The 144,179-nt window shown below is 39.1% G+C and overlaps 2 protein-coding genes across 4 annotated transcripts in view; both read left to right on the forward strand.

Annotated features, from left to right (window-relative positions):
- GAK (cyclin G associated kinase) overlaps positions 1-3,401 on the forward strand; it is an 82,097-nt gene extending 78,696 nt beyond the window's left edge. For both annotated transcript variants that reach the window (XM_026672993.2, XM_026672994.2), the window contains 3 exons: positions 759-907; positions 1,514-1,690; positions 2,688-3,401. In XM_026672993.2, the coding sequence (XP_026528778.2) occupies positions 759-907; positions 1,514-1,690; positions 2,688-2,789 (428 nt within the window). In that variant the 3' untranslated portion in view covers positions 2,790-3,401. The remainder of the gene's footprint in view (positions 1-758; positions 908-1,513; positions 1,691-2,687) is intronic.
- A 29,593-nt stretch (positions 3,402-32,994) lies between these two features.
- Positions 32,995-111,310, forward strand: PIGG (phosphatidylinositol glycan anchor biosynthesis class G (EMM blood group)). Of its 2 annotated transcripts, none has more exons than XM_026672995.2 (13): positions 32,995-33,206; positions 41,123-41,328; positions 42,013-42,222; positions 44,681-44,869; positions 45,649-45,793; positions 46,655-46,867; positions 49,467-49,684; positions 52,685-52,963; positions 62,308-62,765; positions 68,887-69,078; positions 76,146-76,455; positions 94,751-94,914; positions 105,954-111,310. In XM_026672995.2, the coding sequence occupies exons 1-13, from the start codon at positions 33,053-33,055 to the stop codon at positions 106,168-106,170; spliced, it is 2,955 nt and encodes a 984-aa protein (XP_026528780.2). In that variant the 5' UTR covers positions 32,995-33,052; the 3' UTR covers positions 106,171-111,310. The 2 variants fall into 2 exon arrangements, with proteins under 2 accessions (XP_026528780.2, XP_087813575.1); XM_087957449.1 differs by having other exon boundaries at positions 45,649-45,790.
- Positions 111,311-144,179: the final 32,869 nt, after the last annotated feature.

The following is a 144,179-nucleotide window of genomic DNA, read 5'->3' on the forward strand; positions in this document are numbered from 1 at the left end:
TACTGTAGGTTGTTTATTCCTGCTTTAACAGAGGACCAAGGAGCTCTCTGCTTCAGAGCACATCTTCCCTAATGGTTGATCCAAGGCCACCTAACCATTCTCTGAATATAATAAAGGGTTGAATCTTGCTATTGCACCATTTTATAGATCTCTTACACTGCCAATGTGAGAGCTGTAGACTAGGGGTGTCAAACTCGCGTCGTCATGGCATCATCACGTGATGTATCGTGGCTTTTTCCCCCTTCACTAAACCGGGCGTGGGCGTGGCCAGCTCATGACGGATACGGGCCACGGGTCGCGAGCTTGACAGCATTGGTATAGACTGAGAGAAGAAAATGAATAGGAATGTTTACTTACCTCATGCTACCTAATCATTGTGTGGCTATGATGAAATTCTTGAGCCAAGATTTTCTCAGATCTCACCATTAATTTCTGGGCTATGTTGAGATTCTTACCTGGAAACATGTAAATAACAAACTGATTGAATTGACTTGTAACATCTAGTGGCCTTATAAGGAAGATAGCAGTCTAGTAAACCATCGGTTTTTCCCTTAGTCTGCATCAAGGGAACACATTAATTCAGGAATAATCCCTGTTGAAAAAAGTTGGATTTGTTTCTGAGCAAGGAGATGTAACCATTTCCTAAAAGATCGTGGCTCAGCAATGACCAACAGGAGTAACGGATAACAAACCTGTCCTTTCTGTGTAAATTTTCTATCAACAGGAAAATGCCTAGCTTCTTTTTTCTTCTTTGCCAGGACACAAACCCAAAGTTTCAGAAAATGATTTTGAAGACCTTTTGTCAACTCAAGGCTTTTCATCAAAGTTTGACAGAAAGGGACCCAAGACCATTGCTGAGATGAGAAAGCAAGAACTATCTAAAGATATGGACCCTCTAAAATTAAAGGTTTGTAGCATTTATGCTGAACATTTCGCCTTGCTTCAGATTCTTGCTGTGTTTTTGACCAAGAAGTGGGTTGTACCCAGTGCAAAAAGAATTTGCAATAGAAGAGGCAAGGCTACAAAATAAAGTGCAATAGGAAGAAAGGTTGGTGGGCATAAATAAGAGATCTCGGGTTCTGTTTTTGGTATTTTCAGTTAAAAGGAAATCAAGTAGCAGAGCCAGAAAAGATCCTAAAAAGCATCCCTATCAATGTCAGAAATATCTATTGCAAGACAAGGGACTGAGATTTGCACAGTTGGGATTGATCGTCAATAGGTGCATTGATAGGAAAAACAAATGTGTAAAAGCTTCTGTATATTAAGAAGTGGTGAATTTAAGTGGAGATTAGCTCACTGCTATAATAGTTAAGCAGAAACAGTTGTGAACTCATCAGCAGCAAAGTAGGTCAGTGGCTGTTAGAAAGAGCGTATTAAATGTCATTAAATATGGACCTTGTCAGATAACAAACATTGCTACCGGTAGCAATAAAAAGAAACATATTGTGTCAATTAAATATTGTGCAACATTTGGCTTATGCGAATTCCCATTCCTTCCCTTTTCTTCTGCCAGCTTCTAGACTGGATTGATGGAAAAGAGAGGAATATAAGAGCATTATTATCTACTCTTCACACTGTGCTTTGGGAAGGTGAAACCAAATGGAAGTCAGTTGGGATGGCAGACCTGGTTACCCCTGACCAGGTCAAAAAGTACTATAGAAAAGCAGTGCTTATCGTTCATCCAGATAAGGTGAGTGCTTGGTAAATACTCACAAACAGATACAGGAAAATTATTCACACGGATGCTAATTACAGGTAGACCTTCGCTTACAACTGGTTGTTTAATGGCCCTCTTCAAAAAAGGTACCAATGACTCATTTTTGAATTATGACTGCCAGCCCCCCACGCATACATACAGCTGTTGTCAAAAGTTAAACTGCATCACACACTCTGATAACTATCATTGCTTTGGGTGTGCAGTCTTTAAAAACAAGCATAGTTTGCTGCCACAGAAACAATATATAGGGGATCGTGGAAGTGCTTCATCAAATCTTCCTAGTTTATGGAATATGCATAAAGGGAGGGGAGTTGCTGTCACCTTTCTTGTGGTAGTTGCTTCAGGGAACAAGGTTTTTGATTATAAGTAGGCCTCGACTGAAGAACCTTAAGAGAACCTGCCCATTCCAACCTTCCCAACCCAGATGTAAATGCCAGTTTTTGGCAAAAACACCATATAGGTGGGCTAGTTGTCAAGGGCCCAAAATGTGGTTGGGGGGGGCAACTGTCAGAACTTTGGAACTGGATCATAAGTAACTTTGGGAGGGGTGTCTGTCTTTACTTCAAGGACTACATGCTGACTGTAAATAAGTCAAGGACTACAGTACCTGCTAACTATTTCTGGAACAGGAAGGGGAAATCATTCAGAGAGTTTGTCCTCAGTGGCATGTGGTTCCATATTGACATCTGAACTCAAAATCATTCTTATTCTTCTCCAATGGGCAATTGGTTGATCATGTCCCATTGAGAAAAAACCCAGCTCAGAGCTTATTCAGTGCACTTATCCTTATTTGAAAAAAAATAAGAATTGTGAATATAGGAACTCAGTGTGCAGATAGTAATATTGCTGCAGACTTCTTCTTAACTCCAGAAATAAAGCTAATTGCTTGTGTTGGAAGTTAAGTTTGCTTGCTTTTGCAGTTGAACAGTTGCATTGTAATTAAGTTGTTTGTTTGTTTGTTTGTTTACAGGCTACGGGGCAGCCTTATGAGCACTATGCCAAAATGATCTTCATGGAGCTGAACGACGCGTGGTCAGAATTTGAAAACCAAGGCTCAAAATCCCTTTTTTAACAGAAAGTCCCTCTCGCAAGGGAATTGATTTCAAAATGCATTGGCAGCAAAACTGAATCTCGCGTGCTGTAGTGTAACCTCCTTAGTTGGAGGAGGGAGGCGAAACAACTTTCCCTGTTCTTGCACAATTTAAAACTGTACACGCAGCCACGCAAGTGTGTATTGGAGGAGATAAAATGTGAAACTTCGCAAAGATGGCATTCCCATCAGTGCTGGGAAGTTTGTGTGGTGGAAGTGGCAAGTTTCAGGCTATGTTAGAGAAGGTTGAATGCACCAGTAATTCTAATAATGGCTGCTGGCGTGAGCAAAATTTTGCTAGTGGGAACATCATCTGTTTCGAACCTTGATTATTATTATTTTTTAATTTTCCATTTGAAAAACACAAAACCTCGATCTGCATTTCTGTTTTATTTCCCATGTAGTGTTTGTGATCCTCCACCCCCTTTTGTTCCTTGTTTGCCTTATTTAAGTGCTTTTGTGTCCCTGTAGTCTGTGAGTTTGCTCGACATCATTTTTTTTCTCGTTTCTGTTAGAGGTGTACATTTTTCTTCTGTATTTTATGTAATCCTTCCAATGATCATTCTGTAAATAATTAAAATAGTTTTCTGACAACACCTGTGTTCCTTACACTGCATCAACAGTTACTTAGCCAAAAACTGTTCCAATTGGAGAAAGAAGTTGGCTTGGGCAAATCTTGTGTTTGTACTACTTCCTTTTTAAAAAAAACAAACAAACTTGTAAACTATAAACAAAGAAGCAGAACTCAAGGGCTGGGTAGTCTTGCCTTATTTATAATATTGTTGGAGGCAAGACAGTTAAGTTAAGGTGTTCAACCAGAAAGATAGTGCTTGTGACTTCTCCCTCTTGGCTGCACTGGGTGATCGACATGCAATTGGCAGGCAGGTTGACACATGCACAGATGGAAACAGAAGTCCGTTCGATTCCTGTTTTGGTTTGCATTTGATGAAATTGCATAAATTGGCCATTTTGAAGGAATTTGCATACTTTTGCTAGCCATTGCTAACTTTTGTTCATTATTTATGAAGTCTGCAGAGTCTGGAGGTTTGCATGTACCCTGTTCAAGGCTATCAATATGTATGATTAAATAGATGGATAGATAGACAGATATTACTTTAAAGACAATCCCTCCTACTTGATGTGTCCTTTAGAACACTTGGTTCTAAAACTGGGGAGAAAAATTCACTTTTGGGTGTAGCTGAATACTGTAATGTAGTTCAACTTTGTATCAGATTAGCAGCCTGCTCAATCAACATTTGGTCTCCGAGCTGCATTAGTAACTCCCAGTAGAGAGTTTAGTTTGCCATTCAAATTTATTCACTGTTTTATGGTATTATGGATTGTTTTGTCTGGTTAGGTGACCGCTGAGGTGAAGCTTGGCATAATCACTGAAGGGCTGTTTTATTTGTCAGCAACTCCTGAACAAATTTAATTCAAAGTGCTGTGTCTTTTTCCCTTTAGAGAGCCAACTCTATTTTGGGGGAAAAGAAGGGCAGAAGTGTTGATGAGAGGTCCTATTTTTTAAAAAAAACAAACCCTCCAAGTTGTCAACCAGAAAAAGATATACAAAGTCAAAATAAGAAAGTATGAAAAAGTTTGAAATTCTCACAACTACTTGAAACCCTTTTCTCCCCTGAAGAAAATGCAATTGGCTTGCTGAAGTGGCTTTTAGAGATGATCATATTAGGCTGAAAACCCTAATGTATAAGGCAGGGACAAGGGGACATAGGGCCCTTTCTGTGCGGTTTGGATTATTGTTTTGAAACCTCTTGCGCCATTGGCTATGTTAGGTAAGGCTGACGGAAGTTGTAGTTCAGCAGCATTTAGAGCATCCAACTCATTGGGAAATTTCTGTAAATCTGTAAAAATTAGGAATAAAATGCAGAATTAGAGTAAAAGAAAGCCCTCCTGTAAATTCCTGTACTTCTAAATAGAGCTGCTTGCAATTTAATCTTTAATAGCAGGAAATACTTGGTGCAGCCATTTTTAAAGAAAGGCAGGATAAATTCAGAGTTGATGGTTTCGGGTTTTTGGGTTTTTTTTTGCCAAATAAATACTTTGCTGCTTTACTTCACTCTCTAAGTTGAGAGGTATTGGTACCAATATGATACACCAACGTTATAGTTGCCCTGGTTTGGTGTTCCAGAAACCCCAGCTTGATTTCTTGGGGAAAAAAATGGTTGAAAGGGGGGCAATGCAATTTCTATAAGTAATTGCCAGATTATAGAGCACAAGCTGTCTCTTATTCTTAGTATATCTATTGCTGTTAATTGTGTACAGTCTAGGCCAGGGGTCTCCAACCTTGACAACTTTAAGACTTGTGGACTTCAATTCCCAGAATTCTGGGAGTTGAAGTCCAACCAGGGGTCTAGGCCATTCCTAAAACACAAAGACAGGTCTAGTGGGAGTCAAGAACATCTGCCTACCCCTTAATTGCTACTCTGGGCCTGTACCAGAATTAATATAGAAAAAGGACCCGAAGCCCTGTGATTTTCTGCTCTATACTGGTGACAGATTTTATATACATTCAGCACTACAAATTAATCTGCTGGCTAATGTACTTATAGGATGTTTTGGTCAAATCTCAACAGGTATTTTAGTCATAACACAGAGTTGCATTAGATTCAAAGGGCTTTTGTCCTTTTTGAAGCTTTTCATAAGAAACTTATGTGGGATGTTTTGCTGCTGTTTTGCATTCTCTTGTTGGAAAAAACTTTCTTAGCCTGCCATTCAAAATACACTTCTATGCCCAGGTCATCCCCTACCATAAGACATAGTAAAAAACCATGTCCTCCTGGGAATTCTTTTATGGGCAGATGCCAGTGACATAGGAGGGAAAATCTATATGTTATATCCAGGGAAGGGACCCAATTTAAGGTCTCAGGACTATATTGGAAAGGATGGAAGTACATTTCTACTTTCTTTCTCCCCCTCAGAAATTCAGTCAGGAGTAACTAACTTAGCACTAAAAATGCTATTGAGTGACACTTAGCTATAAGCCACCTTCAGCTTAGGTATGACCCACTCAGTGGAACTTCCAATATGTTTTCAGATGTGCCTTTAAGAGTAAGAACTGCAAACATCTCAGCATAATCCATGCCGGCTAAAACTTCAGCTTTTATGACTCTTCCAGGACCTTTTTGGGGATGCAGCATCCCCTTTAATATGTATTCCTTCTGACCACAAAGTGGTAAAATGGTTGCATATAGACAACCATTTCTTTCTATCTTTCAAGAGGGCAAATATTCAAGTTATATAAAGAGAATACAGATCACTTAGCTTACTGTTCTAAGATCCTTCATTTCTCCCTTATAAGGTTACGATAGGCCAGGCATGAGTTAACTCTGTCTCCTAGCTGATTGCATTGAGTCTGTCAAAGCTGCTTAGCTTAGCTCCGCCCCCGATGCTGACCAGTCCCCAGCTTTCGACTCAATCCTCAGCCAGGACGGACATAGTGATCAGAAAGTGAGTATCAGACTCTGAAAGTCTGATTCCTTGCAAATTAGTCCTTTAAATTAAGCTGCTGTGATCTCCAGAGAGAGAGAGAGAGAGACCATTTTATAAATATTTGAAATAACAATTTGCTATAGTTCTGTCCATGTTGATGGTCCTTTTAGTATAAAACATAAGGGGGGAAAAAGCCATGGCTTTGCCTAGAATAATTTTCAGCCTACATTTCAAGAAAGGTATACGAGTTAATACTTGGGATAGAAACCTTGCATAGATTAAGTGTAACCCAGTTTTAATTTAGATGGTAATGGTGCTTTCTTTGATGATCTTTCCCCCCTCTGGTGAATTATAATGTCGTATTAAAATAGTAGAGGCCTGGAAATAAAAGCCTGGTGATTTTTTTAAAAAATTACATTCCAAGCAACTTCAACCTGCAATCATTTCTTTTTAGAGGTACTTGGTACTGAAGTTCAGAAAAATGCAAATTTGAATCAGTGTTAAAACAACAGCATTGAAAAAGATTTTAATAGTCTGGTAACCAGGGAGTAACATCTTACCACTATACACTCACACTCTCTGCCTCTCTCTCTTCCTCCCTCCCTCTCCCACTCCCCCCCTCTACACACACACACACACACACACACACACACACACACACAAAACAAGCTCCATGATCAATGCTCTAGTTTTGGGAACTGGATATTCAGCATCACCTCTGGAGCTGGTACATACTGTGTATACATTTTTAGGTGAGTTAAGATATTTCCCCCAGATTATTACTGAAATCCAATTTAGTTTCTTTGATGCAGTCTTTGATGCAGCTGCTATATTATGGTTACCTCCACCTGATTTATATAGGATATATATATATATATATATATACATGCTGTGGATATTTCAAGGGCAACATAAGAAATCTATCTTACATCAACTCAATTTTGGTAGCCCATTTCAACAGTGGCAGCAGATTTCCGCCAACTTGTATGATCCCTTCTTAACCAGACATTGGGCTTAGAAATATAGGAAGCTGTTAATATGTAATATTCTTTTGCTCAGAAATCAACTTTGTAAGATTCCAGACAGGTTTGTCTTCAATTGTTCCAAGGGATAGCAAAACCTGCAACGGGGGCTTTTTATGGAGTGCGCATGTACTCTTCCGCTGAGCCATGGTATATCTTTCAGCAGCTTGTATCCGATATTATTATATTGTAGTGGGGAAAACTGTTCCAATTCAAGAAGAGCTTTAGCAGATTGTTGGCTGTGAACACGCTGAGCACTTGCTCAGTTGGAATTTTAGCATTTTGGCCAAAGAATTCTAGCTGGAATGTCAGAGCTGTTCTTCCATTCAAGTTAATGGATACATCCGTAAGTCTTTCTTTCTAGGGTTGTTTTTTTCCCTACCCCTCTAGCATCCGTTGAAATCAATGGAAGCCATGCTATCCCCAAAGAGGATTTAAGTGTTCAGAAAAATAATAATACCAGTTGGCTGGTTCTGCTAACTGCTTTAGAAATTCAATTCTTTACCTTCTTTTTTCTATTTTCTTTGGAAGATATTTCAGTGTTGTAAAAGGCAGCAGTATACAGTACGTTATTTGACAGATTTATTGCAGCAATTCTATAGTACTTCCTCTGGGAGAAAAAATGCTTGCTTTCCCACACAATAATAGTATTTCCTTTTCATGACATAAAGATGCTTTTGTAAACTCACATAACCATGGAAGCATTGCTAGGAATATCCTGTGAAAATATGGATTCTTTCTAATCAGTAGTGCTTGATGTTTTTTCCATGACCTCAATCAGTGATTTATTGCATTCTTCTTTAGCCAATTATATTTTAGATATAACTGTCATAAATATGTTGCTCAATTGGCAATCAAAATAATGTTTTCCTTTATATATATTACAATTTGCAAATAGTTCCTCTAGAGCAGTGTTTCTCAACCATGGCAACTTTAAGGTGAGTGGCTGGGGAATTCTGGGAGTTGAAGTCCACCATCTTAAAGTCACCAAGATTGAGAAACATTGCTCTAGAATTTAATCCTCCATTACTGATTTGAGCATAACCCAGAAAGGTAACAATAGTTTTCAGCAATGAGATTTTAAAAGGGGATGGGGGGGAAATCAAGCCTACAGCAATAAAAAAAATAGGTCTGGCAGCCTCGCTTAGGGAACAAGAACAAATTTTCTGTATTCTCTCGTATATCTCGGACTTCCATATGGCTTTTGCACCTGAAACCTCAGAATAAAATGTTAAAATTATTGATGGAACTGTTTTTAACGAAGGATGCATTTACATTTTTTAAATTTAAAAAAGGGAACTTAGAGGCATTGTGAACATTATTTTTTTCCCTAATCTTGGTGAATGTACTGTATATTATGGAACTGAAGAACAGCGATCATTCCATGATTTAAAAAAAAAAAATCACATTTCTGTGTCTTAAATCGTCTTTTGCTGTTCATATGCATGGAGGTTTGGGCGGCGTTGAGTTTAGATAAAGAGACGGAGGGAGGGGAACAGAGATTGTTATTTGTTTATTTTCATTGTGATCCAAGTACCTTCGGTAATAGTTCAAATGAAAAAAATGTAGAAATGTGTACGTACATAAACCAAGCATTGTTTTAAGGTCATACCTTGTAAAACAATTGTGGATAATCTGTGTGAATGTTTTGCTCATAATGTACTGAATCAAAGTCTTTTGCTTTGAAATGGCCATGTTTCTGTCATTTAAAAAAAACAAACAAATCAAATATAGCTTTTTGTTTTCATAGTCACAAAGAGTAGGTGGCTCTTCTTGTAGTCCAGTCACATTGTCACATGCTTGGTTGTTTCTATAGTAGGAGGACACCAGGTGCTACCCTTTAATAAAATCACATTCTAATCTTGCATCGGAAGAATCAAAACCCTTGTTCATTACTGACATGGTAAACATTGCTGAGTTAGAAACAGCTGTTCCAAATCTTCTGTTCTGATCCTTCTGAAAGTATTCTGAGTTCAAAACCAGCCTAGTCAAAATTCAGAATTCCAATTTAAGCTCAAAATAGGAGATTGCAGGCTTGGAGCCTTTCCAGAATGGTCACGCCATCCCATTTTGAACTGGAAACCTTGTGCACCAGTGGTGGGATTCAAATTTTTTTACTACCGGTTCTGTGGGCGTTATGGTGGCTTGGTGGTCATGTGATGGGTGGGCGTGGCTTGGTCATGTGACTGGGTGGGTGTGCTTGGTGGTCATGTGACTGGGTGGGTGTGGCCAACTCAATGTCACTCATGTCCCCTCCCAGCCATTCCTTGTGAATTAAAAATAATAGCACAGTTTTTTCTCTCTCTCCCCCTTCCTATTTCTTTTTCTTTCTCTTTTTCTCTCTCTCGTTCTTGCTTTTGCTCTCCCTCTTTTTTGCTCTCTCTCTCTCACACACACAGACACACAGAGACACACCCCTGGTCAGGAGGGCGGTGGAGGAACTGCTGCAGTGGGCGCTGCTAGAGGAGGCAGCCAGGATCCCGCCCTCCTGGTCACAGCACTCTGCCAGCGGGAGCTTCTCCCAGGGGATGAAATGTTTCATGTTTCCTCCCTTCACGAAAAGCCCAATGCCACTTTCTCCTTCGGCTGCAGTGGGACCCCACAGCTCGGTTCCCTTCCCTGATTGAGAGGAGAGCCTTGTCTGCAGCCACACTGACTCCCAGAAAACGGGGTGTTCCGATACGGCACAGGAAGCCAGGAAAGCCAGTAACCTCCAAGGAGCTAATGCAACCTCATGCATGCCCATCACAGCAGATGCCACAAGGGCCATGCTAATGCCCCCAGATAGTGTCCAGCAATCTGGACTCGGGCCGCCGAAGCTACACGCACTTTGCATCTGGTCCAGCCCTCCTGGATAGAAATGGGGCTGGGGGAACGGGAAGGGTAGTCTCTAGGTGACTTACTTGGTGCCCTGGATCTTTCCACCTCCGGGACAAACGCTGAAGACGTGGGATGGGGAAAGGAGGAAAGGTGCGAGAAAGCCCAGGAAAGTAAGCAGGGGGACCCACCACCATTTGCTCAAGGACAGTTGCTTTGCACCGCTATGGAGACACAAGTCACGTCTTGGCACTTAGTTCAGTGGCCAGTCTCCCCCCGCCCTCCCCAAGGCTCTCTCTCTCACACACACACACCTAATCTGACTGGGACAAAATGATCTGGCAAGCTCCAGAGCAGCAGGTGATGCAAAGAGGCAGAACGCAGGTGGTGGGGGGGCGGTGGAGGCCGGAGCATGCTGCAGCTTCACCTTTCTTCCTTTCCCCCTGGGAGGAGGAAGACGTGGGCAACTGAGGCCAGAACATGCTGTGGCCACGCCTTCCTTTCCCTCTGGGAGGAGGACACAGGCAATGGAGGCCGGAGCATGCTGCAGCTTCACCTTTCTTCCTTTCCCCCTGGGAGGAGGAGGACGTGGGCAACTGAGGCCGGAACATGCTGTGGCCACGCCTTCCTTTCCCTCTGGGAGGAGGACACAGGCAATGGAGGCTGGAGCATGCTGCGGCCACGCCTTTCCCCCTGGGAGGAGAATGTGGGCAATGGAGGCCGGATCATGCTGCGGCCGCGCTTTTCTTCCGGGGGGAGGAGGATGCGGGCAATGGAGGCCGGAGGATGAGAATGAGGACGCGTGCAGCAGCAGTACCAGGGGACCAAAGGAAGAAAGCGAACATCTGCAGCAGTGGTATTCGGGGGGGCGGGCGGGCGGAAGTACCAGGGCTGCTGCACATGGGCACCTCCACTGCCCCTTTCAGCCCCAGTGCAATAGAGATGCCCCCAAAGGCTGCCCACCCACTGTCTAGGCCAGGCTAGTGCCCTGGGAGAAGGAAGAAAACAAGCGGTGCTGCTGCTCCGGCCTCCATTGCCCACGTCCTCCTCCCAGGGGGAAAGGAAGAAAGGTGCGCCCACAGCAAATTGCACACATGTGCATCCCAGGACATCCACCCTCCCGGTCCTGTCAGGTGAGCCCAGGGATGGGGGGAACAGCTAGGCTCCAGCCAGTGCTCCCGCCTGGGATGGGACCATGCCCAAGCAAATGAGCCGAAGGGGGGGGGCTTGGCAAGCTTGGGGGATGGTGGGGAGGCAAGCTCCGGGGATGCTGGGGGGCCTAGCACAACTCGCAGGTTCACCTGTGAGCAGGAAGATCAGAGCTGCTCAGTTGGGGCACAGGGCCAGGCACCATATAGGAAGGCAGGTTAAGCCATGAAGACCCAGTATGGAGTGAGGAGTGACTGGGCGGGGCAAGAGTCAGGCAGGGTGAGGGAGAATTGGGGGGCAAATGAGTGAGCAGCGACTGGGCGACCAGTTCGAGGGTGTAGCCTGCCAGAAATCGCTAACGGTTTGGCGACCCACACCAAATTATCGTTACCGGTTCTACTGAACCGGTGTGAACCAGTTGAATATCACCACTGTTGTGCACCCACTTCTGGTTCATATATGTGTCTGTATGGCTTGATTATTTCACATCTGTTCCTCAATGAAGAATGACTGCCTTTGGACTCACTCCTAGCTGAAGACCAGGGCAAGGTTTGTAGTTTCTGAATTTAGCAAAGGCGAGGAAGGGAATACATGCCGGACATAAGCAAAATTCAACTCTCAATAAGGAAATGTTCTTCCCTTTGCTTCCTAACATAAATATTGGAGATTTTCTAAAGAAGGTGGATAGTGATAAATTCTAAGAACAAAGTATGTACATAATGCAGTGCACAGTACATTTTTGGAACAGTTTAGCACAACGTATCGTGAAGGCGGCCATTTTAGATTATTAGAAGGGAAATCTATCAATGGCATCTCATTCTCTTTAATTATTTGTAGTCTCAGACTAATCAAAACATAAAGCTTCAGTTAATTTGGTACACACATTCAACTATGAATTGTAAAGAAAGAATAAAAAAAATCCTAGTGGTAAGCATTCAGAACCATTCTTGCTTCATTCTCTAGTCTTTCCTCCTAAAAGTTCGCCAAAAGGTTAAGAGTTAAAAAGTTAAAAAGGTTAAAGTTAAAATTATAATGTGCTTCTTTCCAAAAAGACAAGCTGCCTAGTCCAATGTTTCTCAACATTGGCAACTTTGTTCTTTCTGAAGTCTACCCGGGAAACTTCAACTCCCAGAATTCCCTGCCCAGTATGTCTTGCCAAAGTTGAGTAACACCGGCCTAGATGATTGACCATGGTATTTTCCTTAACTCATAGTAAGCGGGTCAAAGGTATTCAGTGGTGGTACTGACTGCACCCCATTTGCAAACTAATATGAAGAAAATGGCAGGAGTTATCAAACAACTGTAAAGACAATTCCATTCCTCGAGAATTTATTTTGCTACTCCAGAGAGTATGGATCAGGGAACTCAACCTCTGGAAGATTATAATTGCAGATAATCATGGCAAGCTGATGGGAAGGCAGCTGTGTCAAAATTTGCAAGAAGGAGTGAGGGGTCCTGGCAACTGAAGCCTTCTTTTGTATCTGGTGACATACACAAGGGTCAAGGTTTTGAGATGCCCATATAGTGAAAGATGCTGGGAACTACTACAGCTCAGCAGCTCTTAAACTGGAGAGTGTACTAATTTCTATCTGCTATGTGGGTCCTTGGTGCTCTCTGTGCTTTCCACAGATGTTTTGTTACTCAAACCAGCACTGATGATGTTACCTAGTTTGGGTAATGAAATGTCTGCAGGAAAACAAGCTTGGAGAGCACCAAGGACTCCTCATTTCAAACCCGAGCTAGAAAAATTCTCATTTATTGGTATCTGCTATATATTCTTGTAAATGTGACATCATGTTCTACATCGACCAGGAAAGCATGGCATGATACACGTTAAGGTAAAATCAAATGTAATTCATTATTGCAAAGTGTCCATACATGATGATGGTAAAAATTTTTTTTACAGAAAATGAGGGTTGTTTTTTTTTAAACTGTAGATTTATCTAAATCCTAAAGTTTACAGAACCAAAAAATGGGAAATGGGGAGAGAGAGTACTTAAGTACTGAAAGTTAAGAGTATTTAAAGGTCACAAAGTGCTGACAACATCAAGAAGATCAATGGAAGAGAAGAATGATATTGAAACAACCGGAATCCTGAAATGGATGCCTTCCATCTGCAACCTTTTGTTATAAACTTCACTTGGATTCAACTAATTTCATTCAAAACCAGTCCTTGCATTCAGCCTGCTTTCCCTTTCCTGTCATTTCATGGTGCTTTAAGCCAGGCTTCCAATACTCATTTCTAATCTCTCATGTTAATGCCCATTAGTTGGATCCTGTCAATTTCACTATGAATTTCTGTAACACTAAGTGATGTTGGCATCCTTTCTGGCAGCAGCTAATAGGTTATTTGACCTCCGGTTGCTCATCTCTGGCTGCAGGTTCTATCTGTCTATCTTTTTTACTGCTTTTTTTAAATGGATGGAGAGAAGGGAGGCAATGGTTTCTCCATTTCAAAACTGACCTTGGGAATGAGTTGAAAAGCATACAGATAAGACTGGGCAGATTTATGAGCCAGAATTAAGAAATGATCTCTTGTTTCTTGTAGGTTCAAACTCTATGGGTTTAGTGTTGGAGGTGGATGGATCGCAGCAATTGCCAACCTGTTGGTCTGCAGATGCAGATTGCGAAATAATATGGCAAGGAGAACAGTTCAATGTCCCTGTCACCAGAATTAGTGCTTTTATTCAGATTGTGACTGGGCTTTAACTCCAGCAAGTTCCTGTTCTTTGTCTCTAAACTGGCACTTAAGGCAGTGAGAATTAATATTTTGCCAGGCACTTTCAGTCATGTATGACTAATTAAGGATATAATGGCTGGGTTTCCACATTGCCCAGGCTAAGCCATAACATAGTTAGCTTGGTTTGATCTAAGCATATGCTAGAAATCCAGCCCCATTTTCCCCTAATGCTGTGCTTGTGACCAAAATGAAATAGGCGAGGTTGAGATATAATGACTGAGACAAAATCCACTATATGATCCATAATTATTTGGAATTTGAATCTTAACTATTATATCAGAACTAGCTATCTTCTCCCCATTCTTGGTATTATTCAAAGGGACCAGCATCCTTGGTTCTTAGCTTTCCTCCCCCTGATAGCACATCTAATTCTTCTGTCTCAAAAACCACAGCTTGCTCACCTTGGTAAGCATAAGATCTATGAAAAGCAGATAGCTGGAATCTTACTTAGCCCTGGGTGTTAACATATGTTAATTCATAATGTATGTGCACATGTGTTTATTGCAATGGTGAACCCAGCTAATTGTGATTTTTCTCAACAAAGTATTCTTAAGCAAGATATGGTTTAACAGCTCGGACTTCTGTCCCAGCACTAAGAATAAATAAAAGGTTATGGGCCAGTGGTGGCCTAGATATAGACAAGTCAACATTCAGTCAATGCTCAGTCCTTGGTATTGTCATGTCTAATTGAAAAACCAAACTGAAAAGTTGAAAGATCTTGCTAGACAGCATCAACAGCTTCTACCAAGGAGAGCTTTTGAACCCACATGCTTTCTTTTTGGTTCTTTTCTAGACCAAAGGAGACTATTTACTTTCTGACAATTAGGTGGGCTGCAGAACCTTAAGGTTGATGGAATTATATCCCCACATGATAGAGAGCAAACAATTGTATGCAGCTTTCCCTTAACAATGGGAATTGGAGGCTTACTGTTTCCATCCTTAAAAATACTCTCATACCCAGTCATACTTTCAAAAATTAATCCATAACATTCAGAAAACAAAACAGCAGAAAACCACTGGTAGGAGGTAAACAAAATACCCAGAAAAGCAACTCCAGCATAACCGCATAAAAGCTAATGTTCAAACAAATCTATACCAAGAAAAATCTTACCAGGAAAAGAACACTTAATGTATTTTAATTATGAAACTTAAGGTCAAGTTGTAAACCTCACGATGAAAACAAAAATAGCAACTTCTGTCCTTCCAGAGATTTTGAAGAAGTATACTTTGTCATCATCATCTTGTGTGTTTTTTATTGCCAGATGTTGCAATACAGAAATATATAGCAGTTTGTATAAAGTATAAAACCATTAAAGCTATAATATCATAAACAATACCACCCAAACAGAAATCTTCAAATTATAAAAAAGGAAAATAATGATGACTTGATTGATTCAGGAGAAGGCTGTGTAAAATCCTATTATGACTGAGAGGGCTGTGAAAATATTTACAGACCCCTCACATCCTAGACATAAACTGTTTCAACTCCTACCCTCAGAATGACACTATAGAGCACTGCACACCAGAACAACTAGACACAAGGACAGTTTTTCCCCAAACGCCATCACTCTGCTAAACAAATAATTCCCTCAACACTGTCCAACTATTTACAAAGTCTGCATTACTATTACTATTAATCTTCTCATCACTCCTATCACCCATCTCCTCCCTGTATGACTGTAACTTTGTTGCTTGTATCATTACAATTTATATTGACTGTTTCCTAGTATGATTTGATTGCTTATTGTACCCTATGACTATTATTAAGTGTTGTATCTTATTATTCTCGACTCTTGACAAATGTATCTTTTCTTTTATGTATACTGAGAGTATTTGCACCAAGACAAATTCCTTGTGTGTCCAATCACACTTGGCCAGTAAAGAATTCTATTCTATTCTATTCTATTCTATTCTATTCTATTCTATTCTATTCTATTCTATTCTATTCTATTCTATTCTATTCTATTCTATTCTGATCTGAGGTATGGAACAGTCACTATAAATGACTCGTAGTCATTTATAGCTTTGTCTGCCATAAATTTGTCCAAATCCATTTCAAGCTGTCCAAATCAGCAGCTGTCCTACATCTTCCAATCCCACAGTTTAACTATGCATTGTCTGTTTTTTGTCTGTTCAGTTTGCTCCTGTCCCTGATTATTTTAATTATCCTTCCTGTGGAAGGCACAACTAGAACTGCACACAGCATTCGACTAATAGCTGTTCCATTCATTTGTTGGAGGCCATTCTGTTCAGTTTATTTTTGACCTCTTCTATAATTAATACAACATTTGCATTTCTCATAGCAAAGCTGACATTTCAGTGGGCTACCCAGTATTAACCCCAGATCTATTTTTTCTGCTCAATCACCAAGAGCTCAAACCTGATCAGAATAAGTGTGAATTTTTTAAATCTCAGTGTGCCTGCCTCACATTATAATTAAACTGCATCTGCTATCTATTCACCTTACTTAAAGGTAACTCTCATTCCAGGAGCTTTGTGGGCTCGCTATTGTCATTTTGGGGGATTGTATTCTCAGCTTCCCAGTCTAGCTTCCAGCCCCAATATTTGGTAACCTCCAATCCAAAAACAACTCAGTCCTGACCATCATTCATTCTAAGATCACAAAAACCAGCTCAGTGGTGCTTCTGGCTGCAGGACAACTGACTTTAGAGTTATGCATATTCATGAGGCGGGTATATATATTCATGTGGGTGTCTTCTTGAATTGAAAAGTGTGACTTCTGGTAAATCTGCATAGGATTACATGATATGTAACATGAACATTACATGAACACTTTATCAGGAGCTAGTTTTCTTTTTTTTTTAAAGGGGGCCATTTTGATAAGAAAGGGAAGTCATCTATAACTCAACAAATTTCTACTCTCTCAGTTTGTTTGTTTTTGGCCAGGATATTATATGGCTGCTAAACCCAGTTTAGGCTGATGGATCTGGGAGACAGTAAGCAATCAGTGAAATTGTGAATTTGATGATAAAATATGCTACATTCAAGCATTCTCTGAATGATGCTGTTTTTTACTTGTTGTCCAAGAGGAGGTAAGACTAATGTATTTCTGAAAGAAAAATATCGCTGCTGTCGTTTACCCACAACCAGAGATGGTATTCAATCAGTTTAGACTGGTTCTGGCATACCGGTAGCATAAATTTTGAGTAGTTCGGAGAACTGACAAATACCAGCTCTGGCTGGGCTCGCCCACCCGCCCCCGCCATTACCTCTCCTATATTCCCTTGTTTTTTAGGTCAGCTGATTCACTTGGCAAAGTGGATTGCCATGCCTCAACTGAGCTAAAAAACAGCACAGCTCACCAACGTTGATACAGAGGGTGGTCTTTGAACCAGTAGGAAAAAATTTGGAAATCCACCACTGCCCACAACTGATGCTATTTGGTTGAGGTAGCAGGTGTAAGTTTTACTGACTAGTCAGGAGACCATATCAACTGAAAACACAATTGTCACATAAAAACCAGTAAACCAGGTTAAGTAGGGTATTTGGTAGTGAGTATGGGAGATGTTGAGGAATAAAAGGGTTAACAGTTGATTCGGGTGTCCCTTCCTTTGCATTTGATGGCTGAATTGATCTAAAATTCATTAAAACCCTCAGTAAACACAATTAGCCATGCCTTGGAAACAAATCCTCTTGATATCAAGGATAATGTGAATGGGTCTAGCAGACAGAGGAGTAAAGCAATTGTTTTTAATTTCAGTGCAAATGTTATTTCTGGGAATTTTGAAGGGCACCAAAGTCTTCAAAAGGTCGATGATTTTCATCCATAATGGTTTTCTATAATACAGCACTGCTAAAGAATTCAACTCTGGAAGGTCAAACTATCACTTCAATGAGTGGCCTAGTTTGCATATAACAGGAAGCTTCAGTTTGCTTAACATAATTTTTTAAAACCTAACTAGAGTTGGTTTACATAATATGCTACACCCAACCAAAGAAACCATTTTAGGGCTTAGCTGTGATATGTGAACTCAGAAATTCTGTTATCCTAAGTTAGCTCAACTGCCTTGCCCTTAACTATAAACAGCTTCTACTTTGTGCTGCAGAGAATACTTTTTCTGAGAAACTTGTCAATCACAAGGACAAGGTGTAGAGTGTGTAGGCCTCCATTATTCAAAGGACTTTCATTCTTTCAGAAAAGCAGCAAAACCGCATTGCCATCTGTAGACTAAAACTGGGTGGCAGTGAACAGGAAGAGCTTGTTTTACATTATCCTGAAATCTGCTCTCAAATTGCTTACAAAGCAATCATTTCCAAGTGTGTCCACAGTTTCAGTAGAAAATGAAATGGAAATGACAAAATGATATGGATCTTAGGATGTGTTGTTAAAATGAAACATCTTTCATCAAGACAGTTGGGGATTTACAGATTTACGCTTTGTCCTAGGATTGAAATAATTGCATATTCAATTCAGAATCTAAAGGTTTGAAATTATGAAACTCAAAATAATGTACAGTATGTATTTTTGCACCACAGGTAGACAAACCAATATTCTAAGTTTTCCTGGGAACTGTGGTTCCTGTAATTGATGTAATTTTCATTATAATTTGAAGAATACATTTCCCAAGTTACAATTCCTAGGATATAACAGGAATTGTGTATAAATTTGAAATGTGACTGTGCCTTGAATGACCTAAGCTTTCTTCCTGTATTATCAATATTGTAATTAGGGCTATCATTGAATCAAATAAATATTCCTTCACTAATCAGATTTTTTTTTTAAAAAATGGCACAATACAAATGATAATTATTTATTTATTACATTTATATTCTGCCCCTCTCACTATCTAAGGAACTCTTAGGTATGATCTCTTTAAAAAAACACTCTAAAAAAGTTTTATTTATTTATCTATTTATCTAATTTATATAGCCACCCATCTCACAAGTAGGCAATTCTGGCTGGTGTACAGCAGAATTAAAACAGTATCTAAAATCATTATCACTGATAAATATTAAAAACATTAAGGAAACATAAAAACAGCTAAAATAAGAATAATAGACAAGGGATGTTAATAGTAATGGAACCACCTCATTAGTTCACCCCTCCCCTGGGATCCCCAGGTCTGTTGGTATAACCGAGTCTTGAGGGGCCTTTGGAAGCTTGGAACAGATGAGGTCATCTTCACTTTGAGAGGAGATTCCACAGCATGGGGCCACAGCAGAGGATCTAGAGCCCACCAAATGTAGCTTCCAAGATAACGGAACCCATAACATGCCCATTCTGTTAGATCAGGTGGGATAAGCAGATGAAATCTGGAAGAGGCAATACCTCAAATAACCTATTCCCATGTCATATGAGGCCTTCAGTTCAACACCAGGATTTTTTTTGTTTTATTTCATTTCATTATTTATTTTACTTTATTCCAAAGTTAAAATATAGAAGAAGAAACAACCACCAGACGCTAATAATAAAAATAAAAAAATCTTGTGTACAAAAAATATTATAACAAATGATGAATGTTTCATTCACACTGACATTAAACATAAAAAGTCCACCCTGGTTGAATGTTGAAAAATATATCAGAAATATCAGATGCATTCTCCTTCCCTTACATAACAGGTCTATAAGTAATTATAAACTTTCCTATCTATATTTAATAATACCAGCATTTTGAATTGGACCCAGAAACAAACTGGTAATCAATGGAACAAAGATATAACATGTGTTCTACCAGAGACACACATAACTGCTCGTGCTGCTACATTCACACCCAGTGAATTTTGCATCAGCTGAAATTTCAAGATACTCTTCAATGCAGAAAAAGTTATGAATACAATGCCCTTTGCTGATCACCTGAACCAAAATAATTTCAGCCACAACAACAAAAGTACCAATAATATAACTTTAATATGTCAACATTTATTTTGCAGCCATCTGTGAATTTTTATTTCCATTGAAACAAGATATTTGTGTGTGTGTGTGTGTGTGTGTGTGTGTGTGAGAGAGAGAGAGAAGAAATAGAGATGAAACGATGTAATGAATAAATTAGCACATGGCTTGGTTGGGTTAACCACCAGCTGGCTTCATAGATGTAAATCATAATATAATTTGTTTGGTTTTGTCTTACTATATAGTGTGAATCCAGCAAGCATAGTCTATAAATCAGGCTTTATAACTTTAGCACAATATGCAAATCACAGCCAGTTTAAGGTTATTCATGAGACAATGGCTGAGTGCAATGTGTGAACCCAGCCTTTGATCAGTAATTTTGCTGATATCAACAAACACTGAAGCTGCAACTACTCCAAATTTCATTAAAAAAAAAAACTTGCGGGCATTATTGTTTTCTGTACTCTCAGTTGATGCCCCAGGAGAAATTGTGATTGCAGGTAATTGCTGCATCTTCCTTCCAGAAATAAAGTTATTATCTACTCATGGAGTGTTCCAGGTGTGTCACAAACAGCTTGGAAATGAGAATAGTCAGTGACAGCATCCTTGATGTGAAATTTTGCCTGGCAGAGCATTCTGACATCTTTGGCTCTTGCTAGCCCTAAAATCACTACACATAAACTTGACAAAATCTAAAATGCTATATAAATGATAGTTAACTCACAACCCACACTCATTATTTCTTTATTACGTTTTTGGTTGATCTGTAAGTTTCTTCTGTTTCATATTAAGCTAGCACAAGGCTTGGGAAGGTGCTTATTTTAGCACAGAACATTCAGATAATTCAGCATGGTTACAGACTGAAAAGCAAGGAGTGGGATGAAGTCATTTCAAACAGGTCCAGATAATCAAACACATTTCTAAATTAAGCTGTGTTTCTTCTCTGTATTTGAGAGAGGGCTGCTGCAATGTTCCAAACACTAGATTATTTTGAGCAACTGGGTGTCCCAAGGTGAAAGAAGTCCTCAAACTCATTTGATGGAGTTGCTGAATTAACTTGTAGAAAGTTAGCACCCACCCCCTCCTAGAAGAATGAAATGTTTGGAGAAATATTAAAGAAGGCAGAATATTATATTTCCTTGGATGAGAAATGAAGAAACACGCTCTTAGAAAGGAACCCTCATCTTCCTTAATAGCCCACAGCAGATAAGAGATAGGTAGCTCTATTCATAAGCAAAAATTCCCTGCAGCAAGGTCTGAACAAGGGATTAACGGGCAGGGGTGAGAGAGAAACCCCTCAGACTCATTCCGCCATCTCCGCCTACCTCAGTGCAATTTTTCCTTCATCATATACAGATAGCCCTCGATGTACAACAGTTTGTTTAGTGACCATTCGAAGTTACAAGGGCACTGAAAAAAGTGACTTAGGACTGTTTTTCCCACTTCTGACCATGGTGACATGATCAAAGTTTAGATGCTTGGCAACTAATTCATATTTACGATGTTTGGAGTCATGTGATCTCCTTTTGCAACCTTCTGACAAGCAAAATCGATGGGGAATTCACTTAACAACCATGTTACTAACTTAACTGCAGTGATTCACTTAATCTCTGAGGCAATAAAAGTTGTAAAATGGGGCAAAATTCACTTAACAACAGTCTTAGTTAGCAATAGAAGTTTTGATTTCAGTTCTGGTTGTAAGTTGAGGATTACCTCTATAGCAGAGGTGGTATTCAGCAGGTTCTGACCAGTTCTGGAGAACCGGTAGCAGAAATTTTGAGTCATTTAGAGAACCACGCAAATCCCACCTGTGACTGGCCCCGCCCCTATCTATTCTCTGCCTCCCGGGTCCCAGCTGATTGGCTGGGTCTTCTTTTGTTGCCCTGCACAGGAGAATGGAGCTGGAAAGCAGGTTAGTGAGGTGGGGAGGGAATGGGATTTTGCAGTATCCTTCCCCTACCACACCCACCAAGCCATGCTCACCAAGCCACGCCATGCCCACCAAGTCATGTCCACAGAACCTGTAGGAATTTTTTTTGAATCCCACTACTGCTCTATAGTACGTGCACAAAAGCCTGACATACTGCCCACCCCAAAACTTGTAAAATCTCTTTTAGCTCTGTAGCTAAAAGAGCTTTTCACACATTTTTTCCTGACAATATTTGTACGCATATGCCTATCCCCAAGAATTCTTCCTAAAATGAAGGTGGTATGCTATGCATACTTACTAAGACTCAGTCTCACTAGGTTGCAAGGGAATTAATAAATTTAGGATTGTAGGGCTCAGCTGCAGTGCACATGTGCTTAAAATCCAAAATAACATACATGAAAGAGAGGCATTCAACCTTTAAAAAATCTATACACCCACTCACTCTAGGTATTGTACTGTACATATTTTAATCTTGTATTTTAAATTTTATGTCATAGTATGCCTTATTTTAGTTGTGATGCTTCTGACACAAATACATAAACTCTAGGTATAATATACCTTTCTGTGCATGCATATGGTTTTTGATTAGACCTAATACTGTATTTCCCCAAATATGGTAATCAGTTATCAGCTGAGTACAATTGTAGATGTTATGGAAAAAGGGGAAAGCAGCAAAATCAAAACAGATTCCAGTTGTGTTGCTACTGCTTCTAATGGTAGTAATCAAACTGAAGCAGAACTAAATAAATGGGGAAACAGTATGATCAGAACTTTATCAGCTTTGGTTTTACATGTAAGAAAACAAATAAAATGTACTGTGTGCTGGATGTGAGCGATGGATAACAGTATGAGTTCTGCAATATTATTAAGTCATCTGGAAATCAAACATTTCAACTTGAACAATAAATATCCTGAACTTCATGAGAAGAAAAACAGCATTTCAGATAACTATGTTTAACAAGAAAAATGCCCAAAGCGTGAACTGGTTCAATTAAAACATAAATTTCAATTTTTATTTTTTGTATATGAGAAATATTAATTGGGCATTTACAATAAGCAGTTTACTTTTCATTTTAACACCAATTTTCTATCGCTACTGTTTTGCCTCTTAATCAGGGGTTTAACTCACAAATTCTGTGGTCTCAAAAAGTTTTGCAAACCCTTGATCTATATCACCATAGGTAGTTCTCATTTAATTGGAACTGGAATTTCTGTCGCTAAGCAAAGTGCGATGCCATATGATCACATGGGTTAGTGATGGCCATCCCAGCAATTCCTGCTATTGAGAAGTAAGGACCAGTCAACACAACTTCCAACTTCCTGTCAGCTTCCAACAAGCAAAGTCAATGGGGAAGCTAGCAGGAAGTTGCATGTCACAGTGATGACAAGAATTCCTAAGGCATCTTGCAAGCATGCTGGCAGATAAATGAGTAACACAGAGTGTAGAAGGGCAACGGGTGAGTGCTATGATATATACTGCAAGTGTGGCTAGACAGGCCTGTGCTATGGAGTGTGAGCAGGGAGGTGCTGTGGGTGCGCATGCGCTCATATGGCAGGAGTGGGAGAGACTTGCAACCTTACTTGCTGGCTTCTCCATTGACTTCGCTTGTGGGAAGCCAGCAGGGAAGGTCACGAATGGTGATCATGTGACCACAGGACACTGCAACTCTCATTACGTGGGAGCTGATTGCTAAGTGCCTAAATTGTGTTCGTATGACTGTGGAGGTGTGCTGCAACAACTGCAACTTTGAAGACCAGTCGTAGAGAACCACTCATTCAGCACCGTTACAACTTACAGCAATAGCTGAATGAGTGATCATAAACCAAGGACTATCAGGAATAATGGTGGAATTCAATTTTTTTTACTAACAGTTTGGTGGGCATGGCTTGGTGGACGTGGCAAGGGAAGGATACTGTAAAATCCCCATTTCCACCCCACTCCATGGGGAAGGTTACTGCAAAATTTCCATTCCCTCCCCACCCCGCTAACCTGCTTTCCACCTCCGTTCTCCTGTGCAGGAAAACAAAAGAAGACCCAGCCAATCAGCTGGGACTCGGGAGGCAGAGAATAGATGGGGGAGGGGCCAGTCAGAGGTGGTGTTTGTCGGTTCTCCGAACTACTCAAAATTTCCGCTACCGGTTCTCCAGAACTGGCCAGAACCTGCTGAATACTACCTCTGATCTGGAAGCATCCATACATACCACCTACTCTCCAATAAACAATTTGGTTTCAGAAAAAAACTCCTGTAATCTGCAACTCTTACACTGCAAAAACATATGGACGACACAACTCGACCAGGGCAAAGCAATAGATGCAATCTACATAGACTTCTGTAAAGCCTTTGATTCAGTGGTACACGACAAACTACTCCTAAAAATAAAATCCTATGGTATCTCTGGACAACTGAATAACTGGATAGAAGCATTCCTGTCAAACAGACAACAAATGGTCAAAATCGGGAGCGTCCTATCAAATCCAGTACCTGTCAATAGTGGTGTCCCCAGGGCAGTGTTCTAGGACCAACTCTCTTCATACTCTACATAAATGACCTCTGCGATCATATTAAGAGCAATTGCGTCTTTTCGCTGATGATGTAAAGCTGTTCAATACCACAGACAATACTGCTACCCTTCAAAAGATCTCGACTATGTATCTGAATGGTCAAACAAATGGCAACTTCAAATCTCAACAAATAAATGCTCTGTCTTACATATTGGCAAAAAAATCAGAAAATAAAATACAAGCTGAATAGTCAAGAACTTGTTGATGACCCAAGCTCTGTAAAGGACCTTGGAATACTCATCTCTAATGATCTAAGTGCTAGAGCCCACTGCAGCTACATAGCCAAAAAGGCATTAAGAGTTGTTAACCTAATCCTACGTAGCTTTTTCTCTGGTAATATCACACTACTAACCAGAGCATACAAAACATTTGCTAGACCAATACTGAATACAGTTCATCAGTCTGGAACCCTCATTACGTATCTGATATTAGCACAATTGAGAAAGTCCAGAAATATTTCACAAGGAGAGTTCTCCACTCTTCTACTCGTTGTAGAATACCTTATGCCACCAGACTTGAAATTCTAGAACTAGAAAACCTTGAATTACGCCGTCTTCGGTCTGACTTAAGCATGGTATATAAAATCATACATTGCAATGTCCTACCTGTCAATGAATACTTCAGCTTCAACCATAACAACACAAGAGCACACAATAGATACAAACTCAAAGTAAACCGCACCAAACTTGATTGCAGGAAATACGACTTCAGCAACAGAGTGGTCAATGTCTGGAATACTCTACCCGACTCTGTAGTCTCTTCCCCAAACCCCAAAAACTTTAACCTTAGACTGTCTACTATTGACCTCACCCCTTCCTAAGAGGTCTGTAGGGGGCGGCATAAGCGCACCAACGTGCCTACCGTCCCTGTCCTATTGTTTCTCTTATTCTTTTATTTTTCTTATATGTACCCATTTCATGTATTCACAACTATGTATACGCTTATACTTATTATCTTGTAAACAATTGGCAAATCAAATAAATAAATAAATAAATAAATAAATAAATATCTTTTTCTGTGTGCCACGGGAAAATTTAAAAGAATTGGCAAACGTTTGTGGAATAATAGATATAAGAAATAACAGAACAGAATAAGAGAGTTGGAGAAGACCTCAGATGTCTTCTAGTCTAACTCCTTGCTCGAGCAGGTTACCGTATAACATTTCAGACAAATGCCTGTCCAGTCTCTTCTTAAAAGTCTCCAGTGATGAAGCAAACTTCTGAAGGCAAGCCATTCTACTGGTTTATTGTTTTCACTGTCAAGAAATTTCTCCTTAGTTCTAGGCTGCTTCTCTCCTATATTAATTTCCACCCATTCCATCTCGTCTGTCTTGTTTTGCCTTTGGAAAATAGGTTGACCCCTTCTTCTTTGTGGCAGCCCCTCAAATAGACTCTTTCTTCTGGAGGAAAGAGCAAGGGATGACATGTAAATAGAAAAGATAGAATGTGCACTACAATGTTATGACATCCATTTCACAACTTTGTCCCACTGATGGTTTAGAAATGGCTGCCTGTGAATACAGAAGCCTCCTAAGAGGTTACAGCTGACTATTTTAGAAGCTTCCTTGGCAGATTTAAAATACATCCCAGCTTATAAGGATAAGATTCTTCTTTAAATAGAGGCAAGATAGGATAATAAGATTAAAAATAAATGGCCTGTAAACATCTTAGTGAAGTTCCTTACTTTAGTGCGTCACTCCAATTACTTTGTTGTTCCATGTTTTTGTGATTAGGATGTGTTTGAGTTTTAGACACAATGTTTATATTTGGTATTTAGAATCTAACGGTTGGATTTTCAAGTACATATACCATTAAGGGCAGCACTTAAGCTTTAAATACCTTTTCACTCACACAGTTGTTGAGTTTTAAGCAGTCTGCACCTGCAGTTTTCCTTCTCCATATATTATTGATTTTGGGGGAGGGGGGGATTTGTTTGTTTATGGAGGGGGGATTTATTTGTTTATTTTTTTACTATTGCTAACAATTTGAATGTAGCCATATGCTCCAAATGTTCTTTGTGCAGTAACAGTATGAAGATTTTTTTTTTAAATATATGTATTGGTGGTTTATCTTGATAATGTTATGCTTTTTATCTTTGGCACATAATTATGTCCTTGTGTACCACATGTAATCAGAAGCAATAGGGGGTTGAATGCAGGATGCCTCTTTTTAATTTTTTTGTGTTAATTATACAAACTGTTTAATTGCATTTATTTGTGTTAATGGGCTCTATTTATAGATTTTCAATTAATGTGGTATTGGGCTTTCATTTTTTGAGGTTCTTTTCTTTTCAGTCAAATTCTTGTTATCTGTGAAATGTTTTCTGTTTATTTAATATTACGCTGGTTAACAATGGTTAATGTGGGGTTCATAAGTTGTGATATTTGTGATTATTTCATTGTTCATTAATACATTGTTTTTCTTAAGCACAGTCCCCTGAAGCAGAATGCATGACTGAGTTTTTGCCAATAGGTATACGTGTGCTACTTTCCCCCTCATTTTTAAAATCCTCTTTGTGTGATGTTTTTCTTGTCTCCATCTTTACTCAAATGTTGGCAGTGACAATGTGTTCTCTAAGGATCTTTTCTGGACTTCCTTCTCAATGGTCATGGCAATTTGACACATCCCTATAGCCTTCGGAACTCCAGGGTGCTAAAAGGGATTACACAGATCTCTACAACATGTGATAACATATAGTTATGATATATTTAGACTATTTTTATTGGTGTTAAATGACAACAATTGGAAGTGCTACTTTTATAGAAGCTGATAGATTTCCATATTGTTTGCCAGTTCATCCAATCTATTTTTGTTATTCAATAAACCATAGCTAGGCATAATACAGCTTACTTTTTACCCGGCTAGCCCTACCATATAGGAAGTTGGTGTATCATCATATCACATCATATCTGAAGACCAACTAGATGGCAATAAGAAAAATGTTTAACTCTTTGCTGCCTTCTAGTGGTCTTAAACATGGAGCAACCCAGATATATTAGGTCTAAGCAAGCTATCGGAGATGAAAAAAATTAGGGAGACAAAGGCAAGAATAGATGCTAAAACAGAAGTGAACGTTCATAATGTATGTGCAAGAAACTATTTGGCATCCTCAACCAGTACTGAGAACATATGTCAGATTGGACCATTTTCTTTTTGTATCCCAATGATCAGCCGGTTCATTGTAGTCAATAATCTATCTTTAGCCTACACCTTAAAATGTCTTATAAAGTATCAAACAGCAGAGTGTTTTCACATCAAGAGCCACCCAGAAAATGTCTAGTTTGGTACTATACTATTTGCAAAAATTCAACAGGTAACTTTATAATTATTCCCTTATGAATTGCCTTTTCACACCTTGTCACCAAGTAAGCGAAATATAAGAGAAACAACAACAACAACGTATTTCAGTATTTGAGGGGCTGCCACAAAGAGGAGGGGGTTAACTTATTTTCCAAAGCACCAGAGGGCAGGACAAGAAACAACGGGTGGAAACTAATCAAGGAGAGAAGCAACCTGGAATTAAGGAGAAACTTCTTAACGGTGAGGACAACTAACCAGTGGAACAGCTTGCCTCAGAAGTTGTAGGTCAGTGGTAGGATGTTGCCGGTTCACACCGGTTGTAGCAAACTGGTAGTGCCGGTGAGCAGCTGGCCCTGCCCACCCACCCATGCCCATTCCTGTGCTTTATTTCCTTGTTTGTGAGCTTAGCTGATTCACGCGGCAGAGCGGATTGCCGCACCTCAGCTGTTTTACTCACCAGAGCTGAATACAAGGTCAGTTTCAAAACTTAAAATCGGTGGTTTATGGATGCTGCGCGCGGTCTCGTGAAACCAGTAGTAAAAAAGGGTGAATCCCACCACTGTTGTGGGTGGTTCATCACTGGAGGTTTTTAAGAAAAGACTGGACAGCCATCTGTCTCTGTTGTGGTTAGCCAGGAGCAGGTGCGGACAGCTGAGGAGAGCGAGGACTCAGATGAGGAGCCGGGACCATTAGGGAGCGGACTGCCGCCTTCAGAGATTGTGGAGGCTGGCAGCAGCAATGAGGAGGTTTCTGAGGAGCCTGTGCCAAGTGCGCGTGCAGGGCTGCTCGCAGGAAAGAGCAGCTGCAGCAGCACAGGCGACTCAGGAGTAAGGCTGCAAGGTAATGGCCCCTCCTTCAAGAAGATAAAAGCCAGCTGTGAATTAGACATTCTTTGCGGGAAGCAAAGACGTTTTGAAACTCGAGCCTAGTGGACATTGCAGTATCTTAGTTGGTATTTGAAGACTTTTATATTGTAAAATATTTCTAGGTAACCTTATTTGTTATTCTTGGCAGCCTCACAGAGTTTTGGCGAGGCTCGTACTTATCAAAGTTAATTGGTTTGCAGCAGCCTTTTAACCGGGGATTCATAAGAATCATTAAAAGGTTTCTGTTCCCTTTGGTTTGTGTTTGTTTTATTAGAAAAGTGTTTGGGTCAGAACAATCTCCTGCTTGAGGAGGGGATTGGACTATGAAGATTTCCAAGGTCCCATCCAGCTCTATTCTGATTGATTGATTGAAAACAGCTCCAACTATTATTTCACATCCTCAAAAATAGCTTTTCTATTCTTCTTGGTCCAAATTCTACTGAATTCACTTTGTCTCTTTGCAAAGTTGGGGTGGTGGGCTGTGATTCCATTTCATGTTCACAAGATTGAAAGCTGTTCCTGGAAATCTTTCTGCAGTTTGTTTGCCTTAGAGAGCCTTAAAGTTCAGCTTTAAAGAAAAGCCGAAAAAGCTTTAAAGAAAAAGTGGCAACATAACTTTTTTACCGTTCTACCATCGAGAGCATTTTGGCATACTGTGTAACGGTGTGGTATGCTGGATGCTCTGCAGTGGATAAGAAGATGCTCCAGAGAGTTATAAACACAGCACAAAAAATCATTGGTTGCTCTCTTTCTTCTTTGGAAGAGATTGCGAAGACCAGACTCCTCTCTAGAGCACTAAAAATCTCCACAGACCGTTCTCATCCTGGACATTCATATTTCGAACTGTTACCATCAGGGAGATGTTATAGGTGTCTTAAAATGAGGACTAATAGATTGAGAAACAATTTTTTTTCCAAAGCAGTAATTGTCTTGAATCAAACAGTGCATTTGTGATTTAGTCCTATTATTATTATTATTATTATTATTATTATTATTATTATTATTATTATTATTATTATTATTATTAATTATTATTATTAATTATTATTATTATTATTATTATTATCATCATCATCATCATCATCATCATCATCATCTCTGTAGTATGATTGTGATGTGGTGTTTGGGGCACTGTGCTGGAATAGCTTTCAAATTTCATTGTATTCATGAAATGCAATGACAATAAAGGTATTTTAATTGTAATTCTAATAAACGTACTCCAAACAGCCATAGCAGAAGCTGGGTCCTAAAGGCAGAGTCAGGCAGCAAAAAACTTTCCAAACGTTTCAAAGCTTTTGCTGCCTGTCTGCTTCTCGGATTTTGCTTCCTTCCTTCCTTCCCTCCCTCTATCTTCAGCCTGTCAGTAACTCATCAAGGCAAGAAACTTACAGATTTTGTCATCCTCTTTCTAGGCATGCAGTAAATTTAGCAAATTAAATTTGCTAAAATTTTTGCTAATTCAAAAGGGATTGAGATTGGAAGGCAGAGATGGTGTGTTATTGTCAGTGGGGAAGGGGTCCCAGAAAGATCAACAAGTCTGTCCCTCCCAGCTTTTGTTGCTTTCTTTATTGAAGAAATGTGGGTTTCTGGGGGAGGGAGAGGGTTAAGCAAGGGAAAGGTCCAGGATTAAGGCCCAGGACTAAATATACTTCTATTTTAAGGCTTGGTATCTCATGCAGAAGTAGCAAATTAGATGAAAACTAGAACCCAAGGATAAAGTGAGTGAGTGAGAGAAAACTCTGGAAAAATTGAAATACTTGCTACACCAGGGGTGTCAAACTCGTGCCCATGGCCCGGATGCATCACATGCTGGCCATGCCCACCCTGGTTTGACAAAGGGGGAAAAAGTTGTGATACATCACGTGATGACGTATTGTCGCGAGTTTGACATGCCTGTGCTACACAAAATTTAAACATTTTCCAACTTTAACAAATATGAAGAACATGAAGGATAATATTTATAAAAAACAAAATGGCTCTAATTTGTAGAAAAAGGTATGCATAGCAAGCAATATTAATTCTCTTCAAATTACACTACTGAAAATAGTGTCGGTCTACAGACTGAACAGTAAAAGTAGTATACCTTAGCAGTAGCAAAAATGGTTAAAATATCAATACCAGAAACAGCTATAAACTTTCAGACTCTGTCCCACATGTAAACATGCAATATTATTTTGTCCCCAAAATAAAGAAAAAAAATTACAGGTAGTCTTCGACTTACAACAGTTTAATGACCCTTCAAAGATACAATGGCACTGAAAAAATGTGACATCACAAGTTTTCAAAGTTACGACCTTTGCAACATCCCCATTATCATGTGATCAACATTCAGACGCTTGGCAACTGGTTCATGTTTATGACTGTCGCTGTGTCCTAAGATTGTGTGATTCCCGTTTGCAAACTTCTGACAAGCAAAGTCAATGGGGAAGCCAGATTCGCTTAACAATTGGGTTACTAACTTATCAACTGCAATGTTTCACTTAGCAACTTTGGCAAGAAAGGTCATAAAATAGGGCAAAATTAGCTTAAATTAACTAACAACAAATTTTGGGCTCAATTATGGTTGTAAGTCAAGGACTACCTATAAATATAAAACTACTTCCCTACAAATATTGGAACAGAAAGAATATCATACGATTCACTTTAGAGTAGCAATGTTTCTCAACCTTGGCAAACATGTGGACTTCAACTTCTAGAAGTCCCCAGTCAGCTACGTTGGCTGGAGAATTCCAGGAGTTGAAGTCCACGTGTCTTAAAGTTGCCAAGGTTGAGAAACCCTGCTTTAAATACTAACAATAATTACAAACACAATCCAAATATTTATACAAAATGTAATTGTGTAATTATAATGATGAAACTTTGACTTTGATCTGCAGCTGCAAGTACATATGGAATTATTCTTTATTTTTTCCAACTCTATAAACGTCTTTATGCTAAACTCTGAACCTTGGTCTTAATCCATTTTACACATTCCATTTCAATAACCACCTCTCCCCATGTGCTTCTTATTTTCCGCTGAAAACAAATCCCAAAGGAAGAGCATGTATACATCCAAACTAAACTGTGTTGTTTCTCTGTATCAGATAATATATGTGGGTATGTGCATAATTCTTTCTTTCTTTTTTTCTTTCCCTCACAGCCTTTTTTCTTTCCCTCACATAAACTGTTTCAACTCTCTCAAAACGACGCTATTGAGCACTGCACACCAGAACAACTAGACAGAAGAACAGTTTTTCCCCCAAATGCCATCACTCTGCTAAACAAATGATTCCCTCAACACTGTCCAACTATTAACCAAGTCTGCACTACTATTACTATTAACCGGGGTGGGATATGACAGGGTTAACTACCGGTTCAGGATTTATGAGGTTCAGTGATTTATGATGTGCTTTCCTGCAAGCTGCAAGTGCAGGCCTGTAAATCGTCATTAGCGTGCTGAGTGCAGAGAAGCAGCCTTTGAAACAGCCCTCTTTTCCTGCTTTTTTAACTGCAGCTGTGCCTCGTTCGGCAGCTGAAGTTGAAAAATCAGGAAATAAAGATCAGGTAAGAGCCCAGGTGGGTGGGTGGGCAAAAACATCAGCAGACATAGAACCAGTTCTATGTTGCTGCTCTTCAGAGCTACCGGTTTTACAGAGGTGGACAGAACCGGTAGAAACCCACCCCTGCTATTAACCTTCTCATCACTCCTTATCACCCATCCCTTCCCACTTGTGACTGTATGACTGTAACTTTGTCGCTTGTATCCTTACAATATATATTGACTGTTTCCTAGTATAATTTGATTGTTTATTGTACCGTATGACTATTATTAAGTGTTGTACCTTATGATTCTTGACTCTTGACGAATGTATCTTTTCTTTTATGTATACTGAGAGCATTTTCACCAAGACAAATTCCTTGTGTGTCCAATCACACTTGGCCAGTAAAGAATTCTATTCTATTCTACTCTATTCTATTCTATTCTATTCTATTCTATTCTATTCTATTCTATTCTCTCTCCCTCCGTTTATTTATTGTGTATTAGAGGTGGAGACCCTTTGAGAACTGAATGCAACGAAATTTCATTTTAATGTATGCCAATTAATGTACAAAGTAACAATAAAGTTATTCTAAGTCTCTAACTTCTAAAGGCCAACATGCACAAAAATCCAAGCAATTGTAACGCTACCTATAAATATTCAACTATATAGGTAGGACCTGCATCTAGAAATTGATGGGTTATATAGTAACTAGGGTAGACCGAGTGGATTCTATCGATCGCCAAGGCGATGCCGCAAAGGCTTTCTGGGACATGTAGTCCGCTCATACTTCCTCTTTTCAAAGCGTTCTTCCCTCAGTGCGGTGCTCGAGCGGCTAAGTTACCGCGGATTGGACAACCGCTGGCCAATCAGTGCGCAAGCAAAGCGTTTTGGGCCTATTATGATTGCCTGGCTTTTCAATTCTATCCTTATTTGCCGCCTGCTTCGGTCGCCGGAGGGAGGTGCAGCGGGCAGGTGTGTCCCTTTCCAGCTTACCTTCCTTCCGGATTCACCTGCCTGTCCGCCTGCGCTGGAGTTGAAGGATGCGGCTGCGCTCCGGGGTCTTTGCTTCTTTCTGCCTGGCGGTGCAGGCCTTGGGCGTGGGGCTTTTCCTTAGAGGCTTCTTCCCGGTGCAGGTCAGATCGTTGTTTCCGAGCGGGACCTTCGGCCAGGTGCCCGCAGAGCCTCCTAAGACAGGTACAGCGTCTCTCCCTCGTTCGGGTTGGGATCTCGCCAAGAAAGGCGAGATGTGGGCGGGTCGCTCAGAGGAGATAGGCAGACCCCTTTCAAAGCGGGACGGGGAAAAAAAAATCACCCCTCGCTTCTCTCCATGGCATATCGCCTCTCCAGTCTGCCAAGCAAAACAAGAGGGGGCGAGTGAGATGCTCCATCAAGCTTGAACTTCTCTTTGTGGGTGGTTTCGTGGAGTGGCGGTGGTCTAATTCGAGACAGGTCCCGCAATTCAGAAAAAGAAGCGCCCAGCTTTTTGCAAGGAGTTTTGAGGCATTTGCACTTGCAGGGGGCAACCTCTGCCTCCTCTCCAACTCCTCTTGCAGGTTGCATGGGCTTTAGTAGTGTTTGTTGGACCATGAGTGGCCCAGCCTTGGTTGCTACCCTATGCTGCTCGGAGAGGAAGGAGGCATCAGGAAACCTACCTGCCTGGCAGGTGAAATAAACAGTTGGACAGAGGTTTTGTCAGAACAAAAAGTTGTGTGGTTTGCCCTTTTCGTGGCAGAATGCCTTCCTTCTTTTCTTCAGCAACAAGATGGGTAGGATTATAGGGCCAAAATGAGGAAGAAGAAACAGTAGGCTTTATAATCCAAAAGTGAGTTATGTAAATAATAATAATAATTAATAATTAATAATAACAACAACAACAACAACAACAACAATCTTTCCTAAACACTTGGGAAGTGTTTGACTGGTGGTTTGTGATACGAAACCCAGCATAGTTATCTCATTTGATGTGTACACTGTCATTTTTGTGAATAATAATAATAATAATAATAATAATAATAATAATAATAATAATAATAATAATAAATAATACAAACAACTGGACCACTGCTTGAACACCATTGGCATTGACAAATTTGCCATCAGTCAATTGCAGAAGGCAGCTTTACTTGGAACAGCTTCCATCCTGTGGCCATATCTGTAACACCATCAAACATCCAGATTTGCCTATCCCAGGTCCTTGGTAACGACTTGATAGGTAGGCAAAAATGCCGAACCCAGTCTGAACATCTGGTTGACTGTGCGATGAATCATAATCATAATATGTGCCATGCCAGTGAATAATGTTATGTGCCATGCCAGTGAATAATTCCAAAAGTTATTCAGGCTAGGGAGAGAGGAGGTAAGGGAGCAGAGGCCTATTTGGTTAGCTTACTGTATTGCCAACTATTCAGATTGTGGCATATTTTAAAATAAAAGCAATAAAATGGAAATAAAAGCCTGTGATGCTAAAAATCAACAGCGAAAGTCTTGCTTGAAAGGGTGGTAGAAGGGCCATTTTAAAATGGTTGGTGCACTACTCAACTCAATGGCTTGAACCTGGATCACCACATGATGAGCCTGTAACAAATATAAATGAAGCTCATGGAGGTCCTTGCAAGTCACCTGAACAAAATTCCTAGAGACCTTGAACATTAATAATTAGCATTTTGATTTCAGTTACAAAGTATCCGGTAGTCAAAATGATGTTTTTAGTATGTGTATAATGTGATCTCTTTGAATTCTAAGACTAGCTGAGCTGTTGAGTTCTGTACCAGTGGAAACTTCTGATCTAGATTCCAAAAGAAGTTTTGTGGAACATTTACAATACTGTACTCAAATGTTGATATTATCACTATATATGGCTACTTTCCTTGGGGAAAAGAAAAATGGTCTCTCTCTTCAAAGTGATGATGAACAAGGCTGAGGGCCATTTCCTCTGTCTGGGGACCTGGTCCAAGTCTAGTTTCAGGTCACTTTGAACTACATACGTTGTCTTTTTGAGAAAGTAGGATCTAGTTTAAAATGAGATCTATTACTTCTCTGGAAATGTATAATTGGTCCCATTTTATGACCTTTCTTGGCACAGTTATTAAGTGAATCACTGCAGTTAAGTTTGTAGCATGATTGTTAAGTGAATCTGGCTTCCCTATTGACTTTGCTTGTCGCAAAAGGGGATCATATTTCCCTGGGACACTGCAGCAATCATAAATTTGAGTCAGTTGCCAATGTGACCATGGGGATGTTGCAATGGTCATAAGTCTGAAAAATGGACATAAGTTACCTTTTTCAGTGCAATTGTAACTTTGAATGGTCACCAAATGAACTGTTGTAAGTTGAGGACTACCGGTATAGTTATTGAAAAACAATCTGCAAAAAGATAAAGTGTTGCTAATTCAAACTTCCTCTTTTGGTTTCCAGCAAAAGTTATTTGTTAGACTGGTGAATGCAGTTGCAGCCATGTAGGTCTCAGAAGCCAGGCTAAAACTAGTCAGTGTTATCTGCTGCAGGATGTATTTAATTTACGTAGCTAATCAGAAAAGCTTAATTTAAAGATTTTGATCATAATGTATTCAGTAGCCTGGAAGTTTCTATAATGATAGTTTCTAATAAAAGCACAGTCTTGTTTGAAATAGTTTGAATATATGCTCTTCAATACCTGTAGTAAGACTTGGTTTTAGAAGCATATTTATTCACAATGCTTTTATGCAACACCAATCAGTTCAATCTTTGTAAGTGATTTACAAAGCAAAAAATATAATAGCAGCATCCAGGTACGCTAAAGTGTCACATATATATGATTATTGTCACAGAAAGCAATTTTATCAACTTTAATTCAGATTAATTTTCATCAAAAAGGAATGACCAAACAGATACCTATAGGGAAATCATTAGAAATTCATTAGGAATTTCATTAATTGTTGTGGGTGTTTGAAATATTTTGTCCTGATATATGCAAGGAAAAACCATACCACTTTTTAAATTATCCTGGATCACCACAAATTCTTTATTCATTTATTCATTTTTGTTAGTAATTGTTGATTCATTCAGCACACATTCAAAGAATTGAGCAGGATTCATAATATAGAAAAACTTCTTTATCTACAAAAATATAAAAATTACCCAATACAAAATTGATATCTCAATATTTCCCAACAAAAATTGCTAATGGTTCAAGAATCAAGTCTTAAACAATTCAGAAAATGGGTAATAGGTGCCAAATTATAAACCACTTGGTCCTAAAATAAATTGATTTTGTAGAAAATAACTTTCCATGTTGGCAGCATATAGTAGAATTACAGAGTTGGAAGGATCCTATGAAGTCATCAAGTCCAACTCTTTATTGCACGGTTCACTACACCATCCCTACTAGAAACCTATCCAGTCTATCTTTGAAAACCTCCAGGGAAGGAGAAGAAATCACTTTGCACTAACCAATTTCATTGATTGACAGCTCTTACATATAAAAACGTCTTCTAATGTCTAATCTGTATCTACATCCATGAAGTTTCCTTTCTTTAGTTCTAGATTTACCCACTGTAGGAAATAGTAATAAGTCTGGATCTCTACATTGTGATTTCTCTTCAGATTTAAAGACAGCTATAATGGCAGCTAGAACTGTTCCCCAAAATTTGACATGTTCTGATGGAAGTAATAGCTCTTAACTTTCCTGTGTAATTTCTACTGTCTCACTAATGCCAGCTCTTCTATTTCCTATCTCTTCCATTGTATTCTCTCTAGAATAGGGGTGTCAAACTTGCGTCATCAGGGTGTCATCATGTGACATATCGTGACTTTCCCTCCCTTCACTAAATCGGGTATGGATGTGGCCAGTGTGTGACGCATCTGGCCCACCAGCCGGGAGTTTGACAGCCCTCCTCTGGAATCTTGGATCACTATGCTACCCAGAATGCATCTTTTACAAGGCAATAGCTATCTCTTGTATGTATTCCCTAGTCTTGCATGCCTCTGAGATTAAGCGGGCAAAGGCAAGAACAAAAGTGAGGTGGTAGCATTTACTCACTCACCTGTCATCTTTTAGATAGACGGACCTGCTCCTTATTACTATATCTTACAAGAGGCAGAGGAGATAAGCAGTTGGAAGCATTGGCTGTTTCTGATAATCACATTTTGCTTGCTTTTAAGCTGAGTAAAAGGCATGCTGTGTGTGTCCTCTGGGATTGGGTCAGGTGGGACCTCACACTTTTCAAGGGCTATTGCATATCAACAACAATGCCATGAAGATGATGGAGCTTCAGCAGCTGTTGAAGAATGCAAATGCTTGAAATACCTCTGAGAATAAACCACTAATAATACTGTTTTAGCATATTCCTAGTGCTACAGCCAAAGGTATACTAGTTCTCCCTCAAGAGACTTTGGAATTCAGAGTAAAATAAGTAAGAAAACAATTACTTGAAGTGTTTAGCCTTCACTTAATTGCTGAATTGGCTACATTTTAATTTCTCACATCATTAAATAACAGCAGAATCTTGGACTGATGATTTAATTCTGGCCTATGTTCCTTTTTACTTAAAACTGCTTATTAACTGTTTAGGGGAAAAAATCCTTTGGATTGTTCTAAATAATGTTTTTCTTTCCATTAAAAGGTAAATTTTAAGAGTCCTTACTACTAAGTGACAAAGTTCTTATACAGCAAGGTGCTTAAAAGTTTGTGAACTCTTTTGAATTTTCAATATTTCTGTATATACAGTATATGACCTAAAATATGACTTGTTCAAGTCCTAAAACTTGCTATTCAATGGAGGGATGTTGGTGGGCTTCCTTGCATAAATTGCTCGCTTTAGGTCTTTTCACAAAATTCCTATAGTGTTGAGGTATTCCCCGTTAGGAGAACGAGTGCACTCAGGGAAATATAGTGAGAGTGGTGATGAATAACACACAACCAGCACACAGATACACTGAATAGTAAATGGGTAAACAAAGTCCAACAAACAGTCCAAATCATACACGATTAAAGCAGTTAGTATTCAAAACAATCAGTCCAGGGATAATCCAAAAACAAAGTCCTTTTCTTTACCAGTATCTTAAACAAAGTTCAGTAAACGGAGTTTGCAAACAGTTGCAAGACTCACAGCAATTCAAGCAGAATGATGATCAGGCAAAAGGCAAAAAGGAAGCAAAGGAAATGCAAAAAACCCAAACAAACCAGGTTTCTGGCTCCATCTTATGGCCATTGGAGGAACCTCAGCCAATCACAATTATAGCATTCTCTTAAAGATACAACAGTATTAAATGACTATCCTGGTTTATATATTGCCAACCCAACTGTTAGGTGACTATCATTCCTAACATATAGGATTCAGGTCAGGACTTTGACTTGCCAATCCAAAATGTTAACTTCTAATTTAATCATGTGGTTATGCAATTTTGGCTTACTATCTTGCTGCATGACCCATTTTCTCTTAAGCATTAGTTCAGGAATAAATACCCTGACATTTTCTTGTGGAATTTCGTGGTACAATTCAGAATTCATAGTTTTCATCAATGGTGGTACACTATTTTTGTCTGGAAGGACAAAGCAAACCGAAACCATGATATTGCCACTGTCACTTTTTGCTGAGAGAATAAAGTTCTTATGCTGGAATGTAATGTTTTGCCTTTTGTGAACACTTTTCATTCAAGCTGAAAAATTCTATTATGATCTCATCCCTCTGCAAAACATTTTTCCAATAAAATTCCAGTTTATCTATGTGGTCTTTCACAAACTGTAAATAGGCAGCAATGTCCTTTTAGGAGAGCAATGTCTTTCTCCTTGCAACCCTGCCATGCACACTATGTTGTTCAATGTTTTTCATGGTGAGGTTATGAACACTGGCATTCATCAACGCAAGAGAGGTTTTTAGCCTTAGATATGATCCCGGAATTCTTTAAGATTTCTGGAGTATCACCCCTTGCTTTTGGTGTGATCTTGGTTGCTCAACCACTCCAGGATAGAGTAACGATAGTGTTGAATTGCCTCCTTTTGTATACAATCTGCCCCGCAGCGGAGTTTGGTAGTGTTTAACCTCTTTGGAAATAGTTTTGTAGCCTTTTCCAGAACATCAGTATCTGTTTTTTTGGAGGTCCTCAAATATCTCCTTGTTTGAGCCATAACACATTTCCACATACCTGTGTTGTAAAGACCAGACTTTGATAGTAAAAAACCAAAATTATGTTTTGTAAATAATGCAGGATCTCCATTACAAACTTACAAACTTGACTCTAATTTCTCTTTCAAATAAACTGATAATCCTAGAGGTTGACATACTTTTGCCATACACAGATATGTAACTTTGGATTATTTTTCACAAATAAATGAGCAAGTTATATTGCCTTTTTGTCATTTGTTTAATCAAATATTTTTAATCTAGTTTTAGGACTTGTTCAGAAAACAGATTTTAAGAAACACTATGGATATTTTCCTTACTGTACAGTTCTAATTTTGTATACTTTCTCCCAGGTATAGGCATCATTGAGGCTTCCTGAAAATTGACTTTATGCTTTTCTGGGATAGTAACAATTCTGCATGAATTCTGCAATGCTTACCATCTTTGTTGAAATGTATTTGTTTACAATCATGTCTACTGGCAGTGCAGGTAGAACAAAGTTGGCAAGAGATTATTGCAAATCAACGAAATGTTCCAAATGAATTTAAATGCTGAAAACAATAATTTGGAAAAATTATTGGTTCAGCAACAATAAATAGTAAAATTTCTGATATTTATTGTGGACAATTATTTTGGTTAGTTGGGACATTGGTCAGGTGGGTTTAGATTAATTTGGCATTTTTTATTCTTCCCTTTCTATCACCTTTGTTACCCAAATGCATAAATTAAAAAAAACAAAACAGTGCCCTTTCACTAGCTGGAATGTATGTGTAGAAATTCTGCAACTAAATGGGAGTTTACTTGCAGACAGCCATGGGTGGTGTTCATAGGTCTGTTGTTCTACAGTGCTTTGGCTCTTAATGGTGCTGTATTCATCCTTTCCATGTGGCTCCTAATTCTAAGGGTTGTTTAAAAAATGTTTCATTGTGTTGATTTGTAAAGTAAACCGCACCAAACTTGATTGCAGGAAATACGACTTCAGCAATAGAGTGGTCAATGTCTGGAATACTCTACCCGACTCTGTAGTCTCTTCCCCAAACCCCAAAAACTTTAACCTTAGACTGTCTACTATTGACCTCACCCCTTTCCTAAGAGGTCTGTAGGGGTGTGCATAAGCACACCATCGTGCCTACCGTCCCTGTCCTATTGTTTCTCTTATTCTTTTATTTTTCTTATATGTACCCATTTCATGTATTCACAACTATGTATACACTTATACTTATTATCTTGTAAACAATTGGCAAATCAAATAAATAAATAAATAAATAAATAAATAAACCTACAAAACTCATTTTTCTTTTCGTAGGCTCTTTAAATTGTTGTCAAATATATTAGTTCCTAGTAGCCTCAGGAAGAAGATGCTAGATGTTTATCTGATCATGTATCTAATGCACTGATGGCGCAAACCTATGATATGTGTCACTGGTGATGCAACCTAACATTTTTGGTTGCATGCCATGTGTCTGAACCGTCTGGAAGTTAGAAGAAGATCTGGCTTTTGTGTCTCTCTCTTAACCTCTGAGAAAATCAGATCAGCATTTTTGAACAACTTTCTGAAGTTCCAGAGGTCCCACGAGAGCAGAGTCCTTTCATGCAACTTCTAGAAAGCCCAGAGAGGTTGAAACAGCAACTCTCTGCCAACAAATAAGGAAGAAAACTACAGGTGTTATTTATGGATCGCATACTGAGTTTCTACAATATCTTGTTCACAGTTCACTACCTTTCTTATAGTTTTTTCCCCTCTTGCCATATTCTTCTCTGTTGTTTTTCTCGTGATTTAAGTTATTCAGAAACTAATACTGACATAAGCAGGAATAATTTTTTGTTGTTGGAAATGAGACAAATTACAGCTGTCAGAATTAAAATTGTGACCATCAGTTATGGCTTGTTGATTCCTGACCCTAAAGATATTTGTAGAAAATGTTGGACATTGAGGTCAGTACGCATGAAGACTTAGTCCTAGCTTGGATTAGTATCTCATGTGATTTTCCCCCGCTTTTCTTTTTTTAGAAGACAAATCAGAATGGACCATGACGATCCCACCAATTTTTAACAAAGTAGTTATAGTGTTAATTGATGCCTTGAGAGATGACTTCGTTTTTGGTTCAAAAGGTCTAAAGTTCATGCCGTATACAACAGACCTGGTGGAAAAAGGAACAACACATGCTTTTATAGCAGAAGCCAAGGCACCTACTGTCACTATGCCTCGAATTAAAGTAAGTTCTGGTATCTTGGAAATGTTTCTTGACAAGTGATAGTTGTCTTCTGTTAAATCTATACGTTGTACATTTCATAAAGCAGTATGCTTAATAATGCTTACTGCTGAAACATGTTCTTTTTGACAACAGGAGTTTTTTTTCTCTCAGAATGTGATGATACATTCTGCTACGATGTTTGAGGTGAGTGAAACAGTGGGGGAAAAAAAATTAAGGTACCATAGTATTGAATTCAGTACTTTCAGTCCTGCCACCTGTACAGGTAGTGCTTGACTTATGACCACAATTGAGCCCATCATTTCTGTTGTTAGGTGGGAATTTGTTAAGTGAGTTTTGCCCCATTTTACAACCTTGCTTGCCACAGTTGTTAAGAAAATCACTGCAGTTAATAAGTTAGTAACCTGGTTGTCAAGTGAATCTGGTTTCCCCATTGACTTTGCTTGCCAGAAGGTTGCAAAAAGTGACCACATGACTTTGAATGGTCACTGAATGAACTGTTGTAAGTCGAGGACTACCTGTACTGAACTAAGGGTAGCCATTTGCTTAAAGGCATTGACTGTCTACAGTATATATGCATACACATACAGAAGTGAGTCCTTATCCAGTGTCAGATTTTAGGTTCTATTGAAACTTCACCTAATGCTTGATCCTTCTCTCCTTTCCTTTTGGTGGATCCCTTCACAGGCACTGATGACTGGTAGAATCCCAGGTTTCATTGATGTAATCATGAACCTTAACTCTCCAGCTTTGAAGGAAGACAACTTAATATGGCAGGCCAAAACTGCTGGGAAAAGAATGATTTTCTATGGTGATGATACCTGGATTAAGCTGTTTCCAAAGCATTTTGTTGAATATGATGGGACAACATCTTTTTTTGTCTCAGACTACACAGAGGTAAGTCACCGCCTGGGAGTGGCTGTAAGAATATATACAGTATGTTTGCTTGTATGCATTAACCATTGATGCAAATGTTTTATTGCATATATTATATGCTGGTCAGAGTGTGTGTGTGTGTGTGTGTGTGTGTGTGTGTGTGTGTGTATGTATTATATATATATATATATATATATATATATATATATATATATATATATATATATATATATATATGGACTGTTCCCATCTGGTCCCACTATGTACCTCCCTGTCGTCGGCAGATCAAACCAGAACTGAAACATATATATATATATATATATATATATGTATGTATGTATGTATGTATGTATGTATGTATGTATGTATGTATATATATTTTAAAAGCACAACTGTAATGACATGGGAAAATACCCAAACAAAGCTGAAATCCATACATATAAATACCTGTGAAAACTTAAGAAAACACACACACACACACACACATATATATTTTCGTAGATTTTCACAGGTACAGATTTGTAGGTCTAGGTGTGTTCAGGTCTTTTCCCGTGTAAGATTAAGAGTATCTTGGTGATGTTTCGGCGAGATCCCACTCGCCATCCTCAGGCTGGTGCTTTCGGCTTCGTGCCAGTGCAAGCAGTGTGTGATCGGAGCTGCCGTCTCTCTATAAATACTGAGGGGTGGTGGTGGTGGTGTGCTGGGCTGGTTGGCTGTGCTGCTGCCTCTTGATTGGTTGATGGAGTTGTTGTTGGCATAATGGGCTGTGTGATGGCCTTGTGAGTTTTGTTGTGGAGATATCCTGGATCTTGTGCTTTAATTTCCTGGGTCGTTTGTGTTTTGATCTCTTTTCCATTAGCCTCCTGTGTTGTAACGGCTTGGGTAATGGCTTGTGTGGTGACCTTGTAGGTTTTATTGCTGTGGTATCCTTGGTCTTGTGCTGTGATTTCCTGGGTCGTTTGCTGTGTTGCAACTTCTTGAGTTCTTGTGATGTAATTTCCTGAGTTTTCTGATGTGATATCCTGAGCGGGTGGCTGTGATGTGGCATTCTGGGTTTTGGTCTGTCTTTGAGTTTGGGGTCTGGGTCTGTGTTCTTGGCGTATGTCAGCTTGTTTGATTTTGGGGTCGGGGGGAGCGACAGCTGGCGAAGCAGCTGTGGTCTGGTTTCTGGAAGGTGGTTGTCCTTCGTTTATAGGATGGGTTTGGGCCTGGGTCTGATGAGGGGGATTGGCAGTGGTGTCCCGTGTTGTTTTGGGTCTGGTGTTGGTTTTCGTGGCTGGGACTCGTTTGTTGGTGAGGGCTAGTTTCCAGATGTCTGGTAGGCATCTACTAGAACCACTACTTTTTTCTTTATTTTCTTCTTTATTTTCTTTATTTTACACAATGTTCATCTCACCTAGTTACCTAAATTATACAGATCACATAAAATATATGTCTTTTTAAAAATCCTTTTCATGGCTCAGGTTTTTAAAATTGTCCCCACTGTCATAAACTCTCAATGAGAGATTAGCAATAGAGTGCCAAACAGCATGGTTAATAGACCTAGAATGTTGTAGCTATGTATCTTACCATTTTTGAGAATGTAATACTTAACTACTTAGAACAAACCAAAGAGAAAAAATGTATAGGATATTATTGCAGATGGAAATAGGATATTCACCCAATGCTTTAAAGCAGGGGTGTCAAACTCAAGGCCCATGGGCCGGATCTGGCCTGTTGGGTGTTTAAATCTGGCCTGCAGGCCCACCATAGAAACAGTGAAGGACCAGCCTGTGGTGCCTCTGCCAGGGAGCCCAGATGGGCCACGTACAGCCTCTGTTTTCACTGGCAGAGGACTTCAGAAGGCATTCACAGACGAAAATGGAGCCTTGATAAGTGATGTTGAGCTGGCCAGACCCCTTGACCATATCCCCTCCCCCCTGAGGTCAAAGACAACCCTGATGTGGCCCTCAGTGAAATCGAGTTTGACACCCCTGCTTTAAAGGAAGCTTATGAACCTGTTCTTGGTATGTTCTCCCCCCTATACAGAGGATACTTTGGTAGAAATTGTTCAAAGTGAGTAGATTCACCTCAGCCTCAATGTAAGTGTGACTAATGAACTGACTAACAAACCCAAGTAATTGAGGACTCCGAGGCTAGGATCTTCCTTAAATAACTCCTTTATTGGGTACATTTAAGCGTGCTGATATAATATACCCAATAAAGAAATTATTTGAGAAAGACCCTAGCCTTGGAGTCCCGATTTGCTTGGGTTCCTTAGCGAGAGCCTTGACAATAAGAGCTGCAGAAGGAGATTATGTATCACTGGTCCTTGACTTCAGTTGGCTTTTAGCTTTGAGCTAAACAGGAGATCATTACATTGTACGCACCCCTTTCCATCAGAACATTTATATTTAGAAGACCTGTTAATTAATTCTGCATACCATATGAGTAAAATAGGTGATGACTTAATATATCGCTGCTTTTCTTTCTCACTAAGGTTGACAACAATGTTACTAGACATTTGAATAATGTATTGAAAAGAGAAGACTGGGACATACTCATTCTTCACTATTTGGGATTGGATCATATTGGTCATCTGAGTGGACCAAACAGTCCTTTGATAGGACCAAAGCTTTCTGAAATGGATAACATTATCTCGAAGATTCATAAGTCTCTGCTCTCCAAGGTGAGATGTTTAAGTTTTGAAGATGCATTTGATCATGAAAACAGGAAGAAGATTTGAAGTTTCCTATAGATGCATTTTATCTTACACCCTGACCAAGTAAATGATCAATTGAGACCAAGTCTCATTGTGCTCATTGGGGTACATTTCTAGTTCTTAGTCCCAGGCACTTGGAATTGTCGACAAAGTGAAATGTGTTGATATTGTTTTTTTGAATACATTGGTTGTAAGATGTGCAGGAGATGGAAACAAAATTTTATTTCAAGCTCCGAAATGTTCTGTTGCATCATTTTGGTTTGGCTTTATTTCAGCAGAACAAAATTAGTAATGACTTGAATGCTTCATTTTTAACTTGGAAAAAAGTTGAAATGTAGGAAACTTTGGGGACCTGATAGGCTCTTAAGTTTTGTATTGATATAATATTAATGCATGTAATGCAAGGAATCTACATAAGCATATTTTTGAATGCATATTTGCATGTAGGAACTTGATATATTTGAGATGCATTCCGCTTAGCCAGCTTAAAGATTGTGAAAGTACTAGCCAGGTGGGATCTCATTTCTTATTTAAATAAATGGTGCTGTGTGAAATCCTAATAATATACTCCTAACAAGAATTGAGGGAGGTTGTTGCTGCGGTATCTTTGATCAGTTTACTTGGGTGTGTGGCAATCGTTCTTGAGAATCCTAATTTTTTGGCTCAAATCTGCGAGGCAAGGAACAGATTTGATAATGAAATGTTAAACTATTCCATTAAAACTTTGAAAATTTCTTCCGATTCAGGAACTGGAAAAAGGAACTTTGCCCAATTTACTTGTTGTATGTGGTGACCATGGCATGTCTGAAACAGGAAACCATGGGGGTTCCTCAGAAAGTGAAATTCGCACCCCCTTGCTTTTTGTCAGCTCTGCTTTTCAAAGAACAGGTGGTAAGAACTGGCTTTCTCTCTTAATAATATGATAGGTTCAATAAAGAAGTATCTGGCTATACCATTTCAGATTGTAAAGGTGGTGATGGTTTAAATGGTAGAATCTTCCATAACTCCATGAAAATCCATTGTCGCATTCTCCTAAATGTTGGAAAGACATTTATCTCAAAAGCCTTATCCCTTTTCTGTAGCGGAATTTTTTTAAAAATTCAATCTTCTGTGTAGTCCCAAATAATCAGAAGTACTATGTTCCAGAAACAAGTTGTGTGGTGAAAATTTGGCCTGAGGTATTTTTATCTGGAGAAAATTTTAAGTGTTTTAATGTATCTGCTAAATGGGCTATTAATAACTCCAGAAGCAATCAGTATATTAATATTTTAATGCAAAGTTTTTATGGCTAAAGGCACAAAGTGGTATCAAAAGAATAGCACACCATTCAGTGACATTATTAAAGCTAAGTGAATCCATTCTTTCTCAAAAGAATTGAAACACACACACACACACACGCACACACACACATATATTCAAATGTTTTAAAAGAAATACACATTCTGGATACCTTCTGGGTTCCCAATAGCCCCCTGCTTATGTCATCAATTCAATTACCTAGAAACAGTACTAACTTTTGAAATTTACGTGACGGTGGCAAGGGAGAGTTTGAATTTTACAGTACTTGAGGTCCTGCAAATGCTTGCTGAATCTTCCTGTGAAAAAAATAATGAGGAAAAACAGCTGTTATTTTGAATGCACTACGGACAGGAGAAAAATACTTATGGGACAGCATTTCTTCTGGTCAAGAAATTATATTTTGGGGAATGAGGAATAGATAAGCTTTAATCAATATTTTCTTCCTCTCTTTAGGTCCCCCAAAGTATCCAGAACTTATCCAACAGACTGATTTGGCTGTCACCTTAGCATTAGGACTTGGCTTGCCGATTTCAAGAAACAACGTTGGGAAGCTTCTGTCCCCTGTGATAGAGTGGAAGACAGCTAGAGAACAGCTACGGTTGTTGCATTTGAATGGTTTCCAACTCAGTCAACTTCTTAAAGGGAATGTTCCTACATATGAGAAAGGCAAGTAAGTTCAATATGTTCTGGTAATTAGTATGTTTTTATTTTCTCCCATGAACAATCATATATTATGGTACGAAGAAAGGAAGTAACATTCGGAAAATTAATAAGCAGCTTGCTTATAAGTGAATGAAGAGAAAAGAAAAACAAAAGTAAGAATTGGCTTTATAGCTAATTAAATGTTGATGTTAAATATCAATGAAATCTTTTAAGTCATGCTTCTAGGATAAGACAGCACACTGAATATATGTCTTATATCTGTGATGTAAACGTGCATATGGCACGTGTTAGCCAGGGATCACCAAGGTGGCTGGCTACCTCTGTGAAAGGAATTTTTATGGGTGGTGTTATCTTTACCCATGGGACGCTTGAATGCTGGTAGGCATTCGGGGGAGACTCCTTTCTTGTCCCTTCGTGCTTTATTCGCTCATGGGAATCGAGCCGCCAAGCTGCCGGCCTCAGCGGTGAGCAAGCCCAGAGTCTTACCACACGAGCCACCGTGGCCCCAGATATAATGTTATATCTGAAGGTATAATATTATTTCCACATTTATCATAATTTTAAAAAACTGAAATTCAACTTGGAGGTAAAAAAAACCTCCTGTCAACATTAGTCATAAATAGAGTGGGCATGTAGTGGGTATAAATAGACTGGGCATGTAGTTGATGCCTTCCTTATGAAGAGCGACTTTGTTTTCAAGTTATGCAAAGCTGTCATGTTTATTTGCAAAAGTGTGAATACACCCAGTATGACTCAGGTTTACAATATGGCGTCCCTAAGCGGTGGCCAGAAAATTGTAGTAAAAATAAACAAAAAAGAGGGAAAAAAGGAATTAAAAAAAGAAAAAAATGTAAAATTATTGCCTCCTACCCTTCTTTGTAGTGAATAATTATCCTCTTAACCAGCGGCCCCCAACCTTTTGGGCACCAGGGACTAGTTCAGTGGAGAAAGGTTTTTCCGTGGACTGACGGGGTGTGGTTTCAGATGTTGCCTGCATCCTGCAGATGGGGCTTCGCTTGATTGTGTGACCCAGTTTCTAGCATGCTGTGGCCCGATACCAGTCCACAGATCGGGCATTGGGGACCCCTGCTCTTCGCAATTTCACTATCTTCTTTGTTCCTTTGGAATCCTCAAATCCCAGAATCATCAATTCAGTCCTTACTTTCAACAAAAAGTCCATATAAGCTTTCAATCTTTCAGAAAGATATTTTGTCAGTTTTTTTTCCTCTGAGCAAGCTTCAGGTTCAGTTAATTTTATAATCTTTCACCCATTGTATTTTATTGATTTTCCAACTTTTTGAATAGAATAATCTTGCCATAGTTATATATAAATGTCACTTTCTTTATTTATTTTTCTAATTCCTTATCAATAAGACCCAATAGGAATAATGCTGGTTTTATTGTAATGTTGAGCTGCAGTATATATTTTTTTATCACTGAATGGATTTGCACCCAACATTGTTTTGCTTTTTTTAGTATTGAGTATTTCCTTCGTCACACAAAATTATACAGTATAGTAAGTCCCCATTTAATGTCGACTTGTTCAATAACTTTTCTTTGTTCAGCAGCATTGAACTAGGGGATTTATGATGCTGTAAGCCATCACAGTGTCCTTGCGATCACATAATTACAATCAGGTGCTTGTTTATGCCTCACAGTTATGACATTGCAGTGCCTTGCAATTATGCAATTGCCGTTTACAACCTTCACTGCTGGCTTTCAACAAACAAAGCCAGTAAGAAAGCCCGCAGAAGATTGCAAATGGTGATCACCTGATAATGGGACATTGTGAACGGGCAGGATTCACCTAAGAAGGGCAATTGGGATTGCTGCTATTGTAATGTGAACACATTGCTTAGTGATAGAGTACCCAGTCCCAATTACCATTGGTAAGTAACGACTACCTAGAAAGTTAGCTAACCCTGAATACCGTGTTTTCCCAAAGTACGACCTACTCCAAAAGTAAGTCCTAGCTTGATTTTACACATGTGCCCAATATAAGCCCTACTCCCAAAATAAGCCCTAATTAAGACTCAGTCCACTCCAGGGTGCACAGGTAAAAATTAAACTAGAGTAGGGATGGGTGGTGGTGGAGGTACCTTATTACTTACCTTCGGACAGTTGCAGCCAGGTCTCGCACACCCCGACACCTGCCTTGCTGCCCCATTTCTTCTGCAGCTGGCAAGGCTTTCCTGAAGGCCTCTGCAGCCAATAAGAGAGTTCTGCATCAATCTGGAGCTCTGTTATCAGCTGCGGAGGCCTTTGAGGCAAGACTTGCCGGCTGCAGAAGGAGTTCCTGAAGGCCTCTGACAGCGAAAAGGAGGCTGGGGCAACACACGCAAATGAGGTGAGTCAGTGGATGACATCCCCCCTGAAAATAAGACCTGGTGCCTTTTTTTGTGGAAAAAAAAATAAGGCAGGGCCTTATTTTCGGAGAAACACGAGTAAGTATTTGGGGCTATGGGTGATCTAGTCCACTGTTGTTCATTCTGGTAGTCATAAATTCAGAAAAACAACTGGTTAAACATTACGAGGAAAGCTTTAGTTTAAACTCTATATTAAAATATCATGTTCTATCTGCATTTTCATCTCTTATTATTAGATCCTGGATTTGAAATGTTTATGAAGGCAGAAAAAGCTCATGGGAATTGGATTCAATACTACGTGGACGGTAGTAGTACACAAGTTGTCATGAATTTGAGCAAGAAAATCATAAAACAATATTTGGAAGCTCTCAAGAGCCTGAGTTCTTCTTTAAGCCAGCAAGTAGCCCAGTATGACATATATTCAATGATAATAGGAATGATGATTGTTCTGGAGGTATGGAGCGATTTTATTATTATTATTATTATTATTATTATTATTATTATTATTATTATTATTATTATTATTATTAAAAGTTTTTATTGATTTTAACGACAAACAAAAACACAAAAAACATAAAACATAACATAAAAAACATCATCATTCTTCATATATTTACAGACAGTGTATCGGTTGGTTTACCACTCCTTATTGTGCATCCATTTCATAGTCATCATAATAATCATGTTACATAATAACTCATATTATCGATCAACAATTATATATCCTAATATCATTATTAAACAATCATTTGACTAGTCAAATGATTTTTTTATTTATTATTTATTGGTCTTAAAAGCCACCCAACTCCCAGTGTTTCTGAGTGGCTTCCATCTCCAAAAATAGGAAACAGTAAAATGAAAGAAAAAAGAAGTAGGTTTGGAAGAAAGAACCAGCGTCTCAAAAGGAAACTAATGTGATTGCCAGCCATCATAATCCCAGGCCTGAAAGCAGAGCCAGTTTTTCAGAGATTTGCAGAAGAGAATTATATGGCTCTCTTGTGTGGATAACTAAGCCTTACTTTGATAAAGCCACACATTTGACCTGTGACTTAATTTGCACAGTTTCGTGGTGTTCATACTTGGTATATGTTCTGAGCCAAACTTAACTCAGCACAAGGCTATCTGATTAGATGTAGGGTGGGGCATTTTATCCAGGTTCCCAGCAGTTGTAGATAACTTTTTTTTTTTCAGTGAACTTGGCAGGGAACCATTGTGTGGTGTGAGTTACTCTATGCAACAAAAAGCCCAGTAAAGAATAGAAACTATTGAATGGTCTTGTGATTGTTACTTTTACAGTAACTGATCTTTCCTCTTTTACCTTCATTTTTCTCCTTTCTTCCTCCTTCTTTTTTTTTTTTTAAAACAAGTTTTATTAATTTTCAAAACACACAAATTATCATTATTCATTACATGTTTAAACCTTTTTCCATTGTAAATTTAACAAGTCAGATAAATTATGATTCTGTTTTAAACCATTTCCATATAATATACCAAAACCTCTTATTCAATTTCTCTTTACTTCTCTTTACTCTTATTCAATATCATTATTATTATTTCATCTGATTCTTTCTGACTTAGTTACCATTATTCTCATTCTATATTTCTACAAGTTTTTACCAATTCTCCCCCAAAAAGACATATACACACAACACACAAAACATAAAAAAATCTTTTTGGAAAGTAACTTGGACCCAGGTGTCTCTCTCTTCATGGACTTCAATTATATTCATGCTCATCTTACATATCATTACTTATTTTATTTACCATTCTAAGCCTTCTATATTAACTTCTCCACATATTTCACACTTCTTAATACTACCTTAATTAATCATCTTAGTTTAAATCATTATATTTGTATCTTTTGTCCATTTTTATCATCCCTTTGTCTCATCCCTTATGAAAAAAAGAAAATCAGTTTCTCCTGAAATCATTAATCAGAGTATGATGCCTTTCTATCTCCCCCTAAGTTAATCAAATTAATCTTTAAAATAATATCTAATACCCAATCAGATTTTGCTTGGTACATTCTATCTAACTAGTACATCCAACACAATTAAGTGCATAATTAGACAATAAATCCAAATATTAAAAAGAAATACTATAATAAAAATTTTATAATAACATCAATACCATAATTTTATTAAACTCTTTAATTAAAACAATATTCTAAACCTCTCCTATTATTAAGTTTTAAAGCCAATCATTTTTAAACATTTTAACATTTTAATCTCTTATCAACTCTTAAACCATTGCAATACTACCATCTCATCTTATGTACCTTGCAAAATCTTTTGTTTTTTTTAAAAAAATTATACTTTATCCATTATCCCTTCTTTATTCGTTTCCCCCTCTTAATGAACCTTCATACAAACAAGCATAAACTTTACTTAGAGTTTGAACAGTACTAGGGAGGGAGGGAGGGAGGGAGGGAGGGAGGGAGGGAGAGAGAGAGAGAGAGAGAGAGAGAGAGATAAGGTGGGCATGGCCAATTCAATGTCACTCATGTCGGGCTCTTATGGCGGCCCAAGTGCTCTGCCAGTGAAAACGGGCTCCTAAGCTCCATTTTTGGCTGCGATGGCCTCCTGCAAATGAGGTGAAAATGGAGCTGGGGGAGGGAACATTGCACAGCTCTCGTGAGCTCTGTTTTCGGCTAGGATGGCCTCCTTCAACCGTCTGCCAGCAAAAATTGAGCTTTGTTTTTGCTGACAGAGGCACCACAGGCCAGTCCTTCACTATTTCCAGGGCAGCCCCACGGGCCAGATCTAAGCACCCTGTGGGCCGAATCTGGCCCCAGGGCCTTGAGTTTGACACCCCTGATCCAGACAGTTCCAGTATGGTAATGAAAGGTAATCCACCCCTAAAGCCACATACAGTTAACTCTCAACTTAAAACAGTTCATTCAGTGACCGTCCAAAGTTCAACAGCATTGAAAAAAAGTGATACTTAAGAGTGTTACAGCATCCTTGTGGTCATGCCATCAAAATTCAGATGCTTGGCAACTGACTCATATTTATGACGGCTGTGGTGACCTGGCGGTCATGTGATTCCCCTTTTGTGACTTTTTGAGCATAGTCAATGGGGAGGCCAGATTCATTTAACAACCGTGTGACTAATTTAAGTGCAGTAATTCACTTAGCGGTGGCAGGAAAGGTCTCAACATGGGGCAAAATTCACTTAAGGACTATCTCGCTTAGCAACAGAAATCTTAGGCTGAATTGTGGTTGTAATTCGAGGACTCCCTGTATTTGCTTGTTGCAAGATATTACAGAGGTATGTAAAAAGCTTAACAATACACAGTGTTACATGTTAATGGGTCTGCTTGATTTGCTGGATGGTTAGGGAAATGACCGGGTCAGGCTGCCCCCTACGTGTAATATGAGATAGTGTGTAATCTCTGCCTCTTGTTGAGTTGTAGACTAGATTTTGACTGTGTTTCTCTTTGTCCCCCACATAGGTGCTGTTCTTACTCTTACTGAGCCTTCCAAAAGCCCTGAGCAGCAAAGCTGAATTTCAGATGCCAAACTCATCCACGTGTTCTCTGATGTTCTTCTTGATGTGCCTTTTATGGAGTGCCATTCATGTAGTTGTGTGTACCTCCATGGAAAGTTTATGCTATTTTTGCAGCATTCCCTGGATTGTGGTAACTGGAGTTATCATCCTGGCTTCGGGGCTTTTTTGGGTCATAATTTCCCTTCTGGAAAGGCGGGTTATAAATTCAAGACAACCGTTGAAGGTAAAAAAAAAAAAATTACTGGAATGTAATATATAATTTCTTAGCTGTTGCTCATTTGTCTTTCCAGGGAAGATCTACATGCTATTCATTTTTCCTTGTGCCATTTTGCTTTCTGTCAGTCGCAATATCTTTTTCATGTTTCCTTAGGCCTTTATGAAAGGAGAAAACACAGACACTTTTCTCTGACAAAGAAGCTGGAGAAAGTTTGAACGACAGGGCAAAGTCTTAAGTTACTTTTTTCCTGCTTCCTTGGTTTTCAGTTTCAGATTTCAATATAAGTAGTTGTAGTGCCTGTTGTTTACAGATCAAATAATACATATGTAGATCAGTTCAGATCAAATTATTGCAGAATCATAAGGACTTTGGCTTCTCTCTAAATTGTGGGAAAAGTAACTCCTGGCGAATGGTAGCAATTAGAACATTAACATTGAGCCCTGCAATCTAATGTAGTCACCTTTTCCCTTTAAAAAAATATTTTTGTACATAATCCTTATGTTACGTGACCTCATCAGTCAACCTGCAATTGTGGATAATAGGCATTCTTTCTCACTGGTGAAATGTTAATTGGCATTTATACATGCAACATAAAAACAGCCAGGGCTTTCTCTGCAATTATTTTATAAATCTGAGCTGAATTATATCTTGATTCCTCTATAATCTGTGACCCTTCATGTTTATTAATTAATGTATAATAGGATACCTGCATATTATGCATAAAAATGTCAATCCCACTTACAGCCTCAATAATAGAACAGTTTTAATAATCATATTCCAATTTTTGTTTAAGAAAAAATCTCTTCAACCATCTTGCAGATTTGATTGGCAGGTTGCTACAAAAACAAGCAAGTGTTCAATTGATCACATTGATTTTGAACTGTTTGTTTTCGTATCATGGCATACTATATACAACGTGATATGGTAGAACAGAATAACTGAAATCAATTGTGAATTAATTCCCAACTAAATTTCTCTTATTTTAATGAGCTGCTTCATTTAATGGGCTTGCTGTTAATATGATTTGTGTGAACCCAATCCCAGTAATTTTGCAAACATTATTTTGGAATTCTCTACAACTTCTGTATCTCTCAAAATGATTGGCCTCTTTGAAGAAAGTGGGAAAATAATCTTGAAGATATAGTTATTGTGTTGTTGGATATTAAGATGTCATATCAAGTTGTTTCTGTGAAAAGTATAGGTTTCAGTAAGGATTCAAAGGTGAGTTAAGTTCTAAGGTTACTTTCATTATTTGAGTAAGGCCTTAGTCTTAAGCTTTTTAATGTGAAGGCTTGTTTTGAAAGCGTGCTTGTATCCATTTTGTAACTCACTCATTCTTTTCCAGTATGTTCTTATTTTTCCTTGACAATCTGGTGTACTGCATTGATCGTTGAGGCATATTTTGTTAAAGTAAGAACATCAAAAGGACCATTCTGAATTACACAAAACATTCGTCCAGTCTAGCATATAGGAAAGGCCATGTGTATAGGCAGTCCTTGACTTACAACAGTTCATTTAGTGATAGTTCAAAGAGTGGTGCAGTGGCCTAGAAGTGGAGCTCTCACCCCACGATCAGGAGGATGTGAGGTTGATCCTAGGTAGAGGCAGATATTTCTCTTTATGGGCACACTGGGAATATATCTGCTGAACAAAACTCCACATTGGTGACAGGAAGGGCATCTGGCCATTAAAGCACACCCCTAGCTCCATTCAGTTGCTCAAACCCGCAAGGGATTATGAGGTCCTTAAAAGACGATAATGATTTAGTGATAGTTCAAAGTTACAACAGCACTGAAAAAAGTGACTTACGACCATTTTTCACACTGATGATCATTGCAGCACCCCTTTGATTACATGATCAAAATCCGGCAGCTTGGCAACTAGTTCATATTTATGACGTTTGCAATGTCCCGGGGTCATGTGATCCCCTTTTGCAACCTTCTGACAAGCAAAGTCAGTGGAGAAGCCAGGTTCACTTAACAACCATGTTACTAACTTAATAAGTGTGGCAAGAAAGTGTGGCAAAAATGGGGAAAAACTCACTTAACAAATGTTTCACTTAGCAACATCAATTTTGGGCTCAATTGTGGTCATATGTCAAGGACTACCTATATTGCCTTCTTTTCTTTCAGAGTCTAATGCCCAGTTCTAGATACATTCCCAAATGTAGTGTATAGTATGTTGAAAGGATACTGTACAATGTGTAGTATACATTGTAAATTCAGGATGGCTATTTGGCGGTTCTTACGCCCTAAGCTGAGTTTGTGCATTGACAAATCCTGCTTATTTGCCTGCATATATTTAACAATTTCCTGGACATGTCTGCTTGTGAATGAGGTTGCGATCCTCATTCAGAAGTTAGAAATATTCTGAACTTAATTTTGAATTTGGATTTGTTACAGCTAGGAAGGCTTGCTGCTTAAAGGGTAAGATGTGGTTAGTTTTAATGATTAAATTATCGAAGCCTAAGTGTATTGTTCAGGAAGATTAGTTTCAGGATGCTGCTGGTAAGACTCTTGCACAGAGCTTCAAGGGGCATCTTTTAATCTTTGAGAGAGAAAAAAAAGATTCACTGCGTGAAAACTATTTCTTCCACTAATCCATGCATCCGATTTTATAATTGAGCAAATAATAAGTTTTGAAGTGGCATTTTCCAGATTGTAGTTTAACTGGATGAAATGTACCGTTTTTAACAAGCGGTTTATGGAAAACTGCCTCAAAGATAATTTCATATAAAAGCAGTATATTACAAAAACTGTAATAAGAGGAAAAGGGAGAAAGGAATGCAAGGTCTTAAATTTGGAGCCTGCTTTTCACCAGTTCTTATGTATGTGGGAAAAGGCATGAAAACTAAGTAGCTGTCATATAAATTAGTCTTCAAATGAATGTGAAATTGAGCAAACAACTTCTAAAAGTAGTTTTTATTCTAAACAAAATAGTAAATGAATATAGAATAATATAGTTTTTCTCTTTGAACTAGATGAGTGGTTCTTTTTGTTTTTACAATAGCTCATGCAATACTTTAACTTCTCTCTGTCTCTCTCTCTCTCTCTCTCTCTCTCTCGCACACACATACATACACACGCACGCGCCCCATCTACCATCTGTCTTGTCTACCTATCTACCTACCTACCTTCAAGGAATAAGAATAGGAAATGGAATCGGAATAGGGAAATAGCATAGGGGATGGGATGGGACGGGATAGAATGAGACATGATGGGATGGGATGGAATGGAATCACGGCTGGAAGGAACTTTGGAGGTCTTTTAACCCAAGGCAGGAGTCCTTGTACCATCATTGACAAATGGATGTCCAATCTGTTCTTGAAAACCTCCAGCAATGCAGCACTCACAATTCTAGAAGGCAATTTATTCCATTCCCAATCCCAAGCACTGGAATCATCATGACTTAGAATATCGGGTTTCATGAATTCTGTATTGAGGATTTATTCAGCAAATGCTGCTGGCTGCACAATAGGCTTCCGAAGAAGATTGAGATCTATTGGCAATCTTCTTAACAATACCATTGCTGCCCCTGCATTTACATCAACAGATGTTATGGCACAATATACTCCCATCCTTCATAAACGTGGGCTTCAAGACATCAAGATTACCAGCAGTGATCTCAGTGTAACAGGCCTTGCCACAGATTGCATGACTTGGTATTCATCCATAATTTAGTCACTGTTGGCAATAACACACCTGCAAATCAGTAGCACTGCCATGGATACACAAGTGGTTCCATAAATATGCAAGTATCTTCATGAGTCACTTAAAACATTTTCTCAACTCTTAGCCATTGAAAATCCTCCTTTATCTGGGATTCATTGATGACACTTTTAGCATCTGGACCCAAGGAAATGAATCTCATGAGAGCATTTCCCTACTCAGCAGTTGCCAATAATGAGGCATTGCTTTTGCTTTTAGAGTCAGCAGCTTGCCATTTGCTTGTGAGGTGCTTACTTTGCTGAAGTGTTCTCAGTCCAGGGATATTTTCCCTGCTTCTTGGCACCAGTGTTGGCCTGAGCAGATATTGGTATTGGATTCAGTGGCTGTTGAATCATCAGGCATGGTACCAGTGGGAAATGATCAACCAGCATCTTGGAGGTTAGCTCTGAGGCCACCCAACCTCCAGATCACCATGTTTACCTACATACTTCCAACTTCCATTCAAGACATATAATCAAATCTGCCATATGATCAATTGATGGAATTAATCAGGCATCTAAATGGCCAATCCACGAGATCGATAGAAAATAAGCAGAGTTAGATCACTTTCCAGAAAGGGCCTATTAAAAGACACACAGAAACAGAACAAAAGAATACCATTGATAGTCACTTGTAGACCACAGGTCATAAAACACATTAGGAAGAAGCTACAGCACATACAAGATAAAGACACTGTGCTTTCTTAGAACTGGGTGGCAGCCCAGTACTTTAACACAGACTACCACTCAATTTGAAGCAGATTCTCACAAGCAACAACAGACAATGATTCTAAAATGGGAACCGAACCAAGATGTCTACGCTGCCCCCACATTTACATCAACAGCATTATCATAGGCCTAACAACTTTACGCATAAAATTAGAAGCATCTTCACACGTCGTTCCTCTAATGTGATACGTGTCACAATCTGCCAGAAGTGCTGTTATGAATTCTACGTAGGACAAACGTACAAAAGAATGAATTTGAGTTTGAGTTTGAGTTTGACATCAGATCTTAAGATGAGGATCAAAGTATTCCTGCATCTCAGATACTTCATTAGAGCTCTCAAAGAAGCCATTTTGGAAACAACCAATGTTAATGGCACAACTGAGTGTGTGTCTGCTGAACTCATCCATAGGTTTTTCAGCTACCTCAGAAAATCTCAACAAACAACAACAAGGAACTTTTAACACCACACAATTGTTGTTTGATAAGGAACTTGTTTTCTGTCTCATGTGTAACCAGTATAAATAAAACAAACAAAATGTTAAAAAGTTAGGATATTTATGTAGTTACTTACCAAACACATCTAAATTATATTAAAGTAACCAAAATATCTTTACAATCCCCAAGACACGTCACAACTTTTGAGCATCCCTAATATTTGGAAATTGAAAGTTGAAAAATTTAACATGCCATAAAAGCATCCTGCTTTCCCTTTCTTTCCCTTGCTGCCGCATCCTATGCCAGTTTAGCCACTCCAGTTTTGATTGATACAGATACAGATAATCAGAGTTGGAAGGGACCTTGTAGGTCATCTAGTCCAACCCCCCGCCCAAGCGGGAGACCCTACACCATTTCTGACAAACGGCAGTCCAATCTCTTCTTGAAAGTCTCAAGTGATGGCGCTCCCACAACTTCCGTGGGCAAGCTGTTCCATTGGTTGATTGTTCTCACTGTCAGAAAGTTTCTCCTTATTTCCAGGTTAAATCTCTCCTTGTTCAGTTTCCATCCATTATTCCTTGTCTGGCCTACAGGTGCTTTAGAAAATAGCTTGACTCCTTCCTCCCTGTGGCAGCCCCTCAAATATTGGAAGGCCGCTATCATGTCTTCCCTGGTCCTTCTCTTTACTAGACTAGCCAAGCCCAGTTCCTGCAACCGTTCGTTGTATGTTTTAGCCTCCAGTCCCCTAATCATCCTGGTTGCTCTTCTCTGTACTTTTTCTAGAGTCTCAACATCTTTTTTATAATGTAGTGACCAAAACTGGATGCGGTACTCTAGGTGTGGCCTTACTAAGGCTTTGTAGAGTGGTATTAGTACTTCCCTTGATCTTGACTTTATCCCTCTGTTAATACAACTTAGGATTGCATTAGCTTTTTTGGCGGCGGCTGCACACTGCTGGCTCATATTTACCTGGTCCACTAAGACTCCAAGATCCCTCTCACAGTTACTGCTATTGAGCCTGGTTTCACCCAGTCTGTATACTTTTGTATACTTTTTCTATGTACTTTTGGTTTTTCTTGCCTAAGTGTAGGACTTTACTTTTTTCTATATTGAATTTCATTTTATTAGATATGGCCCAGTGTTCTAGTCTGTCAAGATCCATCTGGATCTTGAGCCAATCTTCTTGGGTGTTAGCTATTCCTGACAGCTTAGTATCATCTGCAAATTTGGTAAGTTCCCCTTCTATTCCCTCATCTAAGTTGTTAATGAAGATATTGAAGAGTACTGGGCCTAAGACGGAACCTTGTGGCACCCCACTGCTTACTTCCCTCCATGTAGACTTAGTCCCATTAAGGATTACTCGTTGAGTATGGTTTGCCAGCCAGTTGCGAATCCATCTAGTGGTGGTGCTATCTATTCCACTTTTTTCTAGCTTACTAAGAAGTAGGTTGTGGTCTACTTTATCGAATGCCTTGCTGAAATCTAAATACCGTATTTGCCGGCGTATAAGACGACTTTTTTGCCCTGAAAAACATGCCTCCAATTGGGGGGGTCGTCTTATATGCCCGGTCGTCTTATACGCCGGCAAATAGTAATTGGGAAGCACTGCGGCTGCCCGCGGCTGAGGCACTTTTGTGCACCGTGGAAGCGAATCCCGTGAAGCCGAAAGGAGCAGCCAGCCTTCTCCCAGCTCCCAAGGAAGCGAGGCTCGCACCGCCCGAGCTCCGCTGAGGTATCCAGCTGGGGCTGTCAGGAGTTGTTAGCGCTGGCGCGGCTCCGCGCAGCTCCAGTCCCGCGTTGCCTCGGGAAGGAAAGGCAAAACCAGGAGCCGCTGCTGCCATTGCAAAGCGCCGCCGCGGCTCTTCCTTTTTGCCTTTCCCTTCCCAAGGCAACGCGGACTGAGCCGTGCTGGAGCCTGCCAGCGGAACAACTCCTGACAGCCCCAGCCGGATACCTCAGCGGAGCCCGGCGTGCGAGCCTGCTTCCTTGGGAGCTGGGAGAAGGCTGGCTGCTCCTTCGGCTTCACGGGATTCGCTTCACGGTGGCAAAAGTGCCTCAAAAAAAAAAAAAGTGCAAAAGTGGAAGGCGTGCGGAAGAGGGGGCGAGTATATAACAAACTATATTTTGAGTGGAAATGTTGGGGGGGTCGTCTTATACGCTGGGTCGTCTTATACGCCGGCATATACGGTATATTATGTCCACAGTATTTTGCTGGTCTAATAATTTAGACACTGTGTTGAAGAATGAAATAAGATTGGTTTGGCATGATCTATTTTTAACAAACCTGTGCTGACTGCTAGTTATTACTTTACTTGTTTCTAGATGTTGGCAGATCTGTTTTTTTATTATTTTTTCCAGTATCTTCCCGGGTATTGATGTTAGGCTGATTGGTCCATAGTTTCCTGGGTCTGTTTTTTTTCCTTTTTTGAAGATGGGAACCACATCAGCTCTTTTCCAGTCCTCTGGTAGTTCCCTGGTGCTCCAGGATTTTTGAAAGATATGGTTCAGTGGTTCTGAGATGACCTCTGCCAGCTCCTTTTAAACTCTGGGATGTAATCCATCAGGCCCCGGTGATTTGTTTTCATCAAGATCAGACAGGTGTTCTCTTACTATTTTTTTTGCTGATTTTAACTTTTATTTCTGGTCTGTCTTTTATAGTTATGTTTTTGGTGGGTTGAGCTATAGTTTCTTTTTGCGTGAAGACCGATACAAAGAATGAGTTAAGCAGTTCTGCTTTCTCTCTGTTGCCTGTTGCTTCCTTGCCATCTTCTCTCTTTAGTGGACCGGCTGTTTCCTTGATTTTTTTCTTGTTATTTATATGTTGGAAGAAACTTTTTTTTATTATCTTTGACTTTTGTTGCAAGTCTTTGTTCGTTGTGAGCCTTTGCTATCCTGACTTCGTCTTTTCAGATTCTGGCTATCTGCTGATATTCTGCCTTAGTTGTATGTCCTTCTTTCCATTTTTTGTACTTGTCCTTTTTTTCTTTCAATTTGCCATAGAGATCTTTGTGTAATTGATTGTAACTTAATGCCTCTGGGTGATTGGTTTATCCTCCAAACCTTCTATTTTCAATATCTACATCAAGGTGCTTTGATATAATTAAATCTTCTTGAAATGAGCTGCCTGATTTTCTGTGGAATAATGCTGATGTTTGAAGTGACAAAATACTCTTTCTGGATCATTTCTGATTATCTTTATAGTTTGAAACATATTATTCCTCAGATGCTATTACTTGTAACTTACTTGATTACATTTTTCCTTTACTTGATTGCCTTTTACCTGAGGCGTCATGTTTTTTGTGCAACAAAGTGTATTTCAATTTGTTGAAGATGGTGCACCAAGGTTTTTTTTTGAAGGGGTTAGCTTTCTTTAAATCAGTGTGTCCAATGCTCTAGTCTAGGGTGATTAGCATATAAAATGTCTATTTTTTGTGGCAACCTTGCACAACACTTTTGTTTAAATAAAGCCACAGTTTCAGGAGGGACAAAATAATAACCTGCACATCATGATTCTTTTTATGATTGCTGTTAATCTACGTCAAGGTCATCAACTTCTCCTGGGGTGGGAGTTGCGGCTAGTCCTAGCTTTCTAAGGATATGGTAATGGTATTGGAAGGGGCTGAGAATTTTTAGCCTATTGTTTTTCTCATTTTGGGGACTTGTGGTTAAGAGGGGAAGTGGAAATATTTTGCTTTTAGCCTTAAGATATCCTCAAATACCCAACCTCAAACAAAAATTGTGCAATAAAAAATATCCACTTTTGTTTTCTATGGTGATTTTCAATCATCCAGGTCATTATTGTCCCAAAAGTGCTTTTCCAAAAGACAACTGGACTTTCTTGTTTTTTTTTCTTTGAAAATGTTTCGCTTCACATCCAAGAAGCTTCTTCTGTTCTTCTTCACAGCTGAAGAAGCTTCTTGAATGAGAAGAGAAACATTTTCAAAGAAAAGAACCCCAAGAAAGTCCAGTTCCTTTTTGAAAAAGCACCTGTGTAATGTCCACTTGGTTATCCAATTTCAGCAGTGTACCTCATCCCTCCATGGGAGTGATGTATTTTTTTCCTCAAAAATTCAACCATGTTGGAAATGGAACAGGCAAGAAGAGATCTCGACTTATCTTTAGAATGTTCTGATTGCTAAATTTTGCTCTTTTCATTTTCATCTGATTCGTTTCTTATCCTGATGTGAAACTAATCTACCTTACAAATGTTTCATCAGTCATTGCAGGAAGCTGCATCACAGCCCTTGAAAAATAATGTGCTGTAGTTTCAATGGCACAATTAACAGTGTTGACAGCAATGCTGAATTAACCTTGCTTTAGATCAGGATTGAAGAGGAGTTAACATAAAATATAACAAAAGTACAGTTGTCACCAAAGAAGCAACTCTATGCTGCCAATTCTAATGATATGTTGGATTCTTCCAAATTATATCCCCAAGATATATATCTATATACTGTATATTTTCCCTCTCTTCTTGCAGAATCCAGCTGCTGCTCCTTCTAGTTGGTCTGAATTAGATGTGCTGATCCTGGCAGGCACCATTGGCCATATTTCAAGTCTGGGTGCCAGCAGCTTTATCGAAGAAGAACACCAAACCTGGTACTTCCTGATCAATACCCTTTGCCTTGCCCTCTGCCAAGAAATCTGCAGGCACTATTTCTTGACCAAGGACGGTGATCTGCAGATCCCCACCACGGACAAGGCAAAGGCAGAAGAAATGAAAGAAACTCCTCCCCACTACAGAAGTGATGTTGAAATAACAGAGGATGAGCTGAAGATGGGCAGAGGGGACGATCCGGTAAGCGTGAATACCTTTGAGAAGTGGATGGCCTTAGCGACTCCGTGGCTCATCCTTATCATCTGTAGAGTGCTCCGTTCGTTGAATCAAACTGGAGTCCAGTGGGCCCATAGGCCAGATTTTGGACATTGGCTGACAAGGTACCTATTTTGAGTTTTTGTTATTTAGATTGCTTAAGGTCTAGTATCTAAGTACATAGTCCCTCATAAAACGATTGTCCCATCAGACCTGAGGACCCTAGAGGAGCACTAGCGAGATACTGAAGAGGTTCCCTTGCTATTGATATCTGCTCCTTGCCTAATATTTGGTCTCTTTTACCCCTTGCGTTTTTAAACATTTTAAAATGCTTTTAATAATAATAATAATTGTGTTTTTTATATAGTATATATTAATTGAGTTTTAGCCTTGTTATATGTGGCCCAGAGTCCCTTTTTTGTGAGGTGGTGGCCATATAAATTTGATAAATAACAGATATACTGAGGGGCTTTTCTCTGTATGCCACCAGTGGAGTGATGCAGGAAAGGACTTTCTTAGTTGTGCTGCTTTGGTTATGGAATCTCATTTCACCAGAGGTTAGGCAGGTTTCTTTCTAATATCAGAATTCCCCCATGCCTTTAGGTTTCAGCAGCAAGGTGTCTGTTTGTCCATCCATCCCTCCCTCCCATCCATCCCTCCCTCCCTCCCATCCATCATCCCTCCCTCCATCCATGAATCTATCAATAATACATAACAATTTAACAAAAAAATCAGTAATTCCTATAGCTATCAATCATCTATGAATATTAATCAATATCTATATAATTTCTCTATATCTGTCTGTCTATCTATCTATCTATCTATCTATGATACATTATAATGATTTAACAAAAATATCAGTAGTTCCTATAGCTATCAATTATCTATGAATATCAATATCTATATCTATCATTATCTATCTTTATATATCAATCATCTAGTTATCTAGTTATCATATATCTTACCTATGTATGAATCTATCAATGATACATTTTAATGATTTAACAAAAAAATCCCAGTTCCTACAGCAAACTGTAGAAATCTTTCAAATAAGTGGGAAGAGAAAGCACAACTTGAAACTATTAATAATTTTAACTACAAGATCTGGCTAGGAGGGTTCTTAATTCTCTGGTTATAAGTTTCTTTTTAAAAAGCATTTGCAACATGTATTAATTATACCGTGCTTTGGTATATTTCTTCCCTTGTTTCTTAAATAAAAAATAGGATTTATTTATTTATTTATTTATTTGGCATATTCTGCTTTAGCCCGAAAATCTTGAACAAGATTTGCACATATGAATATTGCATCTGGTTTTTTTCCCCCTCTGTGTCTCCTTCCCTGCACTGTGTTTTGGGTTATTGAGCATCTGAAGGGAGGGAAAAAAAAAACACCAGTAGAGGATAATAATCATCCAGCTGAGCAATGATTTAAAATAAATTGGACTTTCCTCAACTGAATGCCTTCTAAATATGGGTCAGACTAAAATACCCATCACCCAAACCCATCACCCTGATCACCATAGGGATTGGCTAGTAGACTGTTTCAATTGTTCTGAGGCTGAAGTGCAAGCAGATATTTCTTTTGCAAGACGAAGGAAAGCATAACCCAAGAGGCAGTTGCTTTCTTACTCAATGTATGAGGTTATTCTGGTCTCTCCTTTCTTTCCCTACTATTTCTATCTTTACCAGCAGGTGCTAAAAAGAACCTCTGTGGAGGAGAAGTAGTTGAATTGGGGTTCGGGTCAGGATCAATTAAAACTTTTTCATTTCTTAGTCCGATAACATGGACTAATTAATCTTTGCATTCGTTGCTAAAGCTTCCCTTTCTACCTGATTATATGTCTTTTCCCCACGGAGATGTTCAAGTGTGACATAACATTCCAGCTCCTTAACCAGAATGTTTCAGCAGCTCATTTGTTCTGGTGGTATAGTGTGCTTTAGAGCAAACATGATTTACTCCCTTGAGTATGCTGCTAGCCCTGTGTGGAAACACACCAACGGGTTAGATAAGTCTATGATTCCTGCAGGCCTTGCAGTGTCTGTGTGTGTTTTGGGGGGGGGGGGGAGCGAGGGAGGGAGAGGTGTTGCTAGAACCCCCATGACTCAAAGCTGTGTGTGCTCTGTGCTAAAAATAAAATGAGAACCAAGCACCAAGGCAACCCAACTGCTATGACGCAAAAAGCAAAATTATGTTGCTTTTTATAAACTGTCTTTTAAAGAATCCGTTTGCATTGTTTTGCTTTGTTTGCACTGCTGATGCTTGTTGAAAGGAGCCAGGAGCTGAAACTGTCTTCCTAGATTTTGTCAGATATTGATCACACATTTTTGGCAATTATAAAGCCTTGGAAGGCATTTTGTTTTATAAAAACAGACAACCTCTCCTTACCACCAGCGCCCCCCAAAAAAGGTAAAATGTGAGATTTCTCTGGAAGCCGAGAGCAGAGTTAAGCTTGTGCCCGACTGTGTTATATGTGGAATCCGGAAAAAATACAGGATTGTGTTAATGTATCAGGTTTAGGCTTGTTAAGAAAGTAATCAATGTTTTTTTTTTTCCTGAGAGGCAAGAAGTTGCATGATCTGATTGCCACGTAGAAGAGAAGATTGATGCAACGGTTTCAGGAGAATGGTTCTAAAATACCTACTAAATTTTCTGGCAAGGTCTGACAAGAAAAGTACTACTGGGCCCCCTTTTTCTGGTCCCAGTATCAGTAGAAAATCTTTTTTCTGATCCCAAGGATCAGTTTTAAAGATAGAAGGATATTCCCCTTTTTACACTAAATTTTCATCTTAAGGTTTTTAGGGAAATTATTTCTAGAGTGCTCTTCCAGATCAACATAGTTACCACTTAGAATGCCGTGGTATTTTCCCTTTGCCAGGAGTTCCTCAGTGAGATCGAGAAGGTGAGAAAAGTTTCTTGAAAGACAATTTCCCTGCCATTTATGAGCCTTCTTCACCGACCTGAACTTGCAACCACACCTTTAGGTATTTTACTAGACCACAGTGGCATAGTATCAAGAGTCTGGGCATTATGTATCCTATAATATGCCCCATAATCCTTTACATGATGCAATTGGTTCCATATTACTGATCTACTTAGGCTAAAAGAATTTTTTTTTAAATAAAGTTTTATTTGGGTTTTCACACACAAAATACAAGTAAAACATCTTTTTTGAAAATAGCATGGTCCCGGGTTGAATTTCTTTATACAGACACAAAACTCAATTTCATGCTCCTTTTTGTATTCCATATCTTATACTATTTTACATTTTCTATATAGTTTTTCCCCTCTTTTAATTTTCTCAATTTTATTTTGATTATCTCATCTCAATTCAAATCATTATATTTATGCTTTTGTCTGTTCTGTTTCAATTTCATGTTATCTTTTCTCATTAAACAAATTTTCTCCTGTAGTTACTAATTGGAGTATGACACCTTTATATCTTTTAATTACATCCATTCAACTCTTATTTTAACTTCAATATTTATATAAGTTTATGACCTTCAATATAATACATAATACATAACTTCCAATCGAATTCTGCTTGGTACATTCTTATAATACACACTATATTCTTTTTTTAAAAAAAGAAAGATTGTAAATATATGTAATTATAAACCCTCATTCCATTCCAGTTCAGTTCTATCATTAATAATCATTAAAATCTTAACATCTTTAACACTTCTTTTGAATTACATATTATACTTCCTTAAAAACACATATAATCTCCATAATTAATTTTTCCCTTATTTCTCTTCACATATGTTTTATAAATCATTAAATATACCTTTTGTTACATTTATTTATTAACAAGCATTCCACTGAATTACGATAGCTATTTTATCAGACATTTTAATTATACATTGTTTCATATTTTCTAAAATTATTTCTGCTTCTAATATAACTATACTATCTTATGTACCTTTGCAGAATCCCTTTTTCTATTAAGTTTTCACCCATTATCTCTAAATAGGCCCTGTTTCTCTATATTTTGCTTCTGTCCTTTATAACTTCTTTTCCTTTCTTTCTTCCCTCTCATCTTCTCCCTCCCCTTTTTGCCCCCTTGTCTCTCTAGTTCTAATTCTCTCTTCTGCATTTCCCTCTTCTGTTGCTTTCTGATTTTATACTTATTTTTCACTCTATTTTTTTTTTGGAGTTGTTTTTCCCAATCTTAAATTTTCCATTCTCTTTCCCCCCTTTCCTTTTTTCCCCCCATCTAAGATTACTTGTTCATTAAAGATGGCTTCTTCTTTGTCGCAATCTTCTTGTTCTGCAGGCATTTCTTGTTGTTTCTCATAATTCCAAATCTCCATTTCTAAAAACTGAAATACGAAGCCAAAAGAACCTCTCCCTTCTTGTGCATCTTCTTTGTACTTTTTAAGTTCCATTTTCAGTTCTTCTAAAAGTGGAGCCATATTAAACAGTTTTAAACAACCACCCGATTGATTTTAGTCATTCAAATACAATAACCAAAAATCCAGAAATCATCAAGTAATCCAAATAGTCCCAAGTTATATCTTCTTACTTCTTTTTCGACTTTCTCTTCCTGGGGTTTTTGTTGAGATATTTCAGTTAGAATGTATCTTTTGGAAGTCTTGTTGAGATTTTGCTGTAAGTTCTTTTTTAATTCCAGGCAGTCTCCTCCCTTCCAGATCCTGCCCTTTTATTCTTTTTCTCTCCTTTCCTGTTTTCAAAACCTTTTAATTATCCAGAAATCTTTATTATCCCTTTGACTTTTTATTTTCAGCATTAAATGCCTATTGATGTCAAAGTGGATATTTTTCCAATTTGTTGCTTAAGTCTCTTAGCTGTCAGTATAGGAAAAGGAGAAAACCAAATCTTTTCCCTTTTCTCTCTCCTTCGCAGTTTAAAAATCTTCTTAGGGAACAATGTTATTGTTTTTTAACAGTTTCAATTCCAGGGTACCTTATTTGTTGCTTTTGCTGTTTGACCCAGTCAACCAAAACTTTCTCTTCTTATCTTCCTCCTGCACATTCTTTTCCGGTCGAGTTCTTCTTTGTGGTGGCCATTTCTGACCACTTCTGCAACTGCCTTCGGGAAAGGGAGTAATGGCCAGCCGGGGAGGAGAGATGCTGCTCTTCTCAACCCTGCTGGCAGTCTCCCCCCTCTTCACCACCTCTACGGGGTGGCTTAGCCCCGAAACCAGCTGGCTCGGGGCGCTCCAGCGGTGAGCACGGATCGAAGCCTCGCAGAGACCAGGTTTCGATCTGTCGCTGAAAAAGCTCAAACCGGAAGTCCAGGCTAATAGATTTTTGTGCCAATTTCCTCTTTAATTTTTTTTTCTAGAATGGGAAAGCATGTGTATTTTCCCCCCCAGAATTATAAAAGTGATTATTACAACAAGTGTAACCAATGAGAACAAGTCAGATTTGCTTGCAGAAATAGCAATAGCACTTAGACTTACATATTGCTTCACAGGACTTTACAGCCCGCTCTAAGCACTTTACAGAGTCAGCATATTGCCCCTGACAATTTGGGTCCACATTTTACCAACCCCGGAAGGATGGAAGGCTGAGACAACCATGAGCCACTCAGAACCAAACTCCTGTAGTGAGCAATGAGTTAGCCAGCAGTATTGCATTCTAACCACTGTGCCACCATGTAGTGATTTATAAAAATATATCAGTGTCTTCAAATTTATTTAAGCTTTGCCTAGCACCTAAAACAGCACTGTATATACCTGGGAGAATTCAACAAGTATGGCCACAAGTGAGATGGCTTCCTGTACTTAGCGTCCTATTAACTTTAATGAAGATGGCCCCCAAGCCCATTTTATTATATGAGCAAATGGAGAAGCCTTACCTGGAAGACTTGGATTCCAATTCTTTTGAAAGAAAATATTCTAGACTCTTTAGGCTTCTGACAGTCAAAAGCAATATGGAAAATGCTCACTGGAAATGAGAAGCTTGAAAGACCTCTGCAAAAAGTAAATGAAATGAAATCATCGCACTATTCAGTTAAAGGTCTTTACAAAGGATATGAAGGCTCTAGAGTGGTAACATAGAAAATTATTTGATGCCTTGTGTAAGGTTGTAAAATGTCTGATATTTTGATGCTGAATAAATGCTACATAAAGAGTTTACAAAAAACTGATGTGAGAAAAGACTGATGGTTTTCTGATTGATGAATGAAGTGAAGCTTGTTAGGAAAAAGAGAGAGAGAAAAAAGAACTTGCAAGTGAATCTGATAAAAAAAAAGTCTAATTGAATTTGTTGTTGATTTTACAGCTCCGAACATAAAGCTGAACTCTCTCTTCTGGCATCAGTATCTCTAGTTATGATCTTTATACTTGTTCATCAAAGATGTTCTTTGGTTTCGAAAATAGCAATGGCACTTGGACTCTTGGGAGTGTACAGTTACCGGGCAGCAATAGGAAATGTGGAATTTCCATGGCAACGAGACAGAAAAGATATTTCAAAGTAAGTTCATTAGCAGCTATGTAAACGTACTTAACACCTTGAGGTCTAAAAGAAATATCACAAACAAGTACTATGTGGGTTTGGGCACGTGTTTTCTAAGAGTTGTGGGCAGATTTTAGGTTTGAGGGGTTTACACTGTTTTGACAAGAACCCTGGAATCTGCCAGTGAAGTGTTGATGCAAAAGATGCACACTTAAAATTAGAGAGTTTTGATCTTAGGAATTTGTTTTGTATATTACAATAGAACGGTCCTTCTGTTCCTGGGTAACTCAGGTTTTTCCTCATTTTAGCAGTTTATTTTAGGCAAGCCAGAGGGATTTCTTATGCTGCTGCAATTATTTATTCATTTCATGGATTTAGGCACTGCCTCTGGGTGGCTCACAAAACCAAATATGAAGTATTTTCTTTCTTGGCTACCAATAGATTTTTTTGTTGCATCATTCCTGTGGGCTGCAGAGGATCAGGATGGAAATCAAATATCTTCAGAGTGGGCATGGCAGAAATTTTTAGATTCTATTCCCAAGGAGAATATGCGGGGGAACATGGTTAGGGTAGGTTTTATACCATAAGTGCTGCACCTTAAATTCCTCTGGATGAGAAAAAACTTTTAGTTTTGTTGTTTGCGCTTGACATGACAAGAATATAAATTTCCGTAGCAAGATCATCCCATTCCAGTTCAGCTCTAAGATACAAACTCTCCATTTCTACTTTAATTCTCTCTTTACTTCATTTTCCTATTATAATCCCTCCAATCCAAGCAACACTACAAAATTGCACTCTAAATTAATATAATAAATAAATTGCAAAAAATCTGTTATCGTTCTTTCCTCACTCCATCATAGATCAAAACAGGCAAGATAGAAGACAGGGAATGCTGCAGATAAGCAGCTAAAATTGCGATGGACCTTATGGATCAAATCAAGCATGGTGTTCCCACCAGTGGCCAAATATTTTTGAGAACTTATGCGATCAGTTTAGCAGCATTCCTCTTTCATTTGTCCTCAGGTTCTACAGCACCAATTCTATTACATTGCAAATTCTGTCCCATGGATGCCCGAAAACACAATTCCTGTCCCATGTTCATATCCAGTAATGGGACCTGGACAGGGGTCCCACAGGAGAAAAACAGGTCAGAAGGAAACCCAAGTGAAAAAAGGTTGAGAAACAGTAGAGTATCATGTGCATATAAACATGTGCAAATACCTGCAGATTATTTGTTGTTTGTTATAGGCAACTAATTAAATATTAGAGGGCAATGGTAGGTATACCTGGGAAAAAAAGTTTGGGAAAACATTTTCCTAAAGTTTTCATGAGTTTACAGCTAATTGTTCTCTGAGAAAAGATTGGCAGGAATTAAATATCTTTTGATATTTATAAAGGTATCTCTGAATGTTACTCTTTCATCCTTATAACTGCTAGCATAACATTTCCATTGCCTGAATAATAGTTCACAGATGCATGTAGTTTAAGGTTTCTGAGCTGACATAATAATATGCCTTCTTAAAAGTTCATCAAAGCGGTTGCTTTGATCAATAAACTATTTGTGATTTCAGGCTGGAAGTGTTCTTGAGCATAGCACTGGGTTAGAATCCTAGTACTTTTTTAGAATGAAAATAGAGTAGATATTTATCCTGAAATTGTAATTTATGGTTGCTTGATTTATGGCGCCAGCTGAATAATACTTTTTTCAGCCTGTGCTTTGTAAAGCACTGAAATGAAATTCAAATAGCAAATCTTTTTCTTTCTAATCCTTGCTTGATATGCAAAGCTGGCATAGTTTTGCTCCAGTGCCTGTGGCCCAAGTGGGAGGTTGAACAGAAAGAATGTGAGATGTGCACTGTGCTTGTGACTTGTTCATAATTTTTAATGATGCCTGTTCATCAATGGACCTGCTTGCATTGTAAATGGATAAAGCAGCACTTAACAAGAAAGGATGGAAAATACTGTCACCCTATCCTTTTGAAAGATGTGGCCTGTAAGAGGCTGTATATTATATACATAGATTTCTATAACACAGTTCAAGTAGGATCAGAGGTCTCATCCATTGCCAAATGCAACATATAAAATCTCAGAAAACATCCCACTTCTAGTTTTTGAATATTGTGAGTCATTTAAATTGTTGTTCTTCGATTAAGGGGTAGTTTTTCAGTTTTCTTCTTAAAAATACATACAGGTGAAACTTGAAAAATTAGAATATCGTGCAAAAGTTCATTTATTTCAATAATGCAACTTAAAAGGTGAAACTAATATATGAGATAGACTCATTACATGCAAAGCAAGATAGTTCAAGCGTGATTTGCCATAATTGTGATGATTATGGCTTACAGCTCATGAAAACCTCAAATCCACAATCTCAGAAAATTAGAATATTTTGAAAAGGTTCAATATTCTAGACTCAAAGTGTCCCACTCTAATCAGCTAATTAAGCCATAACACCTGCAAAGGGTTTCTGAGCCTTTAAATGGTCTCTCAGTCTGGTTCAGTAGGAAGCACAATCATGGGAAAGACCGCTGACCTGACAGTTGTGCAGAAAACCACCATAAGGAGGGAAAGCCTCAAAAGATAATTGCAAAAGAAGTTGGATGTTCCCAAAGTGCTGTGGAAGGGAAAAGTGTGGAAGAAAAAGGTGCACAAGCAGCAGGGATGACCGCAGCCTGGAGAGGATTGTCAGAAAAAGGCCATTCAAAAGTGTTGGCGACTTTCACAAGGCGTGGACTGAGGCTGGAGTCAGTGCATCAAGAGCCACCATACACAGACGGAGCCTGGACATGGGCTTCAAATGTCGTATTCCTCTTGTCAAGCCACTCCTGAACAACAAACAATGTCAGAAGGGTCTTACCTGGGCTAAAGAACAACAGAACTGATCTGTTGCTCAGTGGTCCAAAGTCCTCTTTTCTGATGAGAGCAACTTTTTCATCTCATTTGGAAACCAAGGACCCAGAGTCTGGAGGAAGAATGGAGAGGCACATGCTGCAAGATGCTTGAAATCCAGTGTGAAGTTTCCACAATCTGTGTTGATTTGGGGAGCCATGTCATCTGCTGGTGTTGGTCCACTGTGCTTCATTAAGTCCAGGGTCAACACAGCCATCTACCAGGAGATTTTGGAGCACTTCATGCTTCCTTTCGCAGATGAGCTTTATGGGGATGCTGACTTTATTTTCCAGCAGGACTTGGCACCTGCCCTCACTACCAAAAGCACCAAAACCTGGTTCAATGACCATGGGATTACTGTGCTTGATTGGCCAGCAAACTCACCTGACTTGAACCCCATAGAGAATCTATGGGGCATTGCCCCATAGGGGCAATGCCAAGAGAAAGATGAAAGACATGAGACTGAACAATGCAGAAGAGCTGAAGGCCGCTATTGAAGCATCCTGGTCTTCCATAACACCAGCAGTGCCACAGGCTGATAGTTTCCATGCCACGCCGCATTGAGGCAGTAATTGCTGCAAAAGGGGCCCAAACCAAGTACTGAGTACATATGCATGCTTCTACTTTTCAGAGGTCCGATATTGTTCTATGTACAATCCTTGTTTTATTGATTGCATGTAATATTCTAATTTTCTGAGATTGTGGATTTGGGGTTTTCATGAGCTGTAAGCCATAATCATCACAATTATGACAAATCATGGCTTGAACTATTTTGCTTTGCATGTAATGAGTCTATCTCATTAGTTTCACCTTTTAAGTTGCATTACTGAAATAAATGAACTTTTGCACGAACTGTAGAAATGTTAAGATATTTCCTGATGATCTTAGAAAATCACCACCAATCAGGATAAAAAAACATATTGTTGGGTCACTTTGTTCCATTCAGAGGATTATTAATTATCTTTGGCAGCTAGGTTGGTGTTTGAAGAGAAGCCAAGATTAGAAAATTCGTGGTGTCAACTCTTCTATAGGCCACTATTAGCCTGTAACAAATCTGTTAACTTTCAGGTCATAACATTTTCTTGTAACATATGCTTCACTGCAAGATTCTATAGCAATGTACTTAATGAATAAATTTGTATTTGGGACACATATGGACATAGACTGCAACTGTTAATTAATATCTCCATTCCCCTTGTGTAACAATCTATAATGTGGGTTGCAGCAGTAGTTGTCTAGATTTTTATTTTCCATCCTCCCCTCCCCCGCAGCTCAGAATTCTGAAAAGAAATTCCAATTGTTCTGTTTAAATGAGCTGGATTAAGGTAAAGATGCAGGCAAGGAAAGGAAATTGATGATGATATGATGAAGATGATGAGGATAATGGTGATGATGATGATTTAAAGTTTTACCAGCATCTGAGATTAAGCCATTAAGATTTACTAGAGTCTATTTCTTGCATTTAATGAAGGTGATTCTAATCCAATAAGAGCTTATGCCATAAGTAATTATGGTGATCTCTAGGCAGAGTGTCAGTTTGAAGCTGATGAGATTTAGGGCAGTTAATTATTTTATGAGGGTTGCGCATGAAAAGAAAAAAAATAGTGAATTGGAGACCTGCTTTTAAGTGATGATTGATGTTGGATGGATTTGGCCAAGACTATTTTTCTTGCAGCGATTCTGTCTTTAAATTCTTCACTGAATTAACTTCAATGCAGAAAACCTACCGTTACACTATTCCTGATTAGTGGCATCCATTAAAACATTGATACAGAAGAGTATATAAAACCACTGATTTAAGGGAAAAAAACATAATGATGAAAAACAGCACAGAGAGGAAGAATATCAGTGGAAGCTGGCAACAGAAAAACATTTGCATGTAAAAAAAAGCCGTTTATTTTGATTTATTCATTTATTTAAAAGATTTATATTGCCACCCATTTTAGACTCTTCATCTCACTCTGTGTAGCAGTTTCACACATGTCCATCACATCATTGATGCTTAAGTGATAGATAGGTAGGAAGTTAATTACCACAGGAGGAATATTCACATAAATTGAGGGAATAATGGAGTATATGCATTTAGATGAAGAAAAATAGATGACCCATGATATACAAGGAAAAGTCTTTAAACTAAAAATATAAATCTCAATTTCTTGCTCCTTATCGTGGTAGGAAAGATACAAGAGAGAAGAAAGACTAGTTGCTCTTAGGATTTTCCAGAACATTTAAAATTGCTATTTAATAAGGTGAGCAACTTTTTTACAATGAAAAGGAGGACACAAATAAATTGAAGAAGAAAAACAAAGCCACTTGCGCGCAGCACACTCTCTCAAAACAATTCTCCTGTGTGGAGCGCATACATCTCATAATCGCGTCTCACCGCACTGTACCGAGCCTTGATGAATTGTCATGTCAAATACAAATACGTCACATCACACACAATGGATCGGCTCGGCATCGATCAAATATGGAGATTTACAGATTAGTCTTCAAATATCGAAAAGGAGAACATGTAGGAGGACACTTTGAGAGAGGACAGAACTTACAAAAGGAGGACTGTCCTCCCTAAAGGAGGATGGTTGGTCACCTTATATTTAAGAACTTAGTAGGTTTGGGGTTTTGTTTGTTTGTTTGTTTTGTTTTGGAGTTCCTTACATTTCTTGCCAATATTTTGGGAGCAGCCAATTGTGAATATCATGTTGTTCTTTCAAGATCGATGTCCTCAACTCAAGTCTTTGATGCATCCTTGTTGCATGCAAAGTCCCCATTCTGCTCAAAGGCTAGTGAATAGGGGGAATTAGTCTATCACATTCTCCTTTTATTTTAAGTTCTTTTGACCCTTCTTGAGGCATTTGAAGGAATCTACTACGATTTTTGATTGACTTATAAGTCTGTACTCTGTAGAAAGGGCTGTCCAATTGTTGAATGGGGGGGAAATGAAGAGCTTTTCTAATCTTTCTGCTTTTTATTGGGAAGATAGTAGCACACATGAATAAACCGGGCACCTCAGATATAAAATATTTTTACTTATAATATTTGCATCCCAAATAATTAGTTCATATAGTTCAATCAGTTGCTTGTAGTTAAAGACATTTGGGTGATGATGATCTCTTTCACATACTGGAGGTTTACATCTGAAGAATTACAGAAACTCTTGGGCTACAAAATACAGTTAATGGCTTATTTAAATCTTGAAAGTGGTAGGATTAATTATTATTAATACTGTATGGTTTTTATGGATTATGTGATTTTTATGGATTTTAAGAACCCCAAGTTGTGTGTAACAGAGAGGATTAGTTCAGACTTCTGATTATAAGCACCCATGCTCTTGATGCCTCGCAGCTGACTGAAGTATTTCTTTGAAAATAAATTCTGTGGAGTTCAGTAGAAATTGTTCCTTGGTAAATGTGCATTCAAGTGGACCATTAAATTGTGTTAAATTGTGTTGCAGTGGGAACAACAACTCCAGCTATGATGGCAAGTTTCATATAGGCAATGGTCTACCCATTTCTTTGCTGTGGGAGAAAACTGTTTCAGGGAATATTAAAGTACTGTAACTAAGAGTCTGAATCTGAGCTTTGGGACAGAAGTGTGTGTGTGTGTATGTGTGTGTTAATGAGAGAGAGAGAGAGAGAGAGAGAGAGAGGAGAGAGAGAGAATGTATATGATAGAACATTAATGTTGTGAAGGCAGATGTTGCTGTGGCATGCTTAAGAATGATTTATATTTTACTTTTTAAACCCTTTGAATTAACACTTATTTTTTTTCTGTTGTTCCTGAGAGAAATTCAGCAGAGCTTTCAAATATTGATCAGCTTTCTGAAACTAATTTCATACATATTTATTTGAGAGTGCTGTGTATTTTTTTGGCCAAGTTTACAGTATAGCCCTTTAGTAAGCTTTAACTGCATTCATTTCAAATAAATATGTATGGAGTTAATCTCATTCTTTTCAGAGTGCTAGTTTTAAACACTTTCCTATTTTGATCACTCTGTTTCATTTAAATGATTGTATAATTCTGTTTCTTGGTATGCATAATACGGTCATGATCAGTTTTACCATCACTAATGGCACAAGCCCACTACTTGTTTTGAGCTAATGCCTTATCTGCGTTTTAGCAAATTATGTCCAGAAACAAATGTTTGAACTTATCAGAAGTTGATTTAACTATGTCTTTTTATTGTCTCTTTTTAGGGGCACAATCGAAGCACGTTTTGTTTACATCTTTGTTCTTGGCATCATCTTCACAGGCACAAAAGATTTATTCAAATCTCTATTTTTTTCAACGGGTACTAAGATCAAGTTTACAAGTTTATGGGAAATCTACAGTGGGCTGGTTCTGCTATCAGCTCTCTTGTTCAGACCTCATAATTTACCAGTTTTGGTCTTGTGCCTATTCATTCAAACCATGATGAGAAACTACATCTGGAAGCCACTAAATTTTGATGCAGCTCAAGTTACTATCATGCATTATTGGTTTGGACAAGCATTTTTCTTTTTCCAGGTAAGCCAGGAATTGCAAATCGTTAGAAAGAACACATAGTCATGCAAAAGCGAATTAAAGAGCTAGCTTCTAATATCAGTTCAGATAATGATTGTAAGACTTTAGATCTTTGTCAACAGCTAATATTACCAAAACACTTATTTTGGAGAAAAGAGTTAAACAAAAGGTAGTACGTAGACCCAACTGATACAATACTTATTCTCTTCACATTTCAGTACCCTTGGCAAGATGTTTTATTACCTCTAATAGTTGTAGTTTATTTCAATCATTTTTATATGCTGTCTATTCTCTCAGACAAAAGCATGTAGACCATGAGGCTTCAGATACTGTTTTCTTCCTTTAACTAATCTGTAATGGAGTTTCATAATTGTCTTGTATTCCAAACATTCTAAATAAAGTAATAAAGCCTTTGATGAAGATAACATGTTTTAAATAAAATTTTACTGGGAAAGGCCATGCTTAAAATATGTAGCACTTTAAATTGTGCCCGGGAACCAATTAAAGCCAGCGTAGTTGGTCTAAGACTGATTTAGTGGTCTATAAGGTATGGAAGGAATTATAAATAAAAGCTGAACACAAACAGGACAAAAATATTCATTTCTGTATTCTGTGGTCTATATTTACTCTTTTACAATTTCAATCCATTTTTATATTTATAATTGTTTTAATATCTTTATTTTTTACTGTATTGTAAGCCAACCAGGGTTACCTCAGACAGTGAGGCGGGCAGCTTATAAATTTAATAAATAAATAAATTTGAGGGTCATCGTTCAGAGAAATAACATTTACCAATTTGGGATGAGATCATAGTCCTTCCGAGGGGATATAGAATATGAAACGTAGACTAAGGAAACAGACTTTTTTTTAAAAAAAAAATTAGGTTCACTTGAGAAACCAACAGGCATTTTACCCTGGTGCCAGTTTCTTTCATCTGAAAGAAGTTAATTTGTGTATTGTTAATTGCCTTTAAAGCCGTAGGAGCCTTGGATGTTGAGAATGGTCTCTGATTCCTCCTATCACTCACTGAGGCCTAGTAAGAAAGTTCATCTGTTATTGCCAAAGACATGACTCATGGCAACTTAGAACAGTTTTTACATTCGCTGCTCCAACATTTTTGAGTGCATCCCTTGATGAATTGAGAGGCATAATTGTTCTCTTTGCTTTAAAAAAAAGTCTTGAAAATTTATCTTTTTAGACAGTCCCTTAATAGTTGATCCCTTTAATTCATTGTTAATATTCTGCTTTTAACTTGACTTTATAATTTTAAGGCTCTCTTCTTTCTATTGTAAACTACCAAAGACCTGGTGGTGTATAAAGATTGGTTATTTATTGTTTTACATCAGAAAAAACATTCTAGGTGCTATATTTTGCTTTAGGGTGTAACGTCTTTCAAGGCTAATAACACATGGATTATGTAGTAGTAATCTGAGAAATAATTAGGGCATAGAAAAATCTGTTTTTTAGAGAAAGTGCTGCTCTAACTAAAAGAGGCTGGAAAGACAATCCATTAGCTACTGTTTTTATGCTATTTAAAAAAGCTTTTGTGTTTAAGTTGAAATTATTATTTCTCATAGTGCCTTTCCACATAGCCTGTGGAAGTGGTAGAGCCCACTGCAACTACATAGCCAAAAAGGCATTAAGAGTTGTTAACCTAATCCTACGTAGCTTTTTCTCTGGTAATATCACACTACTAACCAGAGCATACAAAACATTTGCTAGACCAATACTCGAATACAGTTCATCAGTCTGGAACCACATTACGTATCTGATATTAGCACAATTGAGAAAGTCCAGAAATATTTCACAAGAAGAGTTCTCCACTCCTCTACTCGTTGTAGAATACCTTATGCCACCAGACTTGAAATTCTAGAACTAGAAAACCTTGAATTACGCCGTCTTCGGTCTGATTTAAGCATGGTATATAAAATCATACATTGCAATGTCCTACCTGTCAATGAATACTTCAGCTTCAACCATAACAACACAAGAGCACACAATAGATACAAACTCAAAGTTAACCGCACCAAACTTGATTGCAGGAAATACGACTTCAGCAATAGAGTGGTCAATGTCTGGAATACTCTACCCAACTCTGTAGTTTCTTCCCCAAACCCCAAAAACTTTAACCTTAGACTGTCTACTATTGACCTCACCCCTTTCCTAAGAGGTCTGTAGGGGGCGTGCATAAGCGCACCAACGTGCCTACCGTCCCTGTCCTATTGTTTCTCTTATTCTTCTTTTATTTTTCTTATATGTACCCATTTCATGTATTCACAACTATGTATACACTTATACTTATTATCTTGTAAACAATTGGCAAATCAAATAAATAAATAAATAAATAAAAATAAAATAGCCTGTGTTTATATTTAATTTCTTGAATTGTCTAAATTTATACCTAAATGAAGACTGAAGACAGGCTGTAGATATAAATTATTGGATGATCAGAGTAGTACTATATCAGCCCTGGGATTTTAGGCAAGAACTGTTTTTATTAAAGCTTTAAAAAAAGCCTTGCCATTTAGATTGACTCAATTTTACTTTTTTTCCCCCATTTATAAGAATTTAAGAAATGTTTGCATTAGGAAACCCTAAAACGAAGAAATCCTTTTCTGCAGTAGAAAATTTATTTATTTATTTATTTATTTTGTCAAACAATTATTAGATAACAGGTATAAGTATAAACATGGTTATAAATACATGAAATGGATACGAATAAGAAAAAAAAGAAACAATAGGACAGGGACGGTAGGCACGTTTTGGTGCGCTTATGCACGCCCCCTACAGACCTCTTGGGGTGAGGTCAATAGTAGACAGTCTAATGTTGAAGATTTTGGGGTTTGGGGAAGAAACCACAGAGTCAGGTAGAGTATTTCAGACATTGACTACTCTGTTGCTGAAGTCGTATTTCCTGCAATCAAGTTTGGTGCGGTTTATCTTTAGTTTGTATCTATTTTGTGCTCTTGTATTGTTTTGGTTGAAGCTGAAGTATTCATTGATAGGTAGGACATTGCAATATATAATTTTATATACTATACTTAGATCGAACCGAAGGCGGCGTAGTTCTAGGTTGTCTAGGTCTAAAATTTCAAGTCTGGTGGCATAAGGTATTCTGTTACGAGTAGAGGAGTGGAGGATTCTTCTCGTAAAATATTTCTGGACTTTCTCAATTGTATTAATATCAGATATGTAATGCAGGTTCCAGACTGATGAGCTGCATTCAAGTATTGGTCTAGCAAATGTTTTATATGCTCTAGTTAGTAGAGTGATATTACCGGAGAAAAAGCTACGCAGGATTAGGTTAACAACTCTTAATGCATTTTTGTAGTTACAGTGGGTTGTAGCACTTAGATCATTTGAGATGAGTACTCCAAGGTCCTTGACAAAGTTTTTGTCATCAACAAGGTCTTGACTATTCAGCTTGTATTTTATTTTTTTGATTTTTTTTGCCAATATATAAGATAAAGCATTTATTTGTTGAGATTTGAAGTTGCCCTTTGTTTGACCATTCTGATACATAGTCGAGGTCTTTTTGAAGGGTAGCAGCATTGTCAGTGGTGTTGAATAGCTTTACATCGTCAGCGAAAAGAACGCAGTTGCTCTTAATATAATCACAGAGGTCATTATTATAGAGTATGAAGAGAGTTGGTCCTAGAACAATGCCTTTGACACCACTGTTGACAGGTACAGGATTTGATAGGATGCTCCCAATTTTGACCATTTGTTGCCTGTATGACAGGAATGCTTCTATCCAGTTATGCAGGTATCCAGAGATATCTTAAGACCTTAGTTTTAGAGTAGTTTGTCGTGTACCACTGAATCAAAGGCTTTACAGAAGTCCATGTAAATTGCGTCAATTGCTTTGCCCTGATGAAATTGTGTAGTCCATATGTTTTTACAGTGCAAGAGTTGCAGGTTACAGGACAGTTTCCTTCTGAAACCAAACTATTTGTTAGAGAGTAGGTTGTTTGTCTCTAAGTGGAGGATAATGCATTGGTTAATAATTGATTCCATGAATGTTGAAATGTGATATTTTTGGAAGATATAACTAATTTGTTTCTAGGTAACAATTTGCTAGTTTCACTAGTTAAAATTTTAAAACTAAAACACAATTTTATACTGTCTACCTTCCCATCAAATGAAGGAATCTCTTTATATTAGCTGCATGTGTTTAAAACATAGTTATCTTTATTTATGATTGGCTTGCAATGATATTTCAGGATAATCTGACAGTTTTAGGAAAAATTTCATGCTGTCCGTCTTGTAAGTACAGTTTTAAATTGAGGGGTCATGTTTTCAGAATATTGTCAGACTTGATTACCCTTAGCAGCTTTTGTCTAGAAATAAAAGGACCCAAACAATTGTGAACCACTTATATTTTGTGTTTCTGCCTGCAGTTATCAACATCTTTTATTTGATACATTAATCTATATAGACTTATATTTGCATATGGTATTTAATAACCTAATCTATTACTGACTTCTCCATATCTTTCCTTGGGAGACCGAGTTAATGAACCAGATGTGTTTTGATGGCAAATAAGAATATCTTTAGAAATAAAAGTTATGGGAAAGGAATAGCAAACTAACCATGGCTACTTCTTATAAAGAGAACCTATACCAATGTTTTACAGGTGGCACCTACCTCCAACAAGATTGGCAAAAATGAGAAAAAACACAATGTTGGAAATGTAACACAGTGTTAGGGACATACTATCATATGTGGTGGTCATGTACCAAAGCAAAAGGGAGCAGATTAAGATATGGCTTTGGGAGCAGATTAAGATATGGCTAGAAGAGATGCTTGACCAAAAAATAAAGTTCAGACCATAATTGTTCCTATTGGGAATTATAGAAGGAAAATATAGTAAAGGAATGATATATTTAATGTTGCATGTTATAACTGTTGCAAGATTGGTTTACATCCAAATTTGAAAGAATGGGAATATTCCCGAGGGAAGTGAATTTATTTATTTATTTATTTATTTATTTATTTATTTATTTATTTATTTATTTGTCAATAGCTTACAAGATAATAAACATAAATATAAATACAGGAAATAGGTACGAATAATTGGGGACAATAGGACAGGGACGATAGGCATGATTGTGCGGTTATGCATGCCCCTTACATACCTCTTAAGAAGGGAGTGAGGTCAATAGTTTGTGGGAAAAGGAGTGTAGGTTTGGGGATGTGACAACAGAGTCAGGTAGTGTGTTCCAGGCACTGACCACTCTGTTGCTGAAGTTGTACTTTTTGCAGTCATGTTTGGAGTGGTGTACATTAGGTTTATATCTATTGTGTGCTCTTGTATTGTTGCAGTTGAATGTGAAAAATATTATTAATTGGTAGTACAATAAAGCAGATTATTTTATAAACTATGTTTAAGCTAAACTGTAGGTGGTATAGTTCTAGAAATAATAAAGAAAATTCTGGCCTGTGCAGAGATGGACAGGCTAACATTAGAAACTAAAGATAAGGGTGAGACAGAATATTATGAAGTCTGGAACAAAATGTACCAATGGTTAGACTCGAAGAAAGGAAGTTGGGGGGAAAAAAACAAATTGTGACGCTTTATAAGACTGAAGGTGGACGATTTTTAGGCTAAAGACGATGTAATATAGTGGATATAATGATTATGTAACAAGAATGTGCAAGGAAATTATATTGTAAATAGGAAAATATAAATGTAAATAGCACCAATTTAGTAATGTAGAATAAGGAAGAGATCAATTGTTATATGTGGTTTTATGTTATAGCATATATGACAAAATAGCTGCCAGGAAAATCGCACTGTGTTAACTGCTTTAATGTTTATTCAATAAAGATTTCTATTAAAAAAAAAGAATCTCTTTAGAGGTGAAGATGAACACATCTAGCTGATTAAAAAGCATTCTTTATATCCCTTCCTTCCTATTTTCTCCACTTCAGGGATAAAAATCTAAAATGTTAAAAGTTGTGAGACATACCAACGTAATGTAGGTTAAAGGAAAGAAACATGGTTGTCAAAGAGGGGGAGGAAAATGGTCCAATTAGTGTGTTGCTAGTCTCTTCTGAGCCTTTAGTTCTAATACTTCCCTTATTTTACTACCATTAATATGCTGCAATCTGTAATTCTTTGATATCAAGTTCTAGCCTCATAAAATTTCAGTGCTTAGCATGAAGCTTTCCATCAGGCTTATTGCCTCTACGTGCAGGGGAATTTTGGCAAAAAGTGTTCTTGTTTATGATCAGAATATTGATGTGAAGGTTCCACTTTGTGATAATCTAGCAGTGACTTTCCTACTATGACAAAGATTCTCTGACGAGGCATATATGAATAGTACTTGGGTGCATACAAACCCACTGAGGTTGGTTACAGATCTTCTGCAGCCTAATCTCGCGCAATTGTGTTTGAAATGTTGCAGTATTTTCTATGTGAGATTTTTTTTAAAAAAAATTGTAACACTAAGAACTAATACAAACTAAAATAGAGCAAGAAAGGAGAAAGAAAAAAAGGAGAGAGATAAGAAAGAGCTAAAACTGCAAAAGAAACTAAGAGGTAGGTAAAGAAAGAAGAAATGTATAAAAAGGAATACCGTATTTGCCGGCATATAAGATGACTTTTTTGCCCTGAAAAACATGCCTCCAATTGGGGGGCGTCTTATACGCCGGCAAATAGTAATTGGGAAGCACTGCGGCTGCCCGCGGCTGAGGCACTTTTGCGCACCGTGGAAACGAATCCCATGAAGCCGAAAGGAGCAGCCAGCCTTCTCCCAGCTCCCAAGGAAACGAGGCTCGCACCGCCCGGGCTCCGCTGAGGTATCCGGCTGGGGCTGTCAGGAGTTGTTACCGCTGGCGCGGCTCGCGTGGCTCCAGTCCCGTGTTGCCTCGGGAAGGAAAGGCAAAACCAGGAGCCGCTGCTGCCATTGCAAAGCGCCGCCCTGCTCTTCCTTTTGCCTTTCCCTTCCCGAGGCAACGCGGGACTGGAGCGCGCGGAGCCGCGCCAGCGGTAACAACTCCTGACAGCCCCAGCCGGATACCTCAGCGGAGCCCGGGCGGTGCGAGCCTCGTTTCCTTGGGAGCTGGGAGAAGGCTGGCTGCTCCTTTCGGCTTCACGGGATTCGTTTCCACAGTGCACAAAAGTGCCTCAAAAAAAAAAAGTGCAAAAGTGGAAGGCGTGCGGAAGAGGGGGAGAGTATATAATAAACTATATTTTGAGTGGAAATGTTGGGGGGTCGTCTTATACGCCGGGTCGTCTTATACGCCGGCATATACGGTATATAAAGAAGTGGTTTCCCATCTTCTTTAGGGCAGATATAAGAACAATATTATTTTTTAACCTCTGTCTGTAGGATTACATCACAACTCTATAATCTATCCTAGCTAATCATCAGGAGCATAAATCACAAGTTCATTTTCTTCTTTTTTACAAAAAGTCCATAAAGAGTTTCCAGGCATCAATTTATGTAGACATCATCTTTTCTGTAATCAAACAAGACAGTTTAGCCATTTCAGCAAATTTTGTCATCTTCGCCAATCATTCCTTTATTGCCAAATCTTTCCATTGTCAGCATACAATAATCTCATTGCAGTTTATCATATATAAAAACAGTGTTCCATGGCTACTTTCTGACTGTTTATCCCAGGAGGACAAGTTCTGCTTTTAATTGAATATTAATGCTTAAAAACCTCTGAATCACTGTATATATTTGTGCCCAGAATTTTGTAGCTTTTTTCCACATCAACCAAGCATAATAAATTGACCATTCTTGTTCACATTTCTAACATCAGTTTGATGTTTTTTCACACATTCTAGATAATTTTTCTGGTGTCATACATCAACAGAATAAAATTCTCTTTAAGATTGTAACATAATGTACCTTTCAATCCTTTCAACCACACACAGTGTTTCTGCATCGTTCTATCGGTGAATCTTTGTTATTTCTTGTCTATAAAATGCTTTTGGCTGAGAGTCAAAAAGATGTTTTTGGGCACTGCCTGGATTGTATCTTCCCATACCCTTGATTTCTAATACAATGATTTTTGAAATCTACATTAACCTTGACTTTATTGTACCACAAGTATTCATGCCATCCAAATCTCAGGTTATGTTTTTCTAACCCTAAAGGTCTTTTTGTTTCTCAGCAGCTCCCATTTTTTCATACAAAGCAAACAATGAGCTGCAAAATACAATTTCAGATCAGATAGACCCAGTTCTCCTCTTTCCTTTGCACCTTTTAACATATTTGACTTTTTCTCTTGCCACACAAATTTAGATAGATCTTTTTTGCCTTTGTTTAAATGGTATCATCATCTTTTAATGACCTCATAACCCCTTGCGTGGTGGAGTCTCTGCAACTGAGTGGAGCTGAGTGTTTACTGGCCGGATGCCCTTCCTGTTGCCAATGCAGAGTTATATTCAGCAGATATATTCTCATAGTGCCCAGAGAGAGAAATATCTGCCTCTACCTAGGATCAAACTCACAGCCTCTTGATTGTGAAGCGAGAGCTCCACCTCTAGGCCATCACACCACTCCATCGTTTAAATGGTATGCCACTTGTCAAAACAGGTATTGTATGAAACAAAAACATCATTCTAGGCAAAATATTCATTTTTATCACAGAGATCCTCCCCAACAGTGACAATGGTAGTTTCTCCCATCTTAGCATTTCCTTTTCCTTCCACGTCTTAGCATAATTGTTTTGAAATAACATACACTTCACATTTGTCATAGTGATAAGCAAAGATTTTATTTTTCCCCTCAATCTTAAAACCAGTTTTCTTCATCAGTTCTATTTGACCCTTTGATTTCATCGCTTTTGTTAACAACTTTTTCTTCTCATTATTAATTTTAAAATTTTCTAGCATACAACATAATTTTAATTTTCCATTAGTATCTTTTCAAAATCACCTTCAGCAGATGCTCTTACCTTATACATTTCTCTTATAATCTTTACTCCAACTTGTATTAATTCCAACAGGAGTGGAGACAAAGGGTATCCTTGTCTTGTCCCTTTTTGTATCTGACAGGGTTTTGTTAATTAGTGCTTTCTGTGAGTTGTAAAATGGTCATAGAATCTTAGAGGTAGAAGGGCCTGTAGAGGTCTTCTAATCTAGTCCATCCCCCTGACCGACACAGGAGTCCTCATACCATCTCAAACTTTGTATGATTGTCTATCTATTCTAGAAATCCTCCAACAGTAGAGCACCTACAACTCTTAAGTTCATTGCTTAATAGTTCTTACTGCAAGAAAATTCCTCCTTATTTTGGATTTCCCTTTGAAGACTTTCTTATCCTACTGTCATGCCCCTGGTGGAGACTGACTCTGAGGAAGTGGAGGAACAGCCAACAGGGAGTGGGAGTGTGGCTCCAGAGGTAGTGGAGGAGGCTGGGGAAGGGCAGAGGCTGGCTGAGCAGTCAGAGGAGGATCCAGGCCCATCCCTTATCCATCCTAGGTCACGCAGGGAGGAGAGGATCAGGGAAAAGTGAGGTCTACTCAAGAGGAGATTACCATGATCCTCCTCGTGGCTTGCAGCTGGGAGCTATGTATATAAGTTTGTAACTGCGCAGTCAGAATTGCTGGAGTCAAAGTTTAGTGTTTACTTTGAAAGAGGTTTATCTTTGCTGGCATTCTTCTCATGGACTCTCCTTGGTTATTTTCCTGGAGTTTATGATTAGTTATCTTGGCTTGCTTTGGAACTCTCGTCAATGCAGTTTGTTTTGGTTTTCTTTTTGCCTCATTATTTACTTTTGTGACTTTAAGCTGTGCCTAATAAAACAGTGAAGTTAAGTTGAAGGTCTTACCCGACTTTATGTTTTGGGGTTTGGGTTATTTTGAGAGACTACAGGTCATCACACCTACTCTCAGATGCTATGGAGAATAAATCAATTCCTCTTCCCTATGGCAGCCATCCTTAAAGTATTGGAAGATTATATTCTATCTCCCCTCAATCTTCTCTGTTTTTTGAGTTAAATAAATATACTTAGCTCATTTAGCCATTCTGGGATTTAGCCTCCAGACCCCTTAGTATCTTTGTGGCTCTTCTATGTACTGTTTCTAGGACTTCAGCATCTTTTTTGTTTTGTGGCGACCAGAACTGAATATAGTATTCCAAATATGGCCTCACTAGTGCATGTTAGAGCAATACTATCACTTCCCATGATTTTGATGCTATACCTCTCTTAATGCAATCTAGGACAGCATTGGGTTTTGGTTTTTTTTGGCACCTGTGGCACACTGCTGACTCATACTTAAGCGGTGGCGCACCAGGATATCTAGATCACTCTCTTGGAACTACTATTGAGCCAGGTACTGTCTATCCTGTACCGATGCATCTAGTTTTTCCTACCTAGGTGGAGAATTTTAGTTTTCTTAGCACTTGTTGTATGCCTCTTGTTGTATAGGGCCTGATGCTCGAGTCTGTCAGAGCCTTTTGATCTTACTCATTTAATAATAATCTCTCCAAAAATATTATCTTTAAACAGTTCAAATTGTCAAAGGCCTTCTCTACATCTAAGGAAATCAACGTAACTTGTTTTTCATTGTGTTGCTACAAATATTCCAGAATGTCCGACATGCTTCTAGTCTTAACCCTCAACTGTGTTTTAGGTAAAAAAACCCGTTGATCTTCATAGATAAATTCTTCAAAAGGATTTTCAACCTATCAGCCAAAATCATTGTAAACAACTTGTAATCATTATTCCACAATGATATAAGTGAATAGTGTGTTAAAATCAGATCTTGGCCTCTTTAAGTATTAATGCTACATTAGCTTCTTTCCAGCTGTCTAACATCTTTCTCCTGGGTGAAATAGAACTCATTATATTTTGTAAAGGTTGTAAGAGTTCATCCTCAAAACATTTGTAAACCTTCTGGTCCAGGCATCTTTCTTGTTTTAGTTTCCTCCCTCACTAATTTCATAGACTTCATGGTCTGATTTTCTCTCTGTAGCCTTTCGTAAATTTTGTTTCTTTAAATATTCATCCCTATTCTCCAAGGAAATGTCTTGTCCTTTGTATAAATTAGAGTAATATTGATAAAACATTTTCTGCATGTTCACATTATGTGTTGTTATATTATTTTCTTTTTGTAATTTTGATATCATTTCCTTTTTCTTTTTGTAAATTATATGTCAGCCATTTCCCTGGTTTGTTTGCAGACTCATTTATTTTTGTTCAGCATAATTCATTTTTATTTCCATTTTGTTTACTGTTATCATAGACAATTGTCACTGTAGAAGCTCACTTTGTTGGGTAATACTTATGCTCTCTGCAAGCTTCTTTAATTTTTCTTTTTATCTCATCCAAAATAGCTTGTACCGTATTTGCCGGCGTATAAGACGACTGGGCTGTATAAGACGAGCCCCCAACATTTCCACTCAAAATATAGTTTTTGTTATATACTCGCAGTATAAGACGAACCCCCACTTGGAGGCATGCTTTTCAAGGCAAAAAGTCGTCTCATACACCGGCAAATACGGTAAGTTGTAACACTTGGGGTATTCTGGATATAATTCTTGATTGACACCCCAACCCCTTTCCCCAAACTTACAAAGCCACCAAAATGCTTTAGAGAGGCAGCTTCGCCTTTCTCAGGCTGGCACTCAATTCCTCTCCTTTCTTTGTGACAGCCCCGCGTGCGTGCCATCGGGACTCCAAGGGTGGGGATGGACAGCTGCCAACTCTCTCTCTCTCTCTCTCTCTCTCTCTCTCTCTCTGTGTGTGTGTGTGTGTGTGTGTGTGTGTGTGTGTGTGTGGTGTGGAGGGTAATTCCGGCTATCTCTGGCCTCCGCTCGGTTTTAAAGTCGCTTGGCCGGTTCCCAAGTCGCATAGCGCGCGCTGGCCGGGAGACGCGGCGCGGGTGGAAGCTCGGTGCAGGGGAGGCAGATCTTCTCTCTTAAGCGAGGAGGGGAGGAGGGGACAAGAGGAGGGACGGGACGGGACAGGGGGCGGGAGGAGGGCGCTCGCCTTCTTCCACCGCCCACGGACCCTTTTCTTCCCAAGGGGACCCTGGAAAGCAGCTCGGGAGCCGGGTGGCCCTGCCCAGCGGGTCCCATCAGGAACTTCCTGAGGACACCCCCCCGCCCCAAGCACAGCCCTCCCGGTCTTTCAAAGAGGGAGGGAGAAGCGGGAGGAGCAAATTGCCGCCCCGCCCGCTGCCCAGAAGGAGGGGCGCCACAGTCCACCCCCACCACCTTCTCCCCCCACTCCCCGGGCCATTACGCGGCTCGGGGCTGGCTGGGCGAAGCGGCCCCGCCAGAGACCCTCCCGCTCCACCCCACCCCACCTCCAGATTGGCCTCCGCAGCGCCCGAGCCGGGCGGAGGGTGGGTGGGTGGGAGGGAGGAGGAGGAAGAGAGACTTCGGCTGGGCTTGAAGGGGCTTCGCAAGTTGCGGAGCTCCGCCCCGTCGCTCTTGCACCGAGTGACAATGTATTTACCGGCGTATAAGACGACCCCCCACTTGGAGGCATGTTTTTAGGGCAAAAAGTCATCTTATACGCCGCAAATACGGTATTTTGAATTGGCTCTTCTTTTTAAGTTCACTAGTTCACTATTATGTTGTATAAAATATCATGAAAGCTTTACTTGCATCCTAAATCATCTTTACAGCTGTGTCTTTGTTAAGATGGCACAACCATCATGTCACCTGTTTCCTTCAACAAATATGCACACTAATCTACACAAGCAAACTGTAAACATATTGGTTACAGATACTGAGCTAAAGAAATCCTTCCCTGAGCTGCCTTATATTCAACCTGCTTCAGAATCAGGTAACAGAATCAGACCTTGAACTGCAAGTCACCCACCCTTCTGCATAATCACCTGTACAATTCAACCCGTGCTTCTCAATCTCATCTCCAGCAGAGATTATCTGGGATCCATTCAGAGATGGTATTCAGCAGGTTCTGACCAGTTCTGGAGAAACGGTAGCAGAAATTATGAGAAGTGTGGAGAAACGGTAGTGGAAATTTTGAGTAGTTCGGAGAACCGGTAGCGGAAATTTTGAATAGTTTGGAGAACCAGTAGCAGAAATTTTGAGTAGTTCAGAGAACCGGCAAATAACACCTCTGACTAGCCCCACCCCCATCTATTCTCTGCCTCCTGAGTCCCAGTTGATTGGCTGGATTTTCTTTGGTTGCCCTGCACTGGAGAATGGAGATGGAAAGCAGATTTAGTGGGGTAGGGAGGGAATGGAGATTCTACAGTATCCTTCCCCTTCCACGCCCACCAAGCCACGCCCACCAAGCCATGCCACACCCACCAAGCCACACCCACAGAACCGGTAGTAAAAAAATTTAAATCCCACCACTGGATCCATTCCTACCTTCAGTGGGCTCTCAGCAATATATCTCACACCCTCAGAGTCTCGTGTGCTGCCTTCAGTCACTGGACACCTTACTGTGCAGGGTTCTCCCAAAATAAAAACTTCCCTGACCAAATTAAAATTCCTCCGAGCATACCTTCAAATGGGTTTGGAATCGGAGAAGGAAAAGGGAGGTGAAACTACAATCCTGCAAAGCGGGAGGGGCAGATTGTGAGTGATTGGACCACCTCTCCTCTCAGGCCTCTGCTCCGAGTCACGACACTCAACTACTGTAGCCAGAACCTGGCTCACCCAAAGCAACGAAATCATTTTGAAGACACAGCATAATTTCATCTCCATGCCATCAATAATACGGTGCCTACTGGACTCCCAACAAAGCTTTGACACTTTGCTGAGCGGCCATGAGCAGCAGCTGAACCTGGGCTTGTAAATGTTTGGCATCTTACATTGCAAAGGCAAGACAAAGAAAGAGGCAGATATAGTGGAAATTAAAGCATGATATAAGAATACTTAGATAAACCTATACATGTGACCTTATAATATATTTATGCCTTCCTACTTCAGCATGCTTCCGTACTATCTTTGAGACATGGTCAGTGAATTTAGTTTACTGGACCTTAGATTCATGACTGACCCTGTTTCACTCAGGATCAGTTCAGCTTGTTGTGAAACTTTTCTTACAAAGGTATTTTAAGCAGTCTATAATCTTTGGAGGGGAGAGCCCATCTTGGACGTTTGGTACATGTGTATGGGGGGGGATACCATTTACCACCACAGTATATTGAAATTTAATTTTTCAAACATGAACATAGTTATGCTTTACATGGAAGTAGAGTGAAGGATTTTAAATGATATACAAAAATTAGCAAAAAAAACCTAGGATAGATAGTCATATTGGTGTTTATTAGCAGAATGCTTACTCCAAATGGGGGGAAAAATGGGTGGATAGGATTAGGGATGAATGAGTGCTCAACAAATGTGAAAAGGTAAGCAGCCAGCATGAAATAAATTCATGTGGGTTGGTCATATGAGAGTTGAATTTCAAAATAAATACGTAAAAGAAACAGCAGAGTCAAAAATCAGAGAAAGGCTGGAAAGTTCTGATAGGAATCGAGGTGATAATTTCCTGAGAAAGAGATGTAAGCTCAACACAGAGTGATGCCAAAATAGTGTTTGAATATGGCGGAAGAAGAAAAAGCTGTGGAACAATATGCAAATAAGTCTCCATGTGTGAATAGCTGTAGATATACCTGTGGAGATTCTCAATCATCCAGGTCATGTTTGTCCCAAAGGTGTTTTTCCAAAAGGTAATTGGATGTGCTTGTGGGTTTTTTTTCTTTCTTTGAAAACATTTCTCTTTTCATCCAAGAAGCTTCTTCAGTGACTGAAGAAGTTTTTTGGATGAGAAGCAAAAAAAAAAAAAAAACATTTTCAAAGAAAAAAAAAGTCCGGTTGCCTTTTGGAAAAGCTCCTTTGGGCTAGCTATTTTTTCTTATCTTGTATCTTTGATTTCTTTGCCTTGCTATTTCTTAGTTTCTTTTTATGCTTTGCATAACATTTTCAGCCTGAAGGAAAATATGTGTACGGACATGTACTGTATGTATATTATCAAGTCCTTTCTGAATTGTAGCTAGAAACTGATGTGCGAAAAGCATATGCTCTCAGGGCTTTTCTAAACACACACACAGCTGCCCTGTTTATGCTGAAGGTGTTGTGGCTTGTGCTTTATTTCTCCATGAAGACAAAAATGTGACACTTAAGCTGGTATCTTGCAAAGCTGATATCGTGCATGATTCTTAAAGCGTCAAGGAGGTTTTGTACTGTCTTACTGTCAAGCTGTGAGTCTCTCTCTGTGTGTTTCTCTATGTGTGTATACAATTCAGGTAGCATACAGGCCGGACCTTTGGGGGTGATTTGTGAATATAGTCCTCAAAGTAACAGGAAGAAAAATAGAATGCTGTTTTACCAAAATGTCATGTACTGTATTTTTCTATTTCTACTGATACTAAACTGTTTCTTCATTAAAAATTAATGTCCTGCCTTTTTCCCCCCCCTAATGCATTTTCGAAAATATATAATGCATTAAAGAAAGCATCCATCCACTTAGGCCCACTGCAATAGAAGATACTGGTGGTGGTATAGCAGATCAATTTTCTGTGACAGCTGGTTCTGTGCAGTTACTCCTGTCCTCCTGATAATTTATCTTTTCCGAAGACAAGATTGGTGCGCTTTCCTCAGTTTATAGGGTTGAAGGCTGATATGTTCCTGGAAATGGAATTGGCATGGTGTAGCTTTAATATTTAAAATGTAATATCTGAACAATATATAATTTACCCTCAAGCCTTTCTATGAAATCAAATGGAGAACTAAAACCTCCTTCTTCCCATTAAAACATTTGCAGTCTTTAATGCATAAAATATATATTGGCTTTTATTTAATACTAAACAGAATTGCTTCCCTTAAAATAATAATAAAAAACATCGATATCTAATACTGTGTTCTCTGTCTTTGTTGATAGATGATTTTCCACAGAGAGTGAGCTAACAATTGAAGAGTTATTTTCATAGTTTCTTTTGCCATCCTGTAGTACTAAGCATGAACATCCTTAAGATTCTCCTTTGTGCCTTTACCTATAATCTTCCATGTGTGAGCCAGTTGTAAGGCAAATAGAAATGAAGAGAATAATGGTTAAAGGTTGAGATAGACATGACATCAAGATAGTTTGGAGCCAAATTCTCTTAATACCTCCAAATGGTTGTTTATTGAATCCATAACTGGTGTGGGCAACTTTTTAGAGACTAGGGGCAACACTTTGAAGGTAGGGTCTTGGCAGCATTTTGCAGCAATTTTTTTTTTTAAAGATCAAATATCGGAATAACAAAGGCTCTAATAAAAGCTCTGCTCTCACAATTGGCATATAAATGGCATCCATGCTAATGGTATTGTTAAGGACTTTAAAAATATAGGTAGGAAGAAACAAAGAAAATATATAATTGTTGAGCTCAAGTTCAATGCATATTTGGGTGGCAATAATTTTGTTCTGGCTGCAGTAAAATTATGCAGGATTATGAGGTGAGCCTTTTATCCTGTGGATTACAGTCTGGTACTTACATTAATAATAATACAAGACGCTTTAGCTAATTGAATCCAAGTCTTAAGAATTAAGCTTCACATTCCCCAGATTGCATCAAATTTACCTCCACTTTTGGAACCTACCTTTCCCCTTGCTCCCCTTAGGGAAACATACGAAGTCTTGCAAATTAAAGTACTGACTGAAATTAATCTTTTTAGAAGGAACATTGGCCCACCTAATCCTAGATGATAAAATTGTTTCATCTCAAAAGAAAGGCCTTATATTGTTGTGGTGTCTAATCCCAGTTCTTGGTGATCCTGGGATTTGAGAGAGCCACCTTCGAGATAAAGGGTTGAATCTTTGACCAGAGGAATAAAAGTAAGCTGATTATTATTACAATGGTGGCTTCTGTTGTTCAGTTTTAACATCTAGCCACTGTAATGACTTCCTCTTTGTCTCAAATCAAAGAACTTTCTAACTGGATAGTCTTAGTTGTCTGCCATCCTTGGTTCTAGAGAGAATATTTAATAATATTTCATCTGAAGGTTCCCAGCACCCACCAATGAAGCAGTTGAGACAAGTGCTGCATACAGTCTATGTTTCCTCTGCATTGAGTCTGAATTAATAAGTCTCTTGCTAGCTCACTTTTTAGCTCATCCAGAAGAATGGAATGCTTTCTTTTTGCTATGGATAGAACTCCAGACATATATAAATAAATAAATAAGTTGGCCTGTTTTATGCACCTGATAATGCTGTAAGAGGGCTCTGTTGGAACACCGGAAATATTTATTTGTTATTTTATTCCTGTTTAGACCTACTTTATTATTCATTGTATTAATTGTCTGATTCTTGTACTCTTCATTTGCTTTTATTTCTATTGGATTTTGCCTTTCATTGTATATAACTACCGTATATGCCGGCGTATAAGACGACCCGGCGTATAAGACGACCCCCAACATTTCCACTCAAAATATAGTTTGTTATATACTTGCCCCTCTTCCGCACGCCTTCCACTTTTGCACTTTTTTTTTTTGAGGCACTTTTGTCTACCGTGGAAGCGAATCCCGTGAAGCCGAAAGGAGCAGCCAGCCTTCTCCCAGCTCCCAAGGAAGCGAGGCTCGCACCGCCGGGCTCCGCTGAGGTATCCGGCTGGGGCTGTCAGGAGTTGTTACCGCTGGCGCGGCTCATGTGCAGCAGCGGCTCCAGTCCAGCGTTGCCTCGGGAAGGGAAAGGCAAAAGGAAGAGCCGCGGCGGTGCTTTGCAATGGCAGCAGCGGCTCCTGGTTTTGCCTTTCCTTCCCGAGGCAACGGGACTGGAGCGCGCTGAGCCGCGCAGCCAGCGTAACAACTCCTGACAGCCCCAGCCGGATACCTCAGCGGAGCTCGGGCGGTGCGAGCCTCGTTCCTTGGGAGCTGGGAGAAGGCTGGCTGCTCCTTTCGGCTTCACGGGATTCGCTTCCACGGTGCGCAAAAGTGCCTCAGCCGCTGGCAGCCGCAGTGCTTCCCAATTACTATTTGCCGGCGAAGATAAGACGACCCGGCATATAAGACGACCCCCAATTGGAGGCATCTTTTCAGGGCAAAAAAGTCGTCTTATACGCCGGCAAATACGGTAATAGGAATAAGTATTTTTGCCTATTGTAATTCCTACACTTCCCAAGCAATCTTTGTTACAGATGTTTCTGAAGGCCAGAGGGTTAAAGAAAGTAACTATATAAATTAAAAAAAAAAAGAGTCCTAGTTGTTGAAGGTTTTATCAGACTTAGGGCCCGATTGAGTTCCCACACTTCTGTTTTCCTGTCCTTTTTCCTTCTCATAAATGATTGTAGATGCTTTTACCTTTTATTGGGCTGTTGAACTGTAAAGCATATTGATTGATTTCCCTTTTGTTCACGGTCCCCTATTCTTTTCCAGGGTAATTCAAACGGCATTGCTTCTGTGGATGTTACAGCTGGCTTTGTTGGACTAAACGACTACGTAGAAATTCCTGCCATTTTTCTTACTGCGCTTGCAACATACTCTGGGCCTCTGCTGTGGGCCATTCATTTGCTGTGTTATTTGAGTTCTGAAGTGGACAGGTAAACTTTTTATGCCATTGTTTTATCTATCTATCTATCTATCTATCTATCTATCTATCTATCTATTCATTCATACAGCTGCCTCTCTTAAGCAAGATAATCCTAGATGGCTCTCAGTAGCATTAAATAGAAGTACCTTCTTTCATTCTTAGTGGACATGCCCCAAAGCGAAAAAAATACCAGAAAATAATTCAAACGTGGTTAGAAGAGTTAACTAAAAACAAAATTGATTTTGTCCCGGAATTATTCCTCTTAGGAATAATAAAAAAACTATAATACAAAGATAAAATATCTTATATTACATATATTAACAGCAGCAAGAATTTCATATGCTCAATACTGGAAGGAAAACTCTATACCACCTGAAGGCTTAATAAACAAAAAATTTTTAGGGTGTGTGGAAATGGATAAATTAACTATGGAATTAAAAGGGAAAGCAGACACAGAATACAACGCAGTATGGGAAACATGGTTTATTTGGATAGATAATAGATATAAAAATAGAAAATGTAAATAATGTATATAATAAATAAGAGTGTATGAAAGTATTATGCATTGTAAGTTTTGATAGGACACATAAACGTATATATAATGTCACAGTGCTCTTTAATAACTATTGGTATTATGTATAAATGGAAAAAAAATCAATAAAGCATTATTTTAATAAATAAAAAAAATAAAAAAAAATAAAAGCAGAATGAATAAAACTTGCCCAACGCCATGACAGCATCATGTTATCCCAAGTGCAATACTGCAACATTACATAGATTCCCCATGCTGGGCTCACTTTGGCCCTCATGCGAAACCTGGTTGAGGGAGCCAGGTTTCACTACCTACCAAAAGACTAATAGGTCAAGGGCTTACACAGTAAATAGACCGATATATTACATCCTACCATTTCTGAATGCTGAGAGTTAACAGGTCTGTGTTGCTGTGAGCTGGCCAAGTAAGAGGTGCCTTAAAAGATAGGTTGTCACATGCCTGATCTCAACCTCGTTTTGGATGAGATAATAAGTCACAAGAGTCCACTTGGTGCGAGTTGGGCGGCTATACAAGCTTGTTTAATAAAAATAAATAAATCAGTGGCTGGGGGAGAAGAATTGGCAGTAAACAGAAAGACTCTGCCCATTGATTTCTTTTCTTTTTTTAAAGAATCTATCCAGGAAAGACTCTTCCAGACAAATTATTTGAAGACATAGGAATTTGTGTAGAAGAAAATTGGTTGGCTGGGGAATGTTCCTGCTTACTGATTCTCTTCCTTGAAGTGTTTTCTCAGGTCCCTATCTTAGCATTCCAAGTAACTAGCTAAGGAGGAGGACTCAACAGAAGGAATCTGGGGATATTTAAAACTCTCTATCAATTTGCAGAGTCTTTCAAGCACTGGGGCCCAGTTAGCTATTCTATTCCCTTGCCTGTTTTCCTCTGGAAAAGCAGTGGGGAATGAAGATGCTGCAGTTGCAGCAACTATAATTTTTCACATTCAATTCAGATAGATACAAAGGATTTACAGCTGAATCTAAGTTTGATAATATTGATTGCTGATGTCAAAACTTTCTCATCAAAAATCTTTTGCTTTAAGTTCTTTTATTCGGGGAGGGGAAAAGGTGTGCATATAAACCAAATAAAATTTGGCTATATAGTAAGAGAAAGAAAGAGATTGATTTTATTTCAGCCTGAGACCAGGGATACCTTTACTATGATGAACGAAAGGGGTGTGTACATATACAATTTTTAATATTTTTTAATCTTTGCTCTTGAAGTAGTGCAGTACCAGCCCTATTTATTTGAAGATAATGATGTTCTTCTTCACAGCATGTGGCACAACTGCAGTGCAATCTTACACCTACTTTTCTGATATACTGTATTCAGCAGAATGTGCTGTATTTCTTGAGATTTCCATTTGAGTAGAAAGTGAAGCTATTTACATAATTTATATATGCACTTTCAGCATAAATTTAAATTTCCAGTGCAGCTATCCAACTAGTCAGAAGCAATAAAGGTTCTAAAAGAACATTTTTTTAAAAAAACAACCAAATCCTAATAAGTAACAAAGAAAGCAGTTCTTACTTCATTATATAATGTTTTTCAAAAACTTGCAGATCTGAAAAATCTGAGCAACTATAGGAGTTATGCTTGATGCCTAAATTATCGTAATCACACTATTGGCCAAGTCTTTCTGGGAAGTACAAGTGTACTACTAAAACCCAGCTTCACCTGGTGTGTCTAGCTATGCTTTTTCTGGAATTAGAAGATCTTGTGATGGTAACTCATGCTTTCATTGCCATCTGGTTTGACTACTGCAATGCTCTTCACATGGGGCTGCCTTTAAAAACTATCTAAGTCCTCAACTGGTACAGAATATAGCGAACCAGATGCTTGCCAACAGTTATCACTAGGAGCATGATATCTCTAAGGTGTAATGTAAGGTCTACATGGGTTGCCAGTAGCTTTTGGATGAAGTTTAAAGTGCTGGTCTTGACCTATAAGACTCTTTATGGCATGGTGCTAGGCCATCTGTAGAACGACATTTCCTAACTGAAGGAACTATTAAACTATTAAAAATTGCATCGGGAGAAGCAGCTGATCGTTTCCTACAATCAGAGCTGTGGTGGCGCAGTGGTTGGAATGTAGTATTGCAGGCTGATTCTGCCTACTGCCAAGAGTTCAATCCTGATCAGCTCAAGGTTGACTCGGTCTTCCATCTTGCCAAGGTTGGTAAAACGAGGACCCAGATTGTTGGGGGACAATATGCAGACTCTGTAAACCACTTAGATAGTGCTGTAAAGCTCTATGAAGTGGTACGTACGTCTAAGTGCTATTGTTATTGCTACTTTCTGGAGGTCAAATTGAGCAATGACATTTTGTGAGACACTAGAAATGTGGTTTATGTGATAGTACCTAGCTGTGGAAAAATAGCCTCTCCCCCGATCTGTTTTACTCCCATTCAATAGATTAGATTAGATTAGATTAGATTAACAGATATTTGCAAATGGTTAAAGACATGATTGTTATCCCAGGCCTTGGGTTAAGAGGGTGATTTAGAATTTTCTTTTGGTGTTCTCATATTATGGAGTTGGTCTTCCAGTAGTTTTATTCCTTTCTTTGCTATATCCTGTTCTAAATTCTCTTTTAACTGTAAACTATCCAAAATTGTTGCGAAGTCAGAATCCCCCTGAAACAAAATTAAATAAATGATAAGGTCCTGGTACAAAAGCTGGACCATATGGAATTCTGTTGAAAAATCCTATAGAATGTACAGGGCTGTCTTTCCCCTTTTGCTTGGCAACCAAAGGCAACTTGTTTTCAGATCCAGGCTACAATCCAGAGTTAAATGTGTAGGATACTTCCACACCAGCAGCATTTTAAATCTCCAGTTCCTTGGAGTTGTCCTCATGCCCTCACTGTTGAGAGTTTAGCCGAAATGCCCTTCAACTCTCTATAGCTGGCTAATAGAGCCTGCAAAAACCCTCCCTCTTTTGTTGTTGTCTTACTACAAGGAAACGAAAGGGCTCCTCACATCCATCAGCAAAGAAGATAGGAGAACCGGAGCCTTGTTGCCTATAACAACGTCGGGTAGGTGAAGCAAATCAGGGTGAATTCCATTAATGGGAAACTATCCACTGTTCCATAGCTCTGGACAAAACACTGGAATATAGTTTTAAATGATTGCCTCCTCATAGTACCTGAACTGGAAGTTCACACTCAGACTTCTCCAAGACCAAGAGTATCATGGGAATCCAGAATTGGTGCACTTTTTATGCATGAAAAAAGCCCTGGAGAACCTTGGTAAACAACCCTTTGGGTTAGTCATTCTTCTCTCCATATTGCACAAAGTGAATGAGTGGCCTAGAGGAGAAACTATATTTTTTTGGAGGCTTTCTGGTTCACAGTTCAGCCTCACTCCTATACTAGCTATATCTACTGGTTTTATTTCCCACTTTCAAAAAACAAGAGTGTTAAGATTTCACTTGAATTACTGCAGATCACAATGGCTCCCTTTTTGCTTATAATACCTGACCAAAAAAAGGAAAACCCTAAGAGTTTTCACTTTATGGCTGATAAGAAATAATTTTTATTTTAGGCTTACAGCAAATTTTTCCTGTTCGTATAGTTCCCATTAAATCCCATGGCTTGTACAACTAGTGACACACAATTTGGTTTACCAAAACCCGTTGGTATTTCATCTTTGCAGACGTATTGGACCGCCTACTGTGCATCAGAAAGATTGCCTATGTGCCTGTAACACTGTTTTTGCATTACAAAACCTGCAGCGTTCTCTTCCCCCTCCTCCAGCCTTTTGTTAAATTTAATAAGCTGTTTTCTGGGCAGTGTGCAATTCCAGTTTTAGCTGCAAAGCCTGCATATGAATGTCCTGCCAGGACGCAGAAGCTGTGGTGTCACAGTCCCATAGCAGCCACCACCATGGAATCATGAAATATTTATTCATGATGGTGTCGGTGCTTCTCATATAGATGAGCATGTGCGGGGTTTCATTAACTCACTTAGGTTCAGCATTAGGTTAAAATTGTCAGGAGGGGAAACTTGAATACAGTATTGAAAAGGGTTTGATTCAGGTATCAAATTACAGCAGATTCTCTCTCTCTCTTTTTTCCTATTCCACCCCATACCAGGCACTTGGAAGAGAGATGTTTACTGTTATTCTGCGAGCTGAGACAATAAAACACATACACTTTTTACACACATTTTAGAGTTGTAGCTCTAAAAGTAGCTTTAAAAATGTTTTAAAGAACCTGAAAATGTATTTCTTATCATTGTCTAACACTAACCTCCCCTCTGGGTATGAAGGGTGAGAAAATAGAATACTGGGCTAAATTTGAGAAATATAAATAATGTTCCAAGGTTAGTTGTCTAAATCCATGCACTGCTGCACATACTTGCTTTCTTTGGCCAGTTTGTAACACGCATCTATATTCAAATGCCTTTGTGCTAGTTAACACATGTATTAATTCTACTTACTACAACCTGAGTGGACTTCCTAGTGCAGGGGTGTCAAATTCAATTTCATTGAGGGACGCATCAGAGTTGTGTTTGACCTCGGGGGAGAGGGGGCGTGGCCAGCTTGACACCACTCGTGTCGCGGACGCCTGTGGTGGCCCGAGCATTCTGCCAGCGAAAACAGGCTCCCGAGCTCCGTTTTTGGCTGTGATGGCCAGGTCAGCCCTGTGGGCCAGATCTAAGCACCCCGCTGGCCAGATCTGATCTACAGGCCTTGCATTTGACACCCCTGTCCTAGTGTGTTTTGCAGCTGATAAATGATGGTGAGCTCTACAAATGTAGGTGGGAATTGAAGGGCTGAAGGCATTGTTTTTATGAACTGTTCATTCTGAGTATATTGATGGCAGAGCAGGATCATTATGAGGGAAGAGTATGAATAGCTTATATGTTGTCAACTCTTGAAGAGCCAGTTGGCAGCGAAGAACCAAATAGTGGAAGCTGAATAGAGAAAGCTCTGTGCCAGCTTAGATGGTCAAGATCCTAATGAGTTAGCCTTCATTAAGGAAATAGGATGGATGTATCTTTGCCAATTCTACTGAGGCGTTTTGATCTCATAACCTTATTATGGTTTTTGTTGACTTTCCCAAATTGGCCTTGAGTATTAATTAAAAATCTTATCCGGTTAACTTGCACAAAATATCCCTGGTGGTATGTGCAGAATAATGCTATTCACGATACCCTTGATGTTTAAATACCAGTACTGCTTTAATTAAAGGGCTGAGGTGAATGGGGATAATGTGCATCTGACCTTTTTATGCAAATCATCAAAATGGCTTCATAAATATTAACTTGCCTTGCACCATCCCTAAAAATGGTTGGTTTGGTAATAGGAAAATATATTGGAAGGCGTGCCAGACCAAGACAAGCTGAAGAAAGAAAAGGCTAAGACAGAACCTGGAGGTGTACAGCACTGTTGGTTCTGTGGATCAGAATTCCACAACATTTCTGGCTTTGCAAACCGGTGGGGGAGGAGAGCGGATGCTTCCACCTGAATGGCAGGCAAACACGCGAGCAACTCCATTTGTGTGAGTGGGGGACGCGGCCGCAGGCCCTTGCGCAAAGAGAGCACACATACAAGTGGGGATGCGTGCGTGCGTATACGCTTACCTACCGCTTCCGCAGCCTGGTTCTGAACAGCTTATGGCCATGGCTCAAGGGCTAGGAACCCCTGCTGTAGATAGACTTTAAAAAAAAGGATGGGGTGAATCAAAGAAGCCATCATCATAAAAGTGTCACATCCCAACATTAACATTTTCTTCATTTACAGTTTTCCAAATCAATTCAGGATAATTTTAAAGTCTATATCAGGGGTCCTTAACCCTGATATAGGAACCGGGCTGCACAAGTGGTGGTTGAGCAAGTGTACGCTCGCAGCTCCACTTGCACAAATGGAACTGCGCATGCATGCATGCCTGGCCCCTTTGCATAGACCCATTCCCTCTCTCTTCCCACCACCAGTCCACCAAGCCAGAACAGTTGGAGACTGCTGGTCTATATCAGCGGTCGCCAACTGGTGGGCCGCGAGAAAATTTTGGTGGGCCGCAGAGAAATCTCATCCCCAGAGCACCCCCACAAAGCAATTAATCCAGGCTGTGCAGAAACACAAGGCTGCGCTGCCCACATGGCCTGCGAGAACCCTCCCCACCCACTCCTTACCCGGTAAACTTGCCTGCTAAATTGCTATTTTTCCTTTTTCCGACCATCATCTGTTCTGCTGTGCCGGGAGATTAGATTAGCTAGGAAGCAGGAAATGGTTGGATTTCTTGCTTTCTAGCTAGCCTTTAGATCTTCAGCTCAGCACAGCCGAACCTCCCTTAGGACTGAAGGTTTGCTTGCAAGCAAATTCAGTGCAGACTCACGGCAAGCAAATTTGAGAGACTGAGCTAGCCGATGGCAGATAGATAGATCACTGAATGATTCTGTGAGCAACTCAATCTGCCTGCTTTGCCTGATTTTGGGTAAAAGTTGCTCTTTTTTTAAATAAAAAATTCAACATGCATGGTGTGTTTTGAGCTAATTTTGTGTGTTTGCTTGCAAGCAAATTTTATGTGACAGACTGAGCTAGCCGATGGTAGATAGATCTCTGAATGAATCTGTGATTCTGTGAGCAACTCAATCTGCCTGCCTGCTTTGCCTGATTTTGGGTAAAAGTTGCTCTTTTTTTTATAAAAAATTCAATATTTATATAAATATTTATAATATTTACATAAAAGCCATGCCCAGCCAGTCACATGACCACCAAGCCACACCCACAAATTAAGCCACACCAACAGAACCGGTTAGTGGTCCCTGGGATCTAAAATTATGAGTTTGGTGGTCCCTGAGGTCCAAAAGGTTGGCGACCCCTGGTCTGTATGATTCCTTTTTGGTATAATTACTTTCCTCAGATTATCCTAAACCAGAGAAAGCCATCAGCCAGTCTTCTCAGAGGTGATGGCAATGCTTTTGCATCATTAATTTGATTAGGGAAAGTCTGGTTGTGTGAAAAGCATTGGGAAGAGTTTGCTTCACTCTGCTGTGTGGAGGGTCATCCGTCACATAGGAATGGCTATCTGTTGTATCTAGGCATCAAACCGTTAAGAAATAAATCCTTATCTAGTCTTGCCGTAAGGATAGCTGGAACCAAATGTTATTTATTACTAGGATTTCTCTGCCACTGCACTCTAAATTGGTTCAAGCCCTGTACAAGATATAATGCATTTTAAAAAAAAAAAAAAGCAATAAACCAAACCTTGCAGGAGTTGTATATATAGCAATAGCACTTAGATTTATATACCGCTTTTCAGTGCTTTTCAGTCCTTTCTAAACAGTTCACAGAGTCAGCACATTGCCCCCAAGAATCTGGGTCCTCGTTTTAATGACCTTGGATATTAACAACGCCTCTTCAATGCTACCAAGTGTTTTCAGAAGCCATGTAATATAGTGCATGACTTTCTTGTGGTCAGGAAAGCTCTGGTCTCAAATCCCCCATCTCATCCTAAAATACTAGTACCCTGGTAGTAGCTCATAGCTGACTTTAGCTGTCATAATGACTAAGCATGGTTGGCCCAAGTTACTATTCAGATAGGAGATGGACTTGGAATTCAGAAATTGTTTGCAAAATTGAGAAGTTGGGCAGGAAAACATTTTGGAAAAAGGTTGTGGCAAACTGCCTTTGTAATACTGCCAGGAATACTTTATGAAAGTAGTCATCAGGAATCAAGGTCAGTGTAACTATCTTTATCTTTTATTGGTGGATACACCTGATACCGGTAGTACTGATGAACCACAGTGTGTAAGTGATTAGGGGCGAGTAGCCATATTCATGGACATTAAGGCTGTCAATGGTTAGACAGTATACAGTGCCTTCAAATTTGCTGTTGCTGTTGTCATTCCATGCTTTTGGCTTTCCTAGAAAAATCTCCTTGACCTCTGTAAGGAACACACTACAGGTAGCCTGTGTTTAGTGACTGTTTCACTTAGCGAGGGTTGGTAGTTACGACGATGATGGAAAAAAATAACTTTATGATCACCCCTCACATCTGTGACTTTTGCAGGTCAGTATAAAGCGAAGGGAAGCTGAAGTCACATCAGAAGCAGAGTTGTGGTTTTACTGAGCTACCACTTAATGGCTGTGTCTCTGGTTCCTATTGTGGCCATTACATGGGGATTATCTGTACCATCTAGGATAGTCTTGAGGTGCATACAATACAGCATAGTTTTATGGAGAGATAAAAATTTATTGCAGGTCCATCTTTATTTGACACCCAGCTCTTGAAGGAAAGAAAATCAGCTAGGATAGAATTCTGTCTCTATGCTGAGATGTCAGATTTGGGTACTTTGCAAACTTCTGTCTGAGACAGTGAAAAAAAATTAAAGGCACAGGCACATATACACACACATGCACACACCATGTCTTGCTACTTATTGCTGTAGCTTGGCTTTTCAAGAATACAGGAGAATAGGTAGTTTTTATTTTTATTTATTCATTCAATTCCTATAGCCTTTATTCAATTTCTGGGCAGCTTACAATTCTAAAACAAACAAAAAATTAAAAACAATAAAATAATAAAAACATCCAAAGAATAAATACAATACAGCAGCCGAGATAGTTGACCGACTAACAATAAATAAAGTAAATGGGTCCTCTTAACACATTTTGAGCCCCCAGACCCAGATACATGGCCATACTTTAAAAAAAACAACAACAAATTTTATTAATTTTCAAAGAGAATACACAAACAAACAAAACATAAAACATAAAAACATAAAACATCTTTTCTGAAAGCTGCTTGATCCCAGGTTACATCTCTTCATACAGACACAAATTCAAATTCATGTTCATTTTATATACCATTCCATATCTTATTTCCATTTTCCATTTTCTATATAGCTTCTCACCTCTTTTAACTTTCTTAGTTTTATTTTATTTATCTCATCTCAGTTCAGATCATTATGCTTATTATTCTTTGTCTGTTCTGTTTCCAGCTATCTATTTATCTTTTCTCTTTAAACAAAATTTCTCCTGTACACTAATTGGAGTATGACGCCTTTAACTCTTTCCCCTAAATTTATAACACTTAATATAGTACATAACTTCCATTGGGATTCTGTTTAGTACATTCTAAAGTTACACATTATATTTTAAAAAAAGAAAAATTTATAAGTATGTAATATAATTAAAACAACTATCCATGCCAATTCAAATCTATCATTAATATTAATATTCATTTAAATCTTAAACATTTTACACATTACTTTTCAATTGAATACATACTTTTATGGGAACACTTATACTTTCCATAGTTATTTCCCCCCACTTCACATCACTTATATTTTAAATCATTGCATCATTAAAATGTTCCCATTTCCTCCTCCTTCAATTCTCTCATTTATTTCATTGCCTTCCTTTTATTCACAAAAATTTCACTAAGTTACACTGAATATTTTATCCCATTTTTTGATCACATGTTGTTTCCAATTTTCTAACATTATTTCTAAGTACAAATATAACAATACAATGTATTACCTTTGCAGAATCCCTTTTTCAATTAAATTTTACCCATTATTTCTAAATAAATCTTGTTTCTTTACATCTTGCTCCACACCATTGAGGGCTTCTCATCCCTTCCTTCCTCCCTTGCTTCTTTCTTCTCCCTGCCCTTTTTACCCCCTTGTCTCTCCACCTCCTTTTCTTCTTCTGCATTCCGAGGGGGGGGGGGAGGGGGTTTCCCTTTCTGTTGTTTTCTAACATTATATCCACTGATATGGACCCGGATACATGGCCACATTTTTAAAGCCTTACAAAAGGCCAACAGTATTGGGGCTATTCTAATCTCAAAGGGGAGAATATTCCACATACTGTAGCAGAAAAGGCTTATCTTCTATTTCCTGCCAGCTGACATTCTTTAGCTGATGGGATCTTCAGCATCCCCAATCTTTTGAATTGACTGGACTGACAGAGGCTCTTGGAAAACGATGGTGTCTCAGGTAAGCCAGTCCTAAGCTATGTAGGACTTTAAACCTGACAACCAGCACTCAGAATCATACTGGTAGCCAATACAGCTCATGTCGTTACATAGGCTATGTATCTGGTATCACTTACTACTGGCACAGTTGCATTCTTCACCAGTTGAAATTTCCGAATTTCAGGATCCCGGGACCAGAGATTTAGTCTTCTGAGCTTTTGGACATGTCCTGGAGCCCATCCTCGGGGAACTCCTCTCACACACATTCGGGTGAGAGAGAAGTTCCGCGAGGATGGGCTCCAACACGAATCCGAAAACTCAGAAGAATAAACCTCTGGTCCCAGTGACCGACCCAGATTGAATCTCTGCAACATTATCCTGGGACATGTATATTTGCCTTCCTTCGTTTCTGAAATATTCTTCAAGGGAAGCCCTCTGTAGTGCGCATTGCAGTAATCTAAAATGCAGTTTTTCATGTTTTGTTTTGTTTTCAACCGATAATTTTTAAATGAGGCCTCAAATGTGAACAACTTGTGTTTTGTGCTCTCTCTTTTTTTAAAAAAAAAAACACTACAGGAATCCTGCAGCGATTGGGCATGGCTGTTTCTGTTATGCACTGTTGCGCTCCATTCCAGTTACGGTATATATTATTCTGATCACAGGACTACGATACCATCTCTTTATCTGGAGCGTCTTTTCACCAAAACTCCTCTACGAGGGAGTCCACACTTTCATCACAGCGGCTGTGTGTACTTTCTTTACAGTGGTGGATCACCAGCAGCGCAAAGACTGAAATCCCGGGTCGCGCAGAATTTTACCGTACTTAATTTCTAACCGGGGACCAAAGTTTGACAATAGAATGAGAATTCTTGCTGCTAGACTCCAATGAAGTCTAGAAATTAGTCTTTGAATTTTTTTTTCTCCTGTTTTTCTTGGCTGTGGGCGTGACAAAACCATCCTGAAGTGGCACTTGAATGTAGATGGCTGGGAAACTAAGTGACCGGATTAGCTTTGTTGTATAAATGTTGTACAATCACCTGCTTCCCTTCCCAGTGTCAGATATAGTGCCTTTCTAAATTTGGAGTCCTTATGCTGGGATTTTAAGCAGGTTGATCTTTGGAGTATGCTGGAATGTAACTGGGTTTAACTACAGTTAAAAACCCATGCTGACCACTTCCGTATGAATAAAGGAGTTGTGGTTCTTACTGTTAAACCTATATAATTACAAGGTCTGCTTGTTTTTTGCATTGTGCTTTGCCTAGTTCCAGTGAAGCTATCAATGCAATAAGAGCTTTTGTTTATCACTCCAGCTTGTCGCAGAGACGGACTATGATTAGGACTGGGAAGGTTAGCATTAGGTTCAAAATCAACCAGCAAGCTTCCCTGTCTAAGTAAGGATTAAACCTGGGTCTTTCTGCTCCTAGTGCAGAACTTAATTATAGGTTGTCCTCGACTTACAACAGTTCATTTAGTGACCTTTCAAAGCTACAGCATCACTGAAAGAAGTAACCTATGACCATTTTTCACACTTACGACCATTGTAGCATTCTCATGGTCACATGATCAAAATTCAGACAGTGAGCTGACAACAGTGAACAGGCAACTGACTCATATTTATGATGGTTCCAGTGTCCCGGGATCATATGATCAGCTTTTGCGACTTTCTGACGACCAAAGTCAGTGGGTAAACCACATTTCACGACCGGGTTACTAACTTAACAACTGTTATGATTCACTTCACAATGGTTGCAAGAAAGGTCATAAAATGGAGCAAAACTCACTTTAACAAATGTCTCACTTAGCAACATACATTTTGGGCTCAGTTGTGGTCGTAGGTTGAGGACTACCTGTATTACACCATGCTGATACTTAGTTCAGCATGGTTAAATAAAATAGTAGAATGGGACAGGGTCATAGCCCACTCTTGAGTGGAGAAAGGCCCTAGTGCGGGGGCCTTCAAACTTGACAGCTTGAAGACTTGTGGACTTCAACTCCCAGAATTCCTCCTCCAGTCATGTTAGCTCAGGAATTCTGGGAGATGAAGTCCACAAGTCTTAAACTTGCCAAGTTTGAAGATCCTTGCCCTAGTGCAGGGGTAGGGAAACTTGGCTCTTTTATCACTTATGGACTTCAACTCCCAGAATTCCTGAGTGAGCCATAAAAGGTTCCCCATCCCTGGCCTACTGGTTTTTCAGTTGTGGGGGAAATCAATTTTTGACTGGAATGGGACTGTTTAATTTACAAATGTAGGACATCCTACATTTGTATCTTATATGTTATATTAAATGTAGGACATCCTACATTTGTATATTAAACAGTCCCATTCCAGTCAAAAATTGATTTCCCCCACAACTGAAAAACCAGTAGGCCAGGGATGGGGAAACTTTTATGGCTCACTCAGGAATTCTGGGAGTTGAAGTCCATAAGTGATAAAAGAGCCAAGTTTCCCTACCCCTGCCCTAGTGTCATCCGGATCAATGCATCTTTGAATGTTAGAATAGGAATGTCTCTGAAGTCCCTCTCTTGTTTTCTGTTCTTTGTATTGCTGTTGTTTCTGCTGAAAGGAAGTCTTTCAAACCTTTATGATTCTCTCTCTCTCTCCCTCTCTCTCTCTCTCTTTCCCTCTCGCTCCCCCCTCTCCCCCCTCTCTTGATTACGTATGTGTAATATACCCATAGCACAATGGTGGGATTCAGCCAGTTCGCACCACTTTGGGAGAACCGGTTGTTAACTTTCTGAGCAGTTTGGTGAACTGGTTGTTGGAAGAAATCATTAGGGCAGAGAACCTATTGTTAATTTATTTGAATCCCACCACTGCCATAGCAGTTATATAAATGTAGCTTAAGGAATTGCCTGTAGTTTGCTTTGATTATATTTTTCCTCAAACAGAAGTCCAAAAATCTGAAAGAGGTCTATCAAGGCACGACTGCTATCATTTATAAAATTGTGTATGCAATTTCTTATGAGCTTTAATGGAAAGTTTTGTAGGAAAAAGCACCTAATTTTGTTATTTTTATAGCTGAAACTTGGAATGAAAATGTTGTGTTATTACATGTTATTACCTTCTTGCCAAAGAATGTGGGTAGACCTGCAGCTGACAAGAAACTTTGTGTAAAATAAGAATCATAATGTCCAGGGTTTTGTTTTTTAAAAAGAGCTATATTTATATGCAGCTTATGGTAGCTCCAGAGTTACCATATCTATAGTAATGTCTCCAGAATATTCTTGATATTGGTATTTTTTTCATGGTTACAAATTTATACATAGATGATATGGATGATTTTTGGGAAGATAAACAGCCTGAAACCTGGTTAGTTTTGGATGGAGAACTACTTGAGAGTTCCAAGACTGTTGGATCAGTGGAAAGTTTAAATAAGAACATCCTGGAAAAAGCTAGTGGAAAGACACTTCTGTAATTTTGCCAAGAAAACTTCATGGATATAATCACAGGAGTCAAACTTGATTCAAGGATGTCTTTTAAGCCTCTCTAAATGCTAATTTCTTCAGCTATGCCAGCCAACGTGATACAAACTGATACAAGCTAGTCTTGAACTTTTTTTGCTTAACGTTTGAACTGCATAATTTGCTCCGTACCAATATTGTGATTCAGATTGCGGGGAGCGAAGGGATAGCCATCCCGCACTTATAGTTAAAATCAGCCAAGATCATGCTTGATTTTATGTGTATGTGAGAGAGGAAAGACTAAATTTAAATGGCATACCGATTGCACTCTCAAATTAATGTCCAAATGAACCCACTGTTAAATTGGGATTCTTTTATGTTCAAGAGAAGTGTATAAGAATTTTAATGCTTGGGATATGCTTTGGAAAGTAAATGCTCGAAGTGGTTATGATTTACAGGATCTTTTTATGCCTTTCTCCAAAGATAGAATTAAAAGCTATACAGAAAGGGCTAACAATGATTTTCGAAGCATCTGTGTATTTGCAGCTGTATGTTTCATTGTTTAAAACTGCTCCAAAAGCATTTGATTGTATACATGTTATTGAAAATGGTTGGAATGGTAAGCAGTGGCAAACAAATAATGTGTCTCCGGCAATTACAGTTGTGTTATTTCCCCCGCTATATTTCAACAACATTATTTTTTCCAGAAGGAACAGCTTCTCTCCAGAAGATTTTTTTATTCAGGTGGGATTCTTGATAGGAGGAAGATAAGCATAGAACGCTAACTCATGCAGGGTTACTTACAATGACCTCTGAAGATGTGAAATTCTGCTTTTAAGAATGACAGGAGAGCCGAAATACAGTGGTGCAAAAACGCATCAAAATTATCCAAGGCCAAAGTAGTAGATAAGTCGGAAAATTTAGAGAGTTCCATCTGAAGCTAAGCAACTCTTGACTTGTCAACATAATTTCAAAGTGACAGCATTGGATTCGTTTGCAGTTGGATCTGGAAGCTTAACACTTTGAGATGTTTGCCACCTTGCAGCATTGCAGGTAATTTAAATGAAGGGAAGCTCCCGGCTACTTGTTTTGAATATTAACAATAATCCCCCACATTTGAGTTTGTAGAAATCAATACTCTTTACACACACACACACACACACACAAATATGGCTGGAATGAGAGCGATTTTTATATTTCCTGGGAAATACACACATACAGTTTTGCCTAGGTAGATAAAATCTTTGTATTTATTTCAGTTATATTAAAAGTAACCATAACACTGTTTTTCTTTGGCCAGGAGAAGATTTTTTTCTTCTAGAAGACAAATGTTGAGTACTATAGTAATCATGACTGTCATTGAAAGAGCTATTCATTTTAGTTTTTAATTCTAATTCAGCAACAGACAACGACCTCCCTTACTAAATGTGTGTGTGTGGGGTGTGTGTGTATTTGTCTTGATTCTGTTAAATATCCTAAAGTGATCTAAAATGAAACTATGATTTATTTTTCAAAGTTAGCTTAGAGGCACAGAAATAGTTTGTTCTGTTACCTGGTATGGAGGTTGGAAAAGCATATCACAATCTGCATAGTGTAGATCAGCGGTCCTCAACCTTTCTGGCTTTGTGGCCCGGCGGTGACAATGGCGGGTGTGTGTGTGTGTACACGAGCGTGTGCCCCCGCCACTCACACAAATGGAGCTGCATGCGCTTATGTACTCACCCGCTGCTTGTGTGGCCTGGTTCCGAATGGGCCACGGCCTGGGGCTTGGGGACCCTGGTGTAGATGCATTATTTTAATCACTGTGTGCAAACTCACATCAATCCATGGTTTCATATTTTGATTTACGGTAAGTTTTTAACCAGTAATAGATTTGGATACAACTGAGCCATAACTAAGAAATGCAAGCAGTAATAAAGTCTGCATACGTTTTTTTTATTTTTCCACTCAAGTTCTGCAAGCTTTCTTTGCCTGAACCTTTCCTAGCTGTGTCATAAGGGAGTTAACTGGAGGCACTTCTGCACTTCCCCTCCCAAGTCAGCTTGTCACATGAACAGCTGAACTCAGTGCTCTCTCTTGGATTTTTGCAGTCTGGAACTGGGGTGCCAGAGAAAGACTTTAGTGAGTTGCGAGGTGGGGTGTCTTCTCGAGACAAAGGGGAGAAGAGAACTCTGTCCTCTTTAAGTTTAAAGTCAAGTAGGAGACCAGAAGACGTATTTTGGGTGAGATGCTTCTGAGCCTCTCCCTTGGTGCTGCCACCATGGCAAGATTTGGAGAAAATAAATTGTGTGAGCCTTTCTCCTGCCTGTCCTCAATTGTGTTTGGGGTTGTGGATGTCTCTTCTCTCGTCACTGATAGAGAGCTTTCCTTAGAACTTTATCTTCCATCGTGGAAGTTAAAAGAAAGGGGATTGCTACAAAGATTTCCCCAACTTAGTTCTCTCTAATTTATACTGTATTTTCTTTTGCTGGGCAGTTTTGTGGTTTCTTGGATAAATTTGTTCTTTTTAAATAAAAATTCTTATTACTTAATTTGGATCTCTCTCACCTCTCATTTCACAAAAAATTATCTTGCTTTTAAGTCACAGACAATGTGGGAGATGACTCATTATTCCAAGGTTAAAAAAAACAAAATCCCTTTGATCATGCTCAGTCCCTGGGAACTCAAAGAAAGTAGCCAAATATTTTCCTTGGCAACAGTCCAGGCATGGTTTACCTTGCCTCTTTCCAGGATGTTTTTTCAGCTTCTAAATGTAGTCCGCCATCCTGTTATTTCTTGGAGGCTTCCCACATAAATATTTACCAGCTCTAATTCTGTTTACTTTCTGAGGCCAGAAATGGTTGGCCAGGTGCTGTTACCTGTTTATAGACTAACAAGGACCAAAATAAAAAGTCAAGTTTTGCTTTTTTCCAATGTTGGTTAATCTCATGAAAGGACTGAAGTGAGGAGATCTCAAGAGTTGGAGACCATTCACAGTGGAGGCAGCCAAGGGGATGTACGCCAACAGAAAATCAGCAGTCACAGCCCAGATTTAATGAAGCAGAAGAGAATTCATGGAATAATTGGAGTGGAAGATTTACGTAAAGAAGGAAGGCAGTTAACGGGATGTGGAAGAACTTTATTTGGCCCTTGATCTGTAGATCTAAGTGACACCCATGAAATCCATCCTACAATATAAACCAGAGAGTAAAAATTCTTCCAAACTATTAAAAAAATAGAAATCATTTGAAAAAAAACCAACACAGGGTTCTGATGAACAGTTACAGTAAAATGTGAACACAGATGCCCAAATATGGTATTACATGCCCAAGATTAGTAGAAACTAAGCCAAATTCAACGTGATTATATTGTTGCTCAATAACAACTGCAGATGGCATACTGAGTAAATCATGATTAAAAAAAAAAAACCCGAGAGCACTAATGTGCTGTGGAGTACTCTTATTCATACAAAAATCAGTTGTGAGCAGAATGTGTCATTAATTTTAAAATTATCTCATGGATGACTTCACTCATTGTACCTCAACTTTTTAAAAAAAGACCAGTCCACTTAATGTATAAATGTTGCATATACATATTATTTCTATACTTGTGCATCAAGATTATCCATGCAGACTGACAATTACATTTTCCCCTTCAAAATTAAATCTTGTGCAAATGTCAATTTCTCAATACAGAATCAGCTTGGCCACTGGTTTTTATTGGTATTGTCACCACCAGCAGAATTTTGCAGTGTTGTAGCACTCATTACCTCTTGAATTGTTAAGGGGAAATAAAGGATATCCTCAACTTACGATCACAATTGAGCCCAAAATTTCTATTGCTAAGCAAGACAGTTGGTGAGCTTTGTCCCATTTTACGACCTTTCTTGCCACAGTTGAACAACTGCAGTGAATCGCTGCAGTTGTACGCTTGTTAAATAAATCTGGCTTCCCTATTGACTTTGCTTGTCAGAAGGCCGCAAAAGGAGATAACATGACCCCAGGGATACAGCAACCGTCATAAATATGAGTCAGTTGCCAAGTGGCTGAATTTTGATCACGTGACCATGGGGATGCTGCAAGGGTCATAAGTCTGAAAAAGTCACTTTTGTCAATGCTGAAACAAGTGACTTATGACCATTTTTCAGACTTACATTTTTATAACTCCAAACTGTCACTAAAGAAATGTTTGAGAGCTACCTGTATTTATTTTCCTCTGCTGTCTTGTGAATCATTATTACCTGATACTAATTGGTGAGCATTAGGATTTCTTTCAACCATTGACATATCTCCACACTGACAGGCTTACTTTATGTAAGTTGATATCCAGATAACAGATAATCAGAGTTGGAAGGGACCTTGTAGGTCATCTAGTCCAAACCCCTGCCCGAGCAGGAGACCCTACACAATTTCTGACAAATGGCAGTCCAATCTCTTCTTGAAAGTCTCAAGTGATGGCGCTCCCACAACTTCTGAGGGCAAGCTGTTCCATCGGTTGATTGTTCTCACTGTCAGAAAGTGTCTCCTTATTTCCAGGTTGAATCTCTTGTTGTACAGTTTCCATCCATTATTCCTTGTCTGGCGTACAGGTGCTTTAGAAAATAGGTTGACCCCTTCCTCCCTGTGGCAGCCCCTCAAATATTGGAAGACTGCTATCATGTCTTCCCTGGTCCTTCTTTTTACTAGACTAGCCAACCCCAGTTCCTGTAACCATTCTTCATATGTTTTAGTCTCCAGTCCCCTAATCATCCTGGTTGCTCTTCTCTGTACTTTTTCTAGTCTCAACATCTTTTTTATAATGTGGTGACTAAAACTGGATGCAGTACTCTAGGTGTGGTCTTACTAGGGCTTTATAGAGTGGTATTAGTACCTCACTTGATCTCGATTGTATCCCTCTGTTAATGCAACTTAGGATTGCATTAGCTTTTTTGGTGGCTGCTGCACACTGCTGGCTCATATTTAGCTGGTTGTCCACTAAGACTCCAAGATCCCTCTCACAGTTACTGCTATTGAGCCTGGTTTCACCCAGTCTATATGTGTACTTTTGGTTTTTCTTGCCTAAGTGTAGGACTTTACTTTTCTCTATATTGAATTTCATTTTGTTAGATATGGCCCAGTGTTCTAGTCTGTCAAGATCCATCTGGATCTTGAGCCTATCTTCTTGGGTGTTAGCTATTCCTGCCAGCTTAGTATCATCTGCAAATTTGGTAAGTTCCCCTTCCTCATCTAAGTCATTAATGAAGATATTGAAGAGTACTGGGCCTAAGACAGAACCTTGTGGCACCCCCCTGCTTACTTCCCTCTATGTAGACTTAGACCCATTAGGACTACTGGTTGAGTATGGTTTGCCAGCCAGTTGCGAGTCCACCTGGTGGTGGTGCTATCTATTCCACTTTTTTCTAGCTTACTAAGAAGTAGGTTGTGGTCTACTTTATCGAATGCCTTGCTGAAATCTAAATATATTATGTCCACAGTATTTTGCTGGTCTACTAATTTAGTCACTGTGTTGAAGAATGAAATAAGATTGGTTTGGCATGATCTGTTTTTAACAAATCCGTGCTGACTGCTAGTTATTACTTCACTTGTTTCTAGATGTTGGCAGATCTGTTTTTTTATTATCTTTTCCAGTATCTTCCCGGGTATTGATGTTAGGCTGATTGGTCCATAGTTTCCTGGGTCTGTTTTTTCCCCCTTTTTTGAAGATGGGAACCACATCAGCTCTTTTCCAGTCCTCTGGTAGTTCCCCGGTGCTCCAGGATTTTTGAAAGATATGGTGCAGTGGTTCTGAGATGCCCTCTGCCAGCTCCTTTAAAACTCTGGGATGTAATCCATCAGGCCCCGGTGATTTGTTTTCATCAAGATCAGACAGGTGTTCTTTTACTATTTTTTTGCTTATTTTAACTTTTATTTCTGGTCTGTCTTTTATAGTTATGTTTTTGGTGGGTTGAGCTATAGTTTCTTTTTGCGTGAAGACCGATGCAAAGAATGATTTAAGCAGTTCTGCTTTCTCTTTGTCGCCTGTTACTTCCTTCCCGTCTTCTCTCTTTAGTGGACCGACTGTTTCCTTGATTTTTCTTTCTATGTTGGAAGAAACTTTTTAAAATTATCTTTGACTTTTGTTGCAAGTCTTTGTTCGTTCTGAGCCTTTGCTTTCCTGACTTTGTCTTTGCAGATTCTGGCTATCTGCAGATATTCTGCCTTAGTTGTATGTCCTTCTTTCCATTTTTTGTACTTGTCCTTTTTTTCTTTCAATTTGCCAGAGAGATCTTTGTGCAGCCATGCTGGTTTCTTCTTAGATTTCTTGTTTTTCTTTCTCAGTGGTATTGTGCTGGTCTGGGCTTCTATGATCGTACTTTTCAGAGTTTCCCAAGATTCTTGAGTTGTTTTCTCCTTTAGGATTTTCATCCATGGAATCTTTCCCAAGTTCTCTCCCAATCTATTAAAATCAGCTCTTTTAAAATCCAAGACTCTGGTGTCATTATGTTCTATTGCTTGTGTTTGTGTTATGTTGAATTCTAGTATGACATGGTCACTCTCACCCAAGGTTCCTGCAGTTTCAACTCCCTCTATCACTTCTTCTCTGTTTGTAAGAATTAAGTCCAGTATGGCTATCAGTCAAGTTCCATCCTGTACCTTTTGGACAACAAAGTTGTCAGCTAGGTTGGTTAGGAACTTATTTGATTTCTCACTTGGTACAGAATTAGATTTCCAATTGATATCAGGATAATTGAAGTCCCCCATTACTATTGTGTTTCCTGCATACGTTTGTTAGTTGGCAAAAAGGACATTATTTTTTCTGCTTGATTGGGTGGCCTATAATATACACCTATAGCCATGTCACTCAATATTGGATTGAAAACTTGGTATTTCTAATACTGTGCCAAATTATAATTAGCATTTGCATATTTGTGCACATTAAATATTTTCTAATTTATTGATAATTGCATTGTGGATTATTGAAGTCTTTTTCCTCTGTATATTGTTTCAGTATAAATTCAGTTAATTGGGAATGCCTTATTTGTATTTCTAGCCTGTTGCCATGACTGATCATATTCCCTCCTACCCCCAGTGGCATCTCTGATGATTGTCTGTACCTCTCTTTTAATGCCTGTCACGCATCATATGGCAGCTTTAAATTCCTTGTGTAAAAAAAATCACGTACTTTCAAGTAGCTGCACATTCTAACACCAAGAAACAAAGGTAGGGTTAAAAAAAAGTTTGTTTTTCCTAACCTGTTTTTCTTTCACATATGCTAGGCCAAAAAAAAAAAAAAAAGATCCTGTGCATTAAATAAGGTTTATTGTTTATTATAGATTAGTTTTGTATTTTTCCCTTTGTTTCAATACAGTAAAGAAATAATCCAAAGTAGTATATTTGTGTATGTATCTGTATGTGCATGAAAATGTGTGAAATAAATATAAATCTTATATGTTCCAGAAGCAGTTCTGGAAAAGCCAGTTTCACTTCTCCAATTTTGGATTTACCTCAGTAAAGTTTTCCAGAACATATCTAGTAGTGTGGGAACCCCAGAACCAAGAACATGTGGGGTTACTTCTGAGCAGTACTTTATTGTTCACTTATGGATTGAATCTTGCCAAATTACAGTAGCTATCTGCAGGACTATCTGAATTGCTAGGAAGGGGGTCTACCTTTGCTCTCTTCCTGCCTACCAGGGATTCCAAACTCCACTGTCTCTTTTCTCTGTACTATATTCCCACATAGACAGCTTTCAAAAATCTCGCTTTCTGTTTCTGCCATTTCACAATTTCTTCTCCAGACTGCTATGATGGTGATTATAATGGTACATAACAGGAATATATACTAGATCAGGGATGTCAAACTCAATTTCATTGAGGGCTGCATCAGACTACACATCAGGGCTGTGGTTGACCTTGGGGGGGCTGGGAGGGCATGGCTGACTGGGTGGGTGTTCATGGCCAGCTTGATGCCACTCCCCAAACTGCTGGCATGTTTCCTCTTCACATTGGGTAGACCAGGCCGAAGCTACTCTGGCCTGATCTTTTCTCTTCTCACTGGGTAGACTGGGCCAAAGCCCTATTAGCCTGATCTTTCCTCTTTGCACTGGGTAGACTGGGCCAAAGCCCTACTAGCCTGATCTTTCCTCTTTGCACTGGGTAGACTGGGCCAAAGCCCTACTAGCCTGATCTTTCCTCTTTGCACTGGGTAGACTGGGCCAAAGCCCTATTAGCCTGATCTTTTCTCTTCTCACTGGGTAGACTGGGCCAAAGCCCTATTAGCCTGATCTTTCCTCTTTGCACTGGGTAGACTGGGCCAAAGCCCTACTAGCCTGATCTTTTCTCTTCTCACTGGGTAGACTGGGCCAAAGCCCTATTAGCCTGATCTTTCCTCTTTGCACTGGGTAGACTGGGCCAAAGCCCTACTAGCCTGATCTTTTCTCTTCTCACTGGGTAGACTGGGCCAAAGCCCTATTAGCCTGATCTTTCTCTTCTCACTGGGTAGACTGGGCCAAAGCCCTATTAGCCTGATCTTTTCTCTTCTCACTGGGTAGACTGGGCCAAAGCCCTATTAGCCTGATCTTTTCTCTTCTCACTGGGTAGACTGGGCCAAAGCCCTACTAGCCTGATCTTTCCTCTTTGCACTGGGTAGACTGGGCCAAAGCCCTACTAGCCTGATCTTTCCTCTTTGCACTGGGTAGACTGGGCCAAAGCCCTATTAGCCTGATCTTTCCTCTTTGCACTGGGTAGACTGGGCCAAAGCCCTATTAGCCTGATCTTTCCTCTTTGCACTGGGTAGACTGGGCCAAAGCCCTACTAGCCTGATCTTTCCTCTTTGCACTGGGTAGACTGGGCCAAAGCCCTACTAGCCTGATCTTTCCTCTTTGCACTGGGTAGACTGGGCCAAAGCCCTATTAGCCTGATCTTTCCTCTTTGCACTGGGTAGACTGGGCTGAGGCTATGCTGGCCCAGTCTTCCCTCTTCGCATTGGGTAGACTGGGCTGAAGTTATGCTGGCCTGTTCTTTCCTCTTTGCACTGGGTAGATGTGGGCCAAAGCCCTATTAGCCTGATCTTTCCTCTTTGCACTGGGTAGACTGGGCTGAGGCTATGCTGGCCCAGTCTTCCCTCTTCGCATTGGGTAGACTGGGCTGAAGTTATGCTGGCCTGTTCTTTCCTCTTTGCACTGGGTAGATGTGGGCCAAAGCTATGTTGGCCTGATCTTTCCTCTTTGCACTGGGTAGACCAGGCCAAAGCCCTACTAGCCTGATCTTTCCTCTTTGCACTAGGTAGACCAGGACAACCCTGCGGGCTGGATCTGCCCAGGCCTTGAGTTTGACACCCTTGTACTAGATAAACGTAATGTTATAATAACCACAGGTGTACCATGCAGTAATTCACCAAACGAAGCTGAATTTGACTGGCAAGTTGAACTTTTGACTTACCAGCCAAATTTTATTTACACTGTTGGACTCCTCATTATTGGTGAGTTACATTGGTTGATTGTTCTCACAGTCAGAAAATTTCTCTTTATTTCTAGGTTGAATCTCTCCTTGATCAGTTTCAATCCATTATTCCTCGTCTGGCCTTTGAGTGTCTTGGAAAATAGCTTGACCCCTTCCCCTCTGTGGCGGCCCCTCAAATATTGGAAGACTGCTATCATGTCTCCCCTGGTCCTTCTCTTCACTAGACCAGCCAAGCCCAGTTCCTGTAACCATTCTTCATATGCTTTAGTCTCAAGTCCCTTACATGTTGAGGGTCTTGATCAGTATTGCAATTGACATGATGTTGGGTGATAGGAACATTCTTTCCATGATGTTAAACCAATGCCAGGTCATTCCCACATTCAAGTCATCGTTTCATAGTAGGATAAATGGTAGATGGTGTGTGGTTCAGTGCTTGTAAATATCACTGCTGAGCGTCTTGATAGCCACCATTAAGTATATAAATGGAAGTGCAAAATCAAAACTGTCTTTGCAACCAGCAAATCAGAGGTGGTATTCAGCAGGTTCTGACCAGTTCTGGAGAAACGGTAGCGGAAATTTTGAGTAGTTCGAGGAACCAGCAAATACCACATCTGACTGGAGATTTTACAGTATCCTTTGCCTGCCACGCCCACCAAGCCACGCCTCCAGAACCAGTAGTTTAAAAAATTTGAATCCCACCATTGCAGCAGATCTAGAACCTCCCCTTGTATCATTCATTGATGGGTTACTGGAATATGATAATGAACCATCTTTCTAATGCCACGGTAGACCTCGGGACCTCTGTGTTAATTTTAGTTTGCTAATAATGGTACAGTCACACCTTCTTGATGGTGATTGTTAGAATGAGGCTGAATCATTAGGGTCTCTTGAGCTTTTCTGAAAAGGCATTTTTACAGTCTTAATGAATGCCATGAACTGATATGGAAATTGCCAAATTGCTCTTACTGAAACCTCCTCTAGCTTCACACTATAATGTAATTGCTTTTAATTGCTAATTTTCTTCTCTGTGTTGTGCAATCAGGAGGCCTTTATGTGCATGTGTTTTCTTGGCCTGTTCTGCCTCTGAAAATGGGAGGGGGGGATACAACTTGCTTGTTTTGAAATATTCCCAGTGCAAAGACCTAGACTTTAACCCATATTTCCTTTTCTTTCACATTTCTCAAAGATGGGCGTGGATATTTTTCAAGCTACTACTGTCATGCTTTTAGAATTATGTCTAGAAATGGATAACTGTGTCAATTATAAATCTACCTCATCATTTGTCCCATATGCTCAGCAGATGCCATTGAGGTTCCTCTAGTTCAGGGGTGTCAAACTCAAGGCCCGCGGGGCAGATTTGGCCCAGGATGTAGTTGGATCCGGCCCGCAGGGCCGCCCTGTTCTACCTAATGCGAAGAGGAAAGATCGGGCTAGCGTGGCTTTGGCCTAATCTACCCAGTGCAAAGAGGAAAGATCAGACCCAGGGTGGCTTCGGCCTGGTCTACCCAATGCGAAGAGGATACATGCCAGCAGTTTGGGAAGTGGCGTCAAGCTGGCCATGCCCACCCAGTTGGCCACACCCATACAGTTAGCCACGCCCACCCAGTTGGCCATGCTCTCCTGGCCCCCTGAGGTCAACCGCAGCCTTGATGCGGCCCTCAAAGAAATTGAATTTGACAGCCCTGCTTTAGTTCCTTTCATTACCCATACTTGGAATCCCATGTTTCATCCCTAAGTTTCCAGGACAGAGATTTTACTGGATGTAAGGATTAAGCAGCCCAGCCCCTTCATGTAGAGCAGGGGTGGGGACTATGGCCCTTTTACGACCTGTGAACTTCAGCTCCCATAATTCCTGAGCCATGGTTTCCCCACCCAATGTAGAGAAAGCTTGGCGTTTTCCCACCAGAAGCATTTCAATAATAGAAAATCATGACTTATGATTACAACTGAGGCCAGAGTAGGAACGTGACTGCTTCGCCTCAACTATTGCATTCCTCATGCCCGGTTGCTAAGTTTGTTGTTAAGCAGTCTCCCAGGTCATTAACTGGCGAAAGAGCTGCCTGCCGAGTTCAACTCCCCTCTGTGTGCAGAAGGAACTCCTCTGAAGGGCGTCAGGAATTTTCTGGATCTGACCTTCGTTTCTGCAGTGTGCTGGAGGAGCTCCCCTTCTCCTGCCAGGCTGCAGGAACGGAACTCTGATTTTCAGCATTTCACCTCTTTCTGCGACCTGCCAGAGGAATTTCCCGCCCTTTGAGCGTCAACCCTTTTGCTTTCAAAAGAGCTGGCTTCTGGGAAGGAATCTATTTCTTCCCATAGCCTATCTCTTATCCATATGCAAACCCACCCATCATTAACCCTTCAGTCCTAGTGTCAGCAGAAGGTTCATAAGGGGATCCCAGAGTTATACATAACATACACGTGTACACATGCGCACAATACATATTCACAGTTGGGAATCAAGCTGCTGGGCTTCTGAGCAGAGGTGGTATTCAGCAGGTTCTGACCAGTTCTGGAGAACCGGTAATGGAAATTTTGAGTAGTTTGGAGAACCGGCAAATACCACCTCTGACTGGCCCCACCCCCATCTATTCTCTGCTGCCCAAATCTCACCTGATCAGATGGGTCTTCTTTTGTTGCCCTGCACAGGAGAACAGAGCTGGAAATTAGGTTAGTGGGGTGGGGAGGGAATGAAGATTTTACAGTATCCTTCCCCTGCCACGCCCACCAAGCCACGCCTGCCACACCATGCCACACTCACCAGAACAGGTAGTAAATTTTTTTGAATCCCACCACTGCTTCTGAGGTGGTATGAGGGAGGTCTGTTCAGTGTTGAAAGATTGATCGATGCCGTCAATTCAGTGTTGACTCTTAGTGATCACGCAACCTGTCCCTAACCCTTCAAGTCTTCCAATAGTCCATCCGTTGCCACTGTAACTTGGATCTCTCCATCTTCCTGCAGGTGAACCTCATCTTCTCTTCCATGTCTTCTAAGCATCAGGACCTTTTCCGGAGAGCTAAATCTTGGTGTGATGTCTCCAAAAGTAGGGATTGGAAGAGGGTGAGAATAAAGAAGGACTTGAATGGGGTGCTGAATGAGCAAAGGAAAAGAAAAAAAAAGGCAGCAAGAGGAGAATGCAAGACAGAACTTGATTGAGAAAGGGGGTGCCATCCTGACTGTGGTCTTTGTGACTTTGCTGAACTGCCAATCGCTTCCTTCGACTCGGTGCTAAATTCACTCCTCATCAGAAGTCCATTGCTGGGATTGAGTTTTAGCTGTGATCTCATAAGCAAAGGCCTTGCTCAGTGGTGGGATTCAAATTTTTTTACTACCGGTTCTGTGGGCATGGCTTGGTGGGCACGGCAAGGAAGGATAGTAAAATCTCCATTCCCACCCCATTCCAGGGGAAGGTTACTGCAAAATCCCATTCCCTCCCCACCCCACTAACCTGCTTTCCAGCTCCATTCTCCGGTGCAGGGCAACAAAAGACGACCCAGACGATCAGCTGGGACTCCGGAGGCAGAGAATAGATGGGGGCAGGGCCGGTCAGAGGTGGTATTTGCCGGTTCTCCAAACTACTCCAAATTTCCACTACCGTTTCTCCAGAACTGGTCAGAACCTGCTGAATACCACCTCTGGCCCCGCTGCTTTGCCAGAAACCCAAATGCTTCTCCCCTCTCCCTTTATTCATTCTATTTTATGCAGCTTGGAAAGGCTATGTGGTGTATTCTGTACACCAACTGGCAGGGCATGAACTTTCAGCTTGCAGGATGTCCTTAATCTTCTTTTAAGGTTTCTGTAAATAGCCAAATGTTTTGAGAATTAAAATGAACACGCACACAGGGTGTTGACTTTTGCGGCAATAACTGTCTGAAAACAGCCTGAGAGAAATCACTCTGTGGCCTGGGTCTCTGGTTGTTCTGGAGACACAGGCTGGAAGAAACCATGTGAGTGTGAAAATAATGTGGGCTGACTTGAACCACACTTAGAATACTGCATCTACTTCTGGTCACCATAATATAAAAAAGATGTTGCAACTCTGGAAAGAATTCAAAGAAAAGCAACGAGAATGATTAGGGGGCTGGAGGCTAAAGCATGGAAATAATCTAAAGCAGGGGGTCTCAACCTTGGCACTTTAAGACTTGGGACTTCAACTCCCAGAGTTCCTCAGCCAGCTTTGCTGGCTGAGGAACTCTGGGAGTTGAAGTCCCCAAGTCTTAAAGTTGCCAAGGTTGGAGACCCCTGATCTAAAGCATAGATTACAGGAACTGGGTATGTATGTCTAGTCTAATGAAAAGAGGGATTAGGGGAGATATGATATCAGTTTTCCAATATGTGAGGGATTCCTACAAAGATGAGGTGATCAAACTATTTTCCAAAGCCCCAAAAGACAAGACAAGAAACAACAGGTGAAAATTAATCAAGGAGAGAAGCAACCTAGCACTAAGGAGAAATTTTCCAACGGTGAGAGCAATCAGCCCATGGAACTACTTGCCTTCAGAAGTTGTGGGTGCTCCATCACTGGAGGCTTTCAAACAGAGACTGGACAACCAATTATCTGAAATGGTATAGTGTCTCCTGCTCGAGCAAGGGGTTAGACTAGAAGACCTCCTAGGACCCTTCCAATTCTGTTATTCTATGTTCTATCTTCTATGACTCTGGGGGTATCCTAAAGCAGGGGTGTGGTGGTCTTCCATGGAAAGAATGAGACACAGGCTGGTGTTCTCGGGATGGAAGCCCAGAATAAATTCTAGTGCTTCTTTTTATTGAGATTTTTCTACATAGTCATAATAATTACATTATGGCTTAATAATTAGATATAGTAAAGGTTTGCTTGCAATTGTTTAAGCTGTCTCCTTGTTTGTATTTGTTCTTATTATTCTCTTTTCTTTGCATTACCTTAGTGACCTTTAAACAGGCATGTATGTATAAAGCATTATATTAATCATTGCTCAAGCTCAGGTCAAAGTTTATTCCCACACAGGGGTCCCCAACCACTGGGCCCCAGACTGGTACCGGTCCGTGGATCATTTTGTACCGGGCCACCTATTTTGCTTGGGCGCCGCCATCTTGTTTCGATGGCGCTTGAGAAAGTGCTTCTGGGTGAGCTTGTCGTCGGTTGGAAAGCAGCATTTGGATGCTGAAGGAATCCTCGCGCCTTAGTTTCGTCAAGGGGGGGGGCGGCTTCGAACGAAGAGCTGTCCCGATGGCGGTGGAGTCTCGCGTTACTCAGGAGGAGATTAAGAAAGAGCTCGAAAAGCCCATCGACCGCGAGAAGGTACAAAGGAGGAGTTGAAGGTGGCGGGGAGAAGCGGGGAATGGCTGGCTGGCCGGTCGCTTGGCTCACCTTGCCTTGGTCGTGCGTGCTGATGCCGGTACCGGTCCATGGATCATTTGTACCGGGCCGTGGTACAAAAAAGGTTGGGGACCACTGTCCTAAAGGATGCTAGATGAGTCATTTCAACTTGTTCCTATGTGGTTGCAGTGCAACAATGCAAACTTAGCTCAGAAATAGAATGGAGGGAGTCTCCATAAGAGTCCATATTGGACTCTATGATAAAGTACTTCTGCACTCAACAGGAATCAATATATATGGATGCAAAGTGCTCCAAGTTCCGATGTAGATGTCACTTAAACATTCTCTCCTTTGCTTCTTCCTCTTCCCATGATTTGTTCTTGATTTTTTTTTTTTTTTGGAATTTCAAAAGCTTCTCTTATGCAAAGCAAAGTTGGACAATAAGCTATCTGATTTTATGTCTTTCTTGATTTTAAAATGATAAAATATTATAAAATCTACCTCAAACTTATTTTCTTTATATATTTGGTTGTGTGCCACCTACTCCTAATCCACAGTAGGGAATTAAATGCAGACTGCTTGCAGGAGAGAGCCCTCTATTTTGCACCAACATGAACGAATATAAGTCACTCTGCTTTGTGATGGAGCAAAAATGGCTCCATATTGATGGGTGGAGAATTTGGATGTGTGATTTCTTTAAGAGAGGGAGACATTTTTCCAACACTGACTCAAACACAAAATTCTCTCCACCCACTTCATGTGGGACCAAAAAAGTCCCATCAGAAAGGTTCCTTGTTGATACCTTCCCTTAGGATTAATTTGAAATAGAGGGAAGCCAAGGAATTTGGTACAGCTCTGGAGAGATCATGTTATAACAAATGATGGAACATTCACTCCTTGGCTGCCTCATCACTAAATAATTGATACATTTTTAAAATAACTTATTAAGGTGAGCTCTCTTTTAATTAATCAAGTAAGAACAAGATAGAAAGCAAACGTAGAAGATTTTTAGCAAGTCCCAGCTGCATCCATTTGGCTTGCCCATTGCTCATTTTGGCCCTCCCAAGAAATTGTTTCCAAGGAAAGATAGCCTATAGCCAACGATGCAAAAGGTGGATTGCTTTTGCATCCACCCACCATCTCAATACAGATTCCAGAGGTATGAATAGCCAATAAACAACTGAGAATGAGAAGTCTTTGTTTAGAAAAGAATATTCCTCGCTTTAGAGAAATTCTAGGAAGCTGTATGTTTAGGTCAAATGCCATTATTCTGCCCATCACCACAACTGTCTTTTTATAAAGCTGAGCTGAATGAACATATCAATAAGGAAACTTCAATCCAAAAAGAGATCACTCTGGCGGAAAAACAAATCTGGTCACGTTGCCAATTTCAAAAACCGATACAAAAATTTATGCCACCAGATAAAGACCGAATGCACCAATTATCACATTAAACAAGAGGAAAACCTTCTAAGCACCAATTCCACCGTGCTTTTTACAATTTTGTAAACAACAAACTAAAAGACTCAAGGTCCATCCCTCCCTTGATAGGACCTGATGGTAAAGACTGCAACGACGACACCATTAAAGCCAACATCTTTAACACATTCTTCGGCTCAGTATTTGTAAACAGCAATGGATCATGCCCAGTATTTCCTAGCCGTACCACAGATAACAACAATGATCTAATACATATCGATTTCACAGAAGACAATGTTGAAAAAGCACTACGCAACCTAAAACCATCTCTATCTATTGGACCGGATGGTATATGTGCCTACTTCTTAAGAAAGCTATCCACTGCCATAGCCAAACCTCTAAGCATAATCTTTGAAAAATCTTTCAGAACCAGCTCCTTGCCTAACCTATGGTCACAAGCCACAGTCATCCCCATCTTCAAAAAGGGAGACCCAAGCCTAGTTGAAAATTACAGGCCAATCTCCTTATGCTGCGTCACCTGTAAAGTCATGGAATCAATTATTAACCAATCCATCATCCTTCACTTAGAGACAAATAACCTACTCTCCAATAAACAATTTGGTTTCAGAAAAAAACTATCCTGTAATCTGCAACTCTTACACTGCAAAAACATATGGACGACACAACTTGACCAGGGCAAAGCAATAGACGCAATCTACATAGACTTCTGTAAAGCCTTTGATTCAGTGGTACACGACAAACTACTCCTAAAAATAAAATCCTATGGTATCTCTGGACAACTGAATAACTGGATAGAAGCATTCCTGTCAAACAGACAACAAATGGTCAAAATCGGGAGCGTACTATCAAATCCAGTACCTGTCAGTAGTGGTGTTCCCCAAGGCAGTGTTCTAGGACCAACTCTCTTCATACTCTACATAAACGACCTCTGTGATCATATTAAGAGCAATTACGTTCTCTTCGCTGATGATGTAAAGCTGTTCAATACCACAGACAATACTGCTACCCTACAAAAAGATCTTGACTATGTATCAGAGTGGTCAAACAAATGGCAACTTCAAATCTCAACAAATAAATGCTCTGTCTTACATATTGGCAAAAAAAATCAGAAAATAAAATACAAGCTGAATAGTCAAGATCTTGTTGATGACCCAAGCTCTGTAAAGGACCTTGGAATACTCACCTCTAATGATCTAAGTGCTAGAGCCCACTGCAACTACATAGCCAAAAAGGCATTAAGAGTTGTTAACCTAATCCTACGTAGCTTTTTCTCTGGTAATATCACACTACTAACCAGAGCATACAAAACATTTGCTAGACCAATACTCGAATACAGTTCATCAGTCTGGAACCCACACTACGTATCTGATATTAGCACAATTGAGAAAGTCCAGAAATATTTCACAAGAAGAGTTCTCCACTCCTCTACTCGTTGTAGAATACCTTATGCCACCAGACTTGAAATTCTAGAACTTGAAAACCTTGAATTACGCCGTCTTCGGTCTGACTTAAGCATGGTATATAAAATCATACATTGCAATGTCCTACCTGTCAATGAATACTTCAGCTTCAACCATAACAACACAAGAGCACGCAATAGATACAAACTCAAAGTAAACCGCACCAAACTTGATTGCAGGAAATACGACTTCAGCAATAGAGTGGTCAATGTCTGGAATACTCTACCCGACTCTGTAGTTTCTTCCCCAAACCCCAAAAACTTTAACCTTAGACTGTCTACTATTGACCTCACCCCTTTCCTAAGAGGCCTGTAGGGGGCGTGCATAAGCGCACCAACGTGCCTACCGTCCCTGTCCTATTGTTTCTCTTATTCTTTTATTTTTCTTATATGTACCCATTTCATGTATTCACAACTATGTATACATTTATACTTATTATCTTGTAAACAATTGGCAAATCAAATAAATAAAATAAATAAAAATAAATAAATAAATAAATAAACATTTGATTTTAAGTCTGCACAGAACATGTGCTTGACCACTGTGTATTTCATGCATAATAACAATGTGAACACCTGTAGCCATAAGAATAAAATACCCCAGTGTCCATAACAGGTTGGTATCTTTTTTGGGATACCTACGTAAAACAACAAAATATAGGAATGGCACTCAGATTCTCCAGGACCCCAGCCTGATGAAAAGTTCTGGAGAATTCAAAAGTTGCACATTAAAAAAAAAAAAACTACAGTATTTGGTCCCTATTGCTCAGCTATCACTAAATAAATTAAAAAGTATGCATCAAAAGCAAATTGTGCCTCAAAAGAAAGGCAATATGATGAGGCTGATACAGAGTGTGCAAATTGTTTAAATGCTGTCATACTTTGCGCAAAACAATAATGTTTATGGGAACAACATGAACTACAGATGATGCTGAAGTTCCACTTCTAACCACTTAACCTTTCATTAATTGTGTCTCTATTGACTGACATTTTAATAAGCTTCTTTCCCACCTACTTCAAGGTAAGATACATACTTTTAACAAAACCAGAAATGTTTTTTTTTTGTAAGAACTGAAATGACTACTCAGTCATATATTCTGCATGACAAATTTCTGATTAATTCTGAAATGATCAACCCACACTAGAAATGGGTAAGACCAAGTTTTAAACTGCTCTATGTAATCAGAACTACCAGATGGCCAAAGTATTTGAAAACATTCCCTTGTGATTGTTAATAGCATTTAACTTTGGGTATTTCACTATAATAGAACACTAAAGACTAATAAAATCAATCAATCTAGTGGTGCCAGAGTAATTCAAAGTCTGTGCCATCGACATGGCATCTTTACATTTTTATTGTCCCCGTCGACATGAATGGAGGCGTGGAGGCAGACTTGATATGGATCATAAATTTTTGGTTTGGCCATGCAGCAGAAATCTCATTCTGCTTTCTCAATGTCAAATAGAATTATTATGGTACAAACACAGATGCAGAAAAATAGATATTTCCTTGTTTATATCAGTTGATCTGGCATGTCATGAATATCCTCAATAAAAATAATGAAGGTTGCCTGCACAACAATATGTTCCATGAATTGCCAAATTAAAGGGCAATGGCACAATATTTCATTTGCAAAAGCATGGACAACCTTTGGGTACTGAGGGATTCCCTTAACATTTGGGGGGGCAGGAAAAGCACCCCAACAGCTGGGAGAGTCATACAACAAGAGCAGCAAAAGGATTCCCCTCCTTGCCTTCCTCAAGGATTTGAGAAAGAGCTTGAGAAAAGGCGATGATGACTGTGACAATGATATGTGACAGGAGCTTAAGCTAATTTTTAATTGTGTTCTGTCTCAAAGTGGTGAACTACAGGGCATATTTTTGGAAATATAATTGACCTGCCTACCAAAGAGGTTCATCATGTAAATTTTAATTTTTTTTCCACAGTGCAAAAAGAGTGTAATATGCAAATCGAGTTGTACTTTTGCTCAGTTGATGTCTAACGTTGTTTAATCAAGACACAATAATGGCAAGAAGAATCTTGTTTAATGGATTAATGTTGGCTTTTTGTGCTGTCCAAAGACTTTGCCCCCTCACACTACTCCTGAATGCTCCCTTTTCCCTCCCACTTGATGAGAGGAGAAATATGACACTTCGGTAATGAATTTATTAGCGGAGGGAATTGCATCTTCCTAAGAGCTTTTTTGAAATAAACGGCTATCTGCTCTTAGAAACTCGGCTTGGTTGGATTGAGTGCACTGGAAACATCTTTACAATGTTTCAAACCCCTCAGAACTTTTTCTTAAAAAAAAAAAAAGGTTCAAACAACTAACTTCTTTGTTTACCTGTGTACCTGTGTAAACAGGAAAAAAAAATAAAAAAAAATGTAGATCAAACTAATCCGATCTGAGCATAGTTAAAAAGGCATCTAGGGTCAAAGAATATCTAGCCATTTTTATTTGTATCACACACAAACACACACATATATAACAACAAGAAGATATCATAAAGTACAACCAACATTTTATTAAATAAATAATTTATTTGATTTCTACAGCTGCCAATCTCAAAAAGTGACTGTATTATATAAGCAGTGCCAATAAAATCAGGAAAAAATGTATAGAATAATGGGTGCTAGAATGAGATTTGTAGAAAGTAAAAGTACATTCAAAGATGTCAATATCAAACTAGCTCAATCCTTTAACATATTTTCTTGAGGGAGATGGGTGATCTAGAGACACTAAACAAACAAACAAACAAACAAACAAACAAACACAAATCTAGATATGTGGAAGGATATATTTTTCCATCTTCTCAGTTTTAATATTAAGCAACTTGTGCCTTGCTCAGTAATAGAGAGATTTCCTTATCTAGAGAAAACAAATGACCACAGGTGGGCAAAAATAAGTGGAAGGATCTTCCTTCCTTCCTTCCTTCCTTCCTTCCTTCCTTCCTTCCTTCCTTCCTTCCTTCCTTCCTTCCTTCCTTCCTTCCTTCCTTCCTTCCCTCCCTCCCTCCCTCCCTCCCTCCCTCCCTCCTTCTTTCCTTCCCTCCTTCCTTCATTCTTCCTTCCCTCCCCTCCCTTCCCCTCCATTGGTGGGATTCAATTTTTTTTACTATTGGTTCTGTGGGCGTGGCTTGGTGGGTGTGCTGTGGCGTGGCTTGGTGGGCATGGCAGGGGAAGGATACTATAAAATCTCCATTCCCTCCCCACTCCTGGGGGAAAATTACTGCAAAATCCCATTCCCTCCCCACCCCACTAACCTGCTTTCCAGCTTTGTTCTCCTGTGCAGGGCAACAAAAGAAGACCCAGCCGATCAGCTGGGACTCAGGAGGCAGAGAATAGATGAGGGCGGGGCCAGTCAGAGGTGGTATTTGCTGGTTCTCCGAACTACTCAACATTTCTGCTACTGATTCTCCAGAACTGGTCAGAACCTGCTGAATACCACCTCTGCTCCTTCCCTTTCCCTTTCTTTCCCTTCCTAGCAGGGAGGTAAATCCCTCCCTTTGTTAAGACCAAGGAATTGCACAAATGGCAAGGAAGCTGTCAAGAAACATTGAAAATTAGGCTCATTTGGCCACAGCAGGGCAGCAGCAGCTGAAGCAGCTACAATTTCTCCAAATTTCATTCCCTCAGGCGTAATGATCCTGACATTCTATAAGGCAGGCCATTTCAGGTATCTATATTAACAACGTTTTTCCTATATGATGCAGAGCTTCAACCCACCTGAAGCTTACAAAGTATCAAATAGAGGCAAAAGTTTTAGCCCTATACCAGTGATGGCGAACCTTTTTGTTGTGGTGTGCCAAAAGTGCACATGTGCATGCCTGCACCCACAATGCAATGCACCCCGCCCCCTGTGCATGCACGTGCAACACCCCTGCCCTGCCCCCTTACCTGCACTGTTCATGTGCATGCCTCCCAGCTGATTTTCAGCCTGTTTTCGCCCTTCCAGAGGCTCGAGGGAAGCCTCTGAAGCCTCAGGAGGCTGAAAACGGGCCTGTTTCGGCACATCCGGTATTTCCGGAAGGCCCATTTTTCAGCCTCCCAAGGCTGCAGAGGCTTCCCTCAAGCCTCCGGGAGGGCAAAAACAGCCTCAAACAGGCCAGAAATCAGCTGGGAGGTGCGCGCATGCACAGTGCAGGTAAGTTTGATTGGGGCTCGCGTGCCACAGATTCGCTGTCACGGTCCTATACTGTACTGATGTTATTTCAATACAATGCTAAAACTTTAGTAGTAGTAACTTTAAAACATTTCTACTACAAGTAAAGAATTTTCCAGCAACCTAAGTGGTACAAATAGTCCTCAACTTATGACCACAACTGAGCCCAAGATTTCTGTTGCTAAGTGAGACAGTGAATTTTGCCCCATTTTACAATCTTTCTTGCCACAGTTGTTGTTTTTTTTAATAAAGAATTTTTATTTTTAAAAACAAACATACACATACAAAACATAAAAACATCTTCCATTTTATATACATACAGTGTGTCAGTTGGTTGCAAATCTTTTCTGCTATCCTTTTGTAGTCATTTACTCACAATTTAGATTAGTTTTCACATTGTCGAACTAACATATGCTTATATATTTATCAGTTATTAAACATTCATGACTAAACTATTTATTCCATCATTTTATACGAAATGTTCCAAGTTTTATCTTAAAATTTATGTTATACTTTCAACCAATGATTATATATGCCTATATTATGTTTTATATCAATCTATTAAATTTCTATCAGAAAATTATCTAGTCTATTACATTACCATGACCTTTTATCCAACCATTGATAACAAATCCCATATCATATAAAATTGTTTATCTTCTTGTTCTCTAATTTCAAATGTCAATTTACTCATTTTGGCACAGTCCATAATTTTCTTCTCCTCCTCCTGCATAGGTATTTTAACTTCCTCCTGCATAGGTATTTTATCATTTTTCCAATTCTTAGCAAATACAATCCTAGCCGCTGTTAATACATTTACAATCAAATATTTCAACTCTTTGTTGTATATTTCCAGTATTATCTCCAATAAAAAGATCTCTGGTTTGAAGTCTATATGTTGTTTTATCATTTTTTCCAACCATGTGTGAATTTTAGTCCAATATTTCTTTGCGTCTGAGCCTGTCCACCACATATGGTAATATGAACCAGGTATCTGATGACATTTCCAACATTTATCTGATATGTTCTTAAACATTCTCACAATTCTCATTGGGGGTAGATGCCACCTGTAAAACATCTTATACAGATTTTCTTTATATGCAGTCGACATTGTCATTTTATAATTTTGAGACCACAATTTTTGCCATTTTTCTAAATCAATCCCATATCCAAAATTTCCCCCCCAAGCAATCATCGTTTCTTTAACTTGTTCCTCCTCCAATTTAAATTCTAATAGGTATCCATAAAGTTTTTTTAATTACCTTTTCATCAGTAACCATCAAAATTTTATCCAAATCAGTCAACTTATCATAAATACCTTCTGTTTTAACATCTTCATCAAATCTGGATTGTATTTGCAAATATGAAAACCAGTTCATTTTTACACCTTGTTCTTCCAACACTTCCATAGATTTAAGTTTACCCTTTTCATTCAATATCTCACCATATCTAACTGTTTGTTCCTTTTTATATATTATTGGATAAGAAAAAGCTTCAATGGTAGATATCCATAATGGAATTTTTAAATAATATTGTCTTTTTATCTTCTCCCAGTTCAAAAACAATACCTCTCGAATATAATGTCTTCTAAAGTACCCCTGTGTTTTAGTTCCCTTATATCAAAGGAAGGCATGCCATCCCAACATCCCAACAGCAAGTCATGCCCTTCTAAGGCCAATAGTCTATTGTTCCTTAATATTATCCATTCCTTTACCCACATCAAATTTGTTGCTTGGTAATACAACTCCCAGTTAGGCAAGGCAAACCCTCCTCTTATTCTTGCACTTGTAACAATTTTAGTTTTTTTCTTGCTTTTTTGCCCTGCCAAATATATTTCAACACAATTCTATTTAAATCTTCAAAAAACTCTTTCCCTAATCGGATTGGAATTGTCTGGAATAAATATAAAATTCTAGGCAATACATTCATCTTAATTGTAGATATTCTCCCAATTGTAATTGTAAATAATTGTAAATTTCCCCATTTTGTCAAATCTGTCACAATCTGCTGTTTGAATTTAAGATAATTATCCTCCTTCAGTATGCTACATCTTGAAGTAATGTATATCCCTAAATACTTGACCTTGTTTGTGACCTGCATTTCTAAGACTTCTTCCAACTCTTTCTTTCATCTTACTAGCATATTCTTTGTTAGTATCTTTGTTTTATTTTTGTTTATTTTCAAACCTGCTACTTTTCCATATTCTTCTATTTTTTTTTCTATTAATTTAGGTGCTGTTTCCAATGGTTCTTCTAATATAAATACCAGGTCATCTGCAAAGGCTTGCAATTTATACTCTTCCTTTTGGATTTTCATTCCTTTTTTTTCTTTATCTTCTCTAATATTCCTATTCATCACTTCCAATGTTAACACAAACAGCAGGGGTGACAGTGGGCAACCTTGTCTTGTCCCTTTTCTTATATCTATAGATTCTGTTAATTCTCCATTTACCATAACCTTTGCACTTTGTTCATAGATACACCAAAAATTCATTCAAGTTACCAAAGCCCATTTGTTCCAGTTGCAATAACATAAATTGCCAACTCACATTGTTGAAGGCTTTTTGTGTGTCTAAAAACATCAAAGCCATTTGCTTCTCAGGGTGTGCCTCATAGTATTCTAGATTATCCAAAATAATTCTCACATTGTCTTTGATTTGTCTCTTTGGCAGAAATCCATTTTGATCAATATGAATAAAGTTATTTAAGTATCTTTTTAGTCTTTCTGCCAAGATTGAAGCAAAGATTTTATAGTCTGAATTTAATAAGGATATAGGTCTGTAATTTTTAACTTGCTGCAGGTCTGTATCCTCCTTCGGTATAAGTGTAATATATGCTTCAGTCCATGTTTTGGGTATTTTTTTCTTTAACATAACTTCATTCATAACTTCTAATAGGTGAAGATTCAGTATTTTCTGAAAAGTCTTGTAAAATTCTGCTGGTAAGCCATCTGGATCTGATGCTTTTCCAACATTCTGTTTTTTTAAAGCTTCTGGTAATTCCATCATTGTTATATTCCCTTCTAGCATTGTTTCAATATCTTTAGGTATCTTAGGAAAATTCGCTTTCTGTAAATATTGCTTAATTTTTTTCTTCTTGAATATTTTCTTGAAAATACAATTTCCCATAGTAATATTGTATATTTTTTTTCTTCTCCTCATTTCCATAGCATGTATGTCCTTTTTCATTTATTAGTTGGTTAATCCTTCTTGATTCTCTCTCCTTTCTCAGTTTGTAGGTTAGCCATCTACCTGGTTTATTTGCATCTTCGAAGTAATTCTGTTTACGGTTTTTAATTTTTTGTGCTAGTTCTTCTTTTTCCATTAGTCCCATTTTATGTTTAATTATATCCATTTTATTTTTAGTGTCTTTTTTTGCAGGGACTTCTGTAAGTCTTTTTCCATTTTTTTATAATCATCCTCTAATATTTTGAAAGTCTTTTTCTGTTTTATATTCCTTTTCCTTGTATAGTCTATTATCAAGCCTCTTGTGTAGGCCTTCATTGTGTCCCAGAGGTTCTGTAAAGATGTATCCTCTTTTCTATTTTCTTTAAAGAAGAAAGCAAGTTCTTTCTCTATTTTCTGTTTTGTCTTTTTCTTTTAATATCGTATGATTTAAGGTCCATCTGGATCTCCTCCTATATCCTTTCCAAGTAACTGTCAATGGGTTATGATCTGCCCAGGTGCTTGTTTCTATTTCGATCTCTCGTATATTAGCCAGTAGTTCTGCTGACATCCATATCATGTCTATTCTAGACCATGAAGCATGTCTGTTTGAATAAAAAGTGTATAGCTTTCCCTCCACATTTCTCTCTCTCCAAGCATCTTTTAAGTTGAATTCTTCTGTTATTCAAAAGAAGGATTTTGGTAATATCTTTCTAGCTTTCTTTGTTGATTTCTGTGTTTTGTAATCCAACCGATCATTAACTATTCCATTAAAATCTCCCATCATACAAATATTAACATAGTCCAATTCAATTATTTCCATATGTAATTACCTGTAAAGTTCTTCTTGATTATCGTTCAGGGCATAAATTGCAATTAAAAGTGTTTTAACATTATTGTCCATTATTTCCACCATCAAAATCCTTCCATCATCATCTGTATAAATTAATTCTGCCAAGATTATATCTTTAATATAAAAGACCATACCTCTTTTTGTAGATTGTGCCAGCGATGTAAATAATTTCCCTAATTTTTTTTGTTTAAGTATATATTCATGTTGTTTTTTAATATGTACTTCTTGTAAGCAAATTATATCATATTTTAATTTCTCTAATTTGTGAAATACTTTCCTTCTCTTAATAGCCAAACTAAGTCCATTTATGTTAATCGTAATCAATTTTCTTTCATCCATGTCAAGCTTTGTGAGGGGTTTTATTGCTCTAATAGGTCTTAATTCTCGTTGTTCTCTGGGTACACCACCTACTGCTCCTTCTTCTTTCTCTTTTTCAATTACTGCTATACACTCCTCTTGGAATTCAATTAGTGACTCTTCCTTTCTAGCTTCTTCCTCCTTTCCTCTAAAATATTCTAAGTAGAATAGCTCAGCTTTTTCAACTGTGTCAATTCTGTGTCTTTGTTCCTGCCAGGTAAATAAGAGGCCTTGTGGCATCAGCCATCTATAATTTACTCCTCTTTTAAGTAACTCTTTGGTCAAAAATAAATATTCTCTTCTCATCTCTCTCATCTCTTCTTGGTTCCTGTTTCAGCACCACAATTTCTTTATCTTTGTAATTTAAGGTTTTCTCCCTTGCCACCTGTAGTATCTGTGTCTTAATAATCTTTTTAGTGAATCTGAAATGAACGTCTCTTGGTAGTCTGTTTCTCATTGCATATCTTGTATATACACGGAACACTTCACCTGTCCCATCCATCATCTTCTCTTTGGTTATCTCTGGCGCTTCTGCCAGTATTTCTGTCATTATTTCAGCAAGATTTTCACCTTTTCCTTCTACATTTTGAAATCTTAAGTAGAATTCTGATCTGTCAATTTCCCATCCTAATGGTTCACATCTGTGCTTCTCAATATCACTCAATCAAGTGTCAATATCTCCAATTTTCTTATCTCTTTGTATATCTTCTTCAATTTTCTTAATTCTGTCCTCATATTTCATCATCATCTGTTGAATGTTCTCTACTTTGTCCTCTGTCTTTTCAGTTCTTTGCTCAATATTCTCAGCTCTTTGCTCAATATTCTCTATTCTCTTTTCGATCTTCTGTATTCCTTGTATAATCATCTGTAATGTCACTTCCTTCTCTTTCTCCTGTTGTAAAATTATTGTATTGACCGTTGTCTCCAGATGGTGAAGAGGCTATTGGTGTTGAGGAAGCTGGTACTGTTGTCTTTCTGTTCATCTTGTGCTTACCTGTAGAGAGGGAGAGAGAAAAAGGAAAAAAGAAAAAGAAAGAAAAAAAATGAAGGAGTACAGGCAGGCAGTTGCCACTCCAAAACAGAAAAAGGGAAAAATAAAAATTTTCAGGCACTTAATCCAATTATTTCTCTTAATAAAAGAGAGAGAAGGAAGAAGATAAAAAAAGTAAAAAAAATACATTCTAGTTTCTGGAATAGAAGGTTAAAATCCAAACATAAAAATCCAACTGGGAGGGGGGAGTAGAAAAGGAGATGGGAAATAATTTAGAGTTAAACCAGCTGCTGCCACTAAGTAGTCAAGGCTCTTTGATAAATCCAACTCAATGTTTCTAGTGCCAGTATTTTCAAGTTCACTTCAATCTTCTTTTTTCAACTTCAGCTCAAAGCTCTAATTATTTGGTTTCACAAATGAGCACCTGTATAAACAATCCAGAGCACCTGTATAAACATTCCACTGGGATTTCCGGTTTGTCGACTTCGCGGCGGGGATTTGCAAAGCTGCGCGATCCCTGCGCGCTAGCCGTTTTTGGGGCTCCGACCCAGACGGGTGCGGAGCTAAGCTGCCCTGCAGGGGCAGCTGAAGGTAGGGGATCCGGAGAAGGGTTTGGGGTGTTGCAGACCCCCTCCCTGGCCGGCAGAACCCCTTTCCCAGGATGGTGCAGCGGCGGTCCGTAATGGCCGCCACAAAGAAGCTGGCAGCCGGGTAAGAATGCGCAGGAGGAAGTGGAGAAAGTGCTTGAGAGGAGAAAGTTTTTCTTGGTTCCTAGGACTCTAAGATATATTTGATAAAATTCCTGAAAAGTACGACTTTCTGAATGATACCTTCGAGAAGAGGAAAAAGCGGCAGTTTAATGGTGCTGAAAGGATAGCTTACCCTCTTTTTTTTTACGGAATAAAAAGTGAATATTAAGAAACCTATTTTTTTAGGTGAAAACTGGCTTTAAGCGATGAGTGGGAAAAGAGAGGACTAAAAAAAAATATTTGTATGCTAAGACTTTGTTGGAGGAGATGCCTTAAGGATTGAAAGACTAAAATATATTGCAATAAGATTTTAAGAAACAGATTTGGACTTTCTTTTCTCTGATTGATACTACCCTAGGAGGAGAGAGTGGGAACTCTGTCTTGGTTTGGACTGACTGATAACTTTGGGATTGCCTTATTTTTCCTTTGGAATATTCTGACTGTTGTAAGAGAAAAGAAAAGAAAAGATTTATAATGGCTTCTTCTATCGAGGAACTGAGAAAAGATTATGAGCAAGCAAAACAAAATGGTAAAGCTGGTTTGAAAGAAGCCTGCTTTTTTTGGAAATGGCGTTTATTAACTATCAACAAACATTGCAACGGATGAAGACAGCAGAAGAAGAACAAAGAGAGGAAGTCATCTTTAATAAATCTCAGAACTCGACCAAGAGGGAAGGAAGAGGGAAAAGAAGAGAAATAAAGAACTTAAGATTTAAAAAACATTTAAGAAAGGGAAAAACAAGATGCAAAATCAATATAAGGATGGTAAACAAAAGGGAAGAGGAATACGACAGAGAAGGGAAGCCAGTAAGGCAGAGGCTAGAAGAAGGGGGGTAGAAAGGTTTGTTGGGAGAAGAAAGAAAGGGAAAAGGTGGAGAAAAGTTACAAAGTTTTGAAATTAAATGGAAAAAAAGAAATTTTTTTTAGGGATAAAGGATAAGTATAATTTTTCAAAGAGATTTTGCAAGGTACATAAGATGATATTGTAGTATTGTATCAGAAATAGAAAATTTAAATGGCTTGAGAGTTGATAAGAGATTAAAATGTTGAAATGTTAATAATGATTGGTTTGAAAATATAATATGAGGGGAAATTTAGAATATTAAACTTTAATTAAAGAGTTTAATAAGATTATGGTATTGATGTTATTATAAAACTTTCATTATAGTATTTTGTTTTTAATATTTAGATCTATTGTTTAACTATGTATTTAATTGTTTTGGATGTATTATTCAGTTAGAATGTACCAAGCAAAATCGGATTGGATATTTTAAAGATTAATTTGGTCAATTTAGTGGGGAGATAGAAAGGCATCATACTCTGATGAGTGATTTCAGGAGAAATTTCTTTTTTTTAAAAGGATTGAGACAAAGGTACAATAGAGAATGGACAAAAGATATAAATATAATGACTCAAATTAAGATGATTAATTAAGATAGAATTAAGAAGAGTGAGATATGTGGAGAAGTTAATATAGAAGACTTAGAATAGTAAATAAAATAAGTAATGATATGTAAGATGAGCATGAATATAATTGAAGTCCATGAAAAGAGAGATACCTGGGTCCAAGTTACTTTCCAAAAAGATCCTTTTTATGTTTTGTGTGTTGTGTGTATATGTTGTTTTTTTTGGGGGGAGAATTAATAAAACCTTGTAGAAATATAGAATGAGAATAATGGTAACTAAGTCAGAAAAAAATAGATGAAATAATAATAATAAAATTGAATAAGAGTAAAGAGAAATAAAGGGAAATTGGATAAGAGGTTTTTGTATGTTTATATGGAAATGGTTTAAAACAGAATTATAGTTTATCTGACTTGTTAAATTTATAATGGAAAAAGGTTAAACATGTAATGGATAATGATGACTTGTGTGTTTTGAAAATTAATAAAACTTGTTTAAAAAAAACAACAACAATCCAGTGCAAAGCTTAGAGTCCTTGAGTATAGCACAAGTACATAAACAAACTGAGAAAGAAAGAAACAATATGTCCAAGCCTCTAAATGGCAGCGCTACTTTTTCCCCCCTTCACTTTCACTCCCCCCTCTTGTATCCAATACCAGAAACAGAAAGAGAAGATGCAATCCTTCCTTTTTTTCTTAAAAAAAAAAAATACAACTCAAATCCTAAAGAAGACTCTTAATCAAAACAGACTTTCAAAAAGTTATTAAAAAAGTAAAAAAAACCCAACTAGGATGGAAATTTAAAAGAAGCCAGTCCAGTTTAAAGTTCAGTAGCTTTACCAAATTTAAAGTTCCAATAAAAAGGGGAAAAGAAAAAAAAACTTTCACTTTAAGTAGTTTAATTCCACCGCTTAAACTCTTTCCTCTTCACTTTTAATTTCACTTTAAATCTTTCAGGATGTTCTCTTCAAGTAATAATAAATAAAAGTTCATCTCACCAAACTGACACACTTTCCTTTGATTTCTTCCATTCCGGAGCTGTCCCAGCTTCAGCAGCTTGAATGGCTGCCTCTCCACCACCGGCAAAAGGGCTTCTCCTGGATCAACCAGGGTTTTTGCAATGTCCCTGGGATCAACAGGACATGCTCTAGTCATTCACCATCTGTACAGGATAGTTTAGGTCCATCAGGACCATCCAGCAGTGAAGATATCTACGGCGATCTCGGAGAATCAAGAGTACGCGTTGTACCTCTGCGACGCCAGCTCCACCCTGCCACAGTTGTTAAGTGAATCATTTTAGTTGTTAAGGTAATAATATGGTTGTTAAGTGAACCTGGCTTCCCCATTGACTTTGCTTGTCAGAAGGATATAAAAGGGGATCAGATGATTCCAGGGCACTGCAGGGCACTTACTGTTCTAAGTCGAGGACTATCTGGACTTGGATCCTGAGTTTCCCAGGATACAAGTGAGGGGTGAGGAATAAAGCAGCAAGGAAGACAGCAGCTTCCTGTAAAAAGTGGGTAGGATTTTAATCTCGCAACCATGACCACCATCTTGAATTTTTGTCACCACAGATACCCTTGGATGAACAGATGAAACTGATATCTCTATGCCCTCAAACTGGCTGTTCTAATCTTCCAGAGGAAGTGGCTGAAGGTACTAGTAACAGCTGAATATTCATTTGTCTGTATAAGCCCATGATGGCGAATCTATGGTATGCATGCTGGAAGTCACACGCAGAACCTTCTCTTCGGGCATGCCAGCTATTGGCCATTGCTCTTTTAGGTGAGCTGGTCTTCACATGCGTGAGAGTGGCAGATACTGAAGAGTGATGATACTGGTGGATAGTAATGCGTGTGCTGGCCAGCTGGTCTTCGCGTGCATGTTAGAAACTGGAAGACCAACCCAGTGTGCATGCACATGCTGGGGAGTTGGTCTTCTGGTTTCTGGTGCACATGTGCATGTTTCAGCACTTGGTGCCTTTTTGGCGTGTGCACGTTCTCGTTTCAGCACTCGGTGCCAAAAAGGTTAATCACCACTGAAATAAACCCTTTTAGCAAAGCGTCTTAAAGGTGATGTACCAGGCTACACAACCAGTCCCCAGGGGTGATGTGAGCTGCAGCCTCTGTCAGACTAGACCGAAATTGCCATAGCTGAAGATAAAGCAGACACATAAGCAGAGTGGACAAAAGCCAGCAATCTTGTCTAAAATATTCCCTTTGGGGAGGTAGTTAAGAATGAACCAAGTTGCTGAGGAAACAAAGGGAAGAAAAAAATATCACTTGAAGTGGGCAAAGGAAGTTGGGCCTGAGAAACGGAACTCTCCCTTGTCCTTAAGTCCCATCAACAGCTAACGGATTTGTATAAAATAACAAGGCCAAGAATAGCTGTCAGTTTGGTGACTCAGCAAAAGCAAGGACTTTTGCTCCTTGGTGGCTCCCATCCATCTAGCTAATGCTCGGCAGTTGAGATGGACAGTGGTAAGAGTGGATGAAGGTGTCTCTGGATGTGAGAAAGAGATAATGTATATATGCAGATGATGACTTGTGTCTCAAACCAGGCTTAATGAAGATTTAACTTGTCAGCTAAGAGTGATAGATTTGTGATAGATTTAGTTAGTCTAAATAGTCAAGCTATTGTGATAGATTTAGTTAATCTTGAAGCAGAGGTGGGCTGTGCTTACGTTAACAACTGGTTCGCTGTTTGTGACCGCACATCTATTAGTGACTTATGACCATTTTTCATGGCATCCCCATGGTTAAAGGGATCAAAATTGGCAAGTGATTCATACTTATGACCGTTGCACTGTCCCAGGGTCATGTGATCAGCTTTTGTGACCTTCTGACAAGCAAAATCAATGGAGAAGCCAGATTTACTTTACAACCATGTTACTAACTTAACAACTGCAGTGATTCACTTAGCAACCTCTGGCAAGAAAGGTCATAAAATAGGGGCAGAACTCATTTAACAAATGTCTCATTTAAGCATCTGAAATGTTGGGCTCACTTCCCAGCCTCTCTTTCAGAAATTACCAACATTGCAATTTGTAAAGTATCAGGAAGAGAAAATTATTAAATACCCAGAAAGTAATCTTATTCATGAAGAACATCTATGTGGTTGCTAAGAGACGACAATATAATAGTACCTATTAATAATAATTCCTGGTAACTGAATTTCATTCACTCAATAATCAACTCAAGCTCAAATTAATTCTAATATAGCACCCTGTCCATCTATCTCTTTTTCTTGCCCCATCAGGTCTTTAAAAGTTAAAAAATGGTGTTCAGCCTGAAAGAACCTGTGCAGCCTCCTTATACATGCGCACACGGACACAAAGGTACCTGCAGGTTTGGATATTGTAATCAACAGGTTGAGGCTCAACCTTGCTAAGATTAAGTGGATCTGGGTTTTGGGTCCCCCAAATCTGGGAGTTGCAGAGTTTCCATTTTTGGTTCTAGATCGGATGGGGTAATTATCCTGTTCAAATTTGATGTGCAATCTGGGGCTTCTTATGGACTTAAACTAGAAAGAGTATGTTGTAGAGCGGCGGTAGATACGAGGCAGACACAGAGCTTAACAGCGAAAGGCTTTATTCGGTGAATAAAGGGTTGCCGCGGCTGCCGGGGCTAACAGGCAGTCAGCTGGCGGCAACAGCTGATGCCGTTTGACAGCTCCTTTTATAGCCGGCTGTCAAACGGCATCAACCAATGGGAGCGATCGGCGCTCCCGCCAGAAACGCAGACCAGATTGGGAACTGTAGTCAGTTCAGTGAATACAACAGAGTAGATGGCAGATCTGGCCAGAGGAACTTTTATATAATTGTGTATTATGCACCAATTATGCCCATTCCTGGTCTTGCTCATGGATACTCCTGCCTTGTCACCTCTCAATTGGACTCTTGCAACATGCTCTACATGGGGCTGCCCCTGAAACTAGAAATGTCAGTTGATCCAGATGCAGCAGTGCAGATAATTATGGGTACATCTTGTTATGCCCACATGAGGTTGCTACTCTGCAAGTTGCACTGGCTTCTGATAAGCTTCTGGATGTAACTGAAGATACCAGTGGTTATTTTTTAAAATCCTATGATATAGGACCAGCTAATTTGAGGGACTGCCTTCTTCTATGGACATCTGCTTGCTCCACATTCTCCCACAGAGAAAGCCTGCTCCAGATTCCTTCTTTTAGGTCTTGTCATCTTATGGGACTTAGGAAGAGTGACCTTTTTTTGTGTCTCCTGCTTTCTTAAACAATCCCCCATTCCCAGATATACAAAAGCCTCAACTTTCTTTGCCTTTGGAAAGCCTCAATATGTGTCTCTTCCCCCAGGCATTAGCGGTCACTTGGAGTGGGAGCCTGAGGTTTGCTGTGTTCTGTACTTGGTTGCCATTTTACATTTTAGCTTTTATATCAATATATTGGCTGTTTGTTGTTGTTGTTTTTGTTGTTGTTGTTGTTCATCACACAGTCAGCCAGATAGATGTTCAGACTGGAGTTAGCATTTTTATCCACCTAATTGAGTCCTCAGACAGGTAGATGTGGATGTTTGGTGATGTTACAGATCTTGTCGCAGGATGTAAGCTGTTCCAAGTGAAGCTGCCTTTTGCAATTTACTGATGGTGAATTTGTCAATGCCGATGGTGCTTCAGTTGTTTTGGGATTGCATCTAAGGAGCTATTAGTATTGGTAGTACCTTGGCCTTCTTTTGCCATAGTGGTTCTATTTCTATTTGCAAGTCTTTATATTTTGTCTGATTCTTTCTCTTTTATTCTGCTTTCTCCAGGTACTGCCATGTCTATTATCCAGATTTTCTTTTTGTCTTTCTTATCAAGAATTGTTAAGTAAGGTGTTATGTGGCAGATGCCTGTCGGTTTGAATTCTAAAGTTCCAGAGCACTTTAGCTTCTTCATTTTTTATGACTATTATTGTGTGCTTAGGCTGTGTGTCGCTCAGAGTCACACTGTCTGAGTGGAGAGGCATTATAAATCTTAAAACAAATAAATAAAAAAAGAGGTGTTATTCCATTCCACTGAGACATTTTAAGATGCTTACAGCACATGGCATCTGCTCCTGTGGCTCAGTCAATGTCTTCTAGCATGGCCACAACTGGCAAAGGTGAACCCTGGATGAATTTTGCAGCTGTGCCCTGAGGCTGATACTTTCAAAAGCCTAGCAGAGCCTCCCCAGGTATCTGCTTGGTCTTTCTTGTTCAAACAGCGGCATTACAAAGTGTAAGAAATCAAATCCAAACATGTCCTCTGCAGAAGGACACAGATTCAGAACAATCCGTGCTTCTAGAAAAATCTCCTCCCCAAACCTGCAAAGTGGAAACAGGAAACAATGCTAAATGTTGGAGTTCCCGTCCCAATAGAGAAGTCGGAACTGATTAATCGTATGCGTATAATTAATGGATAAAACTGGCACTCATTAGCATATGTCTAAACAGATCTTTTGGAATACAAAGCATCCTCGTCCCTTTGCCGACTCTGCACTTGGCAAGTGGCGGAAGCCAATGGCTGGAATTAATAATTAGGGCTGTTATTAAGAGAAGTGCATAGCGAAAGGAAAGGTGGCTTTGTTTCAAACCTGAAGACACGCACTACATTCTGGATCATTTGCCAAACCATTCCAGATTGGCCATGGTTTGCCAAGAGCAAAAGCTAGAATGTTTCCGTCATTCTGGATTTCAGACGCAGGGATTCCAGAGTGATTTTATAGGGCAAATATGGTATGACAGGGCTGATGTTTGTCACCTCTCTCTCCTCCCTCCACCTCTCAGCAAGTGCTCCAGAGCTCATCTGAAAAATAATAATAATAATAGTAAGCATATCTGACAATGTTTGTACATCTTGGCTTAAAGTTCAGAGTTGCTTCCTGCTTTAGGGAATCCAAGGAAAATCTCCCCAATGAGATTACAGCCAGGAAAAAAATAAGTTTTTAAAAATCAAGGCAGAAAAGCCAGATACATATTTTTAAGGGTATATTTTCCAGTTAGGCAGAGACCAGATCATGATATAAGCTCAAGGAGCAAGTTTCAAAGGAGCAAACCAAAATCAAGTACGGGTTTCGAAGCAATTCCTCAAGTCCTTTTTCCTTCATCCAAGAGTTAGA

The sequence above is a fragment of the Notechis scutatus genome, chromosome 2 (genome assembly GCF_049901735.1).
Source record: "Notechis scutatus isolate UNSWTSFEM ecotype Mainland chromosome 2, rNotScu1.2, whole genome shotgun sequence".
Taxonomy (NCBI): Eukaryota; Metazoa; Chordata; class Lepidosauria; order Squamata; family Elapidae; genus Notechis; species Notechis scutatus.

What these genes read in the sequence shown, in the direction of transcription:
- PIGG (XM_026672995.2), top strand. Translation starts at nt 33,053, where the DNA reads ATGCGGCTGCGCTCCGGGGTCTTTGCTTCTTTCTGCCTGGCGGTGCAG. An exon ending in TTTGGACATTGGCTGACAAG is followed by an intron (nt 62,766 to 68,886) that starts GTACCTATTTTG and finishes TTGATTTTACAG; the next exon opens with CTCCGAACATAAAGCTGAAC. An exon ending in AAGCATTTTTCTTTTTCCAG is followed by an intron (nt 76,456 to 94,750) that starts GTAAGCCAGGAA and finishes ATTCTTTTCCAG; the next exon opens with GGTAATTCAAACGGCATTGC.